General features: G+C 43.7%; 1 protein-coding gene across 1 annotated transcript; it reads left to right on the top strand.

The window, feature by feature from the left end:
- Positions 1-39,556: 39,556 nt before the first annotated feature.
- Positions 39,557-134,772, top strand: PPP1R14C (protein phosphatase 1 regulatory inhibitor subunit 14C). The gene is made up of 4 exons (XM_038766938.1): positions 39,557-39,958; positions 112,926-113,009; positions 117,366-117,398; positions 133,431-134,772. Exons 1-4 carry the CDS (start codon positions 39,716-39,718, stop codon positions 133,503-133,505), a joined length of 435 nt encoding a protein of 144 aa, XP_038622866.1. The 5' UTR covers positions 39,557-39,715; the 3' UTR covers positions 133,506-134,772.
- The last annotated feature ends 9,407 nt before the right edge of the window (positions 134,773-144,179 follow it).

Genomic DNA, 144,179 nt, shown 5'->3' with positions numbered 1-144,179 from the left:
CAAATAAATAAATAGAGTAATAAATATGTACAAACATATATACATACATGCAGGTGCTGTGGGGAGGGGACAGACACATTCCCTTCCCCCAGAAAGTTTTATTGTCTGGATTGTCTGGATTGACTTGATCGGCTGAATATTGGGTTTTCTTTTCAGTAGAGTCCTAAGATCAATCCTACGGATAAACATACATGAATTTAGGGTTCTAGATATTTATTTAAAATGGTTATCAGGAATACGCTATCCAAGATTATGAGAAGCAGCATGACATAGTGGATAGAGCACAGGCCTTGGAATCAGAAGGTCGTGGATTTTAATACCGACTCGTCACTTGTCTGCTATGTGACCCTGGGCAAATCACTTCATCTTTCTGTGCCTCATTTCCCTCATCTGTAAAATGGGAATTGAGACTGTGAGTCCCATGTGGGACAGGAACCGCGTCCAACATGATTTGCTTATATCCAGCCCAGCGCTCAGTACAGTGCCTAGCACATAGTAAGCACTTAACAAATACCACAATTATTATTATAATAATTATTATTGTTTAGGTAGATGGAGGATGGACATTTTAAATTAGTTGACAGACTGGTTCCGGGATTTCATGAATAAAGAAGTATACATGCCCTGAAAAAGTTCATTTTCAAATAGGACTATATTTCAATCACTGTATGCACCTGGGAAATAAGCCATTTTAAAGACCACCAGGTGAAATTTGACAATCTTGGAAAGATTCAGCGTGGCTCAATGGAAAGAGCCCGGGCTTTGGAGTCAGAGGTCATGGGTTCAAATCCTGGCTCCGCCACTTGTCAGCTGTGTGACTTTGGGCAAGTCACTTCACTTCTCTGGGCCTCAGTTACCTCATCTGTAAAATGGGGATTAAGACTGTGAGCCCCACATGGGACAACCTGATCACCTTGTAACCTACCCAGTGCTTAGAACAGTGCTTTGCACATAGTAAGCACTTAATAAATGCCATTATTATTATTATTCAACAGGGAACCTAGGCTATATGTGAATTTTCAAAAGACAATAATAACTGTGGTATTTGTTAAGTGCTTACTATGTGTCAAGCACTGTATTAAGATGTCAATCAAAAATAATTGTCTCTGGGCTCTTGGCTTTTACTTTTAATAAGTGCCTCCTTAATTCTTCAAAAACAGTAGAGCAAATTGCTTTATTTAAAGGGTAACGCCTTAAAGGGCACAAGAGAAAATTCCCTGACTTACTTAATCACAGTATTAGAGTAACATTACAGAAAATGACTTTAAATTTTTATAAGAATAATAAAAGTTTTAGTTACAAATCAGTGAAGCCATGTTGCAGCTCATCCTATTCTCTAAGAAGGTTAATTTGATTGTAATTTGGATTAACACTAGCCTCTGTTTCCTTTACAAATATTATGATAAATCCTTCTTATTTTGCCACTGGTTGTGCTGGTTTCATTCATCTACTGATGACTCTATTTTAGAGGTTAGATTTTATTTCCTATCTCCAGTTTTATGCCTGGAAAACTTATTTGTTTCCCTCAAGTAGAAATAAAAGTCATATTTACACTTCCTAAAACCGTTTACTCTTCCTGTCTTTTGTATTAAATGTGTTTGCAACATTCAAAACGTGCAATTGACAAAGTTTTACTGAGAGTATTAGTAATACTGGTCTACGTACCCAGAAAGGGACAGAAAAAGACTCAGGCCAACTGCAAGCCAGCAGAGTCTAGAAGTATCACCGAAAGTGGTGAAGTAGCCGCAGAGTTTAAAGAGTACGTTTTTCCCGGATCCTTCTCTCTGCTCTTGTCTCCCTAAGCCTGCTGTTATTAGTTATTATCTGGGTCGTACTGGTCAGTTCCTCCTGTGGTCTTTGCATCAGAATGGAATCTTCAATCATTCTCCTACTTTGATTTACTGATCTGGAGCTGTCTTTTTTGCTATCCGATGGGGCTTTCCTGGGTAGAGTGCTCCTGCAAGTTGTGAGCAAAGGAAAAGATACTTTTTAGCTCTATTATAACATACTGTAGTGTAGATGAAGCTTAATTAATATTTAGGTACTGCTCCAGTTAGTGAAGTTCACACTTTATAGAACTGGAGGGGGTCCAGTCATTGTGGAAGACAATAGGGACAGACAGTAGAAATCCAGGGAAAGATAGTAGGTGAAGTGTACCTAAATAGTTTTTGGGTTTTTTTTTTTTTTTTGACATTAGCTCCTATAGCCACTGTAGTTTTCTGTTGCACTGAAAGGAGGGCTTGGAAAGGTGACTGCATATCTGTGTATGTCTGACTGCAGTTGTATATAGTGGTAGAGGGTCCCACAAACTCCCCCTGGCCTGGAATGCCCTCCCTCCACACATCCGCCAAGCTGGCTCTCTTCCTCCCTTCAAAGCCCTACTGAGAGCTCACCTCCTCCAGGAAGCCTTCCCAGACTGAGCTCCTTTTTTCCTCTCCTCCTACCCAACCCCCCCGCCCTACCTCCTTCCCCTCCCCACAGCACCTGTATATATATTTTTTACCGATTTATTACCCTATTTATTTTACTTGTACATATTTACTATTCTATTTATTTTGTTAATGATGTCCATCAGCTTTATTTGTATTCTGATGACTTGACACCTGTCCACATGTTTTGTTTTGTTGTCTGTCTCCCCTTCTAGACTGTGAGCCCATTGTTGGGTAGGGAGAGTCTCTATATGTTGCCAACTTGGACTTCCCAAGCACTTAGTACAGTGCTCTGCGCACAGTAAGCATTCAATAAATACGACTGAATGAATGAATGAATTAAACTTTTGCAGTGCTTTGCACATAGTAAGCGCTTAATAAATGCCATTATTATTATTATTATCTCTTCCTGTTCATTCATTCATGGAATTGTATTTATTGAGCATGCAGAGCACTGTACTAAGTACTTGGGAGAGTATAAATAACAATAAACAGACACATTCCCTGCCCACAACGAGTTTACAGTCTAGATTTGGGGAAACAGTCATCACAGAAGGGCAGCATGGCTCAGTGGAAAGAGCCTGGGCTTGGGAGTCAGAAGCCATGAGTTCTAATCCCAGCTCCGCCGCTTGTCAACTGTGTGACTTGGAGCAAGTCACTTCACTTCTCTGGGCCTCAGTTCCCTCATCTGAAAAATGGGGATTAAGACTGTGAGCCCCCTGTGGGACAACCTGATCACCTTGTATCCTCCCCAGCACTTAGAACAGTGTTTGGCACATAGTAAGTGCTTAACAAATGCCATCATTACTATTATTATTATTATTATTACAAATAAATAAAATTACAGATACGTACATAAGTGCTGTGGGGCTGGGAAGGGGGGAAGAGCAAAGGGAGCAAGGCAGGGCCATACAGAAGGGAATGGGAGATGAGGAAAAGTGGAGCTTAGGATGGGAAGGCCTCTTGGAGGAGATGTTCCTTCAATAAAGCTTTGAATGGTGGGAGAATGATTGTCAGATTTGAGGAGGGAGGGTGTTCCAGGACAGAGGCAGGACATGGGCTAAAGGTCAGAGGGGATCAAAGTGAGAAGGTTAGCCTTAGAGGAGCAAAGTGTGTGGGCTGAGTTGTAGAAGGAGGGAAGGGAGGTAAGATAGGAGGGGGCAAGGTGGTGGACTGCTTTAAAGCCAATAGTGATGAGTTTTCGTTTGATGTGGAGGGGAATGAGTAACCACTGGAGTTTTGTGAGGAGCGGGGTGACATGTCCTGAACATTTTTGTTGAAAAATGACCCAGGCAGCTGAGTATAGATTAGATGGAGAGAGACAGGAGGCTGGGAGGGCAGCAAGGAGGCTGATTCAGTAATCCAGGCAGGATAGGATGAGTGATTATATTAACTTGGTAGCACGTAGTAGGGATGGAGAGGAAAGGGTGGATCTTAGCGATGTTGTGAAGGTGGGACCGACAGGATTCAGCGATGGATTGAATATGTGGGTTGCGCCGATCATCCACTTGCTTTATTTGATAAACTGGAGCAGGTATGCTTATGTTAATAATGGAAATTGCCAGCTTAGGATGGCACCATTGCATGACTGGAAGATGACTCAAACAAATCAGAATCCATCTGCAGAAAACAATCAGAGGAGGTGGCTCAGTAGTGGGTCATAATAATAATAATAATGATGGCATTTGTTAAGGGCTTACTCTGTGCCAAGCACTGTTCCAAATCAACCCCTTCAACTGGGTGGAGGATGATCAGATGGGGGCATTTAGGTATGTCCATAATACAATTAGTTGAACTTTAGGCAATTAGCACCTCTGTTATGTAAGGTAGTAAGAGAAAGAGACAGAGACACACAGAGACAGTGTGTGTGTGTGTGTGTGTGTGTGTGTGTGTGTGTTGGGAGTATATGTGGAATGGGCTGAGTTCGAGGGGACTTCGAGAAAGGGGAGTTATATTATTGGGTGGGGTCAAGAGGGGTTAACTTTGGGAGTGAAGGGATGCAGTTTTTAGAACATTGAAAATTCCTGAGTTACTAGATTACCCAAGTCCCTTCCCACTTCTATTTTTTAGTTACTTCACAGCCTATTAACATTTCCCTAGAGGGTGTGAAGGAAAAATGAAAGAACATGAAGCTCAATTTAGTAAGTTTTTTAGTAATTCTGGTGAAAAATCTGGTTGGTGGGGAAAAGGTTGACAATATCAACTTACATTATTTTTTTCAATTATCTGCAGACTTCAGTTACCTGTCTTCCACTGTGGCATTCACTGAATGCTTACTCTGTGCCAAAGCACTGAGCTAAGTCCTGGGATAAATACAGGATCATCAGATCAAAACAGTCTCTGTCCTAAATAAGATTCAAAATCTAAGAAGAAGGGTAAGAGGTTCCTGTCTTTTCCTTTTACAGATGAGGAAACCGAAGTCCAAAGAGGTTAATAATAATAACAGTAATAATTGCAGTATTTGTTAAGCGCTTATCATGTGCCAAGCACTGGGTTTGATACAAGCTAATTGGTTTGGACCCAGTCCCTGTCCCACATAGGGTTCTCAGTCTTAATCCCCATTTTACAGATGAGGTAACTGAGGCACAGAGAAGTGAAATGACTTGCCCGAGGTCACACAGAAGACAAGTAGCTGAGCTGGAATTAGAACCCAGGTCCTTCTGATTCCCAGAACCAAACTCTATCCATTAGGCCATGCTGCTTCCCTACTTACCCAAGGTCATCCAAAAACCAGTGGGAGAACCATGAGTAGAACCCAAGCCATTTGACTCCCAGCACCAAGATCTTTCCAGTAGGCCACTCTACCTCCCAACACCAATAATTAATTTTCTGAGGTATAAATTTGTTCACACTTGATTTGGAAGATTCCAGATTCTTAGGCTGTAGATCGACATTTTTGAGTTAAAAAGCACATAAACCCAGTGTCTCATTCTCGCCATCTAGAAATGTAATGAGTAGTGGAAAGCAAAACTGCATTCAAAACATTACATGCCTCTTATACGCAGAACATTTTTTTCAAGAGCATAAACAGTTGATTTAATGAGGGCAGATGTGAGGAGCACTGAGCTACCCGAATGTACTACAGTAATAGTGGCAGATCAAAGTTCATCAGCTGCAGCAGGTGACGAAAAGATTGGTTTGTTTAAAGCCAGGGACTACCTAATGCTACTCTGGACTCCACCAAAGTTTGTTTTCCACTGGCTCTGTACATATCTGAGTAGAAGTTTGTATATAATAATGATGGTATTTGTTAAGCGCTTACTATGTGCCAGGCACTGTTTTAAGCACCGGGGTAGTCAGGTTGTCCCACGTGGGGTTTACAGTCTTAATCCCCATTTTACAGTTGAGGGGACTGGGGCACAGAGAAGTGAAGTGACTTGCCCAAAGTCACACAGCTGACAAGTGGTGGAGCCTGGATTAGAACCCACGACCTCTGATGGGGTGTATATGATATGATCGTATGATTGTATATGGTTGTATATGATGGGGTTTGTGTGAGGGGAAAGCATAGGGAAGGGTCTTGGAGATGGGCTGGATGTATTTGTGAGGAGAAGTGTGAAGGAGAGATATTTTGAGGGGGGTGTTACTTCAGCGTGAAATCTTGAGGTTTTAGGAGTAAAGGTTCTAAAAAAGGTTGAGAATCCCTGTATTACATTGTAATCTGAGGTACCAGAGATACAGAAATCTAGCTGGAAATCACACACACACACATATATGCACACCAGCTCCATATACCTCCCTAGACTCCTGGTTCTTATCAGGTGTCAGTCAAGTCGATGCACTTCACGTTATCCTGGTTGCTGAGTTGGAAGTGCTGCATTAAGGTTGACAGGCAGCCAGCATGGAAAACATATGATGAAAAACTGTATAATGATTAAATTCACTGCCTTGGAAAAGGCTAGGGAATATATTTTTAAGCACTCAAGTTCAGAAATTTCTATCAAGATTTTATTGAGACACTAACATTGTTTAAGGCCATGGAGACATTATAATAACCATCTCCCCAAATCAGTAGCAGACATTTCTCAAAATAAGGTTTAAAATAATAATAATGATGGTATTTATTAAACACTTATTGTGTGACCAAGGCTAGAGTTGGAAAAAAATAATGAGATCGGACACAGTCTCTGTCCTAATGGGGCTCACAGTCTAAGAAGGAGGAAATGAAGGTATTTTATCCCCTTTATAAAGATGAGGAAACTTAGGCACAAGAGGAGAGAAGTGACTTGTTCAAGGCCACACAGCTTGTAAGTGTCATAATCCAGGCTAAAATGGTTCTCCTGACTCCCACTGCCATGCTCTTTCCACTACTAGGCCATGGCTGACTACCAATCGATGTGCTATAAAATGAGTAAAGGGATAATAATTGGCCCTCAGTTCTGCCATAATGTTTGTTTTCAACATTATTAGGAATTAGGAAACATACTTCTGAAGGTATGGGCCTCGGTGTTTCAAACAATGGTATTTACTGAGTGCTTCCTGTGTGCAGAGCACCTTATTAAGTGCTTGGGAAAGTGCAATAGAATAGATAGGCTTGATTTCTACTTTCCACGAGCTTACAACCCAGTGTTGCTTTCTTTACTGAAGAGATATACACTTTGGGCACATGCAGTGTCGGAATGGGTGAGTACCACAGTACGTGTTTTCCTTAAGGGGCGAGGTTTTGCAAGAATGTGATACTTGGGCTGCAGCAGAACTGCATGCAATGGCCTGGTAACATTCAGGTTGGTATTTGTTCAGCTGTCAAGCCACAATTAAGAAGTGGAATGCTCAAGGATCCACCGATCCATGGATAGCAGTGATATGATGCCATGTCAGAAGTTGGCAGCTAAATCTTTCGCTCACCTACTGATTCCACGAGGGGGGAAAGGGGGGACAAAGGCCCCCACCCACATCTATCTGATCTGTACTCCCACTCCTACCCATTTGAGGTCTCTGGCAAGACCTGACAGTTTTCAAGCTGGTCTGAGAAGATCCCAAATGGTGACTTTCTGGCCTCATAGTTCTTGGAAGCCTGTCCCCTCTCAATCCTCATACCTGCTGAAATCCCTGCCCATTTACCTTGCGTGAGCTTAAAATGAAAAATTGACACCTCGGCCCCTCTCCCTAACCCTCGCCTCAAATCAGGCCAGATCCAAGGGGATCCTCGATGAGTCTAGGGGACACCCTATTTTGTTTTCTAGTTTATCATTTTCCAAGGTTTAAATTAAACTTTAATCATAGAGTACATTTTTTTCTTCTGAATACATTTGTCCCCACCCTCCTTCTGCCCCATCTTTGACTCTCCCATCCTTTCCAGTGGTATCATGAGAGGCGCTCTCCCACCTCCTCTTAAAATGTACCCCTTCCACCTACACCTCCAGCCCCAACCATGCCATCTTATTAAAATACTTGCCCCTTCTCTTCTTCCCTCCCTGAAAGTCATCTTCAAATGTTCGCTCTCCTTTCCCACTGCTTTCAAACATGCCAATATATCCCCTATCCCCTCCCAAAAAATCCTTCCTTGACCCAATGCACCCTCCAGTTATTGCCCCACCTCCCTCCAACCATTCCTCTCCAAACATTTGAAGGGAGTCCTTCACTTGCTCCACTTTTCTCCTTGACCCCCACCAGTCGGGCTTCTGCCAACTTCACTCCTTGGAAATTGCCTTAAGGTCATCAATGAACCCCTTGCTAAATCCAACGGCCTGTTCTCCATCCTAATCCTTGTCAACCTCTTAGCTATCTTTGACAGTCTCTTCTAGACTGTGAGCCCACTGTTGGGTAAGGGCCGTCTATATATGTTGCCAACTTGTACTTCCCAAGCGCTTAGTACAGTGCTCTGCACACAGTAAGCACTCAATAAATACGATTGATTGATTGATTGATTGACCCTGTGGACCATGCTCTTCTACTGGGAATACTATCTAATCTTGGCTTCATTGACAGTGTCCTCAACTGGTTCTCCTCCTATCTCTCTGGCTGTTCTTCTCAGTCTCTTTTGCTGACTCCTCCTCTGTCTTTCACCCTACAATTGTGGGAGTCACTCAAGGCTCAGTTATGGGTCCCTTTCTAGTCTCATCTGCTCATTCTATTCTCATCTGCATCCATTTCCTAGTAGAAATCATTCACTCCATCTCTTTGTGGATGATTCTGAAATTTTCCTCTCCGGCCTTGACTTCTGTCCTTCTCAGCAGTCTCACATTAGAGAAGCAGCGTCGCTTCGTGGGAAGAGCTTGGGCTTGGGAGTCAGAGGCTGTGGGTTCTAATCCCAGCTCCGCCACTTGTCAGCTGTGTGGCTTTGGGCACGTCACTTAACTTCTCTGTACCTTAGTTACTTCATCTGTAAAATGGGGATTAAGACTGTGAACCCTGTTTGGGACAACCTGATTACCTTGTATCTACCCCAGTGCTTAGAACAGTACTTGCCACATGGTAAGTGCCTAATAAGTACCAATATTATTATTATTATTATTTCCTCCTGCCTGCAGGACATCTCGAGATATTTGGACATCTTTCCAACACCTCAAACATTTCCAAAACAAAACAAAAAACCTCTTATCTTTCTACCCAAACCATGTCCTCCCTCCAGACTTTCCCATAACTTTGACAATGCCACTATCCTCATCTCACTAGCCTACATTAACCTTAACATTATCCTAGATTCATCCATCTCATTCAATCTGCCTAATCGGTCTGTCACCAAACCTGGTCAGTTCTACCTTCTCAACAATGCTAAAATCTGCCTTTTTCTCTCCGTCCAAAATGCTACTGTGCTGATCTTAGCACGTATCTATTGCATCGGTCTCCTCGCCGACCTCCCTGCTTCTTATTATCTCCCCATTCCATTTCACATTTCAGTCTGCTGCTCAGAGATCATTTTATGAAAAAAAATCCCTCAGTCCACATCTCCTCACTCCTCATAAGCCACCAGCATTTGCCCATCTACCTCCACTTCAAACAAAAACTCTTGACCATTGGTTTTAAGGCACTTGATCAGCTCTCCCACTCCTACCTTACCTCGCTGATCACCCACCACCATCCAGTCCGCACACTTCACTCCTCTAACATTAACCCACACACTGTACTTTGATCTACTCTTACTTTCGGCTGACATCTTGCTCACATCCTCCCTCTGCTTGGAATTCCCTCTCCCTTCATATCCGACAGGCCACCACTCCCCTCATCTTCACAGCCCTACTAAAATAGTATCTTCTCTAAGAGGCTTTCCCTGACTAACCCCTCACCTCCCTCATTTTTCTTTCCTACTCTTTGTTTGCCCCACCCCCAACTTCACAGCACTTATGTGCGTATCTTTAAAATAAATATCATTAATTATTTATTCATGTTAATCTTTGTCTCTGCCTCTAGACAGAAAGTGTTATGGGCAGGGGACGTATCTGCTAATTCTGCTGTGTTATTCTCTCTCAAGCACTTTGTACAGTGCCCTGCACATAGTAAGTGTTCAATTAATAATGATAATCTGTGGCATTTGTTAAGCACTTACTATGAGCCAGGAACTCTATTGAGGGCTGGTGTAGATAAAAACAAACCATGTTGGACACAGTACGTGTCCCATTTGGAGCTCAAGGCATGAATCTGCATTTTACAGATTAGGTAACTGAGGCATAGAGAAGCTAAGTAACTTGCTCAAGGTCACACAGCAGATAAATAGAGGGGCCAGGATTAGAACTCAGGTCCTTCTGATTCCCAGGCCTGAGCTCTATAAGTGCCATCGATTACTTGTTCGATTCAGTTTGCACTATAACTTCTATGGATGTGTGGAGGGTCTCCAGGTGACGACCGACTCAAAGCAAGCTGTAGGCTTTGGGAAACCTTCAGAATGTGTCCATCTACAATTAGGGGACTCTCAAATGAAGCTGTAAGGAATGCTTTTGTTGACTGATTAGCTTGTTTTGAGCAGGGAACGTGCCTACCAACTCTGTTGTACTCTCCCAAGCACTTAGCACAGTGCTCTGAACACAGTAAGCACTCAACAAATGCTAAGCGCTTGGTACGATGCTCTGCACACAGTAAGCACTCAATAAATATGATCGAATGAATGAATGAACACGTACCATTGATGAATATGATGATTAAAAGAAGAGGTTAGAGTGGCGTTCCAGCCCCGATCTGGCATAACAGTAAAAATGGCCTTTATTGAGCACCTGGTGTAAGACACCATGGTAACTTCATGGTAGGGTAAATCAGAAACGATAGGCATGTTTGCTGAACAGAAGGAGGTTGCAAATTAATGGAGGAGACAGTCAGGCAACATATTTACAAATAGCGGGAGCAGTAGGAAATCCAATGATCACAAAGCAAAGGGAATTGCCTAAGGTCACACAGCAGACAAATGGTGGAGCCGAGATCAGAACCCAGGACCTTCTGACTCCCGGGCCTGTGCGCTCTCCTCTAGGACATGCTTCTTCTCCACTTCTGCAGTGGGGAGGAAACCCCAGCCTTTGCTGGCAACAAATATTAATATAGATATTTAGGATCATCATTATCAGTGGTATTTATTGAGCACTTACTATGTACAGAGTGCTGGGCTGAGAGTTTGCAAGCATACAATAATATTGGCAGGCACATTCCCTGCCCATGACGAGTTTACAGTCTAGAGGGGGAGACAGGCATTAATATGAATAAATCACTTGTAATACAGAAGTGCTGTGGGAATCATTTTGTTCTGTATTCATCCTGTCTGTGTCTTTTATACAATATGTCTGTTTGTACTAGTGCTGTGCTTCTGGGGACGGGATTGGGTCTGTTTACATTTGTAAAGCAATTAGGACAGTTCAGAAAAGTCCTTAACTGTTTTTTGATGATAATATAGTATTCACAGAGCTCTTTTAAAAATCCATGAGAGATCAATTCCTGGGACACTAAGGGGGACAGAGCAGCGCAAGAAACTACTTTAGTCCAATTAAGATCAAAGAAACATTTTGGAGAAAGGACCTTTTAAGGCTTTTTGTTGTTGATTAATGCTCCACAGCTCCTGCACTCTGAGCAGAAAGTAATTCAGTGCAATGGTGTTAGTCAATCACTGAAATTAGAGAATTAGAATTCAGTCAGTCGATGGCCAGGCTATAAAGGGAATGTGGGGAACAGTTTAATCCATTCATTGTTAAATAAACAGGGAATTATTGCTGACTGGTAGAGGGTTGAAGCTAATATCCTTTCTGATTTAGGTGGTATTTGTAGACTGCCTGATAAACAGAGCCAGAGTTGCTTCACTTACTTTATCTGTAAAATGGAGATTAAGACTGTGAGCCTCACGTAGGACATGGACTGTGTCCAATCTGATTAGCTTGTATCTACTCCAGCGCTTAATACCATGCCTGGCACATAGTAGGTGCTTAGCAAGTACCATAGAAGAGAAAGACCCAACTTTGAGCACTGCTCAGGCAGAATTACAGTCCTGCATTCTCAGCCATATTCAAGGAAAGCCCTCTTATGCAACCTCTGGAGAATGATCATTTAGAATCTGAAGAATGGGCATTTAGCTGATTCCAACCACGTTATAAATGGCTAGTTTATGGATACAGTAGGATAAACTCACTTAGCCGTATGTGGTTAGGGAGGAAAATGAGACAGAATATGATTTCCATCTTGGACTATTTTGTTTGTAGAAGAGATCTCATTTTGGTGTATTATGCTTGATGAACAATAACTAGTTGATCTAATTCAAACTTAACCATTGTAAACTGAGTATTTGTTTAAAATTTCATTCAACATCATTTGTTGAGCTCTCTTTGTTTATAAAGCAGAGGATCTGGGGACAGTGGAACTTTGCAAACGACAAAATAGAAGGTGGTTCTTACCCCCAAGGAGTATAGAATTTCCTGGGGAAGACAGAATTAGCACCCGGAATAACAAATAACATAGGCTTATTCAAGTGGAGCTTGCAGGTGTTGGGACCACGGGTCTCTTTCACATAGAACTGGCTTCAGATGTTGGTTGCTCTGACACAGGGCCCTATACTCCTTTAGGGTAATAATAATAACTGAGGCACAGAGAAGCAGCGTGGCTCAGTGGAAAGAGTCTGGGCTTTGGAGTCAGAGGTCATGGGTTCAAATCCCAGCTCCGCCACTTGTCAGCTGTGTGACTTTGGGCAAGTCACTTCACTTCTCTGTGCCTCAGTTACCTCATCTGTAAAATGGGGATTAAGACTGTGACGCCCCCCGTGGGACAACCTAATCACCTTGTAAACTCCCCAGTGCTTAGAACAGTGCTTTGCACATAGTAAGCGCTTAATAAATGCCATTATTATTATTATTATTATTATTGTCCTAAATCCTGCTTAACATAATCAACTCACATTGCACAAACTTTGTAGTATGACATTATATGCAATGGTGTGGGAAGAGCGTTTTTCCACCGCTATCCCTGCCGCCACGTCACTACCTTCCCTGTGGACACGATCAAGTCCCTGGGTTAGATAGGCCCCTAATGAAGCATTTCCATCCCAGCCCATCTTTGAGAAAGGCAGGGGTGTGGCCTTCTCATTTGTCAAATGAGGATGAAGACTGTGAGCCCCACTTGGGACAACCTGATCACCTTGTATTCCCCCCCGGTGCTTAGAACAGTGCTTTGCACATTCATTCATTCATTCATTCATTCATTCAATCATATTTATTGAGAGCTTACTGTGTGCAGAGCACTGTACTAAGAGCTTGGGAAGTACAAGTTGGCAACATATAGAGACGGTCCCTACCTAACAGCGGGCTCACAGTCTAGAAAGGGGAGAAAGGCAACAAAGCAAAACATATTCACAAAATAAAATAAATAAAATAAATATTTACAAGTAAAATAAATAAATAAATAGAGTAAGTAAATACGTACAAACATATGAACATATATACAGGTGCTGTGGGGAGGAGAAGGAGGTAAGGTGGGGGGATGGGGAGGGGGAGGAGGGGGAGAGGAAGGAGGGAGCTCAGTCTGGGAAGGCCTCCTGGAGGAGGTGAGCTCTCCGTAGGGCTTTGAAGGGAGGAAGACAGCTAGCTTGGCAGATGTGCGGAGGGAGGGCATTCCAGGCCAGGGGGAGGACGTGGGCTGGGGGTCGACGGCGGGACAGGCAAGAATGAGGCACAGTGAGGAGATTAGTGGCAGAGGAGCGGAGGGTGTGGGCTGGGCTGTAGAAGGTGAGAAGGGAGGTGAGGTAGGAGGGGCAAGGTGATGAAGAGCCTTGAAGCCGAGGGTGAGGAGTTTTTGCTGATGCGTAGGTTGATTGGTAGCCACTGGAGATTTTTGAGGAGGGGCGAAACATGCCCAGAGCGTTTGTGCACAAAGACGATCCGGGCAGTGGCGTGAAGTATGGATTGAAGTGGGGAGAGACAGGAGGATGGGAGATTGGAAAGGAGGCTGATGTAGTAATCCAGTCGGGATAGGATGAGATGCCATCATTATTATTATTATACAAGATTCCTTTAGATCCTATTTTAATTCCTTATGAAGGGTCAGATTTTTCCTTAATTCTCCCAGATGTTTTAAGACACAGTATCACTTCTACCCAAAACTGTTGTTTCAAGAGGATCAAATAGGACAGTTACTCCTCCAAAGAGGAGCTTCTTTCCAGAAGGCTTCGGACCTTCTGGCCAGAAGAAAACATTCGGCACAGCACACCCTAGTCTCTGGCTGGCATCAGCTCATTGCGGGGTGTCCCCACGGTGCTGTGGAGTCCCCCTCACTGAGCTGGGCAGGTGTGGGGCCCAGGAATGTGGGAGTCCAGTCGTGAGGGTCATGGAAGGCCATAGTTGGGTATCAGTCTTTGAGAGGGAAGAGGAGGAGGATTCAAAGATGGAACGGCTGTTCTATAAATTCTCTCCATCCTCTTCTGGACCAGTGTTCCTCTACCCCATTCCACTTCTCCCAACAGGACTTGGCTGTAGGCTTCCCTCCCTCCCCCTCCTCTCTTCTCTTCTCCTCTCCTCGGTCTGGGATTCCCTAGGCAATGCAAGTATTGATGACGTGCACAGTATTGATCCAGCGGTGGGGACGATTCAAGGGAGGAGCATCCACTTCTCAAACCTCACTCTTGCTTTACCACTTGCCTGCTGTGTGATCTCTGGGTAAGTCACTTAACTTTTGTGTGACTCAGTTTCCTCATCTATAAAATGGGGATTTGTTACCTGTTCTCCCTCCTACTTAGATTTTGAGCCCCAAGTGGGTCAGGGACTGTGTTCAACCAGAGCTTAGGACAGTTCTTGGTACCTAGTAAGGGCTCAACAAATGCCACCATTATAATTATTGTACCTGCCTTTCATCCCCCTTCCCTCTCATAGACTGATGGGGCCCACACTGAGAAAGTCGACCCCAAGGCCCACATCGGCACTAGAGAGAGCCCTCCTTTTACCCATCAGTTCTGCCATTTCTATCTACTCACTTATTTTTGCTTGCCACTCTAGGATTTATTGTGCAGGGGCTACTTATGCTGAGAGGAAGAGCCAATGAATTCCCTGCTAGGTGATTGCTCTGACTAATGAAACACTACAGTTGGATCTGTTTACTCACCTAAAATACATTTATTTGCTTGCAACCCACTAGACAAACTGACTTTGTCACATCCTCCAAGGTTCCTATCCTTTGGTTAGATTTATTCACAAGACCTTCAAACCCTCCAGTCATAATTTTACTGGGATTAGTTTCATTTGGAAATGGCATTTGTGCCTTCCTTCCTTGTCAACTAACCCTTCAGATGATTTAGAGCAGGGCATATACAAAAAATGAATCCCAGGAGCCTTTCTGCTGTTGTCTTAGATAATGACAGGGTGGGGACTTTAAGTATTCTTTCCTGGAGAGAAATGCAGTTCTGCTTCCTTTCCTTTCCCCAGTGCTACACCTATTTTTCCTCCAACGTGGAGATTGAGTTCTCATAAAAGCTTCATTCAGGAATACTTGCCCAAGTACGGCGTCCAACACTGAGGGCTTGTATACCTGTGCACATGGGTTTATGCACAAACCCCCCTTTTACACCACAGCATGCCCCTTTAAACCAACGGACTCATATTGTTGGATGAATGTTCCCTAATTCTCAAATAATATTCTAGTCAAACATTCAGTAAAAGCTCATGTTCTGGCAGAACTGAAGGCTTGGAGGGATAGACTGCTTAATGCTTTGCTTGAACCCTAATTTTGAAATGGTTGTGTGTGCAGAGCACTGTATTAAGCGCTTGGGAAAGTACAGTACAACCAAGTGCTTAGTATGGTGCTCTGCACACAACAAGTTCTTAATAAATACAATTGATTGATTAAATAAGTTTGAACCCAGGGAGATTCCATCCAGATACAGTAATAGGAAGAAACAGTCATTAGTGATTTTTAAAAACTGTACCTTTTTCCAAACTGTCAACATATTTGGAGGTCCCCGTTCTAGCACTCATAGTAGCCTTGCCCAGCTAGGTTTTCTTGGAGGAACCAGATAGAGTGAAGCTAGTGGGGAAGTCAGTGGCGGCCTCTTAAACAATTTTTGCTGGCTCCTGCCTCCTTGATCACTGGAGACTAATCAGACTGTGAGGGATCACTGGTGGAGGGGACCGATCAGAGGACGATGGGTGGGGAGAGGAGAGAGAGGGCTGCTACTTATCAAAAATAAGCAATTTTGTTTACCAATCAAACCTAACAGGAGGATCAGTCAGGTGGAGGGGTGGGGACTCCACAGAGGGCTTGGATTTCAAACAAGTATTTGCTGGAATGTGAGTTTAAAAAAGAGACCAAAAGCCTTTCATTTTCCCCTGAAAAACACCCAACTGTTGTGAACTTCTAGCATGGCTCAGTGGAAAGAGCATGGGCTTGGGAGTCAGAGGTCATGGGTTCTAATCCCGGCTCTGCCACTTGTCAGCTGTGTGACTTTGGGCAAGTCACTTAACTTCTCTGGGCCTCCGTTACCTCATCTGTAAAATGGGGATTAAGACTGTGAGCCCCGTGTAGTACAACCTGATTACCTTGTATCCCCCCAGTGCTTAGAACAGTGCTATGCACATAGTAAGCGCTTAACAAATGCCATTATTAATATTATTCTAATTGTCAAATCTACTACTTCCAACTCCATACTCAAGTGTTTCCCCCTGTGTAGAACACCCTCCTCATTTAGACATCTAATTTACAGCACTCCTCATCATTCAAGTTCTCCTAAAATTCCACCTCCTCCACATGGCCTTCTCCACTTAACTCCCAGCACCCCAAATCATGTCAACCCATTGGCCATCTTTAACATTTATGGGTATGTGTATGCAAGTGTTTATTCATCTTTACATATTCTCCCTACTACTAGCTATAACTATGTTATCTATCCTGCTTCCATTATTTTTAAATAATTTGTATCTACTTGACTCCTCCTTTAGATCATAAACCCTTTGAAGGCAGGGACCATATCTTTTCCTTTTGGAGTCCTCTCGGAAATAGTACAGCTCTCATTAGGCCCTCAATAAACACCACAGATTGAGAGATTAAAGCCCAACTTTGATTAGTATACCAATGAAGAGCTATGTTGTAAAACTTTTGCTCAGCCACTTGAGTTATTTGCAAATGCCAGCAAGGATTATTCTTACCAAAGAAAATGTTGTAAATGATATGGTACCTGAATCTTAAAAAATGAAGGCTAAAATAAATCCTGACTTTTTTGGAAATTTCAGTGAATAATCACCCTCCTACTAATTAACGTTTTTCGGACTCCCAAGACAAGAATCTGAGTTGGCAGCAGACGGTCTGGTTGACAACTGTGGGGACCCCGGAGAGTGTGGGGAGCTCTCTGAGGGTAGTAGGGGTGGGTAAAGTCTGTCTGTTTTTTGTTTGTTTGATTATGGTATTTGTTGAGCGCGTACTATGTGCCAGGCACTGTACTAAATGCTGGATAAAGGGGCCCTGTGTAAGGGAAAGGCTGCTGAGGCAGGGAGAGATCTTTCCTGTTGTTAGTGGTTGCCTGTGAATGAAAGGGCAGGGCTTCCCCTTTGGGTTTCATTAAGAAGAAACAAACCCCAACAGCCCAACTCGAAAATTGGAATAAGGAAGGAGGAAAGCCTTGCCCTGCCTTGCCTGAAGATACGCTGGCCCTGAGGGATTTTCCCAGAGGGAGTTTGAAGACAGAATGTCCAAACAAAGAGAAGGGTGCTGTAAATGAGAAGGTTTGCAGTTCATTTTATTCAGAGCTAAATCTCGGGGCTCGTTATAATGCCGGAAGATGAAATAGACTTAGATATTTGGCCTAGGCATGCTGACGGGAGGCCACTGGAGTTTGAAGCAGAAGGTAGATTCCCTATTGCTTAACTGCCCTGTGACTAAGTGTGCTAAGTAATTTAGCTGTTAGAAGTAGCAGCTGAGCTTCACACATTTGGAGGACTGTCTGCCCAGCCTGGGTATTTTCCAAGGGACAAAACAACACTTGCAAGCATAGTAGAGAGGTTTTAGATCCTATGCAGAGATCCGGAGAAATAACATTTCTCTGGGTTTGCTTAAAATGTACCTTTCAGCTCTTTGCACTTTCAGGTCTCTGAATTTGCAAGTATTTAGGAAAATGTCTGCAGTGACTTGGTTAAGTCACCATGCTTTCTTTGGTAGTTCCTCAAAGATAATGGCTTAGACTGCGGAATAGCATTAATTTCCCTCCTACTGTGGAATAGCATTAACTTGAGTCCATTGTGGATGTGTGGGAAGAACCTGATGCCATTTGTTACAGTGAATGTGCCAGACCTACCAATATATTGCATTTTGCCCCTCACTGTAAATATATTCTACCAGCCATTCTGATTATAGTGTTCCATTTCTAGAACGTGATATTATTACCATTGTTATAACATCCCGTTTTAGAATAGGATGTGCTAATACCTTGTGCTATCATCTGCTGTCTTTAACGATAAAATGTATAAAAGAAACTCAATTTTCTACTGTTTGGATAAAAATATTTTTCTGCAGCTATTTCTCACAGATTTGCCACCCATCTGCTTTCGAATAGACAAGTAACTTTCTTAGGAAAATGGAACTAAAGGATAGTACTAAAAAATCCAAGAACTGGGTCCATTCTACTTACATTCCTACCTCGGCAGTGTATAAAGACATTTCTTATTTCTTTTTCTAGAGGCATGCAAGTCAGTGAGACGATGACTTGTGATGCAGCCACATTTTTAAGGGAAATAACCCTGCTATGTTATGGTGTATGCTTGTGTCCTCTTTTTTAGAGATGAGGAAGTTGATACTCATTGAGGTCAACTCCCCGTTCTTGGGTAGGGCTACAGTCATAACTGGGAAGGAGATGAAGTATTTAATTCCCATTTTACAGGCAAGAAAACTAAGGCATAGAGGAGTTAACTTACTTTCCCAAGGTCACACAGCAGGCAAGTGGCAGAGCAAGGAGTAGAACCCTAGTCTCCTGGTTCTCAGTGCTGTGCTCTTTCCACTAAGGCCAACTCTGCTTCCTATGGAGAATTGAGTGATCAACTGTGTAAAGTAGTAGTAGGAATCAATCCACCATTGGTATTTGAGTGCTTGGTATGTTCAAAACACTGTGAGAAGCAGCATGGCTCAGTGGAAAGAGCCTGGGCTTTGGAGTCAGAGGTCATGGGTTCAAATCCTGGCTCTACCAATTAGCTGTGTGACTTTGGGCAAGTCACTTAACTTCTCTAGGCCTCAGCTACCTCATCTGTAAAATGGGGATTAAGTCTGTGAGCCCCCTGTGGGACAGTCTGATCACCTTGTAACTTCCCCAGCGCTTAGAACAGTGTTTTGCACATAGTAAGTGCTTAATAAATGCCATTATTATCATTATTATTAAGCACTTGAGAAAGTACAACATAATAGAATTGATAGGTGCAATCCCTGCCCACAACGAACTTATAGCCTATAAAGGGGAGACAGATATTAAACTCAATTACAGCTAGGGGAAATAGTACAGTATAAGGATATATGTAAACATTAGTGCTATGGGATATCGGTGAGTATCAAAGTGCCTAAGGAGTACAAAGCCAAGTGTGTAGTTGGCAAAGAGGAGAGAGGGAGTATGAGAAATGAGGGCTTAGTTAGTGAAAGCCTCTTGAAGGAGACGTGATTTTAGGAGGGTTTCGAGGTGGGGAGATTAGTGGACTGTCCAATATGAAAGGGGTTCCAGGACTGAGGGAGGATGTAGGCGAAGCGTTGGGGGCAGGATAGATCAAGGTTCAGAGAGTAGATTGGCTTTAGAGAAATAGAGTATGTGGAGTGGGTTGTAGTAGATCAGTGAGGGAAGTTAGGAGGTGTTAAGGTGATTGAGTGCTCCAAAGCGGATGGTAAGGAGTTTCTGTTTGATGAGGAGGTAGTTTCATTCATTCACTCATTCATTCATTGAATCGTATTTATTGAGTGCTTACTGTGTGCAGAGCACTGTACTAAGCGCTTGGGAAGTACAAGTTGGCAACACAGATTGAGAAGCAGCACGGCATAGTGGATAGAGCACATGCCTGGGAGTCAAAAGATCACGGGTTCTAATCCTGGCTCTGCCACTTGTCTGCTGTGTGACCTTGGATAAGTCACTTCTCTGGGCCACAGTTTCCTCATCTGTAAACTGAGGATTGAGACTGTGAACCCCAAGTGAGGCGGGGACTGTGTCCAACCTGATTTTATTCTGATGACTTGACACCTGCCCCCATGTTTTGTTTTGTTGTCTGTCTCCCCCTTCTAGACTGTGAGCCCGTTGTTGGGTAAAGGCTGTCTCTATATTTTGCCAACCTGGACTTCCCAAGCACTTAGTACAGTGCTCTGCACACAGTAAGTGCTCAATAAATACTATTGAATGAATGAATGAATTTGCTTGTATCCACCCTAGCGCTTATACAGTGCCTGGCACATAGTAAGCACTTAACAAATGCCATTATTAATATTATTATTATGAGCAACCACTGGAGGTTTTTGAGCAGTGGGGAGATAATAATAATAATAATGATGGCATTTGTTAAGCGCTTACTATGTGCAGAGCACTGTTCTAAGCGCTGGGGGTGGATGCAAGGTGATCAAGTTGTCCCACATGGGGCTCACAGTCTTAATCCCCATTTTACAGATGAGGTAACTGAGGCTCAGAGAAGTGAAGTGACTTGCCCAAGGTCACACAGCAGACATGTGGCGGAGTCGGGATTCGAACCCACAACCTCTGACTCCAAAGCCCGTGCTCCTCTCCACTGAGCCACGCTGCTCCTCTTGAGCCACGCTGCTCCTCCTGTAGACAGAATGGTTTCTTAAAGTGATGCAGGCAGCAGTGTGGAATATGGACTGGAGAGGAAAGAGACAGGAGGCAGGGAGGTTAGAAAGTAGTGGTAAGTAGTAGCAGTAGTAATAATAATTGTGGTATTTGTTAAGCACTTATTATGTGCCAAGGCACTGTAACAAGCTCTGGGGTGGATACAAACAAATCAGGTTGGACACAGTCCCTGCCCCTAGTAGTAGGAGTAGTGGTCATAATAGTAATGGTAGTGGTAGTATTTAGTAAGTGCTTATTGTGGGCAAAGCACTGTATTAAGTGCTAAGATAGATTATAGTGGGGAATTTGGGCACATTCAATGGCTCTCAAGATTTATTTATACTTAAAACCTTACGAGAGTACTTTTATACTTACAAGTATAAAAGATGGGGAAACGTACCGGAGACAGACATACAAGGAGAGAAGAAATGACAAAAGCACAGAAACAACAAAAGAGAAAGACAATACATAAAGTAAAACCAAAAAAGCAGGAGGGTATTCTGGTGAGAGAAGCAAAGGTTTGGGCTCCTGATGGCTTAAAGTCCGACAGCTTTAACCACAGCCACAGCAGCCTGAAAACTCAAATACCAACCCTCAAAGAGGAACGTCTGTGAGAGCCACTCCGCCACTATAACCCCCTCCTCACAGTCCAACCTGATTAACTTGTATCTCCCCCAGCGCTTAGAACAGTGCTTGGCACATAGTAAGTGCTTAACAAGTACCATTCTTATTATTTGGGGAGCAAGACATGGAAAATCAGTTCTATGCTCAGAACTCAGGGCAGGGTGGTGCTAAAGGAGATGCCTGGAGTGGCAGATTAATTCATTCAATCATATTGAATGAATTGTACATACACTTGTACATATCTATTCTATTTATTTTATTTTGTTAGTATGTTTGGTTTTGTTCTCTGTCTCCCCCTTTTAGACTGTGAGCCCACTGTTGGGTAGGGACTGTCTCTATATGTTGCCAATTTGTACTTCCCAAGCGTTTAGTACAGTGCTCTGCACATAGTAAGCACTCAATAAATACAATTGATGATGATGATGATATTTATTGAGTGCTTATTGTGTGCAGAACACTGTTCTAAGCGCTTGGGAGAGTATAATACAACAATAAACAGACACGTTCTCTGCCCACAGTGAGCTAAGGGCACTGATGGAGAGGGCACAGATGATGTGCGCTCTTGGAGTTCCTTGCCCTCCTAATTGCTCATCTCCTTTTGGACACCCTGAGGTACTTCAAAGTCTGAAAAACCTCAGTCAATCAGGCAAAGAGAGGCATGAGGAGAGAGTGCAGATCTAGGGGTAGAATCAGACCACAGGACAGATAGAAATATTTAGGAATGACTGCAGCAGGAGGCCAGGGTGAATGCAAAAAGAAGGAAGGAGACAGTCTTCCTAATAATAATGGTATTTGCTAAGCGCTTACATGGTCAAGCACTTCAGTGAGCTCTGGGGTAGATAAAAGCTAATTAGGTCAGACACAATCTCTGTCTCACATGGGGCTCACAGTCTAAAGGGGAGGGACAACTGGCATTTAACCACTAATTTACAGATGGGGGAACTGAGGCACAGAGAAGTGAAGTGACTTGCTTAAGGTCACACAACAAATACATTCATTCATTCACTCAATCGTATTTATTGAGCACTTACTATGTGCAGAGCACTGTCCTAAGCGCTTGGGAAGTACAAGTTGGCAACATCTAGAGACGGTCCCTACCCAACAACAGGCTCACAGTCTAGAAGGGGGAGACAGACAACAAAACAAAACATGTGGACAGGTGTCAAATCATCAGAATAAATAGAAGTAAAGCTAGATGCGCATCATTAACAAAATAAATAGAATAATAAATATGTACAAGTAAAATAAAGAGAGTAATAGATCTGTACAAACATATATACGGGTGCTGTGGGGAGGGCAGAGTCAGGATTAGAACTCAGGTCCTGGAAGCAGCCTGGCCTGGTGGATAGAGCCTGACACTGGGATTGAGGACTTGGGTTCTAATCCTGGCTCCGCCACTTGTCTACTGTGTGACCTTGGGCAAGTCGCTTCACTTCTCTGTGCCTCAATTCCCTCATCTGGAAAATGGGGATTGAGATTGTGAGCCCCATATGGGTTAGGGAGCATTTCCAACCTGATTGTATTTGCACTTGGAACAGTGCCTGGCATAGAGAAAGTGCTTAACAAAAACCACACAAAAAAAGGGTGCTCTTACTCCCAGGCTGTGCTCTTTCCACTTGGCCACATTGCTTCATGTATTTTTGGAGGATTGTGATGGATAGCCTTTTTGGAAACAAATTTGACCCTTGTTTTTCTGAGCAAGAGGGAAAAAGGCCGTGATGGTAGAGTTCAGTGTGCAATATAAGTGGCAGGGAAATGATCCTTAAAGACATCTTTCTTGAGATGGACTTGAAATAAAAGCAGATCCTTTGTCCTCCTCAGTCTGAAGGTTGCAACTCAATCTAAGTAAGGGCTTTTTTTTAAAAAAAATCAGGAGACCAACATTTGTAACTGTAACAGTGGCTACATTTTAACAGGTTATTATGCAAGGAAACTCAGCACTATTTTTTTCTGCAAAGCTGCTTTTGAAATGAACTGAAGGAGGAAACAACTAAATGCCAAGAACTGGGGAGATGGGAGGAAGAGCATGAAGTAGTAGCCTCTGAAAGAATTACATCAGTTTAGGAACCACATTTCAGTATTCCAATTTACCCTCAAAACTAGGGACCCTGTGAATTTTTGTCTATTTCTTCTGCTTTTGGGATATTAATTTTAAGTGGGTCCTTTCTGGCTATTTTTCTAAGGCCTCTTGCTCTCTGTCTCTGTCCCACCTGGGGCTCACTAAAATCCCCATTTTCCAGATGTAAAGGTGACTGAGGGGCAGAGAAGTGAAGGGACTTGCCCAAGGTCACACAGCAGACAAGTAGCAGAGACAGGATTAGAACTCAGGTCCTTCTTACTCCTACGCCCCTGCTCTGTCCACTAGGTAATGCTGCTCCTCTTGTACAGCGCGATCAAATACAAATATCTTTCGTATTTAATTATTTTGTTTTTCTGGAGTGGAAGGAGAGAAAGAACAATTAGGATCTTGGATCTGTACCTTCTAAGCACTTGATATTCAGCCCCATAGCAGTTATGTACATACCCATAATTTATATTAATGCTTCTCTTCCCCTCTAGACTGTAAACTCTTTTTGGCACACAGTAAGCGCTCAATAAAAACCATTGATTGATTGATCAGAAACCCCCAACACAATAGCCTCCCCTGCTAAATCTTCAGATAGCTTTGCAGCGGTTGTTTTTTTTTTTTTTTTCCCAAGTCACTGAGCAAATGGCAAATGTTAAAGTCCCAGAAAGATGAAGGGAAATAGTGTGCAGTGTAAGAGTTCAGTACTGAAAGAGCAGATACATTTTTGGAGCCTTGTAGTAAGAGGACATCCCGATCCTCATCCACCTCTTAATTGCAAAGCCTAATGGAATCATTTTAGTGTCTGAAAGTGATTGTACTGTCAAATACACATTCCTGTAGACATTGGGAGAATGGTGATTTCTCAGGGTTAATAAAGGAGACATACATCTTTATATTCTTCAAAGCACACCACTTTCAAATGCCTTTCAGGGCATAGATGGCAATTCCAGCTGATGTTCCGGCAAGCACTTAGTACAGTGTCCTGACCTCAGTAAGTGCTCAATAAACACCATTGATGGACTGATTGAGTTTAATGGGGTAAGCAAAAACTGGGTCTTGAACCCAAATAAAAAGCATTTGTGAAATCAACCTGTGAAAAATGTCTTTAGGTATTTTTTGACCTGAGAATCTGAATGCATTTTTACTATTCATTCATTTACTAAACACTTCCAAATGTTTCCTCTGTAGGGATTGTCTCTATTTGTTGCTGAATTGTACTTTCCAAGCGCTTAGTACAGTACTCTGCACACAGTAAGCGCTCAATAAATACGATTGAATGAATGAATGAATGAATTCACTACCCCAAACAAACTTTTCTTTCCTTAAAGGGGTTGGTGGACTGAAAATAAGAGTTTAACGCTGCCTGCCCTCCACCTTAATTATTTGGTATCACAATCATACATTTAAGAATTGCTAATTCTTCCAAAGCCACTCCATGGTCAACACTCCCCAGCTCAAAGTTAAAAACTGAGGCAATTACTGAGATATTTCAGGAAGAAGTTTTCATTTGGGCTGGTGATTTCACTAGTACCTTGATTCTCTGCTTCTCTTTAGATTTAGAGGCATGAGCTTGGGGTTAAATTCATAATAATAATAATGATAATAATGGCATTTATTAAGCACTTACTATGTGCAAAGCACTGTTCTGAGCTCTGGGGAGGTTACAAGGTGATCAGGTTGTCTCAAATGGGGCTCACAGTTTTCATCCCCATTTTCCAGATGAGGTAACTGAGGCCCAGAGAAGTGAAGTGACTTGCCCAAAGTCACACAGCTGGCAAGTGGCAGAGCTAGAATTTGAACCCATGACCTCTGACTCCAAAGCCCGTGTTCATTCCATTTAGCCATGCTGCTTCTCATAACCAAACAATGCATTTGCCATGGTACTCTGTAACTCTGCAGCTCCGTTCCTCTCTGCATTTAAGCTCCTGGTGGGCAGGGAACGTGTCTACCAGCTCTGTTGTATTGTACTTTCCCAAGCGCTCGGTGCGGTGTTCTCTACATAGTAAGCGCTCAGTAAATACCATTGATTGCTTGATCTAGCAGAAACTCCTGACCACTGACCTAAATAATATGATGACATTTGTAAAGCACTTACTATATGCAAAGCACTAGGTATTCCATCAGCTCTCTTCATTCTATTTATCAGTGTTTGTCACCCTACACCCCACGTAGCTCGTGCTCCTCACTGTGAGGAGCAAACTCTCAACTCTCAACTTTACACAATTCTCCCACCTCTGATTCCTTCCGTAAGGCCCTCCTTCCTGTCTGGAATGCCCTCGTCCTTCAAATTCATCAGAACACAGTTCTTCTTTTTATTGAGCATTTACTGGGTGCAGAGCACTGTACTAAACGCTTGGGAGAGTACAGTGGAACAACACAATAGAGTTGCTAGACATGTTCCCTGCCCACAATGAGCCCCTCTTCAAAGTCCTCCTGAATACCCCTTTCCTCTGGGAGGCATTCCCCGACTAATTTTCTCCTTCTGAGGTCTGGTCCACCTAAAATAAGGGCCTTGGGCCCCTACATTTATATACCTTTCCTTAGCATCTTGGAGGCCTATATCAATTTATGCTATTTTTCACTCACCTATCTAGTCTTTCATTCATTCATTCATTCATTCATTCAATCGTATTTAATGAGCACTTACTGTGTGCAGAGCAGAGCACTGTATTGAGTGCTTGGGAAGTATAAATCGGTAACATACAGAGACGATCCCTACCCAACAACAGGTTCACAGACTAGAAGGGGGAGACAGAAAATAAAACAAAACAAGCAGACAGGTGTCAATACCAATACCATATCATACCATTGTATATATGTTTGTACGTATTTATTACTCTATTTATTTATTTATTTTACTTGTACATATTTATTCTACTTATTTTATTTTGTTAATATGTTTTGTTTTGTTCTCTGTCTCCCCCTTCTAGACTGTGAGCCCACTGTTGGGTAGGGACTGTCTCTATATGTTGCCAACTTGTACTTCCCGAGCGCTTAGTACAGTGCTCTGCACACAGTAAGTGCTCAATAAATATGATTGAATGTATGAATGAATGAGTCTGAGTGCCCAGTGCTTAGAACAGTGCTTTGCACATAGTAAGTGCTTAATAAATGCCATTATTATTATTATTATATCTGCTGTCAGTTATATGTCATATGCCAGTCTGTCATATATCTGCTATTAACATTGTGGGCAGGGATTGTTTCTACCAATTTTTTTATATTGTACTCTCCCAAGCCCTTAGTAAAGTGCTTAGGACACAGTGAGTACTTTATAAATACAATTGATTGATTGATCAATAGTTGTAGTGCTCTTTCTCCTACTTCTACTCTTTGTAAATAATTTTCCTGCCTGCCTCCCCATCATCTGATCAGCTCCTTGAATACAAAAATCATGACTTTTATCATTATTAACAATAACAGCGTTATTATGCACTTTTTGTGTGCTAAGCCCTGGGGTAGATATAAAGTTACAGATGAGACAAAGTTCCTGTCCTTCTTGTGGTTGAAAATCAATCTTATCTCCATTTTATGGATGAGGCAATCGTGGCACAGAGAGGTTAAGTAACTGGCCCAAGTTTGCACAGTAGGCCAGTGATAGAGCTGAGACCTGAACCCCCTGATTCCCAGCCAGATGCCAAGTGTTTAGTACTGTGTTTTCACCCAGTGGGATCAAAAAAAGATTTGATTGCTACTTGAAAGCTTCTTTGGAAGACATTCTTGAATGTGTTTTTCTGAAAGCATATTCCAGGCCAAGCTGCAGTTCGTGAGCTGCATGTGGTATTTGTTGCGCGTTCACATGTGGTATTTGTGGTGCGCTCACATGTGGCTCTTCCTCAGTTGCTGGGTGGCTCAGACACATGTGCTCTATTATTTATGATTTCAGTGCGGTCACGCCTGCGGGAGTGGGCTGAAGTATGCTGTAGCTCTGAGCCCATTGTTGGGTAGGGATTGTCTCTATCTGTTGCCGACTTGTACCTTCTAAGCGCTTAGTATAGTGCTCTCCACACAGTAAGCGCTCAATAAATATGGTTGAATGAATGAACCCTTCCAACGGGAGCACCTCAACTTACGTGGGTCTGGGCCGGGGAAGGGGACAGTTTCCTGTCCCCCTCCAGGCCCTACAAAACTGATATATGATATCCTATATGTATCTTATGGTATTTATTCAATGCTTTCTATGTGCCAGGCACTGTTCTAAACAGTGGTAGATACCAGCTAATCAGGTTGGACACAGTCTGTGTCCCATATAATAATAATAATAATAATAACTGTGGTATTTGTTAAGCGCTTACTATGTGCCAAGCACTGTCCTAAACGCTGGGGTAGATACAAGCGAATTGGGTTGGACACGGTCCCTGTCCCACCTGGGGTTTACAGTCTCAATCCCAATTTTACAGGTGCAGGAACTGAAGTGACTTACCCACGGTCACACAGCAGACAAGTAGCAGAGCCGGGATTCGAACCCATGACCTTCAGACTCCTAGGCCTATGCTCTATCGCCTACACCACAGTGCTTCTCAAATGGGGCACGTAGTCTTAATCCCAGGTAATGAGGGATTACCTGGAGGTAATGGAGGTACAGGGAAGTGAAGTGACTTAACAAACATAATTTAGGTATTTGTTAAGCGCTTACTATGTACCAAGGTCACACAACGGATATGTGGCAGGGCCGGGATTAGAACCCAGGTCCTCTGACTTCTAGGCTCCTGCTCTTTCCCCTATGCCATGGCTGCTTTAAATTCTTGAATTCATGAGGCTTGGCCAATCTCAGTATGGTCCTTTACTGTCTCTCTTGGGGTTGGGGAAGGGAGAGAGATAAAAATCTAGCATATTACACACAAAACTTTAATGCTAAAAATGTCATCATCTCATTATCACCCTGTGTGCGCTTCTCTGCTCACAGCTTTTACATTATATAGCAGTGGATGGTCGGGCGAAGACTGCAGCAGCTGCTGGAGGAGGGATTCTCCTCGAGAAAAGGCTTTGCGAAGATTGGGATGCCAAGAGTCAGGCCTGAAAGCAGAAACTGGCTCTGTCCGGGACAAATGCATCAGCAAAGTCAGGTATTGTCTTCATGTGCACAATGTGCAGAACAGCGTTGCAATTACTTACTTTGTTCTCAGCCACATTCGCACTGGCTGAGAGCCTTGTACAGCGCTCTGCCCAAAATGGGTGCTCAATAAATGCTCTTATTGATGATGCTAGATTCTCACTGTCAGTGTTATCTTTGAAAAGGAAGACTAGCTTTAAACATGCACAGAGACATGTTTAAACACGCACAGAGACGCACACATGTACACACGTCCGCACAGAGCCGACCATGGGATTTATGGAGTTTGATTCTCTTGGAGGGAAATGCTTTTAGAAGCAGCGTGGCTTAGTGGAAAGAGCCCAGTCTTGGAGTCAGAGGATGTGGGTTCTAATCCCGGCTCTACCACTTGTCTGCCGCGCGAACTTGGGCAAGTCACTTAACTTCTCTGTGCCTCAGTTACCTCATCTGCAAAATGGGGATTAAAAGTGTGAGCCTCATGATTACCTTGTATCCACCGTAGTGCTTAGAACAGTGCTTGGCACATAGTAAGCGCTTAACAAATACCATCATCATTATTATTTATTATTATGAAATCTGAACAATGAAAAATGGCCACTTCCCCTTCCAAACTTTGGTAGCTGACTAATATTTTACTAGGCCCTTGTACCCTTTCCCGCATCCCTTCACTAGAACTATTTCCATCTAGACTATTTCCTCCCACTATGGTCGAGTGGATTGTGATTTAGCTTTATGATGATTAACTCGGGTTGCCAGGTTCTAGTGTGTGGCCCTGGCCCCAGCCCAGTTTCACTCTCTCATCTTCCATTCCTAAAGGGGTAGCTCTTGTGTCACTCATATGTGGGAAAATCATGCGCTCTCACAGGCTTTGGAGTCAGAGGTCATGGGTTCAAATTCCGGCTCCACCATTTGTCAGTTGTGTGACTTTGGGCAAGTCACTTCACTTCTCTGGGCCTCAGTTACCTCATCTGGAAAATTGGGATTAGGACTGTGAGCCCCACGTGGGGCAACCTGATCACCTTGTATCCCCCCCAGCGCTTAAAACAGTGCCTCACACATAGTGAGCACTTAATAAATGAGCACCCTTCATTTAGTGAGCACCCTTCAAGGCTCTACTGAGAGTTCACCTCCTCCAGGAGGTCTTCCCAGACTGAGCCCCTTCCTTCCTCTCCCCCTCGTCCCCCTCTCCATCCCCCCATCTTACCTCCTTCCCTTCCCCACAGCACCTGTATATATGTATATATGTTTGTACATATTTATTACTCTATTTATTTATTTATTTATTTTACTTGTACATATCTATTCTATTTATTTTATTTTGTTAATATGTTTGGTTTTGTCTCCCCCTTTTAGACTGTGAGCCCACTGTTGGGTAGCGACTGTCTCTATATGTTGCCAATTTGTACTTCCCAAGCGCTTAGTACAGTGCTCTGCACACAGTAAGCGCTCAATAAATACGATTGATGATGATGATGATAAATGCCATTATTATTATTATTATTATGACAGACTTATCTGAGACAATGGGACAAAGCAATGAAGTAAGGAACAGGCATTTTAAATATGCTATCTAGCAACCCTGAAAATCCTATCCATCTACTACTCACGTTCTTGTCTTGTCTTATGCCGTCGAGTTGTTTCCGACCCATAGAGACACCACGGACACATCTTTCCCAGATCGCCCCGCTCTCCATTGGCAATTATTCTGGTTGTGTATCCATAGAGTTTTCTTGGTAAAAATCTGGAAGTGGTTTACCATTGCCTCCTTCTGCGCAGTAATAAGGATAATGATGGCATTTGTTAAGCGCTTACCATGTGCAAAGCACTGTTCTAAGCACTGGGTAAATTCGAGTCTCTCCACCCTTGATTCTCTCCCATGCCGCTGCTGCCCAGCGTGGGCGAGTTTTGACTTGTAGCATATTGCCTTCCACTCGCTAGCCACTGCCCAAGTTAGGAATGGAATGGGTCGGCCTCTGTTTGACTCTCCCTCCCATAGCCCAGACTGGGATAGTACTGGAAACTGTCCTGGTGCGACCCTGAGAGGGGTACTCATGTTTTAGGCTAGATTTATAGGTCAAGGAACCAGATACAAACCTTAGTTTGAGTCTATTTTTTTAAGGTATTTGCTAAGCTCTTGCTCTGCGTCAAGCACTGTTCTCAGTGCTGGGGTAGATAGAAGTTAATCAGGTTGGACACAGTCCCTGTCCCACATGGGGGCTCACAGTCCAAGTAGGAGGGAGAACAGGTATTGAATGCCGATTTGGCAGTTGAGGAAACTGAGGCACAGAGAAGTTGTGATTTGCCCAAGGTCACACAGGAGGCAAGTGGTGGAGCCTTGCAGCATAATCTACTTTTGCCGAGGGTACTCCAGAGAAGGTGGCAAGACCCTCCGATGCTTCATTGGATAACTTTGTTTGCCAGCTGACATCGGTAGGCTTGGGAGGGAAGGATTTCTCATTCAGAACGATGGAAAGGGAATTGTGTGTCAGCGTGGTTCTAAGAGGAACCTTTCTGGAAATGTATCAGCCGTAACTGAATAGTTTTCTTAGGTGAAGTCCAAAAATCAGATCTTTTTCCTAAAGGTGGCTCGGAATTGGATATTTTAATTTTGCCGTAGAGTTCCCTGGAATGGAATGTATATTATAGATTGCATTCACCTGTAGTCATCGACAAATCCTTCCTGAACAGTGGCATCCATTAAGCACCTACTGAATGCTTGGCCCTGGACTAAAATAAGTGAAAGAGTACAACAATAGCAAGACACAAGTTACCTGCCCCTGAGGTGCTTGCAATTATTAATTATTCATAGAGAGTGAAAGCCAGTGGAAGATCAAGAATAAGCCCGGAAATCCTACAGATACTTTAGTATCAAAATAAACGATCAAATGTACAGATAGCATATAAATAATATATATTTATACATTTTTAATCAGAATTTTGAGGATTGGATCAAAGTACCCTAGTGCGAAGGATGAGCACCAGTCTGATGCAACTGAACTGTTGTCAATTAATCAGGGAAGGCCTCCTGGAGGAAGTGGGACTTCTGGAGGGCTTTCCAAAAGCCCTTCAAAAGCTTTGAAGCAGCGTGGCTCAGTGGAAAGAGCACGGGCTTTGGAGTCGGAGGTCATGGGTTCAAATCCCGCTCCGCCTATTGTCAGCTGTGTGACTTGGAGCAAGTCACTTAACTTCTCTGTGCCTCAGTTACCTCATCTGTAAAATGGGGATTAAGACTGTGAGCCCTCTGTGGGACAACCTGATCACCTTGTAACATCCCCAGCGCTTAGAACAGTGCTTTGCACATAGTAAGCACTTAATAAATGCCATTATTAGTATTATTATTATTATTATTACATGTGGGGAGAGTTGCAGTCTGGTAGATTTGGGGTACACAGAGGGAATTCCAGGATGGGGGAACAGTTTGAGTTAGAAGCCGAAGGTGGACGAGCTGCTTAACGATTAACAGATAGAAGGCAAAGTACAATGTTGTTTTCTTGATGTTTTCCATTTCGTGTACCCTAAATATCCCAAGGAGCCTGTCTGCATTCTGAATAAGTTATATGCCACTGCCAAGCGTTCCTCACAAAAGCTTACTGATCAGTTACATTTGTGGGTATAAAAAAAAACATATTTCCTTTTTCAAGTATAAAAGCCATGGTTGTCTGAAGCAATGGAAGCGAACGCTAGGAGCTATAAAATGAAGTGAACCGTCTCCCTCCCGGGAGTTGGAAATACTAATGTCTACACCACAAATCATCAAAAGCCTACCGATGAATGGAGGCTCTGTATATGACTTCCCACACGCAGGGCATGAATTGCAGGGTTAAAAGCAGGGGTAAAAATAATTCCTTCTGCTGGAATGTGGACAACCTGATTTACAGAATCTGTATCTTGTAGATTGATGAAGGGGATGTAGTATCGCCTAAGGAAAAACTGCTGGGGCAGAAGCTGGAGGCGGATGGGAGGTGTGTTTGACTCTTTTAGACTGTGAGCCCACTGTTGGGTAGGGACTGTCTCCATATGTTGCCAACTTGTACTTCCCAAGCACTTAGTACAGTGCTCTGCACACAGTAAGCGCTCAATAAATACAATTGATCGACTGATTGATTGATTTGACTCGGGTGAGCCACTTAGAACAGGGCTTGACACACAGTAAGTGTTTAACAATATCATAATATGCCTATTAATAGCAATAAATGACAATTAGCATAAATAACACCGTAAGCGCTCAATAGATTCGACTGAATGAATGGACGAATGAATAACAATACCTAGTGGACAGAGCATGGGTCGGGGAATTAGATAGACCTGAGTCCTAATCCCAGCTCTGTCACTTGACTGTTGTGTAAACTCGTTTTGGGCGGGGAACATGTCTGCTAATTCGCTCCTTCAATTGTCTTTATTGAGCGCTTACTGTGTGCAGAGCACTGTACTAAGTGCTTGGAAAGTACAATTCAGCAATAATTCTGTTGCATCGTACTCTCCCAAGGACTTAGTTAAGCACAATGCACATAGTAAGCACACAATAAATAGCATGGATTGGGTGATTTTCCGTACCTCAGTTACCTCATCGGTGTGAGCCTGTTGTTGCGTAGGGATTGTCTCTATTTGTTCATTTATTCGTTCAATTGTATTTATTTCATTTTTCATTCAATCGTATTTATTGAGTGCTTACTGCGTGCAGAGCACTGTACTAAGCGCTTGGAAAGTACATTTCAGCAACAGAGAAAATCCCTACCCAACGACGGGCTCACAGTCTAGAAGGGGGGAGACAGACAATACAAAACAATAACATCAATAACTTCAAAATAGATAAATAGAATTATAGGTATATGCACATCATTAATGAAAAAGCTTCCTTGGACGGTGAAATTATTATCATTATTGTATTTTAATGATCTTTCTTAAGCGCTTACTATGCGCTAGGCATTGTACTAACCGCTGGGGTAGATATAAAATAATCAGGTTGGGCCTAGTCCGCAATCCACATGGGGCTCACAGTCTTAATCCCCATTTTATTTGTTCATTCAATTGTATTTATTGAGTGCTTACTGTGTGCAGAGCCCTGTACTAAGCGCTTAGAAAGTATATTTCAGCAACAATCGTTTAGTACAAGGCTCTGCACACAGTAAGCGCTCAATAAATACGATTGAATGAACGAATAACGGGGATTAAGACTGTGAGCCCCATGTGGATCATGGACTAGGCCCAACCTGATTAGTTTATATCCACCCCAGCGGTTAATACAGTGCCTAGCACATAGTAAGCACTTAAGAAAGATCATTAAAATACAATAATGATAATAATTTCACCATCCAAGGAAGCTTTTGAGGGTCAGAGTGGGGAAAACCCAACCAGAAACATTGCTGGGGTTGAAGATTCCCCTGTTGTACACCCTTGCTGGGAGAGGTTGGAGCCCAAGAGAAGCAGCAGATACAGACCCTTTAGTCAAACCTAACCCCTCAATTCCAGCCCCACAGCACTTGTGTAAATATCTGTTATTTATATCTCTAATTTTGTTTGTTTATATTGATGTCTGTTTATTTGCATTGATGTCTGGCTCTCCCCTCTAGACCCTGAGTTCATTGTGGGCAGGGATTGTCTTTTTATTGCCGTATTGTGCTTTCCCAAGCACTTAGTACAGTACTCGGGAAGCAGCACGGCACTGTTCTAAGCACTGGGGTAGATACAAGGTAATTAGGTTGTCCCACGTGGGGCTCATGGTCTTAGTCCCCATTTTACAGATGGAGCAACTGAGGCACAGAGAAGTTAAGTGACTTGTCCAAGGTCACACAGCAGACAAGTGGTGGAACCAGGATTAGAACCTACGTCCTCTGACTCCCAAACCCATGCTCTTGTCACTAGGCCATGCTGCTTCTCTGTACTTTCCCAAGTGCTTAGTACAGTGCTCTGCACACAGTATGCACACAAAAAATACGACTGACTGAATGAATGAATGTATTTATATGCATGTCCGCCTTCCCCTCTAGACTGTAAACTCGTTGTGGGCAGGTAATGTATCTGTTTATTGTTCTGTTGTGCTCTCCCAAGCGCTTAGAAATAACAATAGTAATGATGATGGTATTTGTTAAGCGCTTACTATGTGCTGAGCACTGTTCTGAGCGCTGAGGTAGATAATAATAATGATGGTATTTGTTAAGTGCTTACTAATAAATAAATAATAATGCCGTTTGTTAAGAGCGTGGCTCAGTGGAAAGAACACGGGCTTTGGAGTCAGAGGCTGTGGGTTCAAATTCCAGCTCCACCACTTGTCAGCTGTGTGACTTTGGGGAGGTCACTTCACTTCTCTGGGCCTCAGTTCCCTCATCTGTAAAATGGGAATGAAGACTGTGAGTCCCTCATGGGCTCATATACAAGCACCTCATATATGTTTGTACGTATTTATTACTCTATTTTATTTGTACATATTTATTCTATTTATTTTATTGTGTTAATATGTTTTGTTTTGTTCTCTGTCTCTCCCTTCTAGACTGTGAGCCCACTGTTGGGTAGGGACCGTCTCTATATGTTGCCAACTTGTACTTCCCAAGCGCTTAGTACAGTGCTCTGCACACAGTAAGCGCTCAATAAATACAATTGAATGAATGAATGAATGACAACCTGATTACCTTGTACCTACCCCAGTGCTTAGAACAGTGCTTTGCACATAGTAAGCGCTTAACAAATACCAACATTATTATTACGTGCGAAGCACTGTTCTAAGCCCTGGGGGGGATACAAGGTAATCAGGTTGTCCCACGTGGGGCTCACTGGCACTTACTAAAATGCCATCATCAACATTATTATTATTCTCTGGACCTCAGTTTCCTCATCTGTCAAATGAGGATGAACACTGGGAGCCCCCAGTGGGACAACGTGTTCACCTTGTAACCTCCCCAGCTTTAAGAATGGTGCTTTGCACATAATAAGCGCTTACTAAAATGCCATCATTATTATTATTATTCTCTGGGCCTCAGTGACCTCATCTGTCAAATGAGGATGAAGACTGGGAGCCCCCCGTGGGACAACCTGATCACCTTGTAAGAGCAGTGCTTTGCACATAGTAAGTGCTTACTAAAATGCCATCATTGTTAGTTTTATTCTCTGGACCTCAGTGACCTCATCTGACCTTGTAACCTCCCCAGCGCTTAGAGCAGTGCTTTTCACATAGTAAGCGCTTACTAAAATGCCATCATTATCATTATTCTCTGGACCTCAGTGACCTCATCTGTCAAATGAGGATGAAGACTGGGAGCCCCATGTGGGACAACTTGATCACCTTGTAAGAGCAGTGCTTTGCACACAGTAAGCGCCTACTAAAATGCCATCATTATTATTATTATTCTCTGGGGCTCAGTGACCTCATCTGTAAAATGAGGATGAAGACTGGAAGCCCTCCGTGGGACAGCCTGATCACCTTGTAAGAGCAGTGCTTTGCACACAGTAAGTGCTTACTAAAATGCCATCATTATTATTATTATTCTCTGGACCGCAGTGACCTCATATGACCTTGTAATCACCCCAGCGCTTAGAGCAGTGCTTTGCACATCGTAAGCGCTTACTAAAATGCCATCATCATTATCATTATTATTATTCTCTGGGCCTCAGTAACCTCATCTGTCAAATGAGGATGAAGACCGTGAGCCCCCCGTGGGACAACCTGATCCCCTTGTATCATCCCCAGCGCTTAGAGCAGTGCTTTGCACATAGTAAGTGCTTAATAAATGCCATTATTATTATTACTATTGGAGAAGCAGAGTGGCTCAGTGGAAAGAGCCCGGGCTTTGGAGTCAGAGTTCATGGGCTCAAATCCCGGCTCCGCCAACTGTCAGCTGTGTGACTTTGGGCAAGTCAGTTCACTTCTCTGTGCCTCAGTTCCCTCATCTGTAAAATGGGGATTAAGATTGTGAGCGCCCCCCGCCCCCCCGTGGGACAACCTGATCACCTTGTAATCTCCCCAGCACTTAGAGCAGTGCTTTGCACATAGTAAGCGCTTACTAAAATGCCATTATTATTATTATTATTCTCTGGACCTCAGTGACCTCATCTGACCTTGTAACCTCCCCAGCACTTAGAACAGTGCTTTGCACATAGTAAGCACTAACTAAAATGCCATCATTATTATTATTATTCTCTGGGCCTCAGTGACCTCATCTGTAAAATGAGAATGAAGACTGTGACCCCCCCGTGGGACAACCTGATCACCTTGTATTCTCCCCAGCGCTTAGAGCAGTGCTTTGCACATAGCGCTAGCTAAAATGCCATCATAATCATTATTATTCTCTGGACCTCAGTTTCCTCATCTGTCAAATGGGGATGAAGACAGTGAACCCCCCGTGGGACAACCTGATCACCTTGTAAGAACAGTGCTTTGCACACAGTAAGCGCTTACTAAAATGCCATCATCATTATTATTGTTCTTTGGGTCTCAGTGACCTCATCTGTAAAATGAGGATAAAGACTGGGAGCCCTCCGAGGGACAACCTGATCACCTTGTAAGAGCAGTGCTTTGCACATAGTAAGCGCTTACTAAAATGCCATCATTATTAGTATTATTCTCTGGGCCTCAGTGACCTCATCTGTCAAATGAGGATGAAGACTGTGAGCCCCCCATGGGACAACCTGATCACCTTGTAAGAGCAGTGCTTTGCACATAGTAAGCGCTTATTCAAATGCCATCATCATTATTGTTATTCTCTGGACCTCAGTGACCTCATCTGACCTTGTAACCTCCCAGCGCTTAGAGCAGTGCTTTGCACATAGTAAGCGCTTACTAAAATGCCATAATAATAATAATTATTATTCTCTGGACCTAAGTGACCTTATCTTTCAAATGAGGATGAAGACTGGGAGCCTCATGTGGGACAACCTGATCACCTTGTAAGAGCAGTGCTTTGCACATAGTAAGCACCTACTAAAATGCCATCATCATTAGTATTATTCTCTGGACCTCAGTGACCTCATCTGTCAAATGAGGATGAAGACTGGGAGCCCCATGTGGGACAACCTGATCACTTTGTAAGAGCAGTGCTTTGCACATAGTAAGCGCTTACTAAAATACCATCATTATTATTATGATTCTCTGGACCTCAGTGACCTCATCTGACCTTGTAACCTCCCCAGCGCTTATATGCTTTGCACATAGTAAGCGCTTACTAAAATGCCATCATTCTTATTATTCTCTGGACCTCAGTGACCTCATCTGTCAAATGAGGATGAAGACTGGGAGCCCCACGTGGGACAACCTGATCACCTTGTAAGAGCAGTGCTTTGCACATAGTAAGCGCTTACTAGAATGCCATCATTACTAGTATTATCGTCTGGACCTCAGTGACCTCATCTGACCCTGTAACCTCCCCAGCGCTTAGAGCAGTGCTTTGCACGTAGTAAGCGCTTACTAAAATGCCATCATTATTATTATTACTCTCTGGACCTCAGTGACCTCATCTGTCAAATGAGGATGAAGACTGGGAGCCCCACGTGGGACAACCTGATCACCTTGTAAGAGCAGTGCTTTGCACATAGTAAGTGTTTACTAAAATGCCATCATTACTAGTATTATCCTCTGGACCTCAGTGACCTCATCTGACCCTGTAACCTCCCCAGCGCTTAAAGCAGTGCTTTGCACATAGTAAGCGCTTACTAAAATGCCATGATTATTAGTATTCTCTGGACCTCAGTGACCTCATCTGTCAAATGAGGATGAAGACTGGGAGCCCCACGTGGGACAACCTGATCACCTTGTAAGAGCAGTGCTTTGCACATAGTAAGCGCTTACTAGAATGCCATCATTACTAGTATTATCGTCTGGACCTCAGTGACCTCATCTGACCCTGTAACCTCCCTAGCGCTTAAAGCAGTGCTTTGCACGTAGTTAGCGCTTACTAAAATGCCATGATTATTAGTATTCTCTGGACCTCAGTGACCTCATCTGTCAAATGAGGATGAGGACTGGGAGCCCCATGTGGGACAACCTGATCACCTTGTGAGAGCAGTGGTTTGCACATAATAAGCACTTACTAGAATGCCATCATTACTAGTATTATTTTCTGGACCTCAGTGACCTCATCTGACCTTGTAACCTCCCCAGCTATTAGAGCAATGCTGTGCACATAGTAAGCGCTTACTAAAATGCCATCATTACTAGTATTATTTTCTGGACCTCAGTGACCTCATCTGACCTCGTAACCTCCCCAGCGCTTAGAGCAATGCTTTGCACACAGTAAGCGCTTACTAAAATGCCATCATTACTAGTATTATTCTCTGGACCTCAGTGACCTCATCTGACCCTGTAACCTCCCCAGAGCTTAGAGCAATGCTTTGCACATAGTAAGCCCTTACTAAAATGCCATCATTATTAGTATTATTCTCTGGACCTCAGTGACCTCATCTGTCAAATGAGGATGAGGACTGGGAGCCCCATGTGGGACAACCTGATCACTTTGTAAGAGGAGTGCTTTGCACATAGTAAGTGCTTACTAAAATGCCATCATTATTAGTATTATTTTCTGGGCCTCAGTGCCCTCATCTGTCAAATGAGGATGAAAACTGGGAGCCCCATGTGGGACAACCTGATCACCCTGTGAGAGCAGTGCTTTGCACATAGTAAGCGCTTACTAGAATGCCATCATTACTAGTATTATTTTCTGGACCTCAGTGACCTCATCTGACCCTGTAACCTCCCCAGCTATTAGAGCAATGCTGCGCACATAGTAAGCGCTTACTAGAATGCCATCATTACTCGTATTATCTCTGGACCGCAGTGACCTCATCTGACCTTGTAACCTCCCCAGTGCTTAGAGCAATGCTTTGCCCGTAGTAAGTGCTTACTAAAATGCCATCAGTACTAGTATTATTCTCTGGACCTCAGTGACCTCATCTGACCCTGTAACCTCCCCAGTGCTTGGAGCAATGCTTTGCCCATTGTAAGCGCTTACTAAAATGCCATCATTATTATTATTCTCTGGACCTCAGCGACCTCATCTGTCAAATGAGGATGACTGGGAGCCCACGTGGGACAACCTGCTCACCTTGCAACCTCCGCTTACTAAAATTATTATTATTCTCTGGACCTCAGCGACCTCATCTGTCAAATGAGGATGACTGGGAGCTCATGTGGGACAACCTGATCACCTTGCGACCTCCCCAGCGTTTAGAGCGGTGCTTTGCACATAGTCAGGGCCTAACCAATGCCATTCTTGGTGTGATTATTATTACGGCCCGGCTCCCCAGAGCCCGTCCCCGCCTGTCTAAGGGAGGTCCCTCCCTTCCAAGCTTGTCCCCGCCCCCCGATCTCTCCAGTCCCGGCTCCAAGTTGCCCGGCTCTCCGGCCGAGCAGGTGTCGGAGAGAGGGCCCGGGGACCATGTCGGTGGAGCCGGCCGGCGGGGGCGGGGGCGGCCGGGTCTTCTTCCAGAGCCCTCGGGCCGGATCCTCCCGGGAAGATGCAGCAGCAGCCACCGTCCAGGTTCAGCAGCAACAGCAACAGCAGCAGCGTCGCCATCAGCAGGGGAAAGTCACGGTGAAATACGATCGGAAGGAGCTGCGGAAGAGGCTGGTGCTGGAAGAATGGATCGTCCAGCAGCTGGGCCAGCTCTACGGCTGCCAGGTACCACTACTGACAGCTCACCTCCTCCGGGAATCTCCCCCTCGTCCCCCTCTCCATCCCCCCCATCCTACCTCCTTCCCTTCCCCACAGCATGTTTGTACATATTTATCCCTTCCCCACAGCACCTGTATATATGTATATATGGTTGTACATATTTATTACTCTATTTTACCTGTACATTTCTATCCTACTTATTTTATTTTGTCGGTATGTTTGGTTCTGTTCTCTGTCTCCCCCTTTTAGACTGTGAGCCCACTGTTGGGTAGGGACTGTCTCTATGTGATGCCAATTTGTACTTGCCAAGCGCTTAGTCCAGTGCTCTGCACATAGTAAGCGCTCAATAAATACGATTGATTGATTGATTGATTGATTTATCACTTGTACATATCTATTCTATTTATTTTCTTTTGTCAGTACGTTTGGTTTGGTTCTCTGCCTCCCCCTTTTAGACTGTGAGCCCACTGGTGGGTAGGGACTGTCTCTGTGTGTTACCAATTTGTACTTCCCGAGCGCTTAGTCCAGTGCTCTGCACACAGTAAGCGCTCAATAAATACGATTGATGAGGAGGATGACCCCGGGGTGGGCTCTGTAGCTGGCTGCCTAGATGGGTGGGTGGCCGGCTGTGGGCCTGTCTGTGTTTGTGTGTCCGCGTGTGGCTCCTGTGCATGTCCACCTCTCTGTTGTCCGTGTCTGTGTGTGTCTCCTCTGTCCGTGAGGGGCTCAATCAATCAATCAATCAATCGTATTGATTGAGCGCTTACTGTGTGCAAAGCACTGGACTAAGCATCTGTGTCCGTTTGTGTGTCTGTCTGTCTCTGTCCGTGAGTGTCTCTGTCTGTGTCTGGCCCTGTCCGTGTGTGTCTGTCCGTGAGTGTCTCTATCTATGTCCGTCTGTGTGTGTCTCTGTGTGTGTCTGTGTGTCTGTCTCCATGTGTGTCCCTGTCCGTGAGTGTCTCTGTCTGCGTCTGTCCGTGTCTGTCTCTGTGTGTCTGTCTCTGTCTGTGTCTGTCCGTTTGTGTCTCTATCTGTGTCTGTCTGTGTGTGTCTCTGTGTGTGTCTTTGGGTCTGTCTGTCTGTCTCCGTGTGTGTCTCTGTCCGTGAGTGTCCCTGTGTCTGTCCGTGTGTGTCTCTGTCTATGAGTGTCTCTGTCGTCCGTGTGTGTCTCTGTCCGCATGTGTCTCTGTCCGTGTGTGTGTGTCTGTCCGTGTGTGTCTCTGTCCGTGAGGGTCTCTGTCGTCCGTGTGTGTGACTGTCCGTGTGTGTCTCTATCCGTGTGTGTCTCTGTCCGTGTGTGTGTGTCTGTCCGTGTGTGTCTCTGTCCGTGTCTCTGTCGTCCGTGTCTGTGTCTGCCCATGTGTGTCTCTGTCCGTGTGTGTCTCTGTCCGTATGTGTCTCTGTCCGTGTGTCTGTCTGTGTGTATCTCTGTGTGTGTCTGTGTGTCTGTCTCTGTGTGTGTGTCTGTCCGTGAGTGTCTCTGTCTGTGTCTGTCCGTGTGTGTCTCTGTCTGTGTCTGTCCGTGTGTGTCTCTGTCCGTGTCTTTGTCTGTGTCTGTCCGTGAGTGTCTCTGTCTGTCTCTGTCCGTGTCTCTGTCTGTGAGTGTCTCTGTCTGTGTCTGTCCGTGTGAGTCTCTGTCCGTGAATGTCTCTGTCTGTGCCTGTCCGTGTGTGTCTCTGTCCGTGAGTGCCTGTGTCTGTCCGTGTGTGTCTCTGCTTGTGTGTCTGTGTGTGTTGGGTAGGGACTGTCTCTATATGTTGCCAATTTGTACTTCCCAAGCGCTTAGTACAGTGCTCTGCACATAGTAAGCGCTCAATAAATACGATTGATGATGATGATGTGTCACTGTCTGTGTCTCTATCTGTGTCTGTCCGTGTGTGTCTTTCTGAGTGTCTCTGTGTGTGTCTGTGTCTGTCCTTGTGTGTCTCTGTCTGTGAGAGTCTGTGTCTGTCCGTGTGTGTCTCTGTCAGTGTCTCTGTCTGTGTCTGTCCGTGTGTGTCCCTGTCTGTGTGTCTGTGTGTGTGTGTCTGTGAGTGTCTCTATCTGTGTCTGTCCGTGTGTGTCTCTGTCCTTGAGTGTCTCTGTCTGTGTATCTGTGTGTCTGTCTCTGTGTGTCTCTGTCCATGAGTGTCTCTGTGTCTGTACGTGTGTGTCTCTGTCCGTGAGTCTGTCTGTGTGTGTCTCTGTGTCTGTGTGTGTCTCTGTCTGCCTGTGTTTCTGTCTATGTGTCTGTGTGCATGCAACATTGCAGGGGCAATTGGGAGACCACCCGCCCCCCACTCACCCAACCAGACCATTAAACTAAAGGCCTGCATGGGGATCTACAAATGACACCCCTGCATCTCCCCCCATTCATTCATTAATTCCCGCTTGGCACCTAGTAAGCGCTTAACAAATACCATTATTATTATTATTTATTGAGCTATTACTGTGTGCAGAGCACTGTATTAGAGGAGCAGCATGGCTCAGTGTAAAGAGCCCCGGCTTGGGAGTCAGGGGTCGACTCCTGGCTCCACCAATTGTAAGCTGTGTGACTTTGGGCGAGTCACTTCACTTCTCTGGACCTCAGTTACTTCATCTGTAAAATGGGGATGAAGACTGTGAGCCCCACGTGGGAAAACCTGATCCCCTCGTATCCTCCCGAGTTCTTAGAACAGCGCTTTGCACACAGTAAGCACTTAACAAATGCCGTCATCATCATTATTATTATTACTACGTGCTTGGAAAGTACAATCCAGCCACAAAGAGAGACAGTCCCTGCCCACAATGGGCTTGCAGTCTAGGAGTGGGAGAGACAGACATCACAACAAGTAAACAGGTATCAATATAAATAAACAGAATTGTAGACATATAAATAGAATTATAGATATAATTCCCCCCTTTCCTGGATGGGAAACCCCCACCCATGCCAATCTCCCCGTGGTGCCAACTGCAGAAGTCCTCACCTCCTGCCTATGGCACAGCCCAGCAAGGGCATCTCTTCCCTGCAGCTGCTAAAGGGAAGGAGGGCCAAAGGAGCACTGCCATATAGATGTGGTGTGGGCCCTGTGTGGATGCACCCTTGCTCCACTAATAATAATAATAATAATAATAATAATAATAATAATAATAATAATAATAATAATAGCATTTGTTAAGCGCTTACTATGTGCCAAGCACTGTTCTAAGAGCTGGGGAGGATACAAGGTGATCAGGTTGTCCCACGTGGGGCTCACGGTCTTCAACCCCATTTTACAGATCATCATCAATCGTATTTATTGAGCGCTTACTGTGTGCAGAGCACTGTACTAAGCGCTTAATGATGAGGGAACTGAGGCAGATGAGGGAACTGAGGCACAGAGACGTGAAGTGACTTGCCCAAAGTCACACAGCTGACTAGGGATAAGAGCCCACGTCCTCCGACTTCCAAGCCCGGGCTCTTACCGCTGAGCCACGCTGCGCTAATGGGGGACTGACCCCTGAATCCCAAACCTGCTCCCTGCAGGGACTGTCACTCTGTTGTACTTTCCCAAGCGCTTAGTACGGTGCTCCGCACACAGTAAGTGCTTAAGAAATGCGATTGAATGAATGGGAATGTTGGCTGCTGTTGGATAGGGCCACCTGGGCTGAGGAGCTTCAACTGTGTGGATGGTAGCTGCAGAATGGAGGGAGGGTTTGGGGGGCGTTTGAGAGAGAGCAGATGCGCTTAGAACAGTGCTCTGCACATAGTAAGCGCTTAACAAATGCCATCATCATCGTCATGTACACCAACATCTTTAAATACGCTCAGCTTGGACACGCTTCCACAATCCTTTGGCACAAATGGACCTCACCTTTGAACCCAACCTAGTTTTCCTTTCTCCCTTGAATCCCCTCTCCGTTCCCACCTGATCTCTTTCTGGAAGGCCACCCGTTGTGTTTTCTTGGATCAGCCCGATTTCCCTTCTTATACCTCAGGAGGCTCAACATTTCAGACAGTTACTTGAGTTTCTCCCTTGGATTGATGGCCTTGAGGAACTTGGAGAATGTTAACCCAAAGCAACCTTGAAGGGATTGTGGGAGGAGCGTGTTCATGCGTGCCATGTCATGGATGCATTAGTGCCCAAGCATAGGAAAACTAGGTCAAGTTGGCCCCCTTCCCTGTGGTCAGATGCTTTGGACGTTTTTTGATTTTTGTGTTTTTTTTTTAAGCACAGGGAGACTTAGGCAAACAATTTCAAATCAGGCTGAAATTGGATGTGTAAACCAACTCAGTAAAACTTTATTTTCTGTGGGGGGCAACTGTCTAAGATGCCATAATAGGACTTCCAAATGAGTGGGATTTGGTAGACGTGGGTAATGTGAAGGGGATTAATAATTATGGCTGCCCCCTAACTTGAAGCCCCTCTTCTAACCGTAACCCTTGTGCAAAAGTTATTAGTCACTCCTCAAACAGACAAGATTAATGAACTGGCTTAAAAACCTCTGTGGCCTTAGTTGCAAAATGGGTGTATAACATTTTTTGGTGTATTGTGTGTGCATATTCCTGGCACTTTACTCTGATCTCATTACACCCAGAAACATTGTCTCATTATGGAATCTTTGATGAATGATTATCATATAATAAAGCTTGACTGTTCAGATAAACGTGCTGGAAAACCTAGTAATTTATCTTCAACCCAACTCTCTTTGTAGCCAATTGATTGTGTAAAGAAAGCTTAGCAGAAATGGGGGAAAAAAACTGGCGAACTTTCCTTCAGATGAAAATTGGCCACCATCTGTGAAGATGTGCTATTCTACTTAGATGGGATATAGTTTTGGGTAGATTGTCAACACATTCATTCATTCAATTGTATTTATTGAGCGCTTACTGTGTGCAGAGCACTGTACTAAGCGCTTGGGAAGTACAATTTGGCAACACATAGAGATGGTCCCTACCCAACAATGGGCTCACAGTGTAGAAACAACGGGCTCACAGTCTAGAAACACATGTGTTTAGTCCTGCACCTATAAGAGTTCAATTAAATAAAGACACTGGCCTGGGCCCTTTTGGTTTTGGAAAGGACAGTAGGTAATAGGAAAGCAGTTGCTGGAATTAACACATGCTTTTGGTATTGCTCGCTTTATTGACGATTAATTAAATGGGGCTTGAGAAGCCTTCAAGCTCCTAACAGGTTAGCAGGTACCGTGTTGCAAGCTCTTCAGAATAATCAGAAAAATGAATGCTTGCTTCTTACTACATTTAACATGGAGGATAAATGTGAATTTAAAGGAGAGAAAAATGACCTTGAGTATCTTCACTAGAATATCCTTTCCCCAGTTATTAAAATGTTAACCTGGGTAGCAAGCTCTTAGGTGGCCGTGAAATAATATTTGGTGTAGCATAGGCAGAAGGATGCACAAGTCTTTTATTTTAAGCTCTGTGTTCCTGAAAGATGTCTACATTCTATTTAACCATGGCAAGCATCGTTTTGAAATGTTTGCACTTCTTCAGTTGGGACTGAAGGAATGTAAATGCCTACGAGAGATAGAGATTTGTGTACCCTTAATTGATAGGCTTGTGCTGTAGAAATAACTATTAAAATGAGTAAATAAGAAAAATCTTGGCTTTGATTTCGTCTCTTCATTTTGTCGTCAGTTCTGCAGCAAGACCTTCTGTTATCACTGCTTTAAATAGTTCCTTCCTTATCAACGGAACTGGCTTCCAAGTGCCCACCATATTAAATGAGAAGTACTCGTTGCTAAATTGCCTTTAGAGTCTAGAATTTCATCACATAATTCTGCTTGTGTGGGTCCTGCCCATCTGGGATTTAGCCAGCCACTTGGCACCCTGAGGTGGGCCTGAACCTGGAGTGGCCCCAAAGTCACCTCGTATCCCAGAATTACTAGGACCCTAATCTCCCTTCCTCCTCATCCCCCCAAGCCACTTATAATTGAAGCACATATATTATATTCTTCTCTTATGCTGTAGAGTCGTCTCTGACCCATAGCAGTGCCATGGATGCCCAGAATGCCCCACCTCCCTCTGCGATTGTTCTGGTAGTATATCCATAGAGTTTTTTCTTGGTAAAAATCCAGGAGTGGTTTACCATTGCCTCCTTCCGCTCAGTAAACTGGAGTCTCCATTCCTCGACTCTCTCCCAGGTCACTGCTGTCCAGTACAGGTGACTTTTGTCTTGTGGCAGGTTGCCTTCCACTTACTAGCCACTGCCCAAGCTAGGAATGGAATGGGTAGGCCTCTGCTCGACTCTCCCTCCCGTAGTCGAGACCGGTACACTACTAGAAATTCTCTGGTGTGACCCTGAGAGGGGCTACCGAACTGAAAAATATGGAGCAACTTTGAAAATCTGAAGTAGTGACAATTGACGTTCCACTTTTAGCACTTTCATTCATTCATTCAATCGTATTTATTGAGCGCTTACTGTGTGCAGAGCACTGTACTAAGCGCTTGGGAAGTACAAGCTGGCAACATATAGAGACGGCCCCTACCCAACAGTGGGCTCACAGTCTAGAAGGGGGAGACAGAGAACAAAACAAAGCATATTAACAAAATAAATAGAATAAATATGTACAAATAAAATAAATAGAGTAATAAATACGTACAAACATTTCCTGAAAAGCCTAAGGTGAGACGAGAGATATTTCAAAGATCCTCCGAATTTATTTATTGTCCTAAATTAGAAAGGGGGTAGGGGGAGGGATTAGGATAGTACATCTTTTTGGCTTCAATCTGAACTGGGTAGTCTGATAATGTATTCCTGGTTGTTTAGAAGATATTAATCTTAAGAGTTATTTTACTTGAGCGTATTCTATGCCCGTAATTAATCATTTATATTTATATTGGGAAAATACTTGGAATTTAAATTTTTACATTGAATCAGCATTCAAAGACATTCTAATGTCTTCATTTCCACTTGTACTATTGTGACTTAGATTGTTCTGAACAGTAAATTCGGCTCTGTTGCTCAATATTGATTAGACATGGTCCCTGACCCAAGCAGGGCTTCACATTCTGACTGGGGGCTAACAGGAGCTAGAAAAGAAATTGACAGTGAATGAACAAGCTCAAAAATGATTTTGATGGCCTGGGAATTGGAAGGACCTGGGTTCTAATCTCAGCTCCACCACTTGTCTACTGTGACCTTGGGCAAGTCACTTCCATGTGCTTCAGTTACCTCATCTGTAAAATGGGGATTAAGACTGTGAGCCCCATGTGGAACAGGGTCAGTCTCCAACCTGATTAACTTGTATCTACCGCAGTGCTTAGTACAGTGTCCGCCCAAAGTGATTAACAAATAACATAAAGGAAAAAAAATCAAGGTTATAATTTAAAACAAAGTAGCTAACAGGCAGGATGTCTGTTTCCCAGCTGCTGGATTCACACAGCTCAGAAGGGAGTCTCCTGTTCCCTGCTGGTTCGGCAGGTGGTGATGATGATGATCTGCTTAATGGGGCTAGAAATTGGGAGACTTTGGGAGGTTTTAATGGAAGGGATGATGGGTAGTGAATTATCCAGTTAATAGAAAGGTAGTATAGACTGAAAAGGGGAGAGATTGGAGGCGGAGAGGCCAATGCAGAGGCTGATGCAGTGGTCTAGTTGGGAAATGACAGAAGATTGAACTAGGTGGTGGTTGTAAGGAATCTGGGAAATATTGAGGAGAGAAAACTGGCTGGATTTAATAATGAACCAAAATCGGTACCAAAGTTATGTGCTTCTGGGATGGGGAGTTCAGTGTTGTTGTTAACTGATGGGAAGGTGAAGGAAAGAAGGTTCTGGAGGGAAGATTAGGGGATCAACTTTTTGATTTTTTAGACTGTGAGCCCACTGTTGGGTAGGGACTGTCTCTATATGTTGCCGATTTGTACTTCCCAAGCGCTTAGTACAGTGCTCTGCACATAGTAAGCACTCAATAAATACGATTGATGATGATAGTTTGATTGTTGATAGTGTATGGTATTAAGCACTTACTGTGTGTCAAAAACTAGTCTGAGCATTGGGGTAGATACAAGTTAATTAGGTTGGACACAGTCCCTGTCCGGCATGGGGCTCACAGTAGAAGCAGAAGGGAGAAAGGGAGAACTGAGGCACCGAGAATTAAGGTGACTTGTCGTGGTTTAGTGGATAGAACACAGGCTTGGGATTCAGGGGTTGTGGGTTCTAATCCCAGCTCTGCCACTTATCAGCTGTGTGACTGTTCCAGTCACTTAACTTCTCTGTGCCTCAGTTACCTCATCTGTAAAATGGGGATTAAGTCTGTGAGCGCTATGTGGGACAACCTGATTACCTTGTATCAACCCCAGTGCTTAGAACAGTGCTTGGAACATAGTAAGCGCCTAACAAATACCATCATCATTATCAAGGTCACCCAGCAAGCAATTGGCAAAGCCGACATTAGAACCCTGGTCCTCTGACTCTTAGGCCCATGTTCTTTCATTCATTCAATCATATTTATTGAGCACTTACTGTGTGCAGGGCACTGTATTAAGCGCTTGGGAAGTACAAGTCGGCAACATATAGAGATGGTCCCTACCCAACAACGGCCTCACAGTCTAGAAGAGGGAGACAGACAACAAAACATGTAGATAGATGTCACAATCGTCAGAACAAATAGAATTACAGCTATATGCACATCATTAACAAAATAAATAGAATAGTAAGTATATACAAGTAAAATAGAGTAATAAATCTGTACAAATATATGCAAGTGCTGTGGGGAGGGGAAGGAGGTGGGGGGGGATGGGGAGGAGGAGAGGAAAAAGGGGGCTCAGTCTGGGAAGGCCTCCTGGAGGAGGTGAGCTCTCCACTAGGTCATGCTGCTTTTTCAATGATGTGTTGTGAGAAGCAGTGTGGCTAAGCGGAAAGAGCCCGGGCTTGGGAGTCAGAGGTCGTGGGTTCTAATTCCAGCTCCTCCATTTGTCAGCTGTGTGACTTTGGGTAAGTCACTTAACTTCTCTGTGCCTCAGTTACCTCATCTTTAAAATGGGGATTAAAACTGTGAGCCCCATGTGGGACAACCTGATCACCTTCTATCTACTCCAGCACTTAGAACAGTGCTTGGCACATAGTAAGTGCTTAACAAATACCAACGTTATTATTATTATTATTTAAAGTGTTGGTGGGACATCCAGGTAGCAAAGGAAATGTGAGATTATAGAGCGGGTGAAAAAGCTTGGGCTAGTGATAGATGTGGGGGTCATCTGCCTAAAGGAGGAGTGTGAGCATTTTAAATGAGTTTCCCGAGAGCGCGTGTAGGCACCGATTGTGAAAACTTGGATTTGTTCAGAATCTGATTTACCTTTTGCTTCTCACCTGACCAGTTGCCTGTTTTTGCTCATTTCAATACTCCATGACCTTCCACGGAAACTGGATGGGGTAGGGAAAAAAAGTAAAACCTGGTGGAACTTGGAGGAGTTTCCATGTGGTGTTGCCCCAATGCACTTGGACACTCCTGTGAACACGGAACTAAAGAAACCGAAGTAAAGCTACTTCCTGCCACCGAATGGTTCTCAGTTGGACTCTGAGAGCCGGGAGAAATCCAGGATGGGGTGGTGGGATGATACTTGGAATTGAATGGAATTTTTTTTCTGAACACCATGGGGAGACCACTTTCAGGGGAGGCCTCTTTGGATGGCAACCATGTAAAATGAGTCAGGTTGGCTCCTTCTTTGAATTATGGGAAAGGGTTTGGTTGGGAGAGGATATTGAAACTTTTGGGCAGGAACGGGTGCATAACTCTTTTGTTCATTCATTCATTCAATCATATTTATTGAGCGCTTACTGTGTGCAGAGCACTGTACTAAGAGCTTGGGAAGTACAAATTTGTTGTACTTTTCCAACTGCTTGTACAGTGCTGTGCACACAAAAGCTCAGTAAATGTGATTAATTCTGCTTAAAGGAGGTTTTTAGAGGCCTGGATACCTGTGGATTTCACTTGTCTATCTGCATCATCATGAGTAACCAAGAGCTACCCATTTTGAGGGGGGTGTTTTTTTTTCTTCTGGAAAAGGTCAGTATTAAAAAATAATCAAAACAACCCAGAAAAGTCAAGTCGAGAAATGTTGGAAATTGAGGCAAATAAAACAGCATCAGATGTTTAACACGTTCATGTTCAGACTGTTCAGTAATATAATGGCCCGTGTTAAATCGGATTTCGTATGGTTGGTTGTACTTTAGACTTTCTACTTTAGTTGGGATGATGTTGAATGAATGATCTTTTCTGTGGTCTTGAAATAACTCTATTAGAGTTCTTTGTTTTCCCGCAGCCTGTCCCCAACTTTTTAGGCCCATGGCAGTGGAGCTGTGTTGTGGGTCGGGGGCGGGAGGAAACGTCTCGTGGTCATTGTTCGAGTTCTGTATGCTTTCTTTATCCTCATCTGCTTTGTGTCTGTAGGCTTTCTGTTCACATCTGTGACTGCCATTCCTATTATTAATATTATAATGGATTGTGATCTGCCTTTTAAGCCACATCCATGCTCTTTGATGCTAATGGAAGCACATAAGCTTTCAGGCTCTGCCCCGTAGGTAGAAGCCTGTGGATTAGTGAGGGAAAGAATGGCCATTTGGGTTTTTTTACTGGACAATCAGGTTTTCAACTCATTGGCCAGCCCTATCCAGTAAAGATGTGACATTGAGCACCTTTATGGGTAATATTTTTATTTTAAAATGCCAGCAACTCTATAGTTTCTGAGAATTCCTGCAAAGAACCCTTTCATACATGCTTCCTTATGTCTCCCTTATGTAATATGTCATTTCAACCATGATTAATTTGAGATAGGTTGTCTTAATTTCAAAACAAGAAAAATGAATGGGGCCAGGAGTGGACAGAAGTACACGAGCTAGGCATTTTCACAGATAAATATGCAAGTTTTTATTTTCAATAATCTTAATAGTTGCTTAAATATAACTGAGTAGGGGTAGGTTGACAAAGTGGCATATGGAGTTTTTGAGTGCTGTTAGTGACTTCCTTAGTTAGGGAGCTTCAGGATATATTTTAAGCAAGATTTGTGCCTCTGTGGAATAAGGGATTCTAGGGAGTAAGGATGTGTGGGCATAACAAACACCCTTATCATCATCATTCTAAGTCGGAAGGGTCTGATGTGGAGTAGATTTGGGAAATGGCAAGCCATTCTTTATTTGCGGGGTATTTTATTTCCACCTGACTTGAAGCATTCTGTGAGATTATTTTTCCCCTGTAGTCTCAAAGTGTGTGTGAATATGTGCAGTTGTAGAGAACCTTAGCCATTCATCACAAGGGTGAAGTCTCAGTAGGCTTTGCGGGTGGGAGGGGAACAAAATTTACAAACTCCGTCTGGATCTTAGTCCTGAATTGAATGTCACCAGAGTCACTTTTCCTCACCTCTAGGGATAAAAGCCAATTTAATCTATGATTACTCTGGCTATAGTCTACCATTAGTAGGGCTTGGTTTCTGTAGAGTAGAACTACATAGGTGCTCTTTCACAAAACATTAAAGCGGAGAATTTGAGAGGTGTGAATTGCGGTGAGTGATAGTGTGAACTTAGAAGCTCTCACCTTTGACACTGAGAAATAATTGCCCAGAATTTCAGTTGCCGTGGCATGATACCTAAGGAAGCTTGGTTTAGACTTACTCTTCCATCCCTCCGCTGTTTCCTGACTGTGCAACTTGTCCTGACTAAAATGTGGCATTGAGTAATGACCTTCATCTTTACACTGGGGAGTGCCTTGTGATGTATCACTGAAGTCCCAAAGTTTAACCTCAAAAAGTTGTCTGTCCTGTGTCATGAGTTGACTTAATTTTCTACTGGACCTCATGGGTGGTGTGGTCTTTGGTGAGGCAGCCTAATGGCCTAATAAAGAACTGGACATTCATTCAGTTCAGTTGTATATATTGAGCGCTTACTGTGTGCACTGTACGAAGCGCTTAATCTAGACATAATCTAGGAACCTGAGTTTAGTCCCAGCTCTACCACTGACTCTGGTTGAGGACAGATCACTTCAGTGTACCTCAGTCTGCTCACCTAAAAAATGAGAATAATGCATGAATTTAGTATCCTCGGTATTTAGAATCTTTAGAACATGCCATCACCTTGTCCCTTGCCTACAGCCCAGCCCGAGCCCTTTGCTTCTCTAATGCCAACCTACTCACTGTACCTCAATCTCGTCTACTTTGCTGCTGACCTATCGCCCACATCCTACCTCTGGCTTGGGTTGCCCTCCCTCTTCATTTTTGCCAGACCATCACTCTCCCCACCTTCAAAACCTTATTAGAAGCACATCTCCAAGAGGCCTTCCCTGACTAAGCCTGCATTCCTCTTCTCCCACTCCTTTCTGCATCACCCTTGCATTTGGATTTGCAATTTTATTCACCCCTCCCTCAGCCCAAGCACTTAAGTACATATCTATAACATTCATTTATATTGTCTGCCTCCTGCTCTAGGTTGTATACTCACTGAGGGCAGGGAGCATTCCTACCAACTGTTGTACTCTCCCAGCTCTTAGTACAGTGCTGTGCTCACAGTAAGCGGTTAATAAATGTAAATACCACTGAATGATTATCCCTTCAATAATGTTATGAAGATATGAGATTACAGATCGAGAAATGACCAAAGAGTGACAGTGATAATAATAATTTTAAAAACTACTGAATTTTCAAGAGTTCTTCACTGTTACAGCATTAAAAAAAGAGAAGCATGACACCAGTTGGAAATGAAAACTAATCAAACCCATTCTCATCCAGGGTATTAAGTTTGTCAGATTTTAAAAAAATGTGTTGGATTTTTAGTTTGATTCCATATGCCCTAATTCTAAACTCATTCTGGGCAGGGAATGTGTCTGTTATATTGTACTCTATGAAGTGCTTAGTACAGTGCTCTGCACCCAGTAAATGCTCAATAAATATGGTTGATTTAAGTCTGATGAAATGAACTGATTGAAGAGTTCTGTGTCTGTTCATTATTCCCTTTTTCTGCTTGTAAAGGCATCAATAATTGGTATTATACATAATTTTTATTTGGGTTCTCAGTAAGGTTAACCTCTTCTATGCTACGGTTGGGCTGTTTTGAAATTCCAAAGTAATTTGCAGTGCCATAGATATTGAATTTGGAGACACTATGAGCCTATTAGAAAAGGTTTTGAATGAACATATTTAGAAGATCATAGAGGGAAAAGAGGATCAAGGGGGCCCCTATCATTCTATCAATGATATTTATTGAGAACTTACTATGTACAGAGCACTGTTTAAGCCCTTGGGAGAGTACAACAGAGTTAGACACATTCCCTGCCCACAATGAGCTTATGGTTTAGAGGGAGAGATGGGCATTAATATAAATAAATTACAGATATGTACATAAATTATGGCTATGTAGATTAAAGGAGTGTGGTGGGATTCTTGTGAGAAGTATTTAGTGCAAATGTTTTATGTGTATAAACTCAATAAATGGCTAGATATTTGTCTGTTTTAGCTGTGTGTGTCTGAAAGCTCCCCAGGGGGTAGGAGCCAAGATTCTAAAGTTCAATATTCTGCATCCTTTGGGCAGTAAAATCCTAATAAATGTAGCTCATGGGGTAGTCTGCATTTTAATGTTCAAACGTAGATGTCTGTTGGAGCCAAAAGCAAATCTGAGCATGTGTAGTAGTGTCTATTCTAGGCTTGGATTTACACTCAAGTCAAGGTCCTTGAATAGTTTGTGTAACCCTGGGAAACGCTTCTTGTATATTTTGATGGCAAAGATATAGAAAGCGTGAGGAAAGATTTCCTGAAAGAATGGGCCACAAGCCAGTTTCCCTTTTTTTTTCTCCTCCCAAATTCCGTATCTTTTCTATGGGAACTTTAACTATTTGGCGATTAGAGCTTTCCTTCTTGAAGCGGATTCACCACACTTGCTATCAGACAGTGACAGGAATCTCCATTGGTAAGATAAGGTAAGATCTGGAGGCCAGGCATTAAGGATCTCTGAAGAAACATGAGGAGTGAGCATGGCAGGAGGGTGTGGAAGAAGGACAAAATCACGTGCCGCGATCTAGGGTATTGGTTCTGGAAACAGAGGGATGATGGTGAGGGCTGGGGAAAGGAGTAGAAAACCCTTCCTCACAGTCTCCTCATTACCTGGAACTCCTTCCCCCATCTCATCCGAAAGAGCTGCTCTCCCCATCTTCATCATTCATTCATTCATTCAATCGTATTTATTGAGTGCTTACTGTGTGCAGAGCACTGTACTAAGCACCTGGGAAGTACAAGTTGGCGACATATAGAGACAGCCCCTACCCAACAACGGGCTCACAGTTTAGAAGGGGGAGACAGACAACAAAACAAAACATGTGGACAGGTGTCAAGTCGTCAGAATAAATAGAATTAAAGCTAAATGCACATCATTAACAAAATAAATAGAATAGTAAATATGCACAAGTAAAATAAATAGAGTAATAAATCTGTACTAACATATATACAGGTGCTGTGGAGTGGGGAAGGAGGTAGGGCAGCGGGGATGGGGAGGAGGAGAGGAAAAAGGGGGCTCAGTCTGGGCCTCTTGGGAGATCACGTCTCCTCCAAGAAGTCTTTCTCTGAGTAATCTCTAACCTCCTTTACTTTATTACTGATGCTGACCTCACAGTGCTTCAATTCATATTCCTATACTCTCCCACTTCCCATATTGATCATTTATTTAAATGTCTGTCTCCCCTTCTAAACCGCAGATTCCTTGTGGGTGGGGATTGTGTCTGCCAACTCTACTGGCTTGTACAGTGCTCTTCACTCCAGTTCCATTGATCATATTTCCCCCCAACTGTCCCTTCCTTCCTCTCATGTCACCTAAGCACTTTAGTTAACCCCATAGCACTTAGCTCCTACCTGTAATTTAACTGTTCTCCCCTGTTAGACTGTAAGCTTCTCGAGAGCAGGGATTGAGTCTACTCCAAGTGCTTAGTAATAATAATGATGGCATTTATTACAGACCTCTGAATGCAGATGCTGTTAATTGAGGCATTTCTTGGACTCCTAGGCATTGCCCTCTGATGGCATTAGGGATTCTGGCCACTGCTTTGCGGCTTCCAAAATGATCATTGCATTACAGAAGCCAGAGCATCATAAGCATTTGCATGAAGGAGTTTTTTGTGAAAGTTCGCAGAGAACACAGGGAGTTGGTAAATGTGAGGCTGGGTGGACCCCCGGACGCTGTGCACTTGGGTTCCCCCTCTGAGACCTGGTGGGAGGAGGCTAGGCATTTAAAAATAATAATAATTGTGGTATTTAAGCACTTACTATGTGCCAAGCACTGTACTAAGTGGTGGATACAAGCAACCTTGGGCTGGGACCCCTCCTTTTGGGAGGCAGTACCATGGGGGAGAATCCCAGATGATTAATTTTACTTAGAAAATCTCAGGCAGCTCTGATTCCTGGTTCACCTTGGCCGTTATCTACAGAGACACAAGGGCAAGCTTAGCAAACTCTCAGGGATCCTCTGCAGAGGAGGGGAAAGAGCAGAAGGGTGGCACAAAGAGAGAAATCCAGCCACTGTGTTTCAGAAGAGGCACAAGTCGGTGGGTAGGTACCGTCTTTATGTGTTGCCAACTTGTACTTCCCAGGCGCTTAGTACAGTACTCTGCACACAGTAAGTGCTCAATAAATACGATTGAACCAATGAATGAAAGTGATGGACTGTGAAAAGGAAAGGGTAGCCCAGAAAGATTGGCAGACAGTGAGTGCAATGAGGATAGAGTAGATGGAAGAATACAAGAAAGGGGGACAGTAGTAGAGAAAAAGGCAGGCTGAGTCTTGTCCATACCAAACTTTGGATGCAAGTTGGTTATAAGTACATATCCCTCTACTCTCCCATTCCTCTATCGGTAATATATTTTCTGTTTCTCCTCTAAACTGTTTCTCTCCCTCTCTCTCTCTCTCCTTCTCTCTCACTCCTTGTGGGCAGTGAACATGCCTGGCAACTCTACTATGTTCTCTCCAAAGCTCCTAGTAGAGTGGTCAGCACACAGTAAGTGCTCAGATACCACAAATCAATTGAACAGAGTCAAAATTTGACTCCTGGCCCTGGCAATACTCTTCACTTGGCCCCAATGAGTTCCAATCAAGTGCCGTGTATTTTTACTCTATTCAGTCTCCTTCAGGCAGCTCGAGCTTGGAAGTGATTGACACTAGAGTAACTGCAGGGAGGAAGTAGCCTAGTAATGGGAGGAAACTGCAGAGGGACCTGGTCACAATACTTAGACACAGCCAAAAGGCCAAAAACTCCAATCAATTTGGAAAATCTCTTCCACACTCTTCTTGCAATCAATCAATGGTATTTACTGTGTGCTTACTATGTGCAGAGCACTGTACTCAGCGCTTGGGAGAGTACAGTGCCATGGAGTTAGCGGGAATGTTCCCTGCCCGTAATAAGCTTAAAGACTAGAGGGCAAGGGTTGATGTGTGTTGTGTGTGTGTGCGCACACACAGGTGTGCATGCATGTACACATGCCTGTTTAAGCCTCATGTCTCCCCTCTCCTTTTTTCCTTTTTTTACCTTTTTGCTTGGATCCCCATTCCTAAGTATAGTTGTCCTTTGAATTCAAAGATGACACCACTGATGGAAAAATACACTTACGAATGCCTGTGGCTGAAAGGGTCCTTGTGGGACCTTTGTCCTGGCCTCTGTGCACATAGAAGGGGGCTTCTTGTGTTTCAGGTTTACAAGGCCTGGCTATTTTCTTTCTCTCTCTCTCTCTCTCTCTCTCTCTCTCTCTCTCTCTCTCGGAAAGAGCCATTCTTTGCCATGCAGATCAATCCTCAGCAATAGACTCGCTGTATAGCCCAAGGCTTTGTTTATCATTATTATTGTTGCTATTACTATTGTTGTTATTATTGTGTGTTATGCACTTATTATGTGCCCAGGATTGTGGGGTAGACACAAGTTAATCAGGTTGGACACAGTCCCTGTCCCACATGGTGCTCACAGCCTAAGTAGGAAGGAGAAGAGGCATTTGATCCTCGTTTTACAGACAAGGAAGCAGAGGCACAGAGAAATTAGGTGACCTGCCCAAGATCACACAACAAGCAACTGGAAGAGCCAGGATTGGAACCCAGTCCTCCAACTCCCAGGCTCGTGCTCTTTCCAGCAGACCATGCTGCTCCGCCTTGTTTTACTGCGTCCTCAATACTTTTCCTCTGCTTTTGGCTTCCCAGTTTCAGCTCTCCAAGCAGCAGCTGTTTGAGTACCCTGCTGTCACTCATCCACCTGTCTCTCCCACCAGAGTAGCTGCATTAAGGTGAGCCTAGCTTTGATGCAGGGAGCCTGGCTGCTTTCCAGAACTTCATGGTTCTCATGATCTTGCCTTGCCACTTGATATTGAGTATGGTCCGTAAATGAAGCTGATGGACTGCTCAAGAAGCTGGATGTGGGGTTCATGTGAAGTCCTCCCCACTTGCCATATAAAGTCTGCTGCCTTTGCTTTCTGTCCCTGCCACCTTTTCATGTCACCCTCTTTTTCCTCCCTGCCCTTTGTCCTCAGCTTGATTCTCCCATTCTTTGGGGTGTGTAAATTTAGCTCTATGGAATCAGATTAGACCCCGGGATGTGAATACACAGATCTTAATATTCAATTTTGGCTTTGCATCTTTGCCATACATAATTTCATATTATTAAACTTACCCATCCTTCAGTATAAGTGATTCAGGTTCATTAAGGAGTGAGTTTTTAAGCACAGGTAAGCCTGAGATTTTATAAACAAGAATATATATATATATAGTGTGTTGTCTACAATAACTTGACTGTGCCGACTAGTACTTCCCAGCGCTTAGTACAGTGCTCTCCACACAGTAAGCACTCAATAAATATGATTGAATGAATGAATACTTGAAATTTGGGAATTGGAATGCCAATAGTTTCATTCTGTTGCCCACCCAGTTCATGACTTCAAAATTAAATTCCAGTATCAGAAACAATCATAGAGTCCTTCAGTTAATGGGCTTAACTCTTAAGAAGATCTCTGATCTGTATATGTTGTTTGTAATGCTATATTTGATTCTGCGCATGAAATGGGTCTCTAGTCTTGAGCATCAGTGAGGCAGACTTTCACCTCAATATAGGATGTAAATTTTGCCCTTGGATCTCTGACCTTGGGACATTTGGTGTTTTCTCGACCCTCAGCTCCACATCACTTATGGTACATATGTATAAATTATATAATATAAATTATTTATGTATATTAATGTCTGCCACCCTCTCTAAACTTCTTGTGGGCAGGAAATGTGTCTACCAACTCTGGTTTTTTGTACTCTCTCCCAGGCACTTAGTACAGTACAGGTGCTCAATAAATACTATTGATTGATTGTAGAAGGACATTGCTTGAGTATAAAGATTAAAAATGAAGGTTTGGAATGTACCAGTTGGTTTTAAAGAAATAAGTGGCCTGATTGTCTCATGTAAGGCCAGATTTGTTTGCAGCTGAGACTACAAGCTGTGGTCTTGGGTTTTTTGTTTTTTTTTCCACTTTCATGAAGTGGTCAAAAGGAAATTAAAAGTTCAGGGAAGATGTAGAGAGAATATTTGTAAGCTCTGAAAAGGGCTTTACCCAGTAAATGTAGGTCCTTCTGCCACATATTTGTCCCTCAGATTCTATAGTGTGGGAATATATCTTGTTATACCTTGAGAGCTTTAAAAGCCTGTTCCATTTTAGCTAAATCATTTTTAATGGTATTTAAGAGCTTACTATGGGTCGAACACTGTTCTAAGTGCTGGGATAGGTGCAAGTTAATTAGGTTGGACACAGTCCCTGTCCTATATGGAGCTCATAGTCTAAGTAGGAGGGAGAATGGGTATCCCCATTTTACAGATGAAGTAACTGAGGCACAGAGAAATTAAGTGATTTGCCCATGGTGTCACAGCAGGCAATTGGCAGAGCCAGGATTAGAACCCAGGTCTTTCTGACTCCCAGTCCTGTGCTCTTTCCACTAGGCCATGCTGCTTCTCATTTCTGTAGTTTATTTTTAGTAATAGGCCAGATGATATAGAATATGTTGGTTGGGCTTTATTCCATTCTTTTCTCGCTGGCATAGCAATTCTACTCCAGTCAGTGGTATTTTTTGAGCCTTTACTGTGTGCAGGCCATTTTACTAAGCAATTTGTTAACTGGCTCTATTTTGGTGGAATTGACCCAATACTCAGATCTCTACTAACAGGATTTGGTAGAAGAGTGAATATGTGGGTTGAGGGAGAGAGCTGAATCTAGAGTAATGCTATGTTTATGGGCTTATGAGAGATTAGGTTGGTGGTGCTGCCCTTTTCTGTGATGGGAAAGTCAAGGGGAGGACAGGATTGGGGTGGGGATATGAGTTCTGATCTGGACATGTTAAGTTTGAGGTGTTAGCGGGACATCCAAGTAAAGATGTCCTGAAGGCAGGAGGAAATTCGAGACTGCAGAGAAGTAGTCGGAGCATAGTCGGGGAAGGCTTCTTGGAGAAGCAGGGGAAGCAGCGTGGCTCAGTGGAAAGAGCACGGACTTTGGAGTCAGAGGTCATGGGCTCAAATCCCAGCTCTGCCAATTGTCAGCTGTGTGACCTTGGGCAAGTCACTTAACTTCTCTGGGCCTCAGTTCCCTCATCTGTAAAATGGGGATGAAGACTGTGAGCCCCACGTAGGACAACCTGATTACCTTGTATCCCCCCAGCACTTAGAACAGTGCTTTGCACATAGTAAGTGCTTAATAAATGCCATCATCCTTATTACTATTATTATAAGTACTGTGGGGCTGAGAATGGGGTGAATGCCAAATGCTCAAAAGGTACAGGTGATTTAACTTCATCCAGGACTTTTCAAAAAACTGTTCAACTAGGTCATTTGGGCCTGGGACCCCACACCTCCATTGCGGGAAAGTTTTCTCACTACAACACAGCCATGACAGGACATTTTGGAGGAATAAATCACAACCCTAAGTATTTCTGGGACTAAGTGTCCTGGAAATGAGTGGGGCATAGCATCTTCTTGTCTCTACTCCTCTCCTTACCCCACCCCCTGCAACTCACCAGTAACCCTCTCCCCCTGAACGCTCCCTGTTGCCTCCTGTGAAGCTTTGGTTTTAGCTACATTAATTGGATCAAATCATGTTGTTTTTTTTTTCCAAATGGAAGAGGTAGAGTGTTTTGGCATTTTCTAATCAGCAGAGATGATTATCTGCTCAGTTCTGATGACCTAATCGGCTTTATAGGAAATTTCAATTAGTCAACTGTCTTTTCTCATACCTGCATTAGGGTGTGGCAGCCTTTTGAAAAGCCAAAGGAAAAATGCGTCATTAATTTGACTTTAAAACATGCTTATACCTGCTTTATAATAAACCCATCACAATTCATAGCATTACTGCGCTGTTTTTCAAGAGATAGATATCTTTTTATTAGCCAGTATTTCATTCTTTCTAAATTGAGGCAAAGAAAAAGCCTTTCAAACAAAGGATGAGAATTTAATGACTTCCATTGGTATTTATCAAGTGGCAAAAGATCCAGACAATTCTAAGAATAACCTCTGCATTGTCTGCAAGCAATTAGACTCTAAGTTTCTTGAGGGCAAGGAAGTGTTTACTAACTGTATTGTCTCTCCCTATTACTTATTATAGGACTTTGCAAAAAGTGCCGATAAGCATCACTGACAACGTTGAATTAGTAGTTAGTGTCATTTTACCATGTTCAGTAAAATGTTCAGTAGCTTCACTAGCTTTACAGGCTCTCCTACTAGGCCCTCCTACTAGGAAACCATGTGACTAGGGTTTTTACAATAATTGTATTGACCAGAGCTACAATCACTGTTAGTGAGTCAGTCAATCATATTTATTGAGTGGTTACTGTGTGCAGAGCACTGTACTAAGTGTTTGTGAGAGCACAGTATAATAGACACATTGCTTGTTCATAACGAGCTTATAGTCTAGAGGAGGAGACACACATTAATATACACAAGTGCTTTGGGGCTGGAGTAGGGGATGAAATAGAGGGAGCAAGTCAGGGTGATTCAGAAGGGAGTGGGAGAAGAGGAAAGGAGGGCTTAGTTAGGGGAGACCTCTTGGAGGAACTGTGCCTTCAATAAGACTTTGAAGGGGGAGAGAGTAATTGTCTGTTGGAAATAAGGAGGGAGGGCGTTCCAGGCTAGGCGCAGAACATGGGTGAGAGGTCAGTGGTGAGATGGATGAGATGGAGGTACTGTGAGAAGGTAAGCGTAAGAGGAGTGAAGTGTGCAGGCTGGGTTGTAATATGGGAGTGCCTAGTTCTGGCCAGCTTAGCAGGCCCCTTCTCTCCCCCTCAGGTGACCTTCAACGATATCATGTGTAATGCTGTGTGATGAAATTTCCGCAAATAGTAAGTGCTCAATAAATATGATTGATTGGTTGACTGATTGTGGCCAAGTTGGAAGGCAGCCTCTGGGGTGGGGCAGCTTTATCTGTGAAGATTGGGGAGGAACAGGAGTCAGGAAGACCCTTGCTGTGACCCAAGTAGCATTCTCTGATTGCCCCCCACCTCAGTGCTTTACTCTGTCTTGTTCTTCTGAAAATGAAGATGACCGTGGGTCAGAGGGGTGAGAGAAGAAATGGGTGGTGAGGATACCCCTCATCTCCCCACTCCTCTCCCTCCTAGTTCATAGTGATATGCCACAGCCCAGTCATTCCCATCCCAACAGGTGAAAATACACATGCGCGCGCGCACACACACACACACACACGTGTACAGGTTCGAGTCCTCTCTCTTCTGTGGAGATTTCTGACCTTTCATTTCACCCAGCCACCAAACGGCCCCATCGAACATCGAACGCACTTTTCTCTATGGAATATCTGCTTAATGACCTCCCCCAACCACAGAAACAACAGGATTCCTCCTGGAGTCACTGAGACAAAGAGCTAAGGCACCTGGGTGATGATTTAGCACTTATTTGTGTTCATTACTACCACATCTCTCTCTTTCCCCTCCTCTACTCTGTTCCTCATTCTGTTGTTGGCTAACAGAAGAATGAGGAGACCGAGTCAACTTGGATTTTTAAGGCACCCCTGGAGTGGCACGCAGGTCCCCTCTTGTGCTGTCCATTCTAGGCATATAATAATAATGATGATGAAGGTATTTGTTAAGTCCAGGTGATCAGGTTGTCCCACATGGGGCTCGCAATCTTAATCCCCATTTTTCAGATGAGGTAACTGAGGCACAGAGAAGTTAAGTGACTTGCATATAAAAGGCAGCTGGCAGGGGCTGCCTTGTGGCTGCAGTCTTGAGGGAGAAGAAACTGCCATCTCCCCACTTGCAAAGCCCTCCAAAAATTGCATCTTATCCGAGAGGCAGGGTGGGAGGCATTGTTGCCTAGTGGAAAGAGCCAGGGGCCTGGGAATCAGAGGACCTGAGTTCTAATCCCATCTCTGCCAGTTGCCTACAGTGTGATCTTGGGCAAGTCACCTCGCTGCCCTAAGCCTCAGTTTCCTCTACTGTAAAAGGAGAATTCAAAACCTGTCCTCTCGCCTACTTAGAATGTGAGCCCTACATGGGGAAGGAAGCGTGTCCTACCTTATCAACTTGTATCTACCTCTGTGATTCAAACAGTGCTTGGCACATAAGGAACACTTAACAAACACCATTAAAAAAGAGGACTTTCTGACTAAGCCATCATTTTCCCCCTATTCGTCCCCCCAACCATTCTGTGTGGATCTGTACCCCTTCAGTCTGCTGTAATTCATTTTAATGTTCTCTTCCCTCCGCTCTGTTGTAAGCTAGGAAAGGATTGTGTCAATCAACTCTATTGTACTTTCCCAAGCACTTACTGGTAGGGCTCACACAGTAAGTGCTCAGTAAATACGACTGATTGATCGACAGTGCCCCAAGCAGTTGGAGTTTTACCAAGTTCCCCTAAACCCTGTATCAGAGCCCAGATTAGCCCCTGGGTTCATCTGGCCCTAGTGTAGATGGACGTTTTTGGCACTTCATTCTAAGTATGATTGGAGTTTTCTAATAATTCAAAAAGGGAGAGAGAAAGTTTTCCTCTTATTCTCTCTCCTTATGGGTCTGTGTGTCATTGATAAGCAAGAGAAAGTCGTTTCTTTTAGAATTTCATTTCCTTTTCCTAGCATTCCCAACCTCCCTTGGCTTGTTTGAATCTTTGCTTCTTCAGTGTTAGTCAAAGCCAAATGGCCAGTTCCTCTTACCTGACTCGACTGTTAGTCCATGTCTTCCAACACTTGAAGTGTTTTCCCTTATAATAATACTACTACTAATAATAATGGCATTTGGTAAGTGCTTACTATGTGCAAAGCACTGTTCTAAGTGCTGGGGGGATACAAGGTAATCAGGTTGTCCCAGGTGGGGCTCACAGTCTTCATCCCCATTTTACAGATGAGGTAACTGAGGCCCAGAGAAGTTGAGTGACTTGCCCAAAGTCACACAGCTGACAAGTGACAGAGTCAGGATTAGAACCCATGACCTCTGGCTCCCAAGCCTATGTTCTTTCCACTGAGCCACGCTGCTTCTTCAGAATAGTATTCCAGAAGGGTAGGGGGAATGGCATGTGATAAGTAAAACATACCAGGGGAAGTGCTGAGAGATCAGTCCTGGGAAGGGAGAGACAGATCTGGAACTGCATTAGTTGCGTACTGGTGTGTTGCTAGAAGTTACTTTTAGACTTGGGAATTTAAACAGTCCCTTAATGAGAGCTCAATTTCCCCCTTGTCCCAGGGTGAGCAGTGTTACTGGAGGAACTAAAGAGGGCCATGTGGATAACCAAAAATAGAACTAAATTCTTGTTCAGGTGACTACTACTGATAAACCATCACGTTCTTTCATTTGGAAGACTCCTAACTTTTTTTTTTTTCGTTAAAAGCAGTGCCGGCCGTGTGGAAAACCAGTTTTCAAATACTGTTTCTGAAAGGAAATGGAAAGGTTCTTCTGTGTTGGTGATCCATATTGGTTATACTTATTGGTTAGTTTTACAACCACAGTAATGGTGCCATTAATCTTGTGAGATGTAGATCCTGGTTCCTGCGCAAAATCTAAGTTGGACTAAATTGGCATGCTTAGGAAAGGAGGATAGATCCCCAAATTCCATTTCTGCCTCTAATCCATAGTACGATCAGGCAGTTTTTTATCCTGTCAAGGCTGTTTTTCCTAAAAGACAAATTGAGAAAAGTAAAGCTGATATTTTTAAGCCCTTTCTATGTGCCGGGTAGTGTACTAAGTGCTGGAGTAGATCCAAGTTAACCAGGTTGGACGCAGTCCATGTCCCATATGGGGCCCGCAGTCTTAATCTCCATTTTAGAGATGCAGTAACAGAAGAACAGAGAAATTAAATGACTTGCCCACAGTCACACAGCGGACAAGTGGCCAAGCCAGGATTAGAACCCATGTCCTTCTAGTGATCTATCCCTAGGTCATGTTGCTTCTCATGTTGGTGTTTTAAAAATGTCTGTACCATAATACTTTGCTATAATAGTAATTATCTTTTTTATGGTAAAGTGCTTACTCTATGCTAAGCGCTGTTCTAAGTTGTGGGGTCAAATGAAGTAAATCAGGTCAGACTCCCTTCTTTCCTTCTACAGCCCAACCCACACCCTCTGCTCCTCTGCTGCTAACCTCCTCACTGTACCTTGTTCTCTCCCGTCCTGCCGTCGACCCCCGGCCCACGTACTCCCCCTGGCCTGGAATGCCCTCCCTCCGCACATCCACCAAGCTAGCTCTCTTCCTCCCTTCAAAGCCCTATTGAGAGCTCACCTCCTCCAAGAGGCCTTCCCAGACTGGCCCCCCTTTTTCCTCTCCTCCCCCTCATCCCCCTGCCCTACCTCCTTCCCCTCCCCACAGCACCTGTATGTATGCTTGTATAGATTTATTACTCTATTTATTTTACTTGTACATATTTACTACTCTATTTTGTTAATGATGTGCATTTAGCTTTAATTTTATTTGTTCATTCATTCAATCATGTTTATTGAGCACGTATAGTGTGCAGAGCACTGTACTAAACGCTTGTTTTGTTCTGATGACTTGACACCTGTCTACATATTTTGTTTTGTTGTCTGTCTCCCTCTTCTAGACAGTGAGCCCATTGTTGGGTAGGGACCGTCTCTATATGTTGCCAACTTGTACTTCCCAAGTGCTCAGTACAGTGCTCTGCACACAGTAAGCACTCAATAAATGTGATTGAATGAATGAAGGAATACAGTCCCTGCCCCTCGTGGAACTCACTCTAAGAGGGGGAACAAGCGTTGAATTCCCATTTTACAGGTGAGGAAACTGAGACACAGAGCAGTTAAGTGACAGACAAGTGGCTGCCCTAGGATTAGAACTCGGGTCCTCTGACACCTAGGCCTGTGTTCTTTCTGCTAGACCACACTGCTTCTCTTCCATTTGTCATCAAATATGTGATTACAGTATTACTGGTACAATTAAGTAGATTGTAAAATCAGTGAGGGGTGGGATCATGTCTGTCTAGCTCATTGTACTCTCCCATGTGCCTAGTATAGTGCTCAGCACAATAAGCATTCAGTAAATATAATTAAATACTGGTGTATATTTTGAAAGCCCCACTATATAAAATTAATTTCTCCTTTGTCAAATTTGGGATTGCATATTTTTGTTAGGTTACCAAGGGAAACCTAACATCCTTCAGTGTATGCTTTTTATGCCACAATTTGAATTTCAGTCTTGTACACAAGATTTTGTAAATATAGAATAATAATACAATTTGTACCTCACAGTGAAAATCCTCTTCTCAAGCAGTTTCAACAGGATTAGTTTCCAGGAAGCTTTTTACATTTGATTTGAATGTTAATGGTGCAATATCTAGTTGTAAGTACAGTAGAGGAAAATGGCTTTTAAATTAGTTTATTTTCCCTTTTGGGCATATTTTGGAAAGGAAATGGAAAGCTTTCTCTTATGAAAAAATTTTCCATACAATAAATTGAGCGTGTTGACTTTCACACTTGAATATTATTTTTTAGCTCATATTTAATGACTTAGTCACTTACTGTCAATGTGTTTTACAACTGTGACATAATAATTGTGGTATTTGTTAAGTGCTTAGTAAGCGCTGGGGCAGATGGTAGATAATTAGGTTCCACATGAGGCTCACAGTCTAAGTAGGAGGGAATACAGATATTGAATGCCCATTTTTGCAGAAGAGGGAACTGAGGCACAGAGAAGTTGTGACTTGTCCAGAGACGTATGTCAGACATGTGGTGGAGCTGTGATTAGAACCCAGGTCTTCTGACTCCTGGGCCCATGGCTAATTTCACTGGGCCACACTGCTTCTCAGGAAACAGCAGTTCCTGGTCAGTATTCTTACTTCTTATACTGCTTTTATAGTATAATGGATAAGAGATGGTGAACCAGAAATTTGCTTTAGATGAAGTTGGAAAGAAAATAGGGACTTAATTTTGCTGCTGTGGCCATGATAAGCCTACGAAGTGCAGTTTTAATCATCACACCTTCAAAAGGTCATACCCTGAGTTGGAAGAAGTACAGAGAAAGGTAACCAAGATGACCAGGGGAATGGAACGGTTTTTCTTTGAGGCTAAACTGGATAAATTGGGATTACTCATCCTGGTAATGTAAAAGAACTCTAAGGGAGGACTATGGAATTGTGTAGAGAGAGTTAAGCAGTGTGGCTTTATGGATTGAGTTTAGGGCTGGAAATCAGAAGGTCCTGGGTTCTAGTCCTAGCTCTGCCACTTGTCTATTGTGTGACCTTGGGCAAGTCATTTAACTTTCCTGAGCCTCTGTTACCTCACCTGTAAAATGGTGATTAAGACAGTGAACTCCATGGACTGTGTTCAATCTGATTTGCTTGTATCTACCCGGTGCTTAGAATAGTGCCTGACACTATTATTACTTAATAATAATACTTAACAAATAGCACATAACAAATGCTATTATTGTTATTATTATGATTCAAGCCACTCAATTACTAGGATTAAGGGGATTATCCCATTTTCACATTGGGTGCCAATCTTGTGGAATTCATTGCCACAAGTTGTGGAAGCAGATAATATCAATAGGCTTGAACATGTGTAAATTCTAGACTGTGAGCCCGTTGTTGGGTAGGGACCATCTCTATATGTTGCCGACTTGTACTTCCCAAGAGCTTAGTACAGTGCTTTGCGCACAGTAAGTACTCAATAAATACAATTGATTGAATGAATGGATGATAATAATGGTATTTGTTAAGCATTTACTATGTGCCAGGCACTGTACTAAGTGCTGATGAGAGGTCCATAATCTGTAACTAGAAGGAAAAGTTAGAGATGTTAGAGTGACTATGAAAGGCAGTTATCCCACTGTTCCCACAAACATCCTTTGGCACTACTGTGGGATATAGACTACAGGGCCGGGTGGACCATTGGTCTGCTGGTTCAATCTCTCAGTGCTGGTTTAATCTCTCATCCTATCCTGACCGGATTACTGCATCAGTCTCCTCTCTGATCTCCCATCCTCCTGTCTCTCCCCACTTCAGTCAATACTTCACACTGCTGCCCGGATTATCTTTGTGCAGAAACGCTCTGGGCATGTTACTCCCCTCCTCAAAAATCTCCAGTGGCTACCAATCAACCTAAGCATCAGGCAAAAACTCCTCATTCTCAGCTTCAAGGCTCTCCAACCCCTCGCCCCCTCCTACCTCACCACCCTTCTCTCCTTCTACAGCCCATCCCACACCCTCTGCTCCTCTGCCGCTAACCTCCTCACTGTGCCTTGTTCTTGCCTGTCCCATATCGACCCCCAGCCCACATCCTTCCCCTGGCTTGGAATGCCCTCCCTCCGCACATCCGCCAAGCTAGCTCTCTTCCTCCCTTCAAGGCCCTACTGAGAGCTCACCTCCTCCAGGAGGCCTTCCCAGACTGAGCCCCCCTTTTCCTCTCCTCTTCCCCATCCCCCAACCTCTGTCCTACCTCCTTCCCCTCCCCACAGCATTCGTATATATCTGTACAAATTTATTATTCTATTTCACTGGTACATATTTACTGTTCTATTTATTTTGTCAATAATGTGCATATAGCTATAATTCTATTTGTTCTGATGATTTTGACACCTGTCTACATGTTCTGTTTTGTTGGCTGTCTCCCCCTTATACACTGTGAGCCCGTTGTTGGGTAGGGACCATATCTATATATTGCTGACTTGTACTTCACAAGCGCTTAGTACAGTGCTCTGCACACAGTAAGCGCTTAATAAATATGATTGAATGAACGAATGAATGAATGGTCTCATCTAGTTATGGTATTGCTTCATGTCTTCTCTGAAATTCCAGTGTTGATTTTAGTTTTATTTGGTTCAAGGAAAAAATACCTTTAGACTTGACCATAAACACAATATTACTATTTGAATCTTGTGATGACATTGAACATTATAATGGGACCCTGTTACCATCTTCACTATGAGTTACTCCTAAATATTGAATTGAGTGAAATGAAGGCCACATTTTATCATCATTTTTGACCAACTCTTTTACATGGTTCCATTTTCTGTGGTAAATAATAAATAATAAATAATGATGGCATTTGTTAAGTGCTTACTATGTGCAAAGCATTGTTCTAAGTGCTGGGGGGGATACAAGGTGATCAGGTTGTCCCACGTGGGGCTCACAGTCTTAATCTCCATTTTACAGATGAGGGAACTGAGGCACAGAGAAGTTAAGTGACTTGCCCAAGGTCACACAGCAGACAAGTAGTGTAGCTGAGATTCGAACCCATGACCTCTGACTCCAAAGTCTGTGCTCTTTCCACTGAGCCAAGTTGCTAGCAACTAGAGTGTAGTGCCACAGTACAATAAAGAATGGAAAATCTACAGACTTTCTTTTTATCATTGTTTCACAATTTAAGGAAGTTCAGTTTCTGTTAAGAGAAATGTTGGGTGGAGAGGAGTGGTGGATTTTTAGGGGCAATTGGGTTGATTTTATATTTTGTATGGTACTCGCCGAAGTGCTTAATTCATTCGCTGCACATAGTAAGCGCTTAATAAATACCATTGATTGATAGTAGTAATAATAATGATGACATTTAGTAAGTGCTTACTATGTGCAAAGCACTGTTCTAAGCACTGGGGAGTTTACAAAGTGATCAGGTTGTCCCACGTGGGGCTCACAGTCTTAATTCCCATTTTACAGATGAGGTAACTGAGGCACAGGGAAGTTAAGTGACTTGCCCAAATTCACACAGCTGACAAATCGCAGAGCCGGGATTTGAACCCATGACCTCTGACTCCAAAGCCCGTGCTCTTTCCATTGAGCCACACTGTGTCCCCATACTAATACTAGTTACTAATTAATTAACTAGTTAACTAACTAGTTGCTAGTTAATTACTAATACTGGTAATAGTATTTATTGAGCACCCACTTGGTGTGGTGCAGAAGTACAGAATAAAGAAGTGTTACCTTCCCTGCCCATAGGGAGCTATACACTAACAGGGGAGATGAAAATTAAAAATAACTACAACTAGAGGGGTTAAAATAGAGAAATCGAGCAGATGTATGTAGGTGAGTGCTAAGGACGGTATATGGAAGTACATAAGTGCTCGTGATTGTTAAAGAGATGCTATAAGCTCGTTGGAGAATGGGAGCTTTGAATATGTGGAGGGTAGTGGTCTACCTGATGTTGGAGGGCCATTTGTAGCCCGGGGAATGATGTGAATAAGGGGATGGAGGCCCCTTTTTCATCTCCTCCTCCCCCTCCCCACAGCACCTTTATATATTTTTGTACAGATTTATTACTCTATTTAACTTGCACATGCCTTGTAACCTCCCCAACGCTTAGAACAGCTTCGTACATAGTAAGCACTTAATAAATGCAAACATTATTATTATTATTATTACTATTCTATTCATTTTGTTAATGATGTGCATCCAGCTTTGTTTCTATTTGTTCTGATGACTTGACACCTGTCCACATATTTTGTTTTGTTGTCTGTCCCCTCCTTCTAGACTGTGAACCCGTTGTTGGGCAGGGACCGTCTCTACATGTTGCCGACTTGTACTTCCCAAATGCTTAGTACAGTGCTCTGCACACAGTAAGCGCTCAATAAATACGATTGAATGGAGTGAATGAATGAATCTTCGTTGAGTGTCGGGTATAGCTAGAGGTGTTTAATCTTCATGACAGTTATCTAAAGTGTCGTTAAAATCCTTTTTTTCCTCGTCTTGAAGTGAAGGGTGGGTGTACCTGCAGGACTGAAATCAGAAAACATTTTCTAAACAGAAAGTGATGAGGAGGAGGATGACAGACACAGGATCAGCCTGTCACCAGGGGAAGAGTCTGGATCCCCGCCTCCACAGGTTCCTGGAGTGGTCTGGGGATTGTGATAATAATAATAATAATGATGGCATTTATTAAGCACTTACTATGTGCAAAGCACTGTTCTAAGCACTGGGGAGGTTACAAGGTGACCAAGTTGTCCCAAGGGGGCTCACAGTCTTCATCCCCATTTTACAGATGAGGTAACTGAGGCACCGAGAAGTGAAGTGACTTGCCCAAAGTCACACAGCTGGCAAATGGCAGAGCTGGGATTTGAACCCATGACCTCTGACTCCAAAGCCTGGGCTCTTTCCACTGCGCCACGCTGCTTGAGAACTTAGTATAGTGCTTTGCACATAGTAAGCATTCAGTAAATATGATGGAATGAACGAATGAGCAGAGGCCAAGGAGTGGAGCCACACTGCACCCGTCCCCACCAAACACACACACTCTCTCCAACTCCAACCTCTGTCTCTTTCCAATTCCAGCTTCGGCTGCTGGTGAACAAAAAGCAGGAGGAGCTGGGGTCTGATCTGAGTGTACCAGCTTTCCCTGGCTCAGGACTCCCGGCTGCTGCCATTGAGTCAACAAAGCAATCTTTATACTTTTCTGGCTGTTCTGGAACTTTTTTTTTCCCTGAGCCTAGTTCCAGCTAACTCTCTGCAGCGCACCCGTGGCAGATGCTTGAAACCTCTTAATGGTGAAGCTTTGTAGCCAGGTGAGCCTTGTTCTGAACTCCTATTTTTGTGTGTGAATCAGTGTTTGTTAAAGGATATGCAGTATAGCGGGTATAACTCTAAAGTGGCATAGTATTTATCATGATTCTTGAGCCTGATTCTCTGAAGTGCAAAGAGATCTTGGAAGAAACGTTTAAATGGAGCTAAACATCAAAGCATTAGCTGAAGTATTGACTCCCCATTTTGCAGATGAGGAAACTGAGACACAAAGAAGTTAGGTGATTTGCCCAAGGTCACAGAGTAAGCAAGTGGCAGGACTGGGACTGGAACTCAAGTCTTCTGACTCCCAGGACCGTGCTTTTTCCACTAGGCCATGCTGCTTCTGACTCCATCTCTGCTCATTCTCTTTTTAGCAAAAAGAAAATCTCTCCCACTTATCGTCTTGTCCACCACTGCCCCAAAAAATGAAAGGATGTGGGCAACTGGTCATATGCTCTGTGTCAGTGGGATTCATTCATGGGTAATTGGAACCTCCAAACATCCTTGGAGTCCAGAGAAGAGATTTCTGGGAGGGCAAAAAGATTAAGGGAGTGACAGGAGGCAGTTGCCAAGACACATGCCACTGGCCAAGTCACACTCAGGACACAGCAGTGGAGGCACTCTCTTTACCCTTCTGAACGACCCCCTGCCCTCTCCTTTCTTGGGGTGTGAGGTTAAAAGCTGAGGGGGAGTAGGGGGAGCAGAAGGACCTAGAAAAAGCTACGGTTTCCACTGATTCTCTTTTCACTCCTTGGGTTTTGCCCAGAGTGCATGTCATTTAGTAAAATAGATAATGTCGATTGGGTTAGACATTCTAGACTGGGCACCAGGAGAGGGAGTGATAATAATGATAATTATGGTATTTGTACTATGTGCCAGGCACTGTACTAAACTCAGGATGGATACAAGCAAATCTGGTTAGATACAGTCCCTGTTCCGCAAGGGGCTCACAGTCTTAATCCCCATTTTACAGATGAGGTCACTGAGGCACAGAGAAGTGAAGTGACTTGACGAAGGCCAAAAAGGAGACAAGTGGCAGAGCAGGGATTTGAACCCATGATCTTCTGACTTCCGGCCCATGCTTTATCCGCTACGCCACGGTGCTTCCAAAAGAAGCAAAGACAGAAACAGAAAAGAGGAACAGAAAGGGGGAAATGTGAGGAGGAATGGAGAGTGGTACGGGGAGAAGAGGGGGAGTAAAGAAAGGGAAGGAAGAAAGGGAAAGGTGAGGGAGAAGGGTGGTGGGAAAAGGAGGACAGAATGGGCTTCATGCTCAGGAAACCCATGGTACATGGTGTCCCAGAGTTTAAAATGCCTTTTGAGAGTGAGTCATGCACACTTATGCCTCTAGCCCCAAACCCAAAGTCAAGCCAATAACCAGCTGGGTGGCAATGAGGAATTGAGAGACTTAAGACATTTCACTGGGCTGTGAATGGGTATCCAACCCCAGGTCTGTCCCAGTTTGCCCACAAGGGGAATGCCATATTGATACTTTTCCTCCAAGCTGTTTTTCCTCCCATCCTCTCCTGCCAATCATTAATTCATGATCTTGTATCTACTCCAGCACTTAGTATGGTGCTTAATGCACGGTAAGCCCTTACCAAAAACCAGTAGTATTGTTACTGTTACATGCTGTCTCAAACTAAAGTGTGTGAATACCAGCCAACTGGATTTTCGCTAGTTTTACTTCTTTGAGTTTTCTCTTAAATTCTGAGCAGCCATCACAGGAGGAATCCCTCTCAGGGTGATGAAGCTATGCTACACAATTTTTTGTGATGGAATAATAATAATGATGGTATTTGTTAAGTGCTTACTATGTGCCAAGCACTGTTCTAAGCTCTGGGATAGATACAAGGTGATCAGGTTGTCCCACGTGGGGCTCACAGTCTTAATCCCCATTTTTCAGATGAGGTAATGGAGGCCCAGAGAAGTTAAGTGACTTGCCCAAAGTCACACAGCTGACAAGTGGTAGAGCCAGTATTAGAACCCATGACCTCTGGCTCCCAAACCCGTGTTCTTTCCACTAAGCCAAGCTGCTTCTCTACAAAGCACTAGAGAGTGGGGGTACTGATGTTGAAGGGAGGAGCATAAAGTGAACACAGGTTGGTGATGGCAGGGTGAGAGTATGGAGGGCAGAGGATGTTTTCCAGCAATACAGAGGTTGCGGTCTGAAGAAACCCATGTTAAGGAAAGCCCGAGATGTAATACCCCATGTCAGACGTGTTTACGTGCACCCAACAGTTTTTTTAGACATTTATTGTGTTCAGACAGGCTTGTGGCATTGGAAGAACAACATTCCCTGATTCTTCCATCACATTCTAGACAAAACACAAGGGGTAGACACGTGTCTGGGTAGACTGAGCATATGTCCCGCTCCCCTTTTATCTCAGAGGGGTAGAACTAGTTGAACAACCTCCTGCCTCATTATTCCTTATGGCATGTGAGAGGGTTACAGCAGCACTCTCAGGGAGCAGTTTCAACTGTTTTTTTCCCTTCCGTCTTAGCAATACTTGAGGAATATCCTTGGGGTTCTCTTGAAAAATGTTGTAAAGAATAACAGGAAAAAGTCTACCCCTTAGCTCCCACAATGGCCAGCCCCCTCCTTAAGGCTCATTTGCTTAGGCCTCCTCTTCATTGCTCTCCTGCAATGGTTTTGTTCAGCTACAACTGAACAAGAATGGTCGTTTCGTGGTTCATCAGGTATAGAGTTACCATGCCTGCTAGAATTCCTGTCCGAGGTTGGATGGCCCATAGTCCGATTATGCTCCGTAATATCTCCAAGAGTCTCCCCTTCCCCCTGACCCAAGCAGGTAGTGCTCTTCTTGTAGCACAATTAGACTACTGCATCAGCCTCGTCAACCAGCATCTCTGCCTTTATCCTCTTTCCCTTTCAGTCCGTACATGCTGCTGCTGCTACTGCTTCATTTGTCTTCTTTCAGCATTACTCTGCACATTTCTCCACTCCTTATATGCCAGAAATAGCAAGCAGAAATTTCCTACTTTCAGCCTCCTTTCATCTTGTATGTTGGCTCTCTTCACCTGCTACTCTTCAGCTCACACTTTTCAGCCTTCCAAACTCCCCCTCGTTTCCTCTTTTTTTCCTCTTCTGCCTCCAATCCCCTAGTCCATGCTGTTCTCCTAGCCCAGATCTCCCCCTGCCAAACTCAGCAGAACACAACTCTCCCCACATACTCAAAGTCCTCCTAGAATCCCACATTCTTGTCCCAGCAGATGAGCACCCACCCTTTATTCTTTATTGTTATTATCATCATCATTATTACTAAAAATGATATAAGCACTTACTGTGTGTCAAGCAGAATGGCCTAGTGATAGAGCACGGGCCTGGGAATCTAATCCTGGCTCCACCATTTTTCTGCTATGTGAACTTGGGCAAATCACTTAACTTTTCTGTGCCTCAATTTCCTTATCTATAAAATGGGACTGTGAGCCTCATGTGGGGCAGGGACTGTGTCCAACCTGATTAACTTGTACATACCCCAGTACTTAGTGCAGTGCCTGGCATATAGAAGCAGTTAACAAATACCATAAAAAACCCCAAACACTGTTCTAAGCATTAGGATAGCTACAGTGGCATCACATCATTCAACGACTGACATCACTGGGCGGCAGCAACACAGAAAGAAAACTCCCTGGAATATACAAGATCTGCTCCCACATCTTGTGACCCAAGCTGGGGAGGAAGAGCTGATCCCATGGATACCCAGGCTCCCTTCGCAGCCCAATCCTCTTACCAGCCCAGCTCTCAGTATATACATGGGCTCACAGTCTAAGTATCAATTGTATTTACTGAGCACTTACTATGTGCAGAGCACTGTACTAAGTGCCTGGGAGAGTACCGTATGACAGAACTGGCAGGCATGTTCCCTGCCCATAGTGAGCTTACCGTATAGAAGGAGAGATGGACATTAATATGAATAAATAAATCATTTATAATATTTAACTCAGATACCTACCTAAGTGCTATGGGGTAGGAGGTGGGGCAAATATCAACTGTCCAAAGGGCACAGATTGAATTGCATAGATGCCACAAAAGGGAGAGTGAGCCCGCGAAGAGGACTTAATCAGGGAAGACCTCCTGGAGGAGATGTGACCTTAATAATGCTTGGAAGCTGGAGAGGGTGGTGGTTGGGTGTATATGGAGGAGAAGAAGTTCTAGGCTCGAGGGAAGGTGTGGGAAAGGGGTTGGCGGTGAGATAGATGAGATTGGGGCAAAGTGAGCAAACTGATGCTAGAAGAGCTGAGCTGTAGTAGGAGATTAATCAGGTGAGGTAGGATGGGGCAAACTGTGGACGAGGGAGAACAGATATTTAATTCCTATTTTATAGATTTTACTTAGTGTTTGTGTACCATTATCCTGCCCTCATCACTCATGTGTGTACACACACACATATTTGGGTATTAAGTTACTTCTTCAGATGTTTTCCTCCTTATGGGCTTGTATTGCTTTCTTGCTTATACTTGCTCTTCCTCAGTCTTTCACTCTGTACAAATACCTTCTGTCTGTCTCCCTCATGAGATTGTGTGCTCCTTGAAGGCAGGTCATGTCTTTTACAAATGTGATACTTTCCAGTGGTTTCAGTATGGTATCTAGCACCAGGGCTGGATTAATGCAGGGGCTCATGAGGCTGAATCTCAAAAGTGTTGGTCCTCCATGAGGGCCCAAAGTGGCCATCAAGAGTGACTGGATGGAGAACGCTTTCCTCGTCAATCACTCACCCTCCTGCCGTGGAACTCTCTTCCCTTCTTGCAGCTCTGACTTGTTTCCGGGGCCAATCCTGGTATGAGGTTGGCGGAAAACTGTCCTGCACTTGGCGGGAGGTTGTTGAGGTAGGAATGGAGGGGCTAAGTGATGGGGAAGTGAGGCAGGAAGCGGGCAGGCTAGGGCGGTGGGTAGGGACGGAATTGGCATCTTGGAGAAGGAGACAACAGAGCCCACTTGTTGGTGGCTTCCAGCCAACTGAGGGACCAGGAAACCAGTGGTGCCATCTTGGAGCATACCCGGCTGGTGGTGGGGTGGGGTCTCTGCCTGAGCTCTTACTCTTATGGCATGTTCCCCAGAAGCTCCTGGGGAGTGTGTCTAAATTTTTGTCTGGGGGGGTGGTGGGGAAAAATGAAGAGTAATGTGGGAAAGAAAGCGGTTGTTTTTTGTCCGTGACAGATATTTGGAGGCTCTCCCTGACCCATGAAGGTTGCAGGGAGGTTTCAGGAGTTAAGATCTGTCTTCCTGGTTCTCCACCCACTGGGCCAGCAAGCAGTAGGTGGCTGCCCACCCCTTTGGCTTCCCAACTTGGAGGTCCGCAGCAACTAAGAGACACATCCTTCACGGGGGCCCAGCCACTTGGGCCGGACGGAGGAGGAGGAGGAGTCTGCCGCCAGCAACTGAGTGGGCTGTGAAGGGGAGCCTAGATGTCCGCGGGGATCAGCCCCTTCCCTGCCCCCAGCTTGGATCCCAGCTGGATGTGGTGTGGGAGATGATCTTGCACATTCTGGGGAGCTTTCTGTGCTGCCACTGCCCAATGATGTCAGTCGTTGAGTGATGGGATGCCATTCCATCTCATATGGGGGCCTCCCCAAATTGATTAGCCCCCCGAGGGCCAGTGCAAGTGGATCTGGCCCTGCTTAGCACTCAGTAAATGTTATTGATTGATCGTTCGTATGCTAGATCCCAGCGCTTAGAACAGTGCTTTGTACACAGTAAGCGCTTAACAAATATCATCATTATTAGATCTAAAGTGATTATCGGCTGTGCATCTGTGCATGCCCATGACAGTTCTGGAGATGCACGCAAGAAAGATAATTCCGACCGCGTGGCCGTGTGGACTTAAAATTCTATCTGAAGATTTTCATCGGTAAGAGTTGAAAACCACTAGTGGATTCTGCCACTTTAGCAAGCACACAATCCAGTTATGTACAGGTAGACAATAAAACAATGAAGTAGCGTCGTCTAACGGATAGAGCCACGGGCCTGAAGTTGGAAGGACCTGGGTTCTAATGCCAGTTCCACCTCTTGTCTACTGGGTGACCTTGGGCAAGTCACTTCACCTCTCTGGGCCTCAGTTATCTGATCTGTAAAATGAAAATTAAGACTGTGAGCCCCACGTGGTGCATGGACTGTGTCCATCCTGATTATCTTGTAACTACCCCAGCACTTAGTACAGTGCCTGGCACTTAGTAAGTGTTTAACCAATACCATTTAAAAAGAATAGTAAGCAAGAAGGCTAATCTGTAATCTGGGGATATGACTGATTGATGTCATTATGGAACCACAGTCTGTTTGACCAATCTATTTATAGAGTGGGGGTAGTGTCCAAACTTTAAAGCAGCCACGAGACCTTATCCTAACCCAGGAGGCATGTCCATCTCTTGGCTGGTTTTATCAGAGTCCTTCGACTGCAATATTAATATGTAGGTTTGTACTCTGTGAAATGCTCTTTATATGCTAGGTGCTATGACTAAGCCCCAGGATAGGTGTGAGGTAATCAGGTTGGACACAGTCCCTGTCCCACCTCGGGCTCACAGCCTAATTGAATCACGATCTCAATTCTGAGAACAGAATTGAATCACTGTTTTGCAGATGAGGAAACTGAGGTACAGAAAAGTTAAGTGACTTTCCCAGAGCCACACAGCAAGCCAGTGGCAGAGTTTGGATCAGAACCTGTGGCCTTGCTCTTTCCACCAGAGCATGCTGCTTCTACTTAATGTACTTATAAAAAACAGGTGGTCAGTAACTTTTTCTTTGCCTCCTAGCTTTGCAGTTCATACAGCATCTTCAAGTCAGTACATTCAGCATTTGGCTACTTCTTCCAGGATTACTACTGTGTTCTTTGTTTCAGTGATGTCTTGTTTGAATACGTAAAATAAGTACAAGTAAGAAGCAGCGTGGCTCAGTGGAAAGAGCATGGGCTTTGGAGTCAGAGGTCATGGGTTCAAATCCTGGCATTGCCAACTGTCAGCTGTGTGACTTTGGGAAAGTCACTTAACTTCTCTGGGCCTCAGTTACCTGAAATGGGGATGAAGACTGTGAGTCCCCTGTGGGACAACCTGATCACCTTGTAGCCTCCCCAGCACTTAGAACAGTGCTTTGCACATAGTAAGTGCTTAATAAATGCCATCATTATTATTATTACAAGCATATGCTGTGTCCTAGCTGTTGCAAGAGTTAGGATTTGGTTCTTCAGTCTCACTACAGACCGGTTCTGCTCTATAATATCAGAGAATCCTCATCTGCTGTTCTTGGTGATATTTCATAGCTGATATTCCTTACTCTCTTGAAGCTGCTGTGTAATCTCTCCAAAGCTCCTTGCCGGTATTCTCATTTTCCTGAAGGTTAACCCGAAGCCATCTAGACGGCTCAAAAATCATTTTTTCAGTTCATTGTTTGCTAGTGAGAATTCAGAGAATATAAATGGATGGTCAATCCATCACTTGACATTTTATGTAGTGGCAGGGATCGATACCCTATTCATGTTCTATCTTTCCCCCGCCCACCCCGATGATATAATCATTTAGATGGTATTATTTAAATCCAGGTGTTTCCATGACATCATTCTTTATTTTTCTTAAGATAGGAGATAGTGTTGCTTATCCAAACTGATGGTGCAGTGGGTAGACCGTGGGCCTGTGAGTCAGAAGGTCAAGGGTTCTAATCTCGGCTCCTCCATTTGTCTGTTGTGTGACCTTGGATAAATCACTTCACTCCTCTGTGCCTGTTAACTCATCTGTAAAAGGGGGATTGAGACTGAGACTGTGAGCCTTGCGTGAGACAGCAAGACACCCAAATCTACATCTCCACCCCTGTTCTCTCTCCCTCCCTCCAGGCTTGTATCTCCTCCTGCCTTCAGGATATCTCCGATATCTGCCTGCCATCTAAAACTCAACGTGTCCAAGACTGAGCTCCTTATCTTCCCTCCCAAACCCTGTCCTCTCCCTGACTTTCCCATCACTGTGGACGGCTCTACCATCCTTCCCGTCTCACAAGCCCGCAACCTTGATGTCATCCTTGCCTCTGCTCTCTCATTCACCCCACGCAACCAGTCTGTCACGAAAACCTGCCAGTCTCACCTCCACAACATCGCCAAGATCCGCCCTTTCCTCTCCATCCAAACCACTACTTTGCTGGTTCAATCTCTCATCCTATCCTGACTGGATTACTGGATCAGCCTCCTTTCTCATCTCCCATCCTCCTGTCTCTCCCTGTTTCAGTCTATTCTTCACTCTGCTGCCCGGATTGTCTTTCTGCAGAAGCAAATCAACTCCTGATTGTCACCACTGAAGAGGGGACCTGTTCAAGCACAGGGGTGTCTTTATCCCTTTCCATGAGCCCCTCTTCATCAGGAAGTCTTTATCTTCCCTCCCAAACCCTGCCCTCTCCCTGACTTTCCCGTCACTGTAGACAGCACTACCATCCTTCCCGTCTCACAAGCCCACAACCTTGGTGTCGTCCTCGACTCTGCTCTCTCGTTCACCCCTCACATCCAATCCATCACCAAAACCTGCCGGTCTCACCTCCGCAACATCTCCAAGATCTGCCCTTTCGTTTCCATCCAAACTGGTTCAGTCTCTCATCCTATCCCGACTGGATTACTGCATCAGCCTCCTCTCTGATCTCCCATTCTCCTGTCTCTCCCCACTTCAGTCTATACTTCACACTGCTGCCCGGATCATCTGTGCAGAAATGCTCGGGGCATTTTACTCCCCTCCTCAAAAATCTCCAGTGGCTACCAGTCAACCTACACATCAAGCAAAAACTCCTCACTCTCTGTTTCAAGGCTCTCCATCACCTTGCCCCCTTATACCTCATCTCCCTTCTCTCCTTGTACAGCCCAGCCCGCACCCTCCACTCCTCTGCTGCTATCCTCCTCACTGTGCCTCATTCTCACCTGTCCTGCCGTCGATCCCCAGCCCACGTCCTCCCCATGGCCTGGAATGTTCTCCCTCTGCACATCTGCCAAGCTAGTTCTCTTCCTCCCTTCAATGCCCTACTGAGAGCTCACCTTCTCCAGGAGGCCTTCCCAGGTTGAGCCCCCTTTTTACTCTCCTCCTCCCCATCCTCCCCACCCTACCTTCTTCCCCTCCCCACAGCACCTGTATATATTTTTGTACAGATTTATTACTCTTTTTTACTTGTACATATTTACTATTCTATTTACTTTGTTAATGATGTGCATCTATCTTTTCTTCTGTTAATTCTGATGACTTGACACCTGTCCACATGTTTTGTTTTGTTGTCTGTCTCCCCCTTCTAGACTGTGAGCCCGTTGTTGGGTAGGGACCGTCTGTATATGTTGCCAACTTGTACTTTCCAAGCGCTTAGTACAGTGCTCTGCACACAGTAAGCACTCAATAAATATGATTGAATGAATGAATGAAAGTCTTGGTCTCACTCAGAACTCCAGTGTCACCCCTGTATCTGGCACTGGCCTGGGCAGCAAATGCCTTTCTTCCTTTTGAATGCTCTGAAGCCACATAAGTGAGTGCTTAGTACATGCTCTGCACAGTCATCAATAAATACAAATGAATGAAATTACGATTGAATGATTTCCTCCTTAGTCGATATCTGCCTACTCCTGGAAGCAAAGCACTCCAATGTTGGACCTCTGGTGAATCTAGGGTAGTGAGGCAGGGCAACTTTTATCAGTCAATCTTATTTGAGCACTTACTATGTGCAGAGCACTGTTCTAAATAATAATAATGATAGCATTTATTAAGCGCTTACTATGTGCAAAGCACTGTTCTAAGCGCTGATGTGTGGGAGAGACTGTGTCCAACCTGATAGTTTGCATCTACCCCGGTGCTTAGAATAGTAAGCACTTAACAAATACCATTGTTATTACAATAGAACAGAATTAGCAGATACATTTTCCCTGCCCATAATGAGCTTATAGTCTAGAGAGCACCTTTATGGCATCTTTTCTGGTCCCTTCCCAGTGATGGATGATTTTGGATGAATAGTGCATCAAAAATAAGGCTGCTTAGACATCCAAGAAGTTCAACAACCACATTGTGGATCAGCTAACTGGTTAGGGAGTCATTCAGCTGGTAAGATTACACCTCAGTGGCCTTCCTCTCTTCCTTAGCCAGTTCTTGTGGCACAGATGGCACATATGATGGGTGGTGGCCATGATTAGGGAGCATCCCGTGGACTGGAGCAAAAGAAGCAGAATGGCATAAGTGGATAGAGCCCGGGCTAGGAGTCAGAAGATTGTGGTTTCTAATCCCAGCTCTGCCACATGTCTGCTGTGTGACCCTGGGCTAGTCACTTCACTTCTCTGTGCCTTAATGACCTCATCTGCAAAATAAGGATTGAGATTGTGACCCCCATTTGGACCGGGATTGTGTCCCACCTGATTTGCTTGTATCCGCCCCAGTGCTTAGTACAGTGCCTGGCACATAGTAAGTGCTCAACAAATACTACAATTATTATTAATTATTATTATTATTAATAATAATGCATTTTCAGCAATAGTTAGTGCTGTGCCCTTACCCTCTTCAAGTGATGTTGAGTTTGACATTTATATAGCACACATATTCTCTCGGCTGTAGCTGTAAAAAAAACCATCCCATGGTACCTACCTTAGCAACAGACAGTTACTGTGGCCTCACCCATTTTTCATATACCTCTGAGCAAAGTAGCCACCATAAAAAATCACCAGGCCTTCCCTGTTGTGCTGGAAATCTTTGTGTTGAGGTGAATTTGAGAGTGGTGGTAAAATGTGTGTATCAAGGACAGTGGGGTGATGGTTAAACATTAATCTGTGCTGTCCAGTGTGCAAGTAGAGCTCCTCAGTCTGCAGCAGTGATAGCTTTGCTACTAACTCTGCCAAACATAGCCTAAACCTTAATAAGAGAAGCAGCGTGGTGGAGAGATGTGACGCTCCACGAGTCAGTCTGTCCAGATCCTTACAGAAAACTTATTTTGGAAAACCGAGGAGTAGTAACATTTGGAGTGGTTAACATTTCGAAGTGCTTTTTAAAATCTTGGCTCAACACTCGAGCCTCAGTCTGCTCTTTTCCTTGGTTATCAATTTCACACTTGAAAGATTTCAGTAGACCACTGTAGAAATTCCTGAAAGGGTTACCTTCCAGAGTTAGAATTTCTCCCAGACGTTTCTGAGCATTGTGAAATTGTTTTGATATTCAGAATGTGGTTTTGAGACAATTGTGCTGTGGTGGGATGATAATCACCTGAACCTTGCAGTATTTGCTTTCACAGTTCAAGTACTTGTTCTCTCTCTCTTTAAAATATCTAACTTAATGGTGTTGTGGGAAGCTACAACACATTCCCTTTGTATCTGCTGCATATACTATTTGGAATTTTGCTCGGTAGAAATGAGTAAATCAAAGGTGATGTCTTAGGTCTGTCCAAGTTTGTGTTGTGCCACCTAAGTGGCATGGACAGTGGTGATGGCTTTTCATTTTGAGAATGGGGGTTAAAAGGGGCAGGGATTTTAGGGGAAGTGAGGATTGGGAGAGGGCAGGTTTTGCAGAGCTGGCAAGCCAGAAAGCTACCATTTTGGGTCTTTGGGCCCCTGATTGGAAGCTCTCAGGTCTGTTTAGAGATTTGGGATAACCAAGTTTGGGAATCCAGCCCAGACGGCTGTGGAGATGCCCACTGCATGGTCATCCATTGGATGCCCCTGCATCTTAAAGTCCAGTGCTTGACCAGGCTCATGATCCCACAGATTTTCAGTCTTGTTTTCCTGGTGCAGAGTTTTGGATGTTCTGTTTGTTTCTCAGCTGACAGATTTCCAGCATGCCTCATGTCAGGTGTAGAATGCCGGTATTGCAAGTAGGTCAGAGGCGGGCCATCCATTTCCCTCTGTTCTGGAGGATTGCCCTCAGCGGGGAGTCAAGGAGGAAAGCCTTTCCTGGAAATTTTTACTCTTCCATAACGGGAGAAGTGTGTCTGGGATAGAGCTCTAATAAACATTTAACTTGGTTATTAGCCATTAAATCTGGTTCAGGACCAATTTGGGATGACTCAGGGTAGCATCTTGCCCAAAGTATGGCTTTTTAGTATGGTGAAGTTATGTAACCTGCCCTGGCTTCCAACTTCCTCAACAGCACCCTTTAGCTTTTTTATTTCCTGGGTGCATACTCCTCAGGAGACTTTCGTTTGTGCCCTAGGTACAACACCAATATCCCTTTTTTTTTCAATTGCTTTAGCCCCTTGTGGGAACCACCATGTCTTATGGGAGCAGCACGGCCCAAGTAGAACTTGAATCTGACTGAGAGTCAGGAAACCTGGGTGCTAGACCCAGCTCTGCTACTTGCTTGCTGTGCGGTCCTGCATAAAGTCACTTAACTTTTGTGCCTCATCTGGGAAAGGGAGATTGAATATCAATTTTCATCCCTCTTGCACTGTGAGCCCTGTGTGGGACAGGAACTGTGCCTGGTCTGATTTTTCTTGTATCCATCCCAGCACCTAGCACAGTATTTGGCACATAATGAGAGCATAATACTATCTTTATGGGACAGCTGGTTCTGTTCTGCTTATAGTGTCCTAAGTTTTAAGAGAACCAAACCCTCCCCTATTTTATCTTCCTTCCTAGTCAGTTTGAAATTCTTCTGGACCTTAGCTGGAAGTCAGGTTGATGAGAATGTGTGGCAGTGTCTGCTTCTGTTAGGTTGGTATTTGGTAAGGCTTATAATTATAATAATTGTGGCATTTGTTAAGCACTTACTATGTGCCAGGTACTGTACTAAGTGCTGGGGTGGATACAAGCAATTCGAGTTGGGCACAGTCCCTGTCCCTCATGGGGCTCACAGCCTTAGTCTCCATTTTACAGATGAGGTAACTGAGTCACAGTAAAGTGATTTGCCCACAAGTGGTGGAGCCAGGATTATTTGCTTATATATTATTAACACAGTTTGTTTATATCTGCCCCAGTGCTTAGTACAGTGCCTGGCACATAGTAAGCACTTAACAAATGCCATTATTATTATTATTACTATTATTATTATTATTATCATTATTATTATGAGCCTCTTGAGGGACAGGGTCCGTGTCTTATTTCCCCTTTATACTCTTTACAGCACTTTGTATAGTGCTCTGCACTCAGTAAGCACTTAAGAAATACTATTGTTACTATTACTATAGGAGGTGGGATTTAGGAAGGCACTGAAGTTGGGGAGAAGATGTTCTGGTGGATTAGACGAGTGTAAAGTTCTAGGCAAGGGGAATGGTGGGAGAGAAAGGTTTAAGATGGGAGGATAACTGTGGGTTGACTTGAAGTGTGAGCTGGGGAATATTGAGTTGGAGAGTCAATATTTCATCAGTGGTTTTGTGTGTGGTGCTCTGTATTAAGTGCTTGGAAAAGTGCAATAGAGAGTTAGTAGACACATTCCCTGCCCATAACAAGCTCACAGTCTAGAGGGTGGAAACCAATATTGAAGCCAATAGTGAGCAATTTTTGCCTGCTACAGAGGTATATAGGTAATCATTAGAGATTTTTGAACCATGGAGAGGTGTGCTTAATGGGTTTAGGAAGATGACATATGGGGTGAAATAGAGGCTGGAGGTTGAGACAAGTGAGGAGGCTGATACCAGTAGCCTTGAGTAATTGAACCAGAGTAGTGGCTGGTTTGTGGCTGACAATCTGGCAGGACGTTTTACCTGGTGGAACTGGACTTAAAGAATGAAGCTTGCTGACTTATTGATAACTGTAGTAGATTTCCCTTTGCACCTCTCCCTTTAGTGCTCTCAGATGCTGATCGGGAAATCCATAAAACCTTGAGAAAAATCATTCATCTTGCTGTGAATGGGGATATCGTTGGTGTTTACAAACTTTCTTTTGTCTGCTTTTAGTGATAGATATCTTGGGTTGGGCTGGGAAGATGATGGGGGCAGCTCTTAGTCTAGTGACTAAGGCAATTGGCTAGACATCAAGCATGTGACAAATGGTATACTGGGAAGTGGAAAATATTAGATCCTCTGATATTGTGATACCAGGTGCTTTGCTAGAGGCAAAGAGCACACTTCCAAGAAAATCAGAAAGGAGCCGCTTTTTTTTTTCTTTCTAGTCTAGCTCAATTACTAAGACAGTGAAATTGCTTTCAAAAGCTGGGTTCTACCTCCAAAAATACCTCATCAGCTGTCTTCTGTCCTGTAGGGAAGGAACAGCAGCTCAGGAGCTTGAGTCAGAGAGAAGGCCTAAGCAGCGGTGTGTGTAGAGGATTGAAGGTTGGGAAAGGGACCCAGAAGTGATTGGGACTGTATATCGCAAGGTTCCTGAATGTGTCTACTCACCTCTGCCGTTTTGTACTTTCTCAAGCCCTTAGTGGAGTGCTCTGTATACAGTAAGCGCTCAACAAATACCATTGATGGGCTTACTGGGAGGTTCAGTAATGTGTTAGCTTGTTAACTGGGTGGGAGCTCAGTGAGGGTTGCCATTCTCCAGCCCAAGCTGTCTGTTCTTGGCTTGTATTGTTTCAGAAGCTTTGGTTTGCTAGCGAGCATCTTGGCTTCTGATACCTGGCATTTTCTTTCTCCTGAGTTGGTCATGGTTCATTTCCCTTTTCATTCGTAGGCGTTAGTGTTAGTCGTTCTAGTTCCTGGGCCTTGATAGATAGATGATCTCTTTCTGACTGAGTTTGTCTTGATTGGAATGATGGTTGTCACAACAGTGGGAACCGTCTTTTGAAACTGCTTCATGTGGGTGGAGATGTCGAACATTCTCTGGGAAAGGAAGCCAAATTGTCATCATTGGTATGATGTTAGGAGTTAAATAGGAGGCACCATCTCCAAGGAATTTATAATATCTAAAGAAGGCCAAGTTCTAAATATAATTATATAAAAACAGGAAAGCAGTATGACCTAGTGGAAAGAGTATGGGCCTGAAAGTCATGGGATCTGGGTTTTAATTCCGATTTTGCCACTTGCCCAAGGTCACACAGCAAGCAAGTCACTTAACTGCTTTGGGCCTTCATTTCCTCATCTGTATAATAATAATAATAATAATGGCATTTGTTAAGTGCTTACTATGTGCAAAGCACTTTTCTAAGCGCTGGGGAGGTTACAAGGTGATCAGGTTGTCCCACAGGGGGCTCACAGTCTTAATCCCCATTTTACAGATGAGGTTAACTGAGGCCCAAAGAAGTTAAGTAACTTGCCCAAAGTCACACAGCTGACAACTGGCGGAGCAATACGTTTTCTCCCTCTTCTAGACTGTGAGCCCCATGTTGGACAAGGACTGCATTTGACCTGATTAACTCATATCTAACCCAGTGCCTAGTAGAATGCTTGGCACATCTGTACACAATAAGCAGCCAATAAATAATATTGATGACATAAGCATTTAATAAATACCATAATAATTATTATTCTTATTATTACATGAGAATCTAAATTCAGCACTATTTTTCTGGCTTTAGTTGTGGAGTGCTGAAGTGATCGGCGATTCACTATCACTATCACTATCTCAGATTTGTGGAGAAGGTGAGTTGTGAGAGACATATTTGAAAGGAGGAAATAAATAGTTTGGTAGAGAGGAGAGAGATGGGATGGTCATTAACTTGGGGGCTGGAGTGGGAGAGTCATGAGCGGGAGATTTTAAGCAGGGGTGCTAGGTTAGAGAGGCAAGCGTGAGCTGGAGAGTAGCAAGACACCAGGAAAGTAAAGGCACTTTGATCAGTCAGCCCTTCCATTCTCCCTGACCCTTCCCTTCACTAAGAGTATAATGTCATTTGTAACGAAACTGGGAGTCACTGTGGTCTTCTGAGAGAGGGAGAAATTTGATCGAAAATGATGTGTAAGGAAAGTGGTCTCTTTCCCTAGAATGGAGGGAGCGGACACTAACCGTGGTGAAGCTTTAAAGCTTGTGGTCCACTCAGTTCTGGCCTCATGAAGAAACGGGAGTACTCGCCAACAGACAAAACTGAATGGAGGCTGATATGGCCAAAGACAGTTAATTTTGGGAATAGAATTAGTTCACTGTATCAGTTTTTGAGACCATCACTCTGTACTTAAGTGCCCACTGACTGTCTGGTACTGAACAAGGTGCTACTTGGCAGGAGACTGATGGAGGAAGGTAATTTATTTAGAATTTGTATTGCAAATTGTACTGTAATGAAAGAGTCACAAATTGAGTTAATTTAGCTGGTATTATTCTCTGTAGGGTCTAGAGAAACATTACTTCATTTCTCTTGTTCATTCTGTTGCTAAATCCTGTCTTGTTCTTCCACAACATTTTCCTCCTCTCCATCCAAAATGATCCAGTGTGAATCAATCAATCAATCAATTGTATTTATTGAGCGCTTACTGTGTGCAGAGCACTGGACTAAGCGCTTGGGAAGTCCAAGTTGGCAACATATAGAGACGGTCCCTACTCAACAGTGGGCTCACAGTCTAGAAGGGGGAGACAGACAACAAAACATATTAACAAAACACAATAAATAGAAGATGTACAAGTAAAATAAATAAATAAATAGAGTAATAAATCCGTACAAACATATATATATATATATATACAGGTGCTGTGGGGAAGGGAAGGAGGTACGGTGTGGGGGTTGGAGGGGGGGGGAGGGGGAGAGGAAGGAGGGGGCTCAGTGTGGGAAGGCCTCCTGGAGGAGGTGAGCTCTCAGTAGGGCCTTGAATCAATCGATCAATCAGTCAATTGTATTCATTGAGCGCTTACTGTGTGCAGAGTACTGCACCAAGCGCTTCCCAAGCGCTTGGTACAGTGCTCTGCACAAGTATGGACTGGAGTGGGGAGACTGAAGGTAGGGACACTAGGGAGGAAGTTTATTCAGGCACTCATTCGTATCCCGGTTAGACTACTTTATCAGTCTCTCCCAGGCCATACTTCTGCTGCCCAGATAATTTTTTTTAAACATTATTCTGCACATACCTTCCTATTTGTCAAAACCTCCAATGGTGGCCCATTCCTTGACTTACGAAGCAGAAACTCCAGACCACTGATGTAAAAGCACTCAATCAGCTGTCTTCCTATTACTTAACCACCAGCTTCTCTCCTAATAATAATAATATTAATAATAATAATGGTATTTGTTAAGCGCTTACTAAGCACTGGGGTAGATACAGGGTTATCAGGTTGTCTCAAGTGGGGCTCACAGTCTTCATCCCCATTTTACAGATGAGGAAACTGAGGCCCAGAGAAGTTAAGTGACTTGCCCAAGGTCACACAGCTGACAAGTGGCAGAGCCGGAATTAGAATCCTCTGGCTCCCCAGCCCGTGCTCTTTCCTTCGAGCCATGCTGCTTCTCATGACACTCCAGCTCATAATCTTTGCACTCTAACTAACCAAGTTACTGCCTCATGTCTCCCCACTCAAGTACCACTAGTGGTTGCCCATCCACCTCCTCATCAAACAGAAACTTTTTACCACAGGCTTTAAAGCACTGTCAGCTTGTCCTCTCTTATCTTACCTCACTGATTTCCTACCTCAACCCAGCCTGCCACTCTCATTTCTCTCACACCAACTTACTTCTTTTGTTTGTTGTATTTAAATGCTTACTATGTTCTAGGCACTGTTCTAAGCACTGGGGTAGATACAAGAGTGTTGGGGCTCCCAGTCAAGTAGGAGGGAGAACAAGGTATTGAATCTCCATTTTACAACTGAGGAAACCGATGCACACAGAAGTGAAAGATCACGGAACAGGGATTAGAACCCAGGTCCTCTGCTTTCCAGGCCCATGCCTTATCCATTAGGGCATGCTACTTCTAACTGTCCCTCGATCTCATCTATATCACGGTCAACCCCTTGCCCATGTGCTTCCTCTGGCCTGAAACTCTCTCCCCCTTCATATGACAGATCACCACTCTCTCCCCCTTCAAAACTGTATTAATCACATTTCTTCCAGAAGACCTTCCTTGGCTGAGCCTTCATTTCCCCTACTCCCTCTCCCTTTTGATTCACCTATACACTTGGATCAAGCAAGTGATATTCAGCCACCACTCCAGCCCCACAGAATTTATGTACATATCTGCCATTTATTTTAATGTCTCTCCCCTTTCTAGACTGAAGCTCTCCGTGGGCAGCGAATGTGTCTACCAGCTGTATTGTTCTCTCTCCGAAGTGCCCAGTACAGTTCTCTGTACACAGTAGGCATTCAATTGATATTATTGATTTCCAATCTTCGTGAAGTTTGCAAGGTTCTTTTCATTCCACTACTCTTCTTCTTCCCCCACCCCAGGTTAGTAGTCTGTTCATTCCCTTATAAAGTCTTCAGGTGAGCTCATTCTTTCCAGCTCTGACTTTCCTGACGGCTCAGTTGTGAAAAATGCCATCTGCAAGCTTAGTTGTTTTTTTTCCTTCTAAACTCAGCTAATAAAATGATACACCTCTATATTTTTTTTTGTATCTCCCTTTAAACTGTAAGCTCGTGGGCAGGGAATGTCTATTGCTATATTGTAATCTCCCAAGCACTTAATACTACAGTGCTCTGCACACAGTAAGAGTTCAATAAATATGACTGATGGACTGACCTAGCTTCCTGGTCCCCATCTCTCTGGGAATGAACTTTTGCCAACTGCCTTCAGGAGGATGGAGGTTGCACATTATCATACACCGAATTCTCTGTAGGCATGGTATATTGCTATTTTTCTGCTATTCATAAGGCCTTAAATATAGTTGGGTGTATATAGATGTTTAGCTTGCTTTCTGTCAGTTTTGGTCTTGAATTCTAGCTTTCTCCTCTTCTCTGTTCCCTCCTTCTGCCCTCACAAACCTATGTGAAATGAAGTGATAGGAAGATGGTTCTGTTTCCTTCCCCCAGAAATCCCCATACCATTGCCAACTTTGTTCCTCCAATATCTTTTTTTTTTCTTGGGGAGGAAAAAGGGGTTACAGAAGGAATTTTGAATTTTTACAGAAAATGGGATTGTAAAGGCCAATTTGGTGTTCATATTAAAATGCAAAAATCTCAGAGGGAAGACTGAATTGATGACAAAACACAAATTCAGGGTAAATAAACCTGAATATTACAAAGAGCCATTTTTTGGCAGCCTACCTCTTCTTTGTAACACATTAATTATAGCTGTTCTGCTTCTCCACAGGAAACAGTGTTCTGGGAATTGGAAGAATTAGGGTACTTTTTCAAGCTCTACCTACTAGAGTTGTGCCATGAGTGAAGAGCCTTCTTGGGAATTCTCTGAGGAGGATACATCAGCAGGAGTCCTGAAAAATAGCTGGCCAATGTGGGGAACAAAGAGTTTGGGGCTTACTGGATCAATGCTGGGAAGCAGAATGTACTAGAGGAAAGAGCATGGGCCTGGGAATAAGAGGACCTGGGTTCTAATACCAGCTCTGCCATTTACCTGCTGTGTGACCTTGGCCAAATCACTTAACTTCTTTGTGCTTCAGTTCCCTCATCTGAAAATGGGGATTCAATACCTATACTCCCTCGTACTTAGACTGTGAATCCCACATTGGACCTGATTTTCTTGTATCTTCCCCGGCACTTAGTTCAGTTCGTGGCACATAATACAACAAATACCACTTATTAAAAAAAAAACAAACCTGGTTCCTGCTGTCATGACAGGTCACGATACTCTGGCACAGCACCAGCCCTAAACTGCAGTCACTTGAATCATAGATGGATCATGCATACAAAAAAAAAAACCCAAATCCTTTGAAATTTGCTGCACCTCTGGGCATCTACATGTTGCATTCAGTTTCCCCAGCAGAAACGTGACTGGCACGAGGTGAAAGGATGCTAGTGATGTTTGTGCAAACCACTAGCACTATAATACATTTTTTTCATGCAGGTTCTTGATGTCAGAGTGTCAGGACTGAAGCTCTTCTGTCATTACTAATGGGAGGCTCTCTCACCCTCTCATTAACTAAAGATGGAGAAAGGTTTCAATTTAAGGACAAGTTAAATAGAACAAACAAGACGAAGCCCCATGTGAGTAGCCTCTGGTGTTTCCATCCTCTTTCTGGAGGAAGAATTGCTACGGCAGCTGGGTAATCATCATGGATTCACACACATGTGAACTCCTTGCCTGGCCATGGCAATTCCAGAAATTCTGTCCGGACTCCCATAATTCTAATTCTGTGTTGGCTGAATCCCCAGGTTTTGGGCTGGGATGGGCAGGGCCAGATAGGATCGGGAAAATCAGGCTCATGAAAGACTGTAACGCAGGGTCTTGATGACAGAGCCGGTGGTAGATAAAATGCTCAGGATTGTTCTTGCCAGCCTCTAGAGGCTACAGAAGCAAGTTGTTCTGCAGTTGGAGTTCAGTGGGATTTTTCATTGCACATCCACACACTTTTTCTTAAGTGAGGGTGGGGAGGGGGGCTTCTAGCTGTCATAGTAAGTGGGAATTTCCAGAAGTTACCCATTTAGAAATTGTCCATTTAGGTGTCTTGCAAAATACAGCCAGAATTAATAACTGGCTTAATAAATGGTGGCTAATTTATGAGTACAATCTAAGCAAAGCCAATTGTCTTGCTTATTATCTTCTCTCAGATATAATTTGTGGTAAATCCAACCAGTTGAGGCTGCCAAAGTCATCCTCGTGAGAGAGGCTAGTTCTAGGCCTACCCAATTCCAGGAACTTTTTTCCCTTTTTTTGAGTGTTTGTCTACCAGGTGTAAGCACCCCTCTGGACTGTAAATTTGTTGTGGGCAGAGAACGTGTCAACTAACTCTGTTATATTGTTGTCTCCCAAATGTTTAGTACAGGGCTCTGCACCTAGTAAGCTCTCAATTAATACAATTGATGCTGTACAATCTGTATTCTCACCAACTCTGAAATTTCTCTGCTAGACCATAACTCCTCACCTGCTGTCTTTGCCTTACACCCACTCTTGACAAATCTGTCCTGTTCCGCCTCAGAGAACTCCAATATTTTGACCTCCTCCAGTATCCTACATCCATTCTGTCCCATTTGGTCTTCATACCTAAACTACCTTCTCTTGACTCACAAGCCGATACCTTCAACACCATCCCGTCCTCCGAACTCAACAAACTCCGTTACACCCCTGACACTTCACTGATCCTGTACAACTACAGAGAAGTTGTACAGAAGTTCCCGTACAGAGAAGCAGCGTGGCTCAGTGTAAAGAGCATAGGCTTGGGAGTGAGAGGTCATGGGTTTGAATCCTGGCTCAGCCACTTGTCAGCTTTGTGACCTTGGACAAGTCACTTAACTTCTCTGTGCCTCAATTACCTCATCTGTAAAATGGGGATTAAGACTGTGAGCCCCACGTGGAACAACCTGATCACCTTGTATTCCCCCCCAGTGCTTAGAACAGTTCTTTGCACATAGCAAGCACTTAACAAATACCAACATTATTATTATTATTATTAACTAATCCACAGCATTGGATCACTTCCATAGTACCCTTCCTTCTCTCTTGTGCCTGAGCTGTGGAGAACTGTTGATGGAAATCCAGAAATGTGCCTGACCTTGTCTAACTTGAATTCATTCTTACCTGCCCTTTTCACATTTCCAATATTCCCTGATTTATCTCAAGAAGAGATCTCTTCCCTCTTCTCAGAATCTGTCCATTCCACCAGTACTTCTTACCCCATCCCTTCATGCCCTAATTGAAACACTTGCCCCCTTCTTCCCTCAACTGCCATCTTCAACCTTTCCCTTTGCAGTGGCATCTTCCCCACTGTTTTCAAACATGTTAGTGTATTCACTGTCCTATAAAAATCCCTCCTTGTTCCCCCAGGTCTCTCCAGTTGTCACCCCATTGCCCTCCTATTATTCTTCTCCAAACTCCTTGAGAGTTGATTTACAGCTGCTGTCACCCCTTCTTCTCCCTCCAATTCTCTCCTTGTTCTCCTCCAATCTGGTTTCTGCCCCCTTCACTCTATGAGAACAGCCCTCATTTCTGTCAGAGCTGATGGCCTCTACTCCGGCCTAATTCTCCTAGACCTCTCAGCTACTTCTGACATTGTGGAGCACCCCCATCTTCTTGAAACTTTAACCAACAACTTAATCCACTGGTATTGGCCATGCTGGTGATTTGCCTTATCAGACACTCCCCTGTTTATCACCCCATTGTTTTCCTTTTAGGATTGGGACCCTTCAATTTATTGCTGAAGTTTCCTTGAAAACATCTGGACATTGCATAGGAGGCTTACTTATCTAATCTCTTCTCCCACTAGCCAGTGCATACACTCTTGGGACTTTTCAAGCTAATTTGTTCACTGTGTCTCATTATTGGCTCCTACCCTAGCCTGTCAACTTCCACTCATTCTCCTGTCTGCAACTCCCTCAACCTTCAAATCTACCACACCCAAACTCCACTCACTTTGAAAGTCCTTCTTGGAATCAGCTCTCCTCCAGGAGGCTTGCCCACATTATTTTTGCTTCAGCCCAGGTTATATCCCTCAACTACAACTTTTTTATTAGCAGTAGTAGTAACGATAATTGTATTTAAGCACTTAAGCACTTTGTAGTAAGCACTGGGATAGATGCAGTCTAATCAGGTCAAGTACAGTCTCTGTCCCACCTGGGGTTCACAGTCTGAGGGAAGGAGATCAGGTATTTTTGTCCCTACTTTTCAGGTGGTGAAACTGAGGTATGGATGGGTGAAATGCAAGGCAGCAGTCAAGTGGTAAAACCGAGATTAGAACTCAGGCTCTCTGAATCCCAGGCCTGTGCTCTTGCCCTGAAGCCATGCCCTGTTTCCTTCCTGCACCACTTCTGTACATGTGGACTTATATAACCCTCAATATAAGCATTTATTTGTATAACCATTTTTCCTTCTCGTCTATTTCATTCATTCTTTCAGTTGTATTTATTGAGCACTTACTGTGTGGAGAACACCGTACTAAGCACTCGGGAAGTACAAGTCAGCAACATATAGAGACGGTACCTACCCAACAATGGGCTCACAGTCTAGAAGGGGGAGACAGACAATTATATAGTGTCTCCCTGCTAATTTTTTAACAAATGGTATTTAAGCGCTTACTATGTGCCAGGCATTGTACTAAGCACTTGGGTAGATACAAGCTAATCAGGTTGGACACAGTCCGTGTCCCACGTGGGGTTTCCAGTCTTAATCCCCGTTTTACAGATGAAGTACAAGGAAGTGAAGTGACTTGTCTAAGGTCACGCAGCAGACAAGGGGCGGAGCCGGGATTAAAACCCAGGTCCTTCTGAGTCCCAGGCCCGTCTCTCTCCATTAGTTCAAGCTGCTTCTTGAGGGAAGGCATCGAGTCTTCTGTTGTACACCCAAGTGTTCAGTACAGCGCTCTGCATAGTTTAGGTGCTTAATAAATACTATTGCTAATAAATACCGAAGCAACGTGGCTCAGTGGAAACAGCACAGGCTTGGGAGTCAGAGGTCATTGGTTCTAATCCCGGCTCCACCACATGTCTGCTGTGTGACCTTGGGCAAGTCAGTTAACTTCTCTGAGCCTCAGTTACCTCATCTGTAAAATGGGGATTAAAACTGTGAGCCCCATGTGGGACAACCTGATCACCTTGTATTCCCCCAGCGCTTAGAACGGTGCTTTGCACATAGTAAGTGCTTAACAAATGCCATCATCATTATTATTATTATTGCTTGATAAGTATATAATGGAAAAGGTGCCAGGGCTCATAGAAGTGCTCCAGCCTGGTAACAGGAAACAATGAGGTCGGAGATTCATTCATTCATTCAGTCATATTTATTGAGTGCTTACTGTGTGCAGAGCACTGTACTAAGCGCTTGGGAAGTACAAGTTGGCAACATATAGAGATGGTCGCTACTCAACAACGGGCTCACAGTCTAGAAGGGGGAGATAGATAACAAAACAAAACATGGAGACAAGTGTCAAGTCGTCAGAACAAATAGAATTAAAGCAAAATGCACATCATTAGTAAAATAAATAGAATAGTAAATATGTACAAGTAAAATAGAGTAATAAATCTGAACAAACATATGCAGGTGCTGTGGGGAGGGGAAGAAGGTAGGGCTGGGGGGATGGGGAAGGGGAGAGGAAAAGGGGGGCTCAGTCCGGGAAGGCCTCTTGGAGGAGGTGAGCTCTCAGCAGGGTTTTGAAGATGACAGGTCTATGAATTATCATAGTCCAGGGGTGCCAAAGCCGAGCCCTCATACTGGAGATTATTAAGATGCTGTGATGAGGATCAATTAAGAAATATCTCAAGACTCTTCCCGTGTGCGTATTTGACAGAACAGTTTTTCATGGTACTTGTTGTGCACTAATTATGTGCCCAGCATTGTACTAATTGCCGAGGTAGAGTCAAGATAATCAGGTTGGACACAGTCCATGTCCTGCATGGGTCTCACAGTCTAAATTCCCATTTTTTCAGATGAGGTAATAATAGTAACTGGGGTATTTGTTAAGCACTTACTATGTATCAGGCACTGAGGCCCAAAGAAGTGATGTAAATAGCCTTAAGTCACAAAGCAGACAAACTGCAGAGCTGGGATTAGAACTCAGGTCCTTCTGACTCCAGGCCTATAACCCACTTCTCGTGATTGAGATTAATTGAGATTATTTGTCTTAGTCTGGGTTGCCACGGCACAATAGTACTAAGTTTAAACTTGAGCTGAGCACTGATGCAGCCAAGCACCAAACACTTAAGCAGTTAGTTATGCAAGGGTAATCATTCAGGCTTTTCCTTGTCTTTCTTCAAAGCGATGTTACTGTTTACACACCTGGGCTAGGGTAGCTTCTCTTTAAGGAAGAGTCCCACTTGGCTTTAGATCTCTGGGTGCCATTTTCCCACCTCATTTTTTCTGCTCCTTTAGAGAATTGTTTCCATTCAGTACTGTTGCTGAGGAATACTTTGTTCTCGTACCTTGTCTTGACTTGTGTTCTTGGTGGAAAGTCATTTTGTAAGGAAACTGACCACCCCCTCTCCCCCAACTGACCCCTTCCTAGGGTTCCAAGAGAAAGGAGCTCAGACTTCTGTGTCTCATCATTTTTAGGGTGACCCATTTCTTCAGAGCAATTATCCTTTAGACCATGGCTTGGAGGTGCAGGAACTTATAACTTATTTTCTGTTTAGTATTAAAATATATATATGCAGAAGGTCACTTATTCTTCCCAATCAGATTGGAAGGCCTTGTATGTAAAGACAGCACATGACACTAAATATTCTGTAATGCGGAACTGCCAGACAAATGATGAAATGTCAAGGGTAAAAGTGGCCATTTGTTCAGTTGAACTTACACATTCATAAAAGGAGGTGAGTGGTTGGAACACCTAGCACTAGACAGATACAACAACAATAATAATAAAGAATGTGTTGAGCCAAATTGAGAATAGTAGGTTTTTTTTCCCCTCTTGGGTGGCTTTTCTTATCATTCAATGGTATTTGAGTGAACTATGTGCAGAACACTGTACCAAAAGCTTGGGAAGGCACATTACAACAAAATTAGAGTGTTCACTGTGTACAGAGCACTATACTAAAAATTGGGGAGAGAATATGAAAGATGGTAGACACGTTCCCTGACCACAAGGAGCTTACTGTCTCCTTTTCAGGAAGGTTTGTTCCCTAAAGTCATCAGGAAACCATTTTAACTAACCAACAAAACTTTATTCTCATAGTAAGCAGCATATTCTCCTTCAGTGGCTGGGCAAGTTCAGCCATGGTGCTTTTTGTTTTTCCACCCTATGGCTCTCTTCCTGTTCTTGAGTCAGTGGAATGTCTTTCCTTGCTAGCTGTAAGAGAATAGATGGCTTTTTAGTCTCTCAGAAAATAGTTTTATTGGACTTCATTAGTAGAGGCTTTGTTTTAAGCATCCTCCATTGTTAAGGTCTCAGACAGGGAAGGGAGGTGATCTTGTTTTAAGAAATCATTATGAAAGCATGTGGTCCAGGAGACAGACTGAGATGCACTGTCCCATGAAGACTATAGAAACAGCATGGTCTAGTGGATAGAACAAGGACCTGGAAGTGAGAAGGACATGGGTTCTAATTCTGACTCTGCCCCTTGTCTGTGTGTCCTTGGGCAAGTCACTTCACTTGTCTGTACCTCAGTTGCCTCGTGGCTCAGTGGAAAGAGCCCGGGTTCAAATCCTGGCTCCTCCAACTTTCAGCTGTGTGACTTTGGGCAAGTCACTTAACTTCTCTATGCCTCAGTTCCTTCATCTGTAAAATGGAGATTAAAACTGTGAGCCCCCCATGGGACAACCTGATCTCCTTGTATCCTCCCCAGCGCTTAGAACAGTGCTTTGCACGTAGTAAGTGCTTAATAAATACCATTATTATTATCTGTAAAATGGGAATTAAGCTGTCCAACTGACAACCTTGTATCTACCCCAGCACTCAGTACAGTGCTTGGCACATTGTAAGCACTTAATAAATAAATACCATTAATAAAAAGGCCATAAACACCAAAAGGATATTCATTCTCTAGGCCTCCCAGATAGAGGTCTTTTATATGCCAGGGGTTTTATACCCCAATCTTTTGTTACAGAGTCGAGGTTTCTTCACCCAACTGCCTCAGTAAGGTGAATTAGACCGAATGAACTCAGATTGCAGCCTCTGGTGACTGGGCTGCTTTATCATACAAAAATTTGTGGCCCCCAGGGCTACAGGGCAGCAAGAACTTTGAAATCTGATTATGCAGATTGACCAATGCCTTGGATTTTAGGCCGGGAGATAGTTCACTAATAGGCAGCATCTTTTTACAGTATTTCCTGTAAAGGTTTTCGTGGAAATGTGTATTTGAGTAGAGAAGCAGAATGGACTAGTGGAAAGAACATGGGCCTGGCAATCAGAAGACCTGGGTTCTAATCCTGGCTCTGCCACTCTTCTACTGGGTGACCTTGGGCAAGTCACTGAACTTCTCTGTGCCTCAGTTACCTCATTTGTAATATGGAGATTAAGATTGGGAGCCCTATGTGGGACCGGGACTGTGTCCAACCCAATCATCTCATATCTACCCTAGCACTTATTACAGTGCCTGGCACATAGTAAACACTTAACAAATGCCATTTTTTAAATAAAAGTCCTTGAGGACTGGAATTTCCTGGAGGCAGACACTAGGGTTGTCTGGTTTGACTGCCTCTTCCCTCCCCGTTCCTCACTTCCCATTTTATGGGAAGACGTTGTCCTTATTAGGTGAGAGAGATTACTTTTCCAAGGAAAGAAATGAAAGATAAAATCTAAAATGATCTCCTCCCCTCTCCCCCATTTCCATCTGCGACTGCATGTAATCTCACATCCATCTATCGTCTGGCAACTAAAATAGCAGATGTAGCTGAAATAATTTGAGCTGTCAATGCAACTAGTTGTTGTTCCGTGACTGCATCATAATAACTAATCTACAAGAAAATCTCCTGGAGAAAGTGCCAAATACTGGAAAATAGAAGGGGAAGAGAAGAGGCAGTGTGTGCCTGGAAAAATATCATTCCCCCCAACCCTCAATTTTTTTATTTGACAAAATGGAAGCATTTTGTAGAATTTATGAAGTCTTTGACACAGTGTTTTCTAGGTTAACTCTGGGATTATGGTTCATTCCTGGGAGGGAATGTCGGCAGTATTATATCTTCAGCAACAAGTGCTGTGTTTAAATTGTCTAGGAAGAAACTGTGAAGAGAACCATAAATACAGTGGGAGAGGGTTAACGTAGGAGGAATCATTTTTGTGTCGTGTAGGTAGTAGCTTTGGAATATAGTTAAGCAATGAGCACATTTTCAACTTCGCATAAAAAGGAGTCACGTGCTTTTGGTGATTCAGTGAGCAGCTCCTTTGTTTTGCAAAATCTCCCTCCAGAGATATTTCTTTCTAAAATGGGATCCTTATTGATAAACTGAGGCTTCCTACTAATGCCCATTGCTCTGCAGGATGCTGTCCTCCTTATCCTCCCAGATCCAGTGGCATTCCAGGGAGTTGGGCTGTGAGGTCCATCCCTTTAGTGTACGTCTTCAAAACCATGGGGGCAAGGGGGGAGTTCAAGCACATCTGTCATTCTACACATACACATTACTCATGAATGAGAAAACTAGTGTGCTATGGGGCAGGTCCTATGTCCTCTCTACCTCCCTGTCCCCAGGGCTTTCTGGAGTAGAGGGTGGGGCAGAGGTGTGCTGCCACCCTATTGACAAAAACTGTTTAGAAAGTCCCAGATATAAGTATGGTGATGAACTCTCATCTTATGGCTGGTTTTTAAACATGCTTCCACTTTCCCTGGTGTGCCGTATGTGGCAGTAACCTCTGCTTTCAAGCCGGCTTCCGGCAGGGTCTCTGTTTCCAGGCAGTTGCTTTACTTGGAATTAGAAATTGACTTAAATAGGCATAATATTGTGATAAATTCTAGAAGGAACAAGGTAGTAAAAGTCTACAAAGTGTCTCCCACCTAAGTAGTTGTCTTTGTAACTTGAATGCTTTTTTTCCAAGATCAACTATAGTGGGAAGCTAGTATAAACTGGGATGTTTGTGTGTTAGCTGTAAAGAATTCCTTCAAACAGGTACTTGCTCCCCCCTCCACTCCAAGAAGGATATAATTTACCAAACAGATGTAGTTTAACTTTAATGTACCAGTTTGGCTTGGGATGGGAAAATACATATAACCACAAAAAGTCCTAATGCCCTATTTTTTTTTTTTATCTTGCCTTCTCTAGTTCTCTAGTCTGCTTATTGACTTGTTTAGAAGATTCACCTGCTGTTGTTATAAAACCACCTCTTGCTCTTTTCCGTATTATATGGTCATCCTAGCCTCAGGTATTTGCCTCCCCATCCATCCACAAACCCATTAGCTGCATTGATTTGGCGGTCGTCTTTAATAGGTGTCTTTCCTTTCCCTGACGTCTTAAAGATGCTTTATGATAACCTGCCAACAATTGAAATCAGTGACTCTGTAGATGTACCAGATTTGGTTTTGATGTTTGGATAAGCTGTGGCCCTGATTGAAAGAGCTTGGTTGCTGGAATACACGGTTCAGTTTGAGGAGAGTTCTTTGATACCCTGTAATTGAATTTGGTGATGGGAGAATGGTGAAGAACAGGAGGCAAAAGAAGGAACGCCTTCTAGAGAGGCAGCTGCTGCAAGTCGTGTGTTCTGTCAGTTCAGACAGGCTTATTTGCCCATGGGCATGTGCTCAGAGAAGCACAAAAAACAATCTTTGTGTTTTTAATGGATTTTAGAAGATAAAGTCCCTCTCCTCCTCTGTTTCCATTAAGCCCAACCACAAAGAGAGCTTTAATCGAGTTGTCTGAAGGGCATAATATTCACAACCCTCCCCTACACCGAAAACATTTTGAAAAGAGAAAGGGAGGCCCAGGGTGAGGAGGGAGAGATAGGGGATCGAGGACCAGGGCCGCTCCTCCATTAGGCCCCTAGAAGCAAATTGCTTAACTTGACATCCCATCATTTTCCCCACCTGCAAAGGTCGGGGGCCTTGGGAGAACTGATCTCATATACAGTGGATTTTGGGTTGCCCAAAATTAGCCTTAAGAAAGTAACCCCGAGTGGAAAGTGGGGAGGAGCCTATTCTAGGAAAAGACCATCATTTCTGTCCATGGATTGGTGTGAGGGGTGGATGAGAGGATAAGTTTAGACTTATTTGACATCTCCATTGGTAGTCGCCTGACTCTCTTGGTGTCTGCATCATTGGCATGCTCCCTGTAGGATAAAGCAGCCATCTGGGCTGCCTTTTTGTCTGATCCAGCTTCAAAGCCTGGGCCCAGCGATCCAGTCAGAGGATGTGGTTCCATTGTCAGCTAATGAATGGCCAAATCTTTAAAAACAGATTCAGGCAGTCCCTGAATAAAAGGTGCTGTTTGAAATTCCTCACACATAGTACCAGATGTTCTCATTCTGCTGTCTTTGGTTTAATGGTACATCACAACATATTACTTACGGTTATAGTCGTGCTGCACCAGATTGGAAGAAATGGTCCTCACAGATGACTCCTGAAATTCCTCTAAAAGGAGCTCGGATAAGTACTCTTAGTTAGAGGAACTAGTTCCTGAGCTTACTACCAGGGAAAATATCATGGAAAGGGAAGGGGATAAGAAGGGCCTCTACATGGGAACCAAAAAGTTAAATTTGAGAGCCAGGAGGGACCTCGCAAATCATTTGTCACAGATGGGTGCCGAGTCTCTTTTTGGCAGGCTCCAGGAATAGAGATTCTTCAACCTCTCTGGATAGTCTGTTTCAGAATTTTTTCCACACAGAGTCAAATTGTCCTCATAATAGTAGTAGTAATAATTGTGGTATTTTTTCAGCACTTACTATGTGCCAGCATAGCTCAGTGGAAAGAGCACGGGCTTTGGAGTCAGAGGTCGTTCCTCTCCCCCTCCTCGCCCTCTCCATCCCCCCTGTCTTACCTCCTTCCCCTTCCCACAGCACCTGTATATATGTATATATGTTTGTATGTATTTATTAGTCTATTTATTTATTTATTTTATTTGTACATATTCTATTTATTTTATTTTGTTACTACTATGTTTTGTTTTGTTCTGTCTCCCCCTTCTAGACTGTGAGCCCACTGTTGGGTAGGTACCGTCTCTTTATGTTGCCAACTTGTACTTCCCAAGCTCTTAGTACAGTGCCCTGCACACAGTAAGCGCTCAATAAATACGATTGAATGAATGAATGAATGAAGGTCATAGGTTTGAATCCCGGCTCCGCCACATGTCTGCTGTGGGACCTTGGGCAAGTCACTTAATTTCTTTGAGCCTCAGTTACCTCATCTGTAAAATGGGGATTAAGACTGTGAGCCTCCCATGGGATAACCTGATCACCTTGTATCCCCCCCCAGTGCTTAGAACAGTGCTTTGCACATAGTAAGCACTTAACAAATGCCATTATTATTATTATTGTTGTTATTATCATTACTATGTGCACTGTACTCCAGTTGACTGAAACATCTGGTAATGTTATGGTTATGTGGTGGTAATGTCTTCCTAAATGCCCCCATCCGTGTACTCCCCTCAAGTGCAGCTGAGGAACTCTCTGCTTGTACACGGCATGTTCTCTGTGTGCCACGTCAGGTAGAAAAACCACTGCTATACCTGTTTGGAATCTCTTTGCCTCCAGCTGAGTGAAACATCTGGAAATTGCAGCCTCACCTCCCTGCACGCCCTCAATCCCCCCTCCATCACGGCTGAGAAAATTTTCTGTCCCTGGCATGCTTTGTGCGCCAGCTATACTGCTTCCCGGAACCGGCCCCGGCTCCCCTTCGCACAGTTGAGGAGACCCCTTCCCATCCAGCGGGAAAGAGAGCAACACCTGCAGCTTGGGGCCACCTTAAAGTCTTGGGAAGGTTGGTCCCCGCTGCATTTTTTAAATTTTGTGTATTGTGTATTTGACATTGTCTCTCATGCTGTTCTAATGTTTTATTGGTCCCAACCTGTCCATCTCGAGTCCTCTCTCCAACCTTTTTTCATATTTCAGAAGTCCCTCAAAGAGCAGGGTCCGTGTCTTACTCCCACTTGTATACTTTCCCAGATCTTAGTACAGTGCTCTATGTAAAGTAAGCTATTAATAAATGCTGTTATTACTAATAAGTGCTGGGGTAGCAGTGTGGCTCAGTGGAAAGAGTACGGGCTTTGGAGTCAGAGGTCATGGGTTCAAATCCCACTCTGCCAATTGTCAGCTGTGGGACTTTGGGCGAGTCACTTAAATTCTCTGTGCCTCACTTCCCTCATCTGTAAAATGGGGATTAAGACTGTGAGCCCCACGTAGGACAACCTGATCACCTTGTAACCTCCCCCAGCACTTAGTACAGTGCTTTGCACATAGTAACCTCTTAATAAATGCTATTATTATTATTATTATGCAAGACAATCAGATCAGACACTGTCCCTGACCCACTTGGGGCTCACAGTCTAAGCAGTTAATCAATGGTATGTACTGAACGCTTACTGTGCATAGAGCACTGTACTAAGCACTTGAGAAAGCACAATAAAACAGAGTTGGTAGACACAGTCCCTGCCCAAATTGAACAGTCTGAGGGGCAACAAATATTTAATCTCCATTTTGCAGATGAGGAAACTGAGGCATAGAGAAGTTGAGTGACTTGCCTGAGGTCACGCAGCAGACAAGTGGTAGAGCTGGGATTAGAATTCAAGTCCTTGGACTTCCAGGTTCATGCGCATTCCACCAGGCTGTGCTGCTTCTTTGTCCAATTGAGACCTCCAGCTTTAATTTACATTAATTTCCTTGTATATGCCCTTCAATGGGCTTGGAGAACAACTAGTCGGTCTCCTCCTTATATAAAATTTTCCTATTTTTGAAGAGCATTAAACTGAACAGCCCCAATTCCATGAACTTATCAGCTTTGCTCACAGAAAGCACTCAAATATGATTGAATGAATCAGTATTGTCTGTATTGAACCCTGAACATCCATTGTGTACAGGACACTCACTAGGTGCTTGGCGGGTGATCTCAAGGAGATCACAGTTTCCTGGGGAAGGCCAGAAGACCAAAACTGATCAGGTTACAATAATTGAAGAAGCAGAAATGTTGAAATAAACTCAGAAACTAGAAGGGAACATACAGATAATAGTAACAATAATACTACGTGACAAGCATTGTACTAAGTGCTGGGGTAGAGACAAGATAATTAAGTAGGATATAGTCCCTGTCCCACCTGAGGCTCACAGTCTAATTAGGAGGGAGACCAGGTACTGAATCCCCATTTTGCAGGTGAGGGAACTGAGGCACAGGGAAGTGAAGTGACTTGCCTGAGGTCACACAACAAGTAAATAGTGGAGCCAGGATTAGAACCCAGGTCCTCTGACTTCCCTACCTTTGCTCTTTCCACTACGACACAAAGGCAACTCATGAGTATCCTCAAAACCAATGGTCATGAATATGCTGGGGAATCTGCTGGACATTTTTGAGGAAAGGTGGAATATATTACAATCCCTGTTTAAGAAAAATGGGGCCCATAGCTGGATGTCGGAATGAGCGGCATAGTAGAAAGTTTAATAAAGAAATTGCTACAGAAGTCCAGTTGGACAGTGAGGAGGGCTTGTACCACTGAGGTAGTTGTAATAGAGAGAACAAGGAGAATTCAGATGCAGGCAATACTTTAGAGGGATCAGGACTGTGAAATGGATTGAATGTGGGAGGAAAATGAGGTGGCAAAACCAAAAATGGCCCCAAGAGTGAGGTTATGGGATAGGAGGGGTAGCTATACTGTTGAGTGTGATTGGAAAGTTTGGATTGATTTGATTATCTTGAATATCTTTTGCATCTTTACTCCATCTCTCGTTCTCGTGAGCACAATTTTGTCTACTTGTCTCCCCGCATTGCGAGAATCTTGAGGGCACTCATCATCCATTTCATTTCTGTGTTCCTGGCTGCCTTAGTGGAGGTCAATCAATGAGTGATACTGGAACTCGTCTTCCCTCCCCCAACCCCCCACTATGTATCGACAAGGCACTGCAGATTGCAGCAGGGTAAGTGCTCCAAGCTAATGCCAACCCCCTCCCCCTCCTCCCCACTAACATTGGCCATAGCTATTTTCTTCACTAGCCTTATATCTTAGAGATGCAGTGGCAGTATATTTTCCCCCTTTCCAACGTCTTATTGAAGACACATCTCGTCCAAGAGGCCTTCCCAGACTAAGTCCCACTTTTCCTCATCTCCCACTCCCTTCTGCATTGCCCTGACTTGCTTCTTTTGCTCTATCCCCCCATCCCAGGCCCACAGCACTTATGTACATATCTGTAATTTTATTTATTTGTATTGAGTCTGTCTTGCCTCCCACCCCCACCAACCCCGCTCTAGACTGTAAGTTCATTATGGTCAGGGAGTGTGACTGTTTATTGCTGTTCTCTCCCAAGAGTGTAGTACCATCCTCTGCACACAATAAGCACTCAATGAATATGATTGAATGAATGAATTTGAATAGACTGCATTATACTACTTAAGGCTGTTGAATACATCGAGAATCTGACCATCTCCCCTTTTCAGCCTTCCTTTTCCAAACTTTCTTAGGTTTGCTCCCTCCCTTGTTCCTCGAATTATGGAAAGGCGTGGGAGAATATTCCACGGACTTGGTATGGGTATGTATAAGATAGGTATTTGCCTTGGCTTGGGCCTTTGACTCCTGGGTCTGAAAAGCAGCATCAAGTGGATAGAACATGAGCTTGGTAGTTAGAAAGACCTGGGTTCTAATCCCAGCTCCACCACTTGTCCACTGGTGACCTTGGGCAAGTCCATTAACTTCTCTGTGCCTAATTTCCTTCCTTTGTAAAATGTGGATTGAGGCTGTAAACCCAACGTGGTACATTCATTCATTCATTCTATTGTATTTATTGAGCACTTACTGTGTGCAGAGCACTGTACTAAGCGCTTGGGAAGGACAATTCAGCAATGAAGAGAGACCATCCCTGCCCACAGTGGGCTCACAGTCTAGAAGGCGGGAGACAGACAGCAGAACAAGTAAACAGGCATTAGAGAAGCAGCGTGGCTCAGTGGAAAGAGCCCGAGCTGGGGAGTCAGAGGCCATGGGTTCAAATCCCAGCCCCACCAACTGTCATCTGTGTGACCCTGGGCAAGTCACCCAACCTCTCTGCGCCCCAGTACAGGGATTGTGTCCTACCAGATTATTTTATATCTACCCCAGTACAGTGCCTGGCACGTAGTAAGCACTTAACAAATGTCTTTACATATGTGGTGAGCCCACAGCAAGCTGCCTTATTAGTGACTGTTTGTGATCCCATGAACAACAACAAGGAAGAGACTCGCAAAGGCACTGATGCTCTCTACTACTTAATGCAGGTGATTGTGGTCCTGCGGGGGTGGAGCATGGAGGGAGGTAGGGCCTTCTCTCCCTGTTCTACCCAGTAACAGGCCTGGACCTGTCAGTGACTGCCACAGCTGCAATGCCTGAGGCAGATAAAAGGCAGTCACTTTGAATCATGAGGAAGCACACAGAGGAGAAGCAAGCATTCAGGAAGGAGGAGAGCAGCATCTGAAAGCAGCAGCACTTGGAAGCAGAGAGGGTTCCTTTGACCAACAGATTGGTACTGGACCCTTAGTGGAGTGAATGAGTGAGAGTGTGTATGTGTCACTCCCTTGCTCTCTTCCTCCCTTCAAAGCCCTACTGAGATCTCCCCTCCTCCAGGAGGCCTTCCCAGACTGAGCCCCCTTTTTCCTCTCTTCCTCATCACCCCCTGCCCTACCTCCTTCCCCTCCCCACAGCACCTGTATATATATTTGTACAGATTTATTACTCTATTACTTGTACATATTTACTATTTATTTTGTTAATGATGTGCATATAGCTTTAATTCTATTTGTTCTGATGATTTTGACACCTATTTGCATGTTTTGTTTTGTTGTCTGTCTCCCCCTTCTAGACTGTGAGCCTGTTGTTGGGTAGGCACCATCTCTATATGTTACCGACTTGTACTTCCCAAGCGCTTAGTACAGTGCTCTGCACACAGTAAGTGCTCAATAAATACGATTGAATGAATGAATGAATGTTGGTAAAACTAAGTAAAAAAATTTCCTCACTAACCTTGGTGGTTTGGTTTGATTCTACTTTGTGTCACTGAGGCTCCTCCCAGTCCAGGAAAGTCCTGGTTGGTATGAGCCATGGGGGTTTGTGACAGTATATATTATATAAATATTATTATAATTATTGTTGTTATTACCTGGGGATCTTTCCTCTCCCTGGCCTAATTTGCCCAGACCCATGCAAGGGGAAATTGACTGCTCTGGATTCAATCAGGGGCTTTTCCTTTGGCTTATTTCTGAGTTTCCTGATGAACTCGAAATTTACTGTTTGGCTGCATCAAGTAACTACTGCTCTCCCGAGCAGCAACTACACCCTCCTTTCATTCCCCACTTCTTTAGGTCAGGATTGCCAGGGGCCCAAAGTGGTTCCTTTAGGATACAAGGCCTCAGAGGGCAGGAATGGATAAATTGCTAATTTTGGGTCCACAGGGGACTTTGTGCCTCGCTAGTTTCAGGTGGGCAGGTGTGGCAGGAGCCGCTATTCACTCAGTCAGTCATATTTATTGAGCATGTACTGTGTGCATAGCACTGTACTAAGTGCTGGGGAGAGTACAATACAATAATAAGCACATTCCCTGCCCACAATCTGTTTTACAGGTGGCACTTTGCTGCTTCCTCTTCCCATGTATTCTAAATCAGTGTTTTTCAATGCCTGATGTGTGGATTGCTGGTGGAACACAGATGCTTAGATCCTGGGGATTTTCAACTCTAGCAAAGGAGATCTGCCTTCATTCTAAATCTCTTCCATGAATGCTCTGCAGAGGGCTGGTTTAGTAAACCTCCTGCAGCCTGTTTGCAGTCAACAGTGGAGGAAAAACTTCTTTTCTGCAGTGGAAGCAGCAATTGCTGTTGCTCATGTGACCATCCTTAGTGCTTTAATGGAACTAGTCCAGCCTCAGGCCAGTCCCAGGAGTTCTAGCATGGCCAGAAATCGTTCATGAGTAAATCAATCAATCAGTGATAACTTTATCCTTAGAACGTGGTTCTCCAGATTCCCAGCCCTATGCTCTTTCCACTAGGCTATAATGCTTCTCGTGGAAAACTGAGGGTTGATCGTACAAGGTAGTAGTATTACCATCAATTAAATGGTATTTGAGTGCTTACTGCATGCAGAACACTGAACTAAGCACTTGGAAAAGTGTGCTATAATAGAGTTGGTAAGTGGTGATCCTTGCCCACAAGGAGCTTACAGTCTCCAAGGGGAAGCAGACACTAAAGTAAACTACAGATAGGGAAAAAGTAGAGAATAAAGATATTATACACAAGTACCGTGGGTCTGGGGTCAATATCAAAGTGCTTAAGGGGTGCACAGCCAAGTGTATAGTTGTCGGTGAGGGGACTGATCTTGATGGCAATGATTCACATTCAACCTGACAGAATTAGGGGAGGGAGGTAAGGAAAGGAACACCGAAATGGAAGATACGAGCAAAGGTTAGCGAGGCTCCGAAAAATCTACGTCAAGAAAATGGGCCCTTTAATTGAATGAAGAGAAATCTATCAAAATCACATGTTTGGTTTCAGTTGTGCCCTCGGGTCTTTACTGAAGGTCAAAGGCAGGGGTGACAAGTAGGTTATGATTATGTGAACTGAAGTGAGAAACAATAGTTTACAGCAAATGAACACTTCTCACAGCTTCAGCATTCTGTTCACAAAGGAAATGTTTGTCAGGGGTCTGGGGCAGGCTGTACATGACTAATACCTCTGAAATAGCACTTTACCATGAGGATACAGGCAAATTCCTTCCTTCGTAAAGGAATCTCCGCTTACCAACTCTATTATAGCACACTTTCCCAAGTGCTTACCTGCATCATGGAGTTCATTGAGCACTTTCTGTGTGTAGAGCACTGCACTAAGTGCTTGAGAGAGTACAGTACAATAGAGTTTCTAGACACCATCCCTTCCCTCAAGGAGCTCACCACCATTTCTAGAACCACTCCCAGTGGCCGTGGATTATGGGCCTGACCTGCTACTGTGATGATGGCAGCTATTCTGCAGGGGAGGGGGAGAGTTTTGGCAGCCTCTCTCCTACCCCCTCTCCACAGTGATGATACCAAAATGGCCTTACAGCATCGCTTCCGGCCTCTGGGGCTGAGGGATGGAATCCGGAAAGAGTGACCCTCCCACCTATTTGAGAATTCTTGGTCACCTTTGAACTGAGAAGCAGCTTGGCATAGTGGGTACCATCCGGGCCTGGGCATTAGAGGGCCATGGGTTCTAATTCCAGCTCCGCCACTTGTCTATGTGACCTTTGAAGTCACCTCACTTCTCGTGCCTGTTACCACATCTGAAAATCCGGACTGAGACTGTGAGCCCCATGAGTGACAGGAACTGTGTCCAACCCAATTTACTTGTATCTACTCCAGTGCTTAGAATAGTGCCTGGCACCTTCTAGACTGTGAGCCCATTGTTGGGTAGGGACTGTCTCTATCTGTTGCCGAATTGTACTTTCCAAGTGTTTAGTACAGTACTCTGCACACAGTAAGGGGTCAATAAATGCAATTGAATGAATGAATGAAGTGCGTAAGAAATACCATAATTAACTGAGGAGCTAATACAGTTCTCATCCTCTCCCAGAATGGAAGCGTACTATGAGGATTTTTGGCCCACTAAAGTGGTCCTCGGAATGGAAATTTGGAAGTTATTTTCTTACATTTAATAAGAAGCGGAATGATGTACCTCGTTCTCATCTGTCCTGCCATTGACCTCCGGCCCATGTCCTCCCCCTGGTTTGGAATGCCCTCCCTCCACACATCCGCCAAGCAAGCCCTCTTCCTCCTTTCAAAGCCCTACTGAGAGCTCAGCTCCTCCAAGAGGCCTTCCCAGACTGAGCCCCCTCCTTCCTCTCCCCCTCCCCATCCCCCCAGCCCTACCTCCTTCCCCTCCCCACAGCACCTGTATTTGTACAGATTTATTGCTCTGTTTATTTTACTTGTACATATTTACTATTCTATTTATTTTATTAATGATGTGTATATAGCTATAATTTTATTTATTCTGATGATATTGACACCTGTCTACTTGTTTTGTTTTGTTGTTTGTCTCCCCCTTCTAGACTGTGAGCCCGTTGTTGGGTAGGGACTGTCTCTAAATGTTGCCAGCTTGTACTTCCCAAGCACTTAGCATTGTCTGCGTGCTCTGCACGCAGTAAGTGCTCAATAAATGCGATTGAATGAATGAATGAATGAATCTTCTCAGTGAGAGTCTTTCATTCCAAAATTTTCTTCCTTTTGCTCGGGGACAGTTGAGTAGGGGGGTCTTGGTTCCGTGCCGTGCTTAGGGGCAACAATCCAAAACCATACCAGCCTCTGCCGTGTGCCCTGTTTTGGGAGGGTAGAGGAAGAAGCAGGTTGTGCAGTGGGCTGCTGATGAAATGAAAGGATGTACATATAATTAAATTATACATTCTGAATTATATTGTCTATCTCCCCCTCTAGACTGTAAGCTCATGACGGGCAGGGAACTTGTCTACTAATTCTGTTTTATTGTACTCTCCCAAGCACTCAGTACTGTGCCCTGCACATAGTAAGCACTTAAATACCATTGATTGATGGCTGCCCATCCACCTCTGTGTAATAATAATAATGGCATTTATTAAGCGCTTACTATGTGCAAAGCACTGTTCTAAGCGGTGAGGTAGATACCAGGTTATCCCACGTGGGGCTCAGTCTCAATGCCCATTTTTACAGATGAGGTAACTGAGGCACAGTGAAGTGACTTGCCCAAAATCACCCAGCTGACAAGTGGCGGAGCCAGGATTTGAACTCATGACCTCTGACTCCAAAGCCCGTGCTCTTTCCACTGAGCCACGCTGCTTCCCTGCATCAGAGAAACTCCTTATCAGCTTTAAAGCACTCAATCAGCTCACTCTGTCCATACCTCACTTCCTACTACAGCCCAGCCAACACACTCTACTCCTTTAACACCACTTTACTCATTTTGCCCCAATCTCATCTATCTCACCTCTGACCCCTTTCCCACACTCTCCCCCTACCCTGGAACTCCGTCCTCTTCCATATATTACAGACCACCACTGTCTTCACTTTCAAAACATTTCTAAGGTCACATCTCCAAGAGGCCTTTCCCAATTAAGCCCTCTTTTCCCCAGCTTACTTTCCCTTCTGTATTGTTTGTGCACTTAGATCTGCGACCTTTGGACATTTCATATTCTCCCCACCCCAACCCCACAGCACTTAAGCACATATCTTAAAATTATATATCATAAGTTACTTTAATTTCTTTCTCCCACTCTAGACTGTAAGCTCGTTATGGGCAGGGAACATGTCCGCTAATTCTGTTGTATCCTACTTGCCTAAATGTTTAGTTTAGTACTCCACTCATAGTAAGTGCTCAGTAAATACCACTGGTAGATTGATGAGGGAGGCTGACTGAAAATAGGGTAGGCTTACTACTTACCTGGCCAATCCCCCCAGTCCTACCTCCTTCCCCTCCCCACAGCACTTGTACATATATTTATACAAATTTATTACTCTATTTTACTTGTACATATTTACTATTCTATTTATTCTGTTAATGATGTGCATATAGGTTTAATTCTATTTGTTCTGACGACTTTGACACCTGTCTTATGTTTAGTTTTGCTGTCTGTCTCCCCCCTTCTAGACTGTGAGCCCATTTTTGGGTAGGGACCATCTTTAATATGTTGCCAACTTGTACCTCCCAAACACTTAGTACAGTGCTCCACCAATTGTCAGCTGTGTGACTCTGGGCAAGTCACTTCACTTCTCTGTGCCTGTTACCTCATCTGTAAAGTGGGGATTAAGACTGTGAACCCCCCGTGGGACAACCTGATCACCCTGTAACCTCCCCAGTGCTTAGAACAGTGCTCTACACTTAGTAAGTGCTTAATAAATGCCATTATTATTATTATTATTATTATTATTAGTGCTCTGCATACAGTAAGTGCTCAATAAATGCAATTGAATGAATGAATGAGGCATTTTTGCTTTTCTAACTTGTTCTTTCACATCCTCTCTATATTGAGCATTAATGTGGATGTGACTAAGATACATCACTGTCAATTATTATTTTGGGGGAACCTATGTAATTTGCCCTTAATCTAGAGTATTGCTCAAAACTTCTCCATGATCATTGTATTTCCTGACCAGGCCAGTAGTTTTGTCGCCTTCAGCAGTTTTGTGTTTCCTGTGATGTTCCTGGAAACTTTTAGATGGTGTGCTCTGGGTTTGGTTTTTGGCTTTCGTTACTTCTTTACAAGTTATTTATACAGTCAAGGAATACTGGAAAGAAATAAGCTATGCTATTGCCCAGTTTGGGGTATGTGGGTGTTTTTTTTTTTCCACTTTTGATTTACATGATGATGTGTGAGTAATAGGGAGAGTTTAGATTTCAGTTAAGTTTAAAACTTCCTAATGGATTATTATCAGCATGGGCCAAAATTTGGGAGCCAGACTTAAGCTGAGAAAATGAATGTGGGGCCTGTACCTTAAGGACAAGGATTTAAAAAACAATTATCTTCCTTGAACTATACTAGTTTGAATTTGTCTTTGGGAAGCAGCATGGCGTAGTAGATAGAGCATAGGCCTGGGGGAGTCGGAAGGTCATGGGTTCTAATGCTGGCTCCGCTACTTGTCTGCTATGATCTTGGGCAAGTCACTTCACTTCTCTGGGCCTCAGTTACCTCATCTGTGAAATGGGGATTAAAACTGTGAGTGCTTTTCGGATCAGGGACTGTGTCCAACCCGATTTGCTTATAGCCACCCCAGCGCTTAGTACAGTGCCTGGCACATAGTAAGAGCTTAACAAGTACCATTATTATTATTCTTTGTAGGGCTGAGGAGGAGGAAAGGCCCAGGGCTTGGGACCCCAAACGTGCTTGGTAGTTATCTCTCACTTGTTCAGGAACCCACCTGGGCACCGCTGATCACTGAAGTCTGTCTATAGGACCCAGTTTAGGGCATGGGTGAGGAAACTTTGCTCTTTGTGTTGGGGAGAGAGGGGAAGCAAGGGCAGGGGTAGATTTTCCATGTCATGAATATCTTGGGGTTGCCCTAAGAGAGATACGGGTGAAGTCCTCCACTGTTTCTGGCCAGCCCAGGCTGCATAATCCGCTCACACATTCTACTCTGAAGTGTACCGATTTTGAAAATAAAAAGATCTTCTAAATCTTGAGAAGCTCAGTGCACCAACCTCAAGATTGGAGCCCCTTCTTCCTGCACCTTCAATCTCGCAGAGAATTGTAAAGTGGCCTTGCCCAGGGTACACCTTACCTGGTCAGCCCTGAAGTGGCAGTCACATTCCAAGAGATTTTTCTCAGTCAGTCAGTGGTATTTACTGAGCGCTTACTCAAGTGAAGCATTTTATGTGAGCAGCATTCCAAGCACTGCCACTTTGGAGAAGGGACCCTCAGATCCTAAGCTGCAGACCATTTGCCAGTTCTCCCTAAAATCTGCATTTTATCCAGTGAGATGCAGTACATGGAATCAGGGAAGCTGTCTATTGCCATTCTTATATGCTTCTAGTTAGTATTCACTTGACCTTTTTTTAACATCTGTTTGAACTGCTCCAACTTCATCCCCTCTGTAGTTTCCTCCCACTCCCCTGTTGTGCATGGGTCTATTATTTTCTTCAGGAGCAAAAGTCTATGCTGCCATATTAAAATGTATTTGCATTTTGCTGCCATTCAGTGCCCTGGAATCCCTGTGATGAACTTTTTGCATCAAACTACTTAAATCCCTTTCTTTTTAGGAAGAAGAGATGCCAGATGTAGAAATTGACATAGATGATCTTCTCGATGAAGACAGTGAAGAGGAGAGAGCCCTCAAATTACAGGTGAACAGCTTTTAAGTTTTAAATCAAATCTGTGTTTTGACTGAAAACAGTTTTGATAGTCTGTTCCCTGAGGACAGCGCCCTGAGGATGGAGGACGATGTCTTAAGTGAATTTCCTTTAGTCACTCAACTCATAAAACGCACTTGGAGTGATTGAAGAATGTGAAAAGAAGAAGTTGATCATTTACTCTTTAAGTTTGAGGTAATTACCCTGACCAGTTCCAGAGCTAAATTATACCGAAATTGAACTGAATATATAAAACCTTTTCTATCTCACTGTCCTTTAATCAGTCGGTAATATTTAGTAAGTGCTTGCAGGCTGAGAGCACTGTTCTTTGTGAACTACTTACCTTACCGGTCTCCTTGCTGATTTCCCCATCTCCTGTCTCTCCCCTCTCCAGTCCACACTGCACTTTACTGGGCAGATCATTTTTCTGAAAAAGCATTCAGTCCCTATCGCTCCACTCCTCAAAAAACTCCAAACTTGCTCATCCACCTCTGCTTCTAACAGAAGCTCGTTACCATTGGCTTTAAGGCTCTCAACCTGCTCTCTCCTTCCTATCTTACCTTGCTTATCTCCTACTACAACCCAACCTGTACATCTCACTCCTCTAATGCCAACCTACTATGTGTACCTTGATCTTGTCTTTCTTGCCACTGGCCCCTTGCCCATGACCTCCCTCAGGCCTGGAACTCCTTACCCCTTCATATCTGACAATCCACCACTCTCCCTAACTTCTAAACCCTCCCCCAAGTTACATTATAATAATAATTATGGCAAATAAGCACTTACTATGTGCCACACACTGTACTAAGTGCTGGGGTGGATACAAGCATTTCATTCATTCAATCAATCATATTTATTGATTGAATAAATACTGTGTGCAGAGCACTGTACTTGGAAAGTACAATTTGGCAACAGATAAAGACAGTCCCTACCCAACAACGGGCTCACAGTCTAGAAGGGGGAGACAGACAACAAAACAAGCAAATCGGGTAGTAGACAAATTGCCCTGTCCCATGTGAGGCTCACAGTCTCAATCCCATTTTACAGATGAGGAAACTGAGGCCCGGAGAACAATAATAATAATAATGATGGCATTTATTAAGCACTTACTATGTGCAAAGCACTGTTCTAAGTGCTGGGGAAGTTACAAGGTGATGAGGTTGTCCCATGGTGGGGCTCACAGTCTTAATCCCCATTTTACAGATGAGGGAACTGAGGCCCAGAGAAGTGAAGTGACTTGTCCAAGGACACATAGCAGACAAGTGGCCAGAATTAGAACCCATGACCTTCTGACTCTCAGGCCCGGGTTCTGTCCACTAAGCCATGTGAGGCCCTCCTGACTAAACCCTCATTTTCCTTAACCAACCTCCCCTCTGTGTCAACTACGTGCTTGGCTGTGAACCCCTTAAGCACTTTGATACTCATTCCAACCTCACAGTGCTAATGTACATACCCTTATACTTTACTATTTCCATATCTATAATTTATTTTAATATCTGTCTCCCCCTGTAGACTGTGAGCTCCTTGTGGGTAGGGCTCAAACCAACTCTAGGGTAGCAGTATGACCTAGTGGAAAGAACATGAGGCTAGGAGTCAGAGAACCTGGGTTTTAATCACGGCTCTGCCACTTGTCTATTGTGTGACCTTAGGTAAGTCATGTAACTTCTCTATACCACAGTTTCCTCATCTGTAAAATGGCGATTAAATCCTACCCCCTCCTACTTAGACTATGAACCCTTTGTGTGGTAGGGACTCTGTTCAACCTGATTATCTTGTATGTACTCCAGTACTTGGTACAGTGCTTGGCACATAGTTAAGTGCTTAACAAATACCACTTATTGACTGATATAATTTCATCTGTCCTTGAAACTTTCTTGGGAGATGCCAAGTGAATCCACTCTACATTAAGATATATGCCTGTTGTTGGGTAGGGACCGTCTCTATACGTTGCCGACTTGTACTTCCCAAGCACTTAGGACAGCGCTCTGCACACAGTAAGCGCTCAATAAATACGATTGAATGAATGAATGAATGAAGGCCCGAAGGGGAAGTGATTTGTCCAAAGGTCACAGCTTTTTTGATTCAGGACTCTACCTTTCTATACCCCAGGTTCAAATCCACAGGGAAGATCTCCTGCTTGGTCTTTGATCTATCAGTTAAATGCTATTAGGCTCCTTGATGACTAAGAGAACTCTTCCATTAATATATTAGCCATGGAAAATGGCATAGTAGCCCCCAGAATTCTTGAGAAACATAGTAGCTCTGATTCAAGGATCAGGGATTTGTTTCACAAGTTACATATGGCTGTTTGTGGAGTCAAGTATTGCTCTTGAGCCCAGGCCCCCTTGGCCCTTGAACACAGTATTGTGTGGGCGATGTCATTAGCTTTGTCTTCACAGCAAAAACCTATATAGGAAGATGATCAGAGTGAACCTGGTCCACCCTACCCCTTTGAGTGAAAGAGGGCTGAGGGGGAAACCAGTATAGGGACCACATGCTTCACTGGATGGCAGGTGAGCTCAATAGTAATTATGGTATTGAAGTGCTTACTATATGCCAAGCACTGTACTAAGTGCTGGGGTAGATATTGGGTAATCAGGTCCCACAGGAGGTTCGCAGAGTAAGTAAGGAGGAGGGAGAACAGGCATTGAATCCCCATTTTGCAGATGAGGGAACTGAGGTACAGAGAAGTTAAGTGACTTGCTCAAGATCACACAGCAGGTAAGTGGTGGAGCTGGGATTAGAACCAGGGCCTTAGTCTCCCAGGCCCATACTCTTTCCCCTTGGCCCCTCTGCTTACCACAGTACTCTCATCCCTTCCCACTTTCCTCTCAGCCACTGCCTAGCCACAGCAAGATAGGCCAGCCAAGGAAGGAGACAGTTCATTTCCAAAGTGGGTAAGGGCCACTCATGCCGTGGGTGCCATGACCAGTTCGTTTAGTTTTCCTTCTCTAGAACTTCTTTTGAGTTTACAACTTGTACTTGGGTATTTTGGGACTCTAAAAGCAATAAATCTGACATTCCACCTCTCCCAGGAGGCATTCTTTGATTACTTTCCCTATCCCCAGGTTGTAATCACCCCCAATTACCGGCTCATCATTTAATGTACTCACAGACACTGGGAGCACTTTTGTGCATATTGATTTATAAGTCCTTCTATTTAAGGACTGAGTTATTTGTCCAACTATCTTTCCATTTCATGGAAATGTGGCTTCAAATAAAGGGCAAGAGAAGAGCAGGAAAAGACAGTTGGATGCCTAGGAAGATGTCCTGTGGCTTCCCCTGGAGTGACTTGGCAGCAAGGGGGTTGGTGTTTCCATTAATGGAGGGAAAGCAGGCAGATCTGGAAGGAATGGTGGGAGGCTGAGGTCTTCTGCTTGGGACTGGGCTTCTCTTTGGTTTACCATCTGCCGCCTGGTTAAATTCAGATTTGATGGTTCCTCATCTATCTGCTTGTAGGTGGGACTCGAGCTCGTTGTGGGCAGAGAATGTGTCTGTTATTGTCCTCTCCCAAGCTCTTAGTTACAGTGCTCTGCACACAGTAAGTGTTCAATAAATCTGATGGAATGGCTGAGCCCAACCTAAGGGAAGTCACAAAATTATAACTTTGTATATATGATGGTATTTAAGTGCTTACTCTATGCAGAAGCAGTGAGGCTCAGTGGAAAGAGCACGGGCCTGGTAGTTGAAGGACCTGGATTCTAATCCGGGCTCTGCCACTTGTCTGCTGTATGACCTTGGGCAAGTTATTTCACTTCTCTGGGGCTCAGTTACCTCATCTGTAAAATGGGATTAAAACTGAGCCTGATGTAGGACAGGGACTCTGTCCAACCTGATTTGCTTCCACCCACCTCCCCCAAAACTTAGTACAGTGCCTTGCACATAGTGAGTGCTTAACAAATACCATTATTATTATTGTTGTTGTTACTATGATGATGATGTTGATGCACTATGCTAAGCACTGGGGTAGATATAGGATAGTCAGGTTGGACGCAGTCCCTGTCCCATGTGGGGCTCACAGTCTAATTGGGCGGTAAAACAGGTAACAATTCCCTTTTAAGTCACCAGAAGAGTATTGATCACCTGATTTTGGGTCATTATGTTTTTCAGTGAGACCAGTTTTAAATAGAAATATCCACTTTAACCTGAACTTGAAGTCTTCTTTCCGGGATAGATCCTGTCTGAGGATTCTCAATGCTTTAGCTAGTGAGATGACCCAGAATGATAATGCCACAAGTTTTCATAATTTAATGTAAGATCAGAAGTCCTGGAAAACCATATTTGTAAATCACATAGATCAGCTGACTTTTTTGGTATCGTGAAACTGACATGTTTGTTTTTGAATTTCAGGAAGCTCTTGTAGATTGCTACAAACCAACAGAGGTAAACAAATCACTTTTTCAACTCCATATTTCTTTTTCCTTATCCATCACTTTGTGTTTTGTATTTTTAGCTAAAGTATTGATTATGATGCCCATGGGTGTGAGGGCAGTTAAGACTACTAAAATATATAACTTAAGAATAAAGACCTGTTTATCTCTTGCAGATGGTTTGCTTGAAATGGGTTCTGTTGATCAGGAGTGGTTACTGTAAAATGTGTATGTCTGAAGTTAACCTGTGTAAGGAAGGCAGAGTTAGTTATGGGAGGAAGCAGTTAATATAATAATGTATTGTAACTGCAAAACTGTATGGCTTCCATAGGAAGCGGTAAGGGCATTGGTGCCTATAGGATAAGCCACTTTAATTCCAGAAAGTAATTTTTGGAAGCAATTTTGAGCTTCATGTGACTGTTTAACAGCCTTATAAATGGGCATAAGTGCAATCAGTAGTGGAAAGAAGTTGCTGTTGATCTGAAAGATTATAGTTCTTAACACAACATTATGGGATTTAATCTCTCCGAGTACACTTGATTAGCAGAACACAAGACCTGTGATTAATGTAGTTTCAGGTGCAAAAAATAGTTGCCAAGTACACATTTCTGATGTGTGTTTATGTTCCTTCAAGTTTGATTTTTAAATAATGTACATATTTGCTCTTGTATAAAGAAATTGTGTGCTAGAGTGCAATCGGCAAAACCACTTCTGAACATAATCAGTAAAGGAAGAGTACTTTTCTAAAGTGAATGTGATATTTCAACCCATAAAAGTTTCTTAGCGAAGGTCATTTCATAATAATAATAATAATAATAATAATAATGGCATTTGTTAAGCGCTTACTATATGCAAAGCACTGTTCTAAGCGCTGGGGGGGATACAAGGTGATCACATTGTCCCACATGGGGCTCACAGTCTTAATCCCCATTTTACCGATGAGGTAACTGAGGCTTAGAGAAGTTAAGTGACTTGCCCAAGGTCACACAGCAGTCATGTGGTGGAGGCAGTATTAGAACCCATGACGTCTGACTCCCAAGCCCATACTCTTTCTTCTAAACCATGCTGCATTTAGGAATTCTTACTCCCATTACCTTCCTGTTGGTTTCTGAATTCTAGAGTACATCACTGACTAGAGTTGAGTGTCCAGGATAAGATATTTGATTTTTTTTAATAGTATTTGTTCAGTGCTTACTATGTTCTCATCTTGGAGAGGCAGCATGGCTCAGTGGAAAAGAGTACGGGCTTTGGAATCAGAGGTCATGGGTTCAAATCCTGCTCTGCCAACTGTCAGCTGTGTGACTTTGGGCAAGTCACTTAACTTCTCTGGGCCTGAGTTCCCTCATCTGTAAAATGGGGATGAAAACTGTGAGCCCCCCGTGGGACAACCTGATCACCTTGTAACCTCTCCAGCTCTTAGAACAGTGCTTTGCACATAGTAAGCACTTAATAAATGCCATGATTATTATTATTATTATTATTAATTATTATTATGTGCAAGGTATTGGTCTAAGCACTTGGGTAAACACAAACTAATCAGGTTAAACACAGTCTACGTCCTACACGGAGCTCACAGTCTTAATTTCCATTTCACAGATGAGGTAACTGAGGGACAGAGAAGTTAAGTGATTTGCCCAATGTCACGGAGTAGAGATGTGCTGGAGCCAGGATTAGAACACAGGTCCCTCTGTGACTCCCAGTCCTGGTCTCTGGGTGAGAGCAATGGAATAGGATGGGAACTTCTAAGGTGTTTTCCAAATCTTCACAAGTTGAAAAGAGATGAAGGGATCTCTCAGCAGAGCTCATTTACTGGTTTTTAGTTTTGGTGGGGGAGAAACAATTGATTTCTGTGGATTTCCTCTTTGTGCCATGACTTCCCAGTCCTAAATTCTCAGCTTCAGGAGCAAAAACTCACCGTGGTGTCTATATACGGAAGGCTGCAAATACCATTTCTAGGGGGCAATAAATTTGGATTGACTGGAATGCAGAAATCAGTAGACGCATTCCTGATTTCTTATGGGATTAAGCTACTGTCCTTCCAAGGAACAAGATATTCTCCCCCACTAGACAATAAGCTTGCTTTGGGCAGAGAAGGTGTTTATCATAGTGCAATATTATTATTCTTATTATTTTAGACCGTGAGCCCACTGTTGGGTAGGGACTGTCTCTATATGTTGCCAACTTGTACTTCCCAAGCGCTTAGTACAGTGCTCTGCACACAGTAAGCGCTCAAAAAATATGATTGATTGAATAAACATTAGAGAAGCAGCGTGGCTCAGGGGAAAGAGCCAGGGCATGGGAGTCAGAGGTCATGGGTTCTAATCCTGGCTCTGCCACTTGTCAGCTGTGTGGCTTTGGGCAAGTCACTTAACTTCTATGCCTCAGTTACCTCATCTGCAAAATGGGGATTGAAACTGTGAGCCCTACGTGGGACAACCTGATTACCTTGTATCTACTCCAGTGCTTAGAACGGTGCTTGGCACATAGCAAGTGCTTAACAAATACTATGTATTATTATTATTATGCTCTCCCAAGCACTTAGTACAGTGCTCTGCCCACAGTAAATGCTTAATAAATGCGATTGACTGATTTGCATTTGTCAGCCGTGAGTGATGCTCCCTCACTGTCACTAGGGTGTGTATTCTGGGTAGTTGAAGCGTGTTTCATTTTCATCAGATTCTTTAATCGAGTTTAAGGATCTAAAATCTTGCTATGCTTTATGCTTCAAAAATAAAATTAGTAAATCTGAAGTATGTATATTATAGTATTTGCTACTCTGATTTAGTCAATCAGACACATTTATTGAACACCTACTTTGCTCATAGCACTATACAAAATGCTAGGGAGAGTATAATCTTAACAGTTGGTAGACACATTTCCTGCCCACAAGGAGCTTGCAGTCTAGAGGATTGTCTTGAAATGAGTCATGACATAAAATGTGGGCAACTGAATGGGTTTAATGGAAAAAAATCTGTGGCAGTATGTTTCTTAGTATTAAATGGCTGTAACAAATTTGAGTTCCTTTAGTGGCTTTAGTGAATGGATAGATAAAAAGGTGTTTGTCATTACCCTCTTAAAGGAATGACCCAAGGTTAGTAATGAATACTAATTTATAAGTGGATGTCATTGAATATATTATTATGGCTATCTTCAAAAAGAAAAACTGCATTAAAACTCTGCTCTCCTCCTCCCCTCTGCCTGCACTTCCTTGCCCCTACCCATAAAACACAAACTAAAATGGTCCATTGATAATAGTAATAATAATAATAATAATTGTAGTATTTGTTAAGCACTTACTATGAGCCAGGCACTGTCCTAAGCATGGGAAAGATACAAGATAATTGGGTTGGACACAGTCCCTCTCACACATAGGGCTCCCAGTCTCAATCCCCATTTTACAGATGAGGGAACTGAGGCACAGAGAAGTGAAGTGACCTGTCCAAGGTCACACAGCAGACAAGTGGCAGAACAGGGATCAGAACTCAGGTCCTTCTGACTCCCAAGCAGCGTGGCTCAGTGGAAAGAGCCCGGGCTTTGGAGTCAGAGGTCATGGGTTCAAATTCCGGCTCCGCCAATTGTCAGCTGTGTGACTTTGGGCAAGTCACTTAACTTCTCTGTGCCTCGGTTACCTCATCTGTAAAATGGGGATTAAGACTGTGAGCCCCACGTGGGACAACCTGATCACCTTGTAAACTCCCCAGCGCTTAGAATAGTGCTTTGCACATAGTAAGCGCTTAATAAATGCCATCATTATTATTCTTATTATCCTCTAGGTCATGCTGCTGATCAAGCACGTTTGTCTTTAGCCAACTTTTTGGATCAGAGGAATTTCACTGCATAACTTAATAAACTTTAATATGCAGGTTGTAGTCTCCTCTGTAATCTGTCCATCAGCTGGCATCATCCTGGAATGATCAAATCATAAAAGTGTATGGTTATGTATTGCTGAAATGCTTCCATTGGCTAAGCAAAATTCCTTTGGGAAGGGGAGTGTCACAACAGCTTCTGAATTGAGAAATAAATAACTGACGTGCTCATGAAAAGACATGTTTGGAGTGTCAGCAGTAAAAGCTATTTCAGGTTCATGATCTCATCATAGTGAGTTTTCAGGGAAATGGAAAAGGGGAACATATTCTCTGTTTCTTCAAGTTTTTTGACCATGCGTTTTGATCTCTGAAGAAGAGCAATTTTTAAAAAAACACTGGATCAAGAATTCATTCAACATTTTGCCATGTCTTCAACTCCCTGTTCTCAACTCTCATTCCATTTACATCAGTTCGTAAGAACTGCATTTTGCAGCAAATGTCTTTTGATACATGATGGAACTGCATTAGATGAGGATTAAATGGAGAGAAATTTTCCCTCTTAAAAACTAGGAAAAAGTGGGAGTCTTAATAGGTCACTTATACCAGTTGCATTTCTTCTATTGGAATACTTTTAAAATTTGATCACACAACAGATTGGTGACCTGGGTGTTATTTGACTATTTTTTATTAAGCACTTACTATGTGCCAGGCACTGTTCTAAGTGCTGGGATAGATACATGGTAATCAGATTGGACACAGTCCATGTTCACGTGGGGCTCACAGTCTTAATCCCTATTTTACAGGTGGAATAACTGAGGCACAGAGAAGTTGAGTGACTTGCCCAAGATCACACAGCAGACAAGTGGTGGAGCTGGGATTAGAACCCAGGTCCTTCTGACTCTCAGCCCTGTGCTCTATCCACTGGGTACTCGGTAATATTGATCCCTATTGAATGAATTGAACAGTCCTTCTGGGGAGTGAAAGTCAAACCTCCCTCCTTTTCTCCCTCTCCCCCCACCCAACAAAAAATATCACAAATGTATTGCATTTCAGAAATACAGAACTCTGATAAAATGTGACACTTCCCCCACCGCCCAAAAAAGGCTTGTTAAAAAACAAACTTTTAAAAAATGTGGAAGCAGTTCAAAAGCACCATGTTAGAGACCAGAAAAAATGAGTGCCATCAAGCAGAAGTCATAGCCATATACAGCTAACAGACTAAATAAAGAGATCATTCAAGTTGTAACTCAATGTTTAAAAATGGAAATCTTATTCAGATCAAAAGCCGGGGAAAGCCCCTAAAGACTGGTAGATCACGTGCAAAAAGGAATTTGTATAAACCAAAAGTTGGAATTCAGAGTATTTTTCAAGGACTTGTTAAAGCCAGTGATATGATTCTTCAAAGGTGGTGGAAACATACTACGATCATGGCGAAAAGGAGACAAACTCAAAGAATTCCATAGATCAGTCCTTCTAAGATGATAGGGCTCCCATTCCCATTTTTTTTTCCCCATGGAAGTCAGGTTGGAATCCTTTATCAAATTATAGGGAAGCAGCGTGGCTCAGTGGAAAGAGCCCGGGCATTGGAGTCAGAGGTCATGGGTTCAAATCCCGGCTCCGCTACTTGTCAGCTGTGTGACTTTGGGCAAGTCACTTCACTTCTCTGGGCTTCAGTTCCCTCATCTGTCAAATGGGGATGAAGACTGTGAGCCCCCCGTGGGACAACCTGATCACCTTGTAACCTCCCCAGCGCTTAGAACAGTGCTTTGCATATAGTAAGCGCTCAATAAATGCCATTATATATATATATATATGGTTAGACCACATTAATGATTGATTTAACTTAACAGAAAGGGATGGCTGAAGAAAGAGTTCTGAAAGAAATTGGCCACAGAGGTACACAGCATGCACACACACAGACACACACACACACACAGACACCCTCTCTCTCTCCTGTAAGAGAACCTACATTATTATTATTGTATACACGTGCGCGAACACACACACACCCCCTGCCTTCCTGTAAGAGGATCCCTGACTCTTTCTATGCCTAGTGGTTAGAGCATGGGCCTGGGCATCAGAAGGACTTGGGTTCTAATCCTGGCTCTGCCACTTGTCTGCTGTGTAACCTAGGACAAGTCATTTAACTTCTCTGTACCTCAGTTACCTCATCTGTAAAATGGGGATTGGGACTGTGAGCCCATTGCAGAACAGGGGCTGTGTCCCACCAGATTAGCTTGTTTGTACCCCAGGGCTTAGAACAGTGCTTTACACATAGGAAGCACTTAACAAATATGACTGTTATTATTATTAGGCCATACTGCTTCTTGTTTTGGGATGAGTGGGCCACCTGTAGGGAATAAGACAGTGCAGTTATTGCAAGAGGGAACATACATTACTAATCTGCTAGACTCCTCCAGAGAGTTCACCAAACCTGGGGGAAGATGGGATGAGATTTATCCCTTTATAGTTTCAAAAAGTCTTTGACAATTAAAGAGATTGAAGGATAAGTCAGATGGTGAGAAGTATGGCTAAAAATTAGGAAAGAAAATGTACCTTTTCTGGATGGAGAAATGTAAATCAGAGTCATCCAGAGATCAGTGGGAAGTCCTGTTTCATTGAAGATTTTATATAAATGATCCAGAAAAGGTCTGGCACAGTGCAACTCCCAGACTAAACTGTGTTGTTCTGGTGGCGAAAAGCCCTACTGATTGGGATAAGCAGCAGGGTGCCCTCATCAAACTGAATGAGAAGGCAGATCTGGCAGACGAGCTTCAGGGAGAGCAAATGTAAGAGACTGAACCTCTGGAAAAAACATCCAGACTGCAGCTATATGATGAGGGGTTCTCGGCACTCCATCGTACCTCAGGAAAGAGGTATTTGAGTCTGTCAGCTATTCTCTGAAACATTGGCTCCATGTCCAGCAGTGTCATACACCAGTAAACCTGCCCTATAAAATTATAATTTGTCCCTATCATCATTGTGGCTGTAACAAACATTTATTGAGCATTTTCAGGGTGGGAATAATTGCAAGAAAATCAATAAGACTCTGACTCTGTGGCCCTCAAGAGACTCACACTCTAGGTGGAGGAGGATACTTAGAGTGAAAGAATATCTTGCAAACACGTCTCTGTATTCTCTCGAGTGCTTAGTACAGAGCTCAGCATACAGTAAGCACTTAATAAATCCCATTGATGATGATTAAAGTGTGGTAAGAAAAACGTCAACAGAAAAAATGTCAGTTTACAAGTCCTTGGAGGGGGGATTTCCCAGATAACTCCTTGCTCTGGGCAAAGAACCATGGGCCATAAATTGCCTCAACTTTCCCACCCATATGATTGTGTGGAAGGCAGCACTGGCTCTTGAGATATTAGGGAGAAGTTGGGGGGCTCATCTGGCCATGGGGATGGTTTTCCACTCTCCCAAGGCTCTCAGAGGTATAGGGCTTCTGACTACATGTCTCCTTAAGCTCATTAAAGACAGAGAATGTGACAGCTAATTATGTTGTAGTGTACTCTCCCAAGCACTTAGTACAGTGCTCTGCACATAATAAGCACTCAATGAATACCATTGGCTGATAGGTAATTCTTATCACATATAACAGTCGGAAAAGGAATATCCTTTAGATGGGTAAGCATCAAGAAGCAATCAATCAGTAGTATTTACTGAATATCTACTGGGTGCAGAGCAATGCACACAGTAAGCGCTCAATAAATATGATTGAATGAATATTTGTGAATGAAAGAAGACATCCCAAAGCATAGCAAGCTTATTATAAATAAAAAATAGTGAGAGAACCCAGTTATTCTCTAAGCCTCTCCTTTTTAGGGGAAGCATTAATGTCAGGTGTCGTGGCTTAGTGGAAAGAGCAGTCAGGGGACCGGTCTACTAATCCCAGTTCTGCCACTTGCCTCCTTCGTGACCTTTAATCCTCATTTAAAGATGAGGTAACTGAGGCACAGAGGAGTGACTTGCTTAAGGTCACACAGCAGGTCCCATGCTCTGTCCAGTAGGCTGCACTGTAATAGAGTAAAAGGATATTTACTTAAGTGCTATGGGACTGGAGTATCTAAGTATCCTACCTTATATAAAAAGAGGTGGAAGCACGCTTCTACCTGTGTTAAATGATTGTGCTCAATTGTGACTTATTTCTGCAGATTTTATTCTATTTTGTGTGAATTTGAAATGTTTTTAAATTTGCTAATGGTGGGGGATGAGTAGATTGAATATGAGTGAGTGTACATGGATGTGGATTTAATAGATGTTTATTCTTTTGAAGGCAAGTTTCCTTTTTGGAATTAGCGTAAAAGAGTGATCTTCTAGGAACAATATTCAGAAACTCAAAATTAGATTATAGGAACATCTTCCTCACTAGTATAAAATAAATTCTAAAGGTAGTCAGTATTGTCTTAAAGAAAAAAACCAGGCAGCTTTGCAGCTGACATTTTCAGTAAGGAGGGTGGAAATTGGAATGCAGATAAGGCCACAGGGAGCTGATCCTGGCAGAACTCATTATGAGAAAAAATATCTTTCCTTAACTGGTTCCCAGGCCTCTTTTCAGAAAATGAAAAAAGTGAGCCCGGGAACATATAAAGGAAGAAAAACCATACCAGAATAGACAGCTACGAAATAGCATCTTTTAAGTGGTAAAATGTGGTGCCTTATTATAGGAGCGCTGATCTGAGAGTTTGAGGAGAAAAAGGAGGCAAAGCATTGGGCTTCACCTGTTGTCTTCAGGCAGCCTGTTCGTGGAGCCAATCTTCACACTTTCACAGCCCATCTGGATGTCTTATTGAGAAGTAGCGTGGCTCAGTGCAAAGAGCACGGGTTTTGGAGTCAGAGATCATGGGTTCAAATCCCGGCTCCACCAATTGTCAGCTGTGTGACTTTGGGCAAGTCACTTAACTTCTCTGTGCCTCAGTTACCTCATCTGTAAAATGGGGATTAAGACTGTGAGCCCCTCGTGGGACAACCTGATTACCTTGTAACTTCTCTAGCACTTAGAACAGTGCTTTGTACATAGAAGCACTTAATAAATGCTATTATTATTATTATTATTATTAAGCTGGAATCCACATGTCCCTTGGGATTTGGATACTCAGTTGGTGAGAGCTTGATGTTTATTTCTAATAAACACTCCAGTTACATTTTAGGAAGGCCATATATCCAGATAAAATGGATTCAAAGCCTGATATCACCATCCCCTCCATTTAAAGAGCCTTGGATTGCAGTGTAGTTTTCCTCTCTTCCCCACATTTTGGTTTATCTTCAGATGTCTCCTTCTGGGACTTACTTCCCAGTAATCTGCTGAATGGTCTATTTGTGGGAGTATTTTGAAACTCTCCAACTCTACTACCCTTTTAACTTGGTTTGATTTACTCCAAAATAACTGGCCACGAATCCTGTGAATGGGAACTTTCCTTACCAACTCTACTGAATTGTACCCTCCCAAGTGCTTAGTACAGTACTCTGTACACAGTAAGTGCTCCATGAGCCACATTGATTGATTGACTAGTGATTGGAGGATGGTGAGAAGATCAGACCCCAGGCAAGGTCACTTGTATGGTATCAGTGAGGGGAGAAATGGAAAATTCAATAATAATAATATTTGTTAAGTATCAAGCACTGTACTAAGCTCTTGGGCAGCAATAAGACAATCAAGTTGGTCCCAGTTCCTGTCCCTCACGGCTCTCATGGTCTTAGTATGAGTAGAATGTACACAATAGGAACAATAAAGGAGACTAAATCACAGAACACTCAGTTCTGTAACATGAGGGGTTACCTTCTTGAAGAGCTCGCATTAAAGGAAATTCATCTCTCCTTGACCAATACCACCTGTGGGTGCCCAATATCAGCTATTCAAATAAACAGTTGTCAGAAGAGCATTTCTAAATCCCCCAAACATGTTCTAACACATGTTAGAGTACGTGTAATGGGAAAATCGAGTGGCATAGATGACCTTTCCTCCCTCTCTCTTCAGGTTCATGTTGATAAGTGAGGGTGTTTTGTGTGGGTTGCTAATACCAATGTTGTGTTTGTTCGGCATCCTCTGGGGATGTTAATTATTCACATGGGTCTATTGGCTAAGCCATTCAGCATTTAAGGACTTCTGATGTACAGTTTTCAAAAAAGCCCTTTTACCATTCAAATAGTGATTAAAATGACACCTTGTGTACCTTCTGAAATCACAGTTCTTGCTTAACTGGTCTTTCAGAACTTTTACATGTGGCTGTTCACCTTTTCTCCCCCACCCCATCCTTTATGGTAGTGCCGAAAGGATGACAGGAGCTGTGCAATTCTGCACAAGTTGCAAAAATTCACCTTAAAATCCCTCTCCGTTTCCCTTCCCCCAGTACACCAGTTGTTGTTGTAAAGCCCCTTTTAAGAACTGCATAGACTTTTTTTTCCCCAAATACCAGATAATTACAATCATTAAAACATTTGTGTCCATCTGTCATTGCTGCCCCTGCCCCAGCCAGTTGTAAGAGGATGGGAATTGGAAGCCACAGATATCTGGAAAGGGTTGGGAAAGGAGCTGCCCTAGTTAATCTTAATAATAATAATAATGATGGTATTTATTAAGTGCTTACTATGTGCAAAGCACTGTTCTAAGCGCTGGGGAGGATACAACGTAATCAGGTTGTCCCACAGGGGGCTCACAGTCTTCATCTCCGTTTTACAGATGAGGGAACTGAGGCACAGAGAAGTTAAGTGACTTACCCAAAGTCACACAGCTAAGTGGCAGAGTAGGGATTTAAACCCATGACCTCTGACTCCAAAGCCCATACTCTTTTCCACTGAGCCATGCTGCTCATCCTGCCCCACCTCTGCCCCTCCTCACTTAGGGGCCTCTTCAAGGCAGTTGATATCCTTATAAACACAAATTTGAGGGAAATAATTTCATGGAAAAAAACATACATTCATTCTGCATTCATTATACATTCTAATTCATTTGAATTAGAGTTTCATAGTTATCGAAACTAAACAGATAAACCTATGATCAACATCTTCCCATAATGGAGAGTGGATTTGCAACTTCAAATTAGATTATTTGTAATCAGTACTAATCTTGATAGTTCTAACCGGGGTTCTAACACTGGCTCTGCCACATTCCTGCAGTGTGATCTTGGGAAAGTCACTTCAGTTCTCTGTGCTTCACTTCCCTCATCTGCACAATGGGGATTCAATGTCTGTTCTCCCTTCTATTTACTGTGAACCCCACATGGGACCTAGTTATCCTGTATCTACCCCAGTACTTAGAACAGTGCTTAGCACATAGTAAGCTCTTAACAAATACCACAATTATTATTATTAGAGTTTCTTGATAGGGAGGGGATGTGACAAAACAAGAGGAGAATGTTGAAATTTGGGTAGGTTACTTATTAAGTCCACCCAGTTAGAGAAGGGACACACATTTTGTCATTGCTGAATTGTATATTTCCTATTGACTCCTTTGACGATGTACCTCAGCCTCCCACCCCCACTATATTTCATCTGTGAGCCTCTTGCAGCCCAGGATCTGTCTCATCACCTTTCATGGATTTCCCTCTCCCAATGCTTGGTATGTTGTTTCACAAAGTGGAAGCCATTGATAAGGGTCTATGATGATACGTTGTCTTCATTCTCCTTTTGCAAGTGCCAAACTTTAAAATCTGTACTGTCTAGTGCGCAACAATGACATGGACTGTGTCTAATTGAAATCATTTGAATAGTCTGAGGTTACAAATCCCTATAATTAGGGCTCAAGAAGTATTTCCTTAGTTTACAGGTCAAATGGAATTTTCCAGGTTCCGTACCATCTGCCCTTGCTTGAATGTATTGTCTTTGTATTAATACTTGCTCCCTCCATTCTACTTCCCTCTGCCATTCTACTTCCCTCTGATGTATTTCCTAATTATACATAGGATTATCTGCTCTCCAACCTTGATTTTTGTTCACTCCCCATTCATAAGTAGACGAGTTTTGCATATGACCATAATGAACAAATTCCTATTCAGTTCCCATAGTAAGCTTAGCTCTATAGGTTATAGAGCATGAAAAAAACTTATTTCCACCCATGAAGATAAGCTGAAAAAAGAGATGGCAGATGAACCCATAATAGAGGACCCCTGTGTGGGGGTGGTAAGGGAATTATCCCCTTCAATGTGGGCCTCTTTTCTGGATTATTTTTAAAGCACCAATACATATAACTCCTTATGCATATGCTTAGGACCATATCTCCATTTTTGTCAATTGGGAGTGGGAGGATGTCTGCCCTATTAAATTGACTAGAGTGTTTGAGTCCTACTCTAAAATGTCTTAATGAGGAGGTCAGATTGGAATTGAAGTTTTGAAGAAGAAAGGGGCTCATTTTCAGCAGAAAGGATTAAAGATAGGAGAGGACAGATAATACTTTTCAAATTCGAGTTTATGGTGATGATGGTATATGTTAAGTGCTTACTATGTGCCAAGCACCATTCTAAGCACTGGGGTAGGTACAAGGTAATCAGGTTGTCCCACGTGGGGCTCACAGTCTTAATCCCCATTTTAGAGATGATGTAACTGAGGCACAGAGAAGTTAAGTGACTTGCCCAAAGTCATGCAGCTGATAAGCAGCGGAGTCAGGATTAGAACTCAAGACCTCTGACTCCCAAGCTCGTGTGCTTTCTGCTAAACCATGCTGCTTCTCAGCACGGAGGTAGTGATGGAGGTACTATGGAGGTAGTGATGAGGTGTAGGAGGAGTTGATGGAGTGGATTGAGTGATATTGAGGAGGGGTAACAGAGGAAGTGATTTGAAATGTAAGGATAATAGTTCACAATCAAAGTGACTCAAGAAATAACAAATTTTGAGATGGTGTAAAAGTAATATCTTGAGTTTGTAGAACATATTTTTATTCTTCCGTATTCTTTGCCTCATTTTTCTCACACGGGATCCCTGGGAGAGGTAGGTGTTCTTATCTTCATTTTGCATAAGAGGAAATGAGATCCAGAGAGGTTAAGTGATTTGCCCAAGACCCGAGTCCCATGGCAGACAGCCCAAATTGAGATTCCAGCCCCAAAAATTAGTTTTGCAGACTTAATTATGTGGCGAGACCATCTGCAAGGAACCAACCAACCAACCAAATAACCTCTCATTCCTCTACCCACAGAGCCTCCTTCCAGCCCTCAGTTAGGCTTAGCTTCTGCTGCTTCTCACAGCCCAGTCCTTCAAAAGCTTCAAGCATAAAGGTTGACTCTGGCCAGCAGGAAAGTAGTAGTTGTAATAATAGTATTTATTAAGCACTTACTCTGTGAAGAGCACTGGAAAGAATACATAGGTGGAAATTAGATCAGTTCCCTAGGCCCGCAAGCTCTGCAGGGAACAGCCATGTTATCTTGCTTTCTTCTTACTTTTTCTGCCAGGTGAAAGGGGAAGTTAGTTGGGTCTGAGGTGCACATCATTTCTGGTGCTTTATCACGTTAGGACTGTAAGTTTGTTGTGTCTGTTTATTGTTATAGTGTACTCTCCCAGGCGCTCAGTACAGTGCTTTGCACACAGTAAGGCCTCAATAAATACGATTGAATCCATGAATGGAGCCTGCTTCTTCTTCTCTCCCCACCAATGACTAGGGAAACAATAGTCCATCCATTGCCTGCTTTGGCATCTAATTAACCTGTGTAATTAAGCTACTTGACGTCAGGCAGGGAAAAACACAGATTATGAAGGCTTCTGCCTGTGACCTTTAAAAAGACCATTATTGGTATTTTTATTATTATTATTACTGTGGTATTTAAGTGCTTACTGTGTGTCAAGTAGATGCAAGTTCAATCAGGTTAGACATGGTCCCTGTCCCCCATGGAGCTCACAGTCTAAATAGGGTATTGAATCCCCAATGTAGAGATGAGGAAACTGAGGCACAGAGAAGTTAAGTGACTTGCCCAGGGTCACCTAGCAAGCAAGTGGCAGAGTGGGATTAGAACCCAGGTCCTCTGATTCTGAGGCCTGTGCTCTTTCCACTAGGCCGTGCTGCTTTTCCACGTAATAGGTATTAAATGCAGAAATATTGAAGTGGTCGATTCGATGTGAATGACCAAATCTTCTCACACTCTGCCTTGGCATTGACAAGTTCTGACTTGTAAATACTTAGATCCTTGTTGCAACAGTTTGGCTGACAATGCCAAGAACAGGGGAAGCCAAGACAGGCTTTAAGGGAACTGTCTAGGAGACTTTGCAAGTGCCAAACCTGTCACTTGCGGGAGAGGAAGGGAACAGCTTTTCCCTCTGACTTTGACCGTGAGCTCTATGTGGAACAGGTGCTGTATCCAACCTGATCTTATGTCTACCCCAGGGCCTAGAGTCATCCTTTACACATAGTAAGGACTTAACAAATACTATAAAAAAAACCCCAAACCCCCAACAATTCACCCCTCCCCCTGCTTTTTTTTCCAGACAGAGTTCACAGTATAATTAGGATGAAGTTTGGGTTCCTTTTGTACTAGGAAAGGAATGAAAGCACCTTGGAGTATTCAAATGATGAGACTAATGCCTCATGATTCATTCATCCCTTCAATTGTATTTATAGAGAGCTTACTGTGTGCAGAGCACTGTACTAAGCACTTGGGAAGTAAAAGTTAGCTACATATAGAGACGGTCCCTACCCAACAACGGGCTCACAGTCTAGAAAGGGGAGACAGACAACAAAACAAAACATGTGCACATGTGTCAAGTTGTCAGAACAAACATAATTAAAGCTATATGCACATAGTTAACAAAATAAATAGAATAGTAAATATGTACAAGTAAAATAGAGTAATAAATCTGTACAAACATATATACAGGTGCTGTGGGGAGGGGAAGGAGGTGGGGGGGTGGGGATGGGGAGGAGGAGAGGAAAAGGGGGGCTCAGTCTGGGAAGGCCTAGATGTCCCCACCTCACTATCTTCAAAAGTACTTGTGATTTCTGAGAATGTGATTAGGGATGTGTAATTCAGTAAACGCCTGTAATTCAGCCATCTGTCAGCAATAGTGTGGATTGGGATGTGCAACAGATAGGGTAGGTCTCCCGAAATACTGGAGGTATGTTCTTATATTCTCACCTTGTGTATATGGGGGCGGGGATATGATGAAGCCTCTAGACGGTGAGCCTGTTGTTGGATAGGGACCGTCTCTATATGTTGCCAACTTGTACTTCCCAAGAGCTTAGTACAGTGCTCTGCACACAGTAAGCACTCAATAAATACGATTGAATGAATGAATGGAGCACCCTAGCAACTCCCTCTGCCCTTTCTCTGGAGTCTGGAGCAGGCCCCTGGCTGCTTCCCTGACCCCTGTAACAGGAAGAGAGACTTTGTCCAGTTTAGCAGGATTATGGGGACAAGGGAACCATGTGGGTCCCACTTTTGATGAAGGATGGAGTCCAGAGAATACTGCTCACCGTGGGCAGAGAATGTGTATGTTGGTGGTTACATTGTACTCTCCCAGGCATGTAGTACAGTGTTTTGTACACAGTAAGTGCTCAATAAATACAACTGAATGAATGAATATTCCATTCCAGGGTCAGAAATGGGATCTCAGCTTCTTCCTACAGTCCCTCTCCCCAAAGTCCATAGTTTCTTTATTGTCCAGGAACAGCCACCTCGCCCAAAACCCAGATGGTAACAAATTTACTGCAATTTATAATAGGGGGAGGATAATGAGGATGAGGGGGTAAGGATCTGGCTAGTATTAAATGTAAGTGAATGGAAGTTATTTAGGTGTCTTGTCTTATGCTGTGGACTCCATGGACACATCTCTCCCAGAGTGCCCCACCTCCATCTGCAGTGGTTCTGGTAGTGCATCCATAGAGTTTTCTTGGTAAAAAATACAAAAGTGTTTTACCATTGTCGCCTTCCGTGCAGTAAACTTGAGTCTCCATCCTCGACTCTCTCCCATGCTGCTGCTGCCCAGCACAGGTGAGTTTTGGCTTGTAGTGGATTGCATTCCACTCACTTGCCACTGCCCAAGCTAGGAATGAAATGGGTCTGCCACTGCTTGACTCTCCCTCCCATAGCCAAGACAGGTAGAGTTCTGGAAGCTCTCCAGGTACCATCCTGCGAGGGGTTTTTAGGTGTAGTGGAGGTCATGTCACCTGCGTATTCTGGAGATCACCATATAGAGTCTCATCTTGAAATAATCAAAATCTTATGTGGAGGGGTAATTGCACTTTTCTTCTATTTTCTGTTACATTAGATTTAAAAATAAATTACCAAATACTAACTGCTGCCAATCTTTCTTTTTAGGAATTTATCAAAGAACTGTTATCTCGGATAAGAGGCATGAGGAAACTGAGTCCCCCTCAAAAGAAGAGTGTATAACTTCCTGCCCCGAGGGGTGGACTCTTCCCAAGCAGGAGCTGGCATTTTGACTACCAGAAGACATTTAATAGAAAATAGCTGTATCTGAGCAACTTGTTTTGTTTTGTTTGTTAGACATATACTCAAGGGAGTTGCTCTTTGTTTTTAAGGGTTTTTTTAGTGTCTTTTTTTTTTTAAAGTCAAAGATATCTGTGCTGTGGATGCTGCACAACTGTCAGTGGAGTATTATCAAACGAGATGGAAGAATGCAGGGAGTTTGGAAGGGCCGGTGTGGCGGTCAGGGGCAGTGGCTCCCTGGGGTGAATCAGGAGGCTGGAAGCCTGACTGAGCTGGGAGAATGGTCACTCCTAATAAGTAGTTTGATAACCGATATTTTTTTTAAGGTTGTACACTTGACTCATGGATGTCAAATTTTTCGTCCTTGTATATATACGGTTAAATTATAAAGTGGATGTGAACATTATTTCACAAGGAAGGAGTAAATGTGCGGTAGTCCTCTCGTTAAGGAACTCATTACAGATTTGCAGCACGTGTTACTGAGGCAGTGAAGAAATCTTAAATTCAAGTGTGGCCATTGTGAGAATGTGTTTCCCACACGGGGGGCGGAGATGAAATGTCATAGGCCCATTGTTTCAACACATTAACATTTGGGGATTTCAAGGGCTTAATTTATCAAGTTCTCATTTATTTTGTCAATCCCAATGCTTTGCCAGATCATTTCCCCTTCACCTCTTTCAGGACACTTTACAATCGCCCTGACCCTGGGATTAAAGGTCTGATGTGGTCTCTAAGAATGTCAGTACCAACCCAACAGTGCTTTGCCGTGAGGGGAGAAAGCACTGTGTAGCACTTAACTTCTCTGCTTTGAACCAAATACCCTGTATCCTTCCTCCCCTTGAAGAGGCCAAATAGAAAGGTTGCACATATTTCTACCCTTTATCCTAAACTGGAGTAAGTCCTAAATCCATAAAGGGATAGAGCAGGGTTATTTAATGTAAAAAAAGCAAAGTGATATTTCTAGTGGACCCTGATCCCCTTTGAATGGTATCTTTCAGCGGCTGTAAGAGGCTCCAGAAGCTACCATATAAAGAACAACAGTAGTCAGGCGTTTTATATCAAGGGTGCTCTGAACATATTTATTTTTGAAAAGAAAATCATGTTGGTGAATTTTCTGTATACTGGCAAGCTTTTTTTAAATGTATTTAATTTTGTAATGTTTACCGATGATTTTATTTACAAATATTACTCAAATAAACAGAACGACATATAACTCATGTCATATGGATGTCTTGCAAAACTATTGTTTTTTTTTTTCCTTTTTAAATTGTCAACTGTGATGAAGTCTATGGTTTACCCTTACTAACCAGCCTCTGGGTAACAAGCCTTCTGAGTCTTTGAACAACATGTTTCTACTTTCAAGGCTTTGTAATCATCTAAGCCTCACAACCCACCACGGGCATGATCCAGAGGAGGAAGAGAGGAGGACATCAGTGAAGAAAAGTTGTAGTTTCCAGTCTCCGGTTCTGTGCTTAGCCTCCCTACTTAGACCCTGCCACGCTCATTTGATTGACTGTTCCTAATGCATCCATCTGCAGCAAAACATCCGGTCCCTCTCCCAGGTAATCGAACGTTCTTATTCTAAGTCAGTCAGGTAGTGGTATTTACTGAGTTCTTACTCTGTGTAGAGCACTGTACTGAGCTCTTGAGAGAGCACAGTACAACAGAGTTGGTAGACAGGTTCCCTGTCCTTAAGGAGCTGGCAGTCTAGAGGGTGTTTTGGAAAAATCTATAGAAGCAGAGAAAAGAGACTGGTGTCAACTGGTGGCATTTGGATCAGAATCAAGGTGTTCTCGGAGACTGAAAGGATCGGGCTTTGAGTGTGTGTTCAGAATGTCCTTCAGTTCCCACTGTGCCCTGCAACAGCATGAACGGAAGAATCAGGTGTCTTTCATGAGCTAGTGGAGATTTATGCTCGACTCTTTTGACCGGGCCTGACAAATGGATTGATTGTGTGCTCATACTACTCATTTAAATAACACCTCTGCCATTACATCATTACCTATTTATTTCTCAGTCCCTCCTCCTCCCTTGTATTGTGAAGTGTTGCAGTTTCAAAAGGAAACAGGGGGATAAGGTGATTTGCACCCAGTAACCACAATAGAACAAGAAAATAGGAACATCTGATCACCACCTCTCTTCTCCCCACCGGAGATTTTTGGGGCCTTATCCTCAAAGAAAAGTATCTAATTGCAAGTCATGGTGGCACCCGAGCGTCTGAATTGAGGAGGACAGGGCAAGGCTAGTCAGACAAACAGCCCTTCCTGACCACGAATCCCAGAGCTTCTTGTGGCTTGAAGGGACAGACCACTGTAGAATGACCACTGAGCCACACCTCCTGGAGTCCCAGAAGGAGACTTCCTCCTACACTGTCCAGGGACCAGTATCCAAGGGATACAGACCTGCCTGGCAAGCCTCGCTGCTTAGGAAGGAGATGCAAACACTAGATCTTCAAGTGACCACTCCCACATCCAGACTATTCCATTGGCCAGCCCCATTCTGGGACTCCTTGGGGTACCAGTTCAGGCTAGGGTGGGCCCTCTCTGTTCTGCTCCTAGGCTGAGCCTGGTCTGGAGGGCTCCTGGAAGGTTATAATGAGTCTTCTAGATAACTAGGTAACTGGTTCGGAGAAGCTCCAGACTCTGTTGGTCCAATCCAATTCCTGGACCAGGAAAGAAGGTAGTAGTGGGGCTAGTACAGGCTACGAGAATGTAGGCCAGGGGGTCTGAAGGGCTGAAGTGCTCTGGTGGAGTCCACAGAGGGACTAGAATGTCTGACATCCATTTTGAGTAAGGGCATTGAGCTGTGTCCTTTGGTCATCAAATCTCTTGGCATGCTGCCCAGCTCAGCATGTGATGCGGTCTTACATGCCTAAAAATGTTTACATCAGGGTCTCCTGGAGAGAGAGCATAAACAGAATGGAATCAACTCAGGCCAAACTCCACCGATGGAATGTGGTTACCATGTGCTGTACGAACTTTGTGTCTTCTGGCTATTCCAGTTCAAATGGAAACCACCAGGCTAATTGGATCAGAAAGGGGATCTTACGAACCAGATTCATTCTTAGATTCCAATGAATCAAACAGTAGTATTTATGGAACACCCACTGGGTTCAGACAAGTATAGGTATGCCTGGTAGGGTTATGCTGTCGTTGATAAAGGTTTCTGATCAAAGAATCAGTGAGGGCAGGAATTGGGGACCTGAGGTTTGTGAGCTTCTTTGGGAATCACATGTGGCTCCTGAGCTTAGATGCCCAGCTGCAGAACTGGCCCTGTGATGGTGACACCATTAGCCTTGCCTCTAGAGCACAAAGCTATGCAGAAAGGTGTGCCACCCAACTGCAACAAGTAGCAGCGGCACCAAAGGTGAACCAGCCAAGTTGGCCAGGAAAGAAGAATTGCAGTATTGTTAAGTCCTTACTATGTGCAGTCTTATATGTCTATAAATGTTTACATCAGGATCTCGTGGAGCGAGATCATAAATAGAATGGAATCAACCGCTGCGATAATAAGGTTGGACACAATCCCTGTCCCATATGGGCCTCCCAATCTAAGTAAGAGGGAGATCAGATGATGAATTTCCACTTTACAGATGAGGAAACTGAGGCACATAGAAGTTAAGGGTCTTGTCCAGGGTCACCTAGCAAGCAAGTAGCAGAGGAGGGATTAGAACCCAGGTTCTCTGACTCCCAGCCCTGTGCTCTTTCCACCAGGCCTGTCCACCCTTTTCCCCCACACCCTCCGCCCCCCAGGGCGTGCCACACGTGCTCCTAGATGCTGCAGATGGGCTAAGCGTTTGTGAAGGAAAGCTCCAGGGCAAGGGTGAGTCCAGCCACTTGGCTGAATCTTATTAGTATTTGTCACAGGCCTCCAGACGCGGCAGGATGGAGAGCAGCCGAATAAAGCAGCAATGACAGTGGAGGAAGAAAAAACAGGATGTAAGTTGTTCTCCCACTTCTCTTTCTCTCTCTACTTTCTCTCTCTCTTTTTCTCTCAAGATACATATATTGAGAGAGAGAAAGAGATATCCATATATATCCATTTTCTCTCTCTCCATCATTAGCAGAGAAGGACAAACACTACTATCCCTGTCCAGCTTCTGCTGGTGGTCATGGGGGTGGATGTTGTCCCCCAAGACCGGCCCTGCCCCCGTCCCCTTCTTCCCACCGCGTTTGGCAGCTCTTTGAAGCCAAAGGGGAACGTGGATGTTAGAGGCGGAAAGGTGAGAACTGGCAGAGAAGAGTGGGTGGGGATTTTCCTCCTATCTGACACGAGGGTGGAACCTACCTCCCTAGGCAGTGGGGGTGAAGATTGTCTTGTCAGATTGGCAGGAGGCTGGGGCCTGGGTTCCAGGCCTGTGGCCCCTGGGGGCCAGTATCCACCCCCACAGTGGTTGTGCCTGGGTGGATTGCCAGTTGCTGACTCCTTTCTCCCTCCCCATTTTTCCAGTCTCTCTTCCCATTCCACTTTCCCTTCCCCTCCCCATTTTTCTTCTTTTCCTTTCCACAGGAGCTGTTTCTGCGAAGCAGCTGGGGCTTAATGACATCATCATGATCCACCCTGTGCTGAATGGGATGTGACATCGTGTGTCACGTGATGGAACCGTACATTTTATGGCTCTTTCACGCACCAACTGTTTAAATATTTCATTTTGTTTCGCTCTTCCTCGTGAAGTGTTGCTGACCCCTGACCTGAGGTGGAGAAGCCCTGCAGGAATTCTGAAAAGCAGCTGGCTAATGTGGGAGGCAAAGACTGCAGCACTTACCACTGCAATGGCTGCTGTGTCACAGTGCTCAGGTACAGCATTGATCTCACTACAGTGTCAAAGCCCTATGCATTCACTTGGCAATGTGCCATGCCCCCTGCTCTCCTCCTCATTCCTCACCCAGGTAGTTGTCATTTAGATGTAGCAAAAAGGGTGAATCAAAGAAATGTTGTAGAGAAGATAAAAGGATTTAGTGAGTTGAAAGACAGTAAAGGATATATCAAGAAAAGGAGCAACCAAGAAGTTAGGATTAAGAAAGCATAAGTCTTTTAGATTTGACATAATTATAATTGGGATATTTAAGTGTTTACTTAAATATCAAGCACTGTACTAAGCAATGGGTAAGGTAAAATATATGCAGATTGGACATGGGGTTCAGAGTCTGAATAGGAAGGAGAACTAGTAGAAACTGACTGACTTGTCCATGGTCACACAACAGGTAAGAGGTGGAATTGATATTAGAACCCTAGTCTCTTGATTCCCAAACTCTTTCCACTGGACAACACTGCTTTTCTAGGATGAGGGAGAGAAAAGTCCAATGTTGGGAAAGAGTTGAAAACCAGATTGCAGTAGATCTGCGTGCGAACTGGAGAAGTGAAAGCAGCAGTATATACAATGTGTTTGAGAAGTTTGGAGTGGAATGGGAGTAGGGTGATGGGGGTAATACCTGGAAGGTACAGTAGGATTCTGGGAAGGCTTTTTAGCATAGGGATGACAAGCAAGTTTAAAGGTAAAGGGGAAGGAGCCAACTGAAAGTGAAATGTTGAAGATGGCAGTGAGAAAAGGTAGGAGGGCTGAATCAAATGTTTTCAAGAGGTAAAGGGATTGGTTCTGAGGCACAAGTAGAGGCGGACTGATTTTGAAAGTGGGCCGGAGACCTTCTGAGAGTCAGTTGGGAAGGAAGAGAGAATGGAAGGAGTGAGGGGGAAAATTGGGTCAGTTCTTGGTCCCCTTCTGTTCTCTATCTATACTCACTCCCTTGGTGAACTCATTTGCTCCCACGGCTTTAACTATCATCTCTACGCTGATGACACCCAAATCCACATTTCCACCCCTGTTCCCTCTCCTTCCCTCCAGGCTTGTATCTTCTCCTGCCTTCAGGACATCTCCATCTGGATGTCTGCCCACCACCTAAAACTCAACATGTCCAAGACTGAGCTCCTTATCTTCCTTTCCAAAACCTGTCCTCTCCCTGACTTTCCCATCACTGTAGATGACACTACCGTCCTTCCCGTCTCACAAGTCCACAACCTCGGTGTCATTCTTGACTCCCTCTCTCATTCACCCCACACATCCAGTCTGTCACCAAAACCTGCCGGTCTCACCTCCACAACACTTCCAAGATCCACACTTTCCTCTCCATCCAAACCACTACCTTGCTGGTTCAATCTCTTATCCTATCCCGACTGGATTACTGCATCAGCCTCATTTCTGATCTCCCATCCTACTGTCTCTCCGCAGTTCTGTATATACTTCACTCTGTTGCCCAGATTATCTCTGTACAGAAACGCTCTGGGCATGTCACTCCCTTCCTCAAAAATCTCCACTGGTTGGCTGTCAACCTTCGAATCAAGCAAAAACTCCTCACTCTCGGCTTCAAGGCTCTCTATCACCTCACCCCCTCTTACCTCACCTCCCTTCTCTCCTTCTACAGTCCAGCCTGCACACTCCGCTCCTCTGCCGCTAATCTCCTCACTGTGCCTCGTTCTCGCCTGTCCCGCCATCGACCCCCGGCCCACGTCATCCCCTGGGCCTGGAATGCCCTCCCTCTGCCCATCCGCCAAGCTAGCTCTCTTCGTCCCTTCAAGGCCCTACTGAGAGCTCACCTCCTCCAGGATGCCTTCCCAGACTGAGCCCCTTCCTTCCTCTCCCCCTCGTCCCCCTCTCCATCCCCCCCATTTTACCTCCTTCCCTTCCCCACAGCACCTGTATATATGTATGTATGTTTGTACATATTTATTACTCTATTTATTTATTTATCTTGTACATATCTATTCTATTTATTTTATTTTGTTAGTATGTTTGGTTTTGTTCTCTGTCTCCCCCCTTCTAGACTGTGAGCCCACTGTTGGGTAGGGACTGTCTCTATATGTTGCCGACTTGTACTTCCCAAGCACTTAGTACAGTGCTCTGCACACAGTAAGTGCTCAATAAATATGATTGATTGATTGATTGATTGATTGAATGCCCTCCCCCCACACATCTGCCAAACTAGCTCCCTTCCTCTCTTCAAAGCCCTATTGAGAGCTCACCTCCTCCAGGAGGCTTTCCCAAACTGAGCCCCTCTTTTTCCTCTCCTCCTCCTCTTCCCCTCCCCATTGCCCCCCTACCCTACCCCCTTCCCCTCCACACAGCATTTGTATTTATTTGTACATATTTACTACTCTATTTTATTAATGATGTGTATATAGCTACAATTCTATTTATTCTGATGGTATTGACACCTGTCTACCTGTTTTGTTGTCTGTCTCCCTCTTCTAGACTGTGAGCCTGCTGTTGGGTAGGGACCATCTCTGTATGTTGCCGATTTATATTTCCCAAGCGCTTAATACATTGCTCTGTGCACAGTAAGTGCTCAATAAATATGATTGAATGAATGAGTGAATGAATGAAAGGGATATTTGGGGAAGTTTACAACTGATGGCTTCTCCTCAATGAACTAGTAGTTTGCCCAATTATGTAATACATTTTTCTCAATATGTGGGTGCATATGATTATATTGGTTGAGAGCTAACAATGGTAGCTAATTAGTTTGGAAACTTCTCTAAGATAGTAACAGGAGGTTTCCAGTTTTTCATGCCTTTGCCTCAGATTTATTTGGCCTAAAAATCTGGCTTAGTCAATTTAGTAGCCCTTACCCCCCAAGCAAAAATTGGAGAAAGCCCATGTTTCCAGGGTTTGCCATTCTTATTTTATCAACTGTATAAAATCATGACATATCTTCTACACAACCACCCACTTAGAGCATCACCTTTATGCGATGAGGGAAAAGGTGGCTATTTCAAGACGTGTGATGGGCTGAGGCCCAGTCATTTTGCGGTGCTTCACTGCCTGATGCCTAAGAACTGCATTCATCTCTGACCACCAGTAGACATGAAAGGATAGTGGCTTTCTTTAGTTTTAAGCACATTTTTAAAGCATTCTGTCCTGGGGATTTTCCTGCAGAACCACCACTCACAGGCCTTCCCTTCTCCCCTGTACTTGGGAGTCTGAGAAGTAATGGGAAGGCCTGAGGGAAATGTTTTTCTTAATAGTATTCGCTAATCGTTTGCTATATGCCAGGCACTGGTGCCAAGCGTTGGAGTAAATACAAACTAAATAAGTTGGATGCAGTCCATATCCCACATGGGGCTCACAGTCTTAGTCCCATTTTACAGATGCGGTAACTGAGGTACAGAGAAGTTAAGTGATTCCATGGAGAAAATCCCTAGATTAAAGAAGCTCTTTGCATTTGAAAAAGCTACAAATTAAAAGGTTCCTCTCAATTCTTTCATCCCAACTTCACTGTACCCCAGGGAAAGCTGATTTCAGATAATCAATCCCCCAGGTAAGGTTTGCTTTGGATCATGGAAGAACAATCAGGTAATGACTGTTCTCTGCTTTAGTTTAGCCAGGTGGATGTGTCTACAAAGGACTCCCACCACTCCCACTCCACACTTCCATACTACTTTGCAATGGTTGCATTGTCGTCTTCTGCCTTAATCCTCCCGTTCCTCTCTGTCCCCCCCACCCTTTTTTTATTCCCTTGTCAGCTCCTGCCCTTTACTTGCTGAGCTCAAAAAATATAATTGAATGAATAAATGAATGAATGAGCTCAGTCACTATAGTAGGTCTCAATAGAGATGCTTCAGCAACTGAAAACGTTCAAGTAATAGTGCTTATTGATTACTCTGTGCAAAGCACTGTACTAAACACTTGGAAGAGTATAATTACATATATATATGTAATTATATATATATATTACATATCAACAGCATGGCTCAGTGGAAAGAGCCCGGGCTTTGGAGTCAGAGGTAATGGGTCCAAATCCTGGCTCTGCCAATTGTCAGCCGTGTGACTTTGGGCAAGTCATTTCACTTCTCTGTGCCTCAGTTACCTCATCTGGAAAATGGGGATGAAGACTGTGAGCCCCCCGTGGGACAACCAGATCACCTTGTAACCTCCCCAGTGTTTAGAACAGTGCTTTGCCCATAGTAAGTGCTTAATAAATGCCATCATTGTTATTCTTCTAGACTGTGAGCCTGTTGTTGGGTACTGTCTCTATGTGCTGCCAAATTGTACTTCCCAAGCACTTAGTACAGTGCTCTGCACACAGCAAGTGCTCAATAAATACAACTGAATGAATAAGATAAAAACAATTTTGGTATTTTGTTAAGTGTTCACTATGTGTCAAGCACTATGCTAAGCACTTAGAGACATTGCAATCAGATACAGTCCCCAACCTGTAAGGAGGAGGGAGAGTGACTATTTAATCCTCATTTAACAGAGGAGGGAACTGAGAACAGAGAAGTTAAGTGACTTGCCCGGTGTCACACAGCAAGCGAGTGGTGGAGCCGGGATCAGAGCCAGGTCCATGACTCTTAATTCTGTGCTCTTTCCAGTAGTCCTGTGCTGCTTGTCCTAAAGATCTCTTTCTGCTTCCCCCACCTTGTTGGAGGGAGCAGAATCACAGTGCCGGGTCAGAGCTGAGTTTTCTCTGCAGCTTGACTGTGGCTTGAGGTTACAGGAGTGAATCCTCACTGTCCTCCCCTGCCTCCTTATATAGCTTGGAAGGGCCAGATCCAGGATTTTCCCTGGGGTCTGGGGATGTAGAAGAGGATCGAAGCACAGTGAGAAGCAACTTGGCCTAGTGGAAAGAACACAACCTTAGGGGTCAGAGAACCTGGGTTGTAATCCCAGCTCCACCACCTGTCTGCTGTGTGACCTTGGGCAAGCTACTTAATTTCTCTGTGCCTCAGTTCCCTCATCTGTAAAATTGGAGATTAAATGCCTCTTCATCATCATCATCATCATCATCAATCGTATTTATTGAGCGCCTACTATGTGCAGAGCACTGTACTAAGCGCTTGGGAAGTACAAATTGGCAACATATAGAGACAGTCCCTACCTAACAGTGGGCTCACAGTCTAAAAGGGGGAGACAGAGAACAATACCAAACATAGTAACAAAATAAAATAAATAGAATAGATATGTACAAATAAATTAAATAAATAAATAGAGTAAAAAAAATATGTACAAACATATATACATATATACAGGTACAGGCCTCTTCTGTACCTACCGCAGAACTTAGCACAGTGCTTGGCACAGAGTAAGTGCTTAACAAGCATCATGAAAAAAAAAATCTCTGGAGTTGCCCCTGCTTTAAAGGACCTTTTCTGACATTGGAAACAATAGTTTATTGCTATATTGTACTCTTCCAAGTGCTTAGTACTGTGCTCTGCACACAGTAAGCACTCAGTAAATACAAATGAATGAATGAATGAATGAATGAAACAATACTACTTTCTGTTCATCTTGCTACTCTGGCTGTTCCTATTTTTCTTGCATCGGCTAGAACTCTGCCAGCTGTGACCTGAATTTCAACTTCATGTACAAGCAGCTGTTCCAATCTGTCCTTTTGGGTAGTTTATCAAAATATGCCAGCACTCCAGCTGTTGTTGAACGGCCCTGTGGAAAGATGATTTTCCAGGGGCTTTCAAGCATTTGAACAGCTCCACTTCTTTCACCTTTCTGCGTCTGTTTTTAAGATCAACGATTCCAGCCTTAATAGCACTGAGAGGACAGTACCAGAAACCAGGCTCACCCCCTCTGGGAACGGAAGATGAGTGAAGACTTCCTTGTAATTTGTC

This window comes from Tachyglossus aculeatus, chromosome 2, assembly GCF_015852505.1.
Source record: "Tachyglossus aculeatus isolate mTacAcu1 chromosome 2, mTacAcu1.pri, whole genome shotgun sequence".
NCBI classification, from domain to species: domain Eukaryota; kingdom Metazoa; phylum Chordata; class Mammalia; order Monotremata; family Tachyglossidae; genus Tachyglossus; species Tachyglossus aculeatus.
This window is presented reverse-complemented; position numbering and strand designations above follow the sequence as displayed.

Bases quoted from the DNA above. Each gene is read 5' to 3' on its own strand.
- PPP1R14C (XM_038766938.1), top strand. From the start codon at position 39,716: ATGTCGGTGGAGCCGGCCGGCGGGGGCGGGGGCGGCCGGGTCTTCTTC. The intron at 113,010-117,365 runs GTGAACAGCTTT...TTTGAATTTCAG, and splicing joins AGAGAGCCCTCAAATTACAG to GAAGCTCTTGTAGATTGCTA. The intron at 117,399-133,430 runs GTAAACAAATCA...CTTTCTTTTTAG, and splicing joins ATTGCTACAAACCAACAGAG to GAATTTATCAAAGAACTGTT.